The sequence below is a fragment of the Pantherophis guttatus genome, chromosome 9 (assembly GCF_059756535.1).
Source record: "Pantherophis guttatus breed Tessera chromosome 9, ASM5975653v1, whole genome shotgun sequence".
NCBI classification, from domain to species: Eukaryota; Metazoa; Chordata; class Lepidosauria; order Squamata; family Colubridae; genus Pantherophis; species Pantherophis guttatus.
Window position 1 is genome coordinate 9,206,534 of NC_142071.1, and position 106,290 is coordinate 9,312,823.

The 106,290-nt window shown below is 39.3% G+C and overlaps 1 protein-coding gene and 1 long non-coding RNA gene across 4 annotated transcripts; one reads left to right on the forward strand and one right to left on the reverse strand.

The window, feature by feature from the left end:
* Positions 1–7,254: 7,254 nt before the first annotated feature.
* On the reverse strand, positions 7,255–50,795 carry ADRA1A (adrenoceptor alpha 1A). 2 transcript variants are annotated; one of them, XM_060693505.2, is made up of 4 exons: positions 50,546–50,795; positions 50,372–50,463; positions 45,282–46,985; positions 7,255–11,131 (listed from the first exon to the last, which is right to left on the reverse strand). In XM_060693505.2, the coding sequence occupies exons 3-4, from the start codon at positions 46,168–46,170 to the stop codon at positions 10,614–10,616; spliced, it is 1,407 nt and encodes a 468-aa protein (XP_060549488.1). In that variant the 5' UTR covers positions 46,171–46,985; positions 50,372–50,463; positions 50,546–50,795; the 3' UTR covers positions 7,255–10,613. The 2 variants fall into 2 exon arrangements, with proteins under 2 accessions (XP_060549488.1, XP_060549489.1); XM_060693506.2 differs by having other exon boundaries at positions 50,372–50,458; positions 50,546–50,701.
* A 5,421-nt stretch (positions 50,796–56,216) lies between these two features.
* Positions 56,217–80,250, forward strand: LOC117676955 (uncharacterized). 2 transcript variants are annotated; one of them, XR_004594583.3, is made up of 3 exons: positions 56,217–56,357; positions 60,417–60,484; positions 79,903–80,250. It is a non-coding gene; the product is annotated as an uncharacterized LOC117676955 (long non-coding RNA). The 2 variants fall into 2 exon arrangements; XR_015729323.1 differs by lacking the exon at positions 79,903–80,250 and adding an exon at positions 68,449–68,545.
* The last annotated feature ends 26,040 nt before the right edge of the window (positions 80,251–106,290 follow it).

A 106,290-nucleotide genomic window follows, 5' to 3' on the forward strand; every position in this document is an offset into this window, starting at 1 on the left:
AGAACAGTGCATTAGAAACAAATTCTTGGAATGTGGCATTCTTGCACTTATTTATGTGGCCCGTTTCATTGTATAATCTTTCTGACTTCCTGTGCTTTCATTAAGTCCAAAAGAAAACTTCACTGGAGAATTCCTCTAGAACAGGGGTGTCAAACTCAAGGCCTGGGGGCTCGATCCGACCCATGGGGTGCTTAGATCTGGCCTGCAGGGCCACCCTGGAAACAGCAAAGGACTAGCCCATGGTGCCTCTGCCAGTGAAAACGGAGCTCAGGAGGGCTGCATGAGCTCACTAGGGCTGTAGCCCTCCCAAGCTCTGTTTTCGCTGGCAGAGGGTTGCAGGAAGCCATCGCAGCCAAAAACAGACCTCGGGAGCCTGTTTTTGCTGGCAGAGCACTCAGGCTGCCACAGGTGCCCCCGACATGAGTGACATCAAGCTGACCACTCTGCCAATCTCCTCCAGCCCCCCCCCCCAAGATCAAACACAACCCTGATGCGGCCCTCAATGAAATTGAGTTCGACACCTCTGCTCTAGGAAGTTTTTCCAGGCTGGAAAAGTATGGATAGGCAAGAGGTAGAGAAAGATTGAGAGCAAGAAACCACAATTCCATTTCCAACAATGAAGTCAATTCAAAAGCTCCAGATTTCAAAAGTTAAAATTACCGTATTTTTCAGAGTATAAGACGCACCTTCCCCCCCCCCAAAAAGAGGGTGAAAATCTGGATGTATCTGGGTGCTGAAAAAAGCCTCTGAAACAGAGCTTCAGAAAAAAAGCCTCTGAAACAGAGCTTCAGAAAAGAAGCTCCAAAACAGAGCCTCAGAGGCTTTTTTTCTGAAGCTCTGTTTCAGAGGCTTTCAGAGGCAGAAAAAAAAGTTTTTTTCTGAAACAGAGTTTCAGAAGTTTCAGAGGCTGAAAAAAAAGCAAGGCACAGAGCTCTCAACCAACAAACTTGTTGCTAAAATTCACCTCTGGGAACAGCTGATTGGGGGTATTCTGGGAGACCGATCTACTCACCAAGCAGCCTTTTTCTTATTTCCCTCCCCAAAAACTAAAGTGTATTTTATACTCCGGTGTGTCTTATGCTCCAAAAAATATGGTAGTTCTCAGGCATCCTGAAAAAAAAAATCTGAGACATAGTATAGGGTCTCCTGGTCAAGCAGGGGGTTGGACTAGAAGACCTCTAAGGCCCATTCCAACTCTATTATTCCATGTTCTATCAATTTGTAAAGTTCCCCTTCCTTACTGGATTATCCAGGAAGGTGTGTCTCTTTTCTCCCATTTTAGCCTTTTAATCATCATCATCATCCTCTGCTCAATGGTTCCTGTTTATCATGAAAATAAAGCTTTCCTTACCTTGAACTTAACTCCTGAAGACTATATGAACACATATATGTAGATATCTTGGCAGTATTGTGCAAGGGATTTGACACTGCTTCTTTCTGGGATCTCTTCTTATTGTAAATAATTATCCCCTCCCCATTTTACTTCTGGTAAATTGAAAACTTGCAGAGCTGTTTCCTATTCTTCAATCAGATAGTAACTTTAAAGAACAGGACAAGAGGAGGCTCTTTAATTTTGTAGATAACCCAGCAATTTGGACTTCTTTTTTTCTTACCCTCACAAAATCCTCAAAATAGCCCTGTGTAAACATTGATCCAGATGTCTATCAATTTGATTAGCATACTTTGTTCACTGCACAAAGCCAAGGAACACAGCCATTTACAGGCTGTTCCTCCCTACTGGGAGACTGAAACAAGGAACATGTTTTGCAGGTATGAATGCAAATGGTTGATTGCCAAAGCTTGCCATTAGATGCCTCCTGCTGGACTAGCTTGAGGACAGATCCTCCTGGAGAAAATCTATGTTGAAGATCTATGGCTATGATCTATGTTATGGCTAAGAGTTGACATTAACTTGCAGGCACATATTCATCAACCAAAGTAGTTTGAGAAGCAGATGTCTATATGTGGTTTGGTTAACTCCGGGGTCAGCAACCCGCAGCTCTGGAGCCTCATATGGCTCTTTCATTCCTTTGCTGTGGCTCCCTGTTGCTGGTCGGCTCCACAATTGATAGGGCTTTTGGTTAGGACAAGTAGAGGAAAAAAGATGCTGTGCTAGGAGGAGACTATGATGGGGGAACTGGACTTCCAGTTGGCTCCAGAATTAAACGGGGGGCTTCTAGTTAGGACCTTTGTGGCTCTGAGTGTTTAAGGTTGCCGACCCCTGGCTTAACTAATTGTGGGGATTGTTGCCTCCCAAAGCAATGTTTTCCCAATGTTTTTCCTTATTTTGCTTGATAGCAGCTCTAAAATTCTCAGACAGCAGAAGACACCGCCTACCTAAACCTGGAAACCTGAGGACCTCTGTATGCAAAGCATGCTTTTATATTGATCTACCATCATATACCTATCTCTTTGCAGAGAGCTAACTTAACAGCTTGCCTGTAGCCAAGTTTTTCTGGGAACGTGGTTTGGATATTGCTATCCAAAGTGAATCTAAAAATCAATCAACTGCTGAGGTCATTAGGGATCAGTTTTATCACTGTCTCTTCTGAATCGCCAGCATTTATCCTATGTTTCTTGCAAAAATTCAACTTAAGCGTGGTTTTTTAAGTTACAATCTGAAAATTGGGTAGTGTAGGATAAGAAAAAAAAAATGGCAGCGGGGGGTGGGGGTGGGGGGAGGAGGAAGATACAGTTATCTAATGATTAAGATTCTGGGCTTGTCGACCGGAATGTTGACAGTTCAATACTTAAGGATCGCAGGATGGGTTGTGCTCCCCCTATTTTCCCAGCTCCTGGCAACCTAGCAGTTCGTAAGGATGTAAATGCAAGTAGATAAATAGGTACCACTTCAGTGAGAAGGTAACAGCATTCCATGCACTTTGCCCTATGTCATGCTGGTCACATGACCGAGGAAGCATCTTCAGACAATACTGGCTCCCTCAGCTAGAAAATGGAGATAAAAGAGCCTTGGTGGTGCAGCAGATTAAGTGCTGTTAAGTGCTAGCATTTAGCTGCCAGCTGCCTGCAATTAGTGCAAGTTCGAATCTCACTAGGCTCAAGGTTGACTCAGCCTTCCATGCTTTCGAGGTAGGTAAATTGAGGATTGTGGGGGCAATAAGACAACTTTGTATAGAACAATACCGCTTGGGGGGGGGCGAAAGTCCTAATAAGCAGGTATATACAAAAAAGTATGCAGGCTATTGCTATAATGCATTGTAAGCCACCCTGAGTCTATGGAGAAGGGTGGCATATAAATTGGACTAATAAATAAATGACACTACCTCCAAGAGTTTGGACATGACCAGACAGGGGAAACTTTTACCTTTAGACTAAAAAAGTAATTTGATTTCATTTAATGTAGCAATATAGCAATAGCACTTAGACCTATACACAGCTTCACAGTGCTTTACAGTCCTCTCTAAGCGGTTTACAGAGTCAGCCTATTGCCCCCAACAATCTGGGTCCTCATTTTACCCACCTCGGAAGGATGGAAGGCTGAGTCATCCTTGAGCCGGTCAGAATCAAACTGTCAAACTGCAGGCAGCCAGCCGGCAGTCAGCAGAAGTAGCCTGTAGTACTGCATTCTAACCAGGGGTGGGTTCTACTTACCTTTACTACCAGTTTGCAACAGGAGCGTGCACATGCGCAGATCACCAAATGTGACATCAGGGCAGGTGGGCGGAGTCTCCCGCCATTTTTAATAGAACCAGGAGCAACCCACCACTGATTCTAACCTCTGCGCCACCATGGCTTTTGAATGAAAACCTAATTGTAAATGAAAACCTAATTACAATTGAGTTAGATTAATTAAATTCAGTTAATAGAGTGAAGTCCTATGAGTGGGGGTATTAGGAGCAGATCTGGTAAATTCTGGATAAGAGACTATCAAGGAATCTGGGGACTGTAGGCTAGATTGAGAGGGAAAAAAATACACTGGTAGAAGGCAACAGCAAAACTTTTCCATAGTACTGCCAAGAAACCTATACAAACACATCCTTGTAGTCACCAGGAGTTGAACGTGAGGGTGTCTGTATTGTAATATGATGATGTCTGATCTATTTTATAATTTTTCTCATCTCACGTTGCAGATGGAGAGTCTCAGGGGGCACCTTAAGTGAAGATATAGGTGTTCTGTCCCCAACCACACGCACACACACCAACAGATGTTCAGGAGTTAAAGACCAAACCAGCCAGCAAAACCCTTTTCCTTAAGATAACGGAACTTGGCAACAACCTAGTGGCTGCCTGCCAAGAGTTTATTATTTACAAAGAGGAGAGATAACTTCTCCCCACTTCTGATACATCAAAAGAAACAGCTCAATAATTACGGAGTTAATCAAGTCCAGAGATACTCCAGCAAAGTCTTATAGCAAAAGTCCGGCAATGCAGAATGGCGTGGAAGCTTTCAGCTTTGTTCGTCACAAGGTTTGACTGGCCACCACACTCCCTTTTATATCCTGTGGGGTGTGGTCCAGTGACTCAGCCTAATCTCGGACATGCCTTTTCTTCTGTTGCGCGCGCTTATTTCTGCGACGCTGGTGTGGATCCAGCCAAGACCCATTACCCTCATCACTGTCCATCTGTGGCTGCGTGGACATGCTTGGCCCCGGCCCTATCTCTTGCCCTTCGGCAGATGCTGAAGGCATTGCCAGAGAGGAGGGTCCTGGAGAGGGAGGCCTTGCCAACTCCTCCCCTTCACTCTCGGAGTCCTCTCCTGACGATGACACAGGCTCCGGTAACGGAGCCACAACAATAGGTATCCAATGTAGGGTTTTTAAGTAGTGCTTGTCTACTGAATAGAGTAGCAAGGCTGATTGCTACAAGCTCTTGGATTCATCTGCAATTTCTTGGCTGTGACAAGAGAGCTGCAATCCCTGCTCCTGGGGCGGCTTCTCCCAGAAAGACATATGAAGCTGCCACATACTGAACCTGCAAATTATATATTATCTTTTCATCCGGAACTACTCTCTGCTACTTAGATTTTTTTTTTTTAATCCAGAGTCTCTGTGCTTCAGTTTGAGGTATCTTTTTTTTTTTGGCCTATTATGCTACAATGATATTATATAATTTATTTAGGAACTTACGTTTTAATCACCTAGAAACAGTTTTTGCAAACAACGTTAGGAGCTTGTTTTTCTCATCCACAATCTTGGGAACTTTTTAAGATTTTCTACACTAAGCTATATGGATAATGTCCTTTTGCAGGTTCATGTGGCTTGCATAAACGCATATTACTTTTATGGGTTCTTCAAACAGGTTCATATGCTGAGATCCAGTGGCTTTGTGTCCAGTTTTCTTTTCTTCTCAATACTCAACTGATCAATGGAAAAGGAAGTTGTTTTTGGTGAAATGGGCAGCGATGTGAATCTGATTACTGAATAAATACAGTCAGAATTTTTATTGTTAAATAAGGCGATTATTAAGTGAGTTGCACCCAATTTTATGACCTTTTTTGGCTGTGGTTGTTAAGTGAGTCAGACAGTCGTTAAGCAAATCAGGCACCCCCCGCCCATTGACTTGTGACCATGTGAAACCAGTGTTTCTCAACCTTGGTAGCTTGAAGATGGGTGGACTTCAACTCCCAGAATCCCCCAGCCAGCAGCGCTGATGGAACACTGATGTGAACAGTGACCATGTGACCCCAAGATGTTGCAATCATCATAAACACATGCCAATTGCCAAGCACCAGAGTTTTTATCATGTGACCATGTGCTGCAACATGCGAGGGACCCGTTTTTTTCAGTGCAGTTGTAACTTTGAACAATCATTAAACAAATGGTTGTAAGTCGAGGACTTCCTGCATACACAAGCAACTGCTTTGATCTCAGAATGCATTGTTAAAATCCCCAGCTCCACATTGTCCTGTTCATTGTACCTTAAAAGGACTTGAAATTCATTTTTGCTTCATTTTTGATTTTTTTAGAAATAATCCATCTCAGAAGAAGCAAGTTCTAGTGGCAAGTGGCAATTCTGATCTTCCACCCCACCTTCACCCCCGATGGCGTTATTCTTGCAGGTTTGTTTAATTTAATTTCAATATTTAATCGTATGGACCTTAGACCATTGAAAATGGATATTCCATATGAGTAACTGGCTTTGAACCTCTCTGCCTTTCAGTCCCTAACGAAAAAACAGTTTGTGTAAGGTCAAACAAGATCAGCATGATAGTGTTTCTGAACACTAAAAATATTGTAGAGATGCTAAATAAAGCCAGAAGGCTGCAAGAGAGTCCATGGTATAAAAATAAATAAGCTGATTTATACATGGGAAAGGCACAGGAAATGGACCCATACTGGGTCGGCCAGTGGACTATGCTGGCAGGCAGTAGCTCTTCAGGATTTCTGATAGAAAACTTTCCAGACCAATCTGGAGATACCAAAGATGGAATTTTAACCCCCTTTTCATGCAAAGTTTTAGGCATTTATTAAGCTAGTAGCTGCCTCTCTGTTTATGCTGTCAAAAAAGGTCTACATAAGCGAACTATTTTCTTCTTTTTGGGGAGTCCCAAAATTTTGAGATTTTTTTGGTAGGAGATTTCCTTTGATTCTGTAATGTATCCTTTCAGATGTAGTAGAGCTATAGCCAGTAGTGGGATTCAAGTAATTTAACAACTGGGTCTCTGCCCTAATGATTTCTTCCAACAATCAGTTTGCCAAATTGCTCAGAAAGTTAACAACCAGTTCTCCCGAAGTGGTGCAAACTGGCTACAGCTAATAGTAGTCTTCAACAGTGGTCACAAAGAATTGTCATCCAATAACATTTGGCGATATGGGTTTTTCACCCCTGAATATGAACCAAGGGAATCGCATATGTTAGGGCTACGATATCTACGTTGAAAAAATCTGGATAACCACTAGACAGCTATACAGAGATATTGAAAAATCACATTAGACCATTATTATTTAGACTTTTTTCCACATAGATGTGGTAACAAGATGTATCTTCTCATTGTCCTCTAGTTATTTGATCTTCAGATCCCATTGAACCCTATCAGAATGACTAATGATAAAGAATTATTACAAGATATCTATTAAATATAGTAATGTATATTCCATCTTCAAATGATGGTGCATAAAATAAGTATATACTACACCAAATCACTGGTCCATCTAGCATAGCATTAGCTCCACCAGTCCATGTTTTCTTTCCAATCATACATACGAGGCTTAAAGCAAGGAATTTCTCCATGAAAAAATGTACTCTATCATTACATCATGACTTCTCCAAAATAAATAGTTCTTAGTCACGCACTGAAGTTTCTCACAATTTTTTTTTTACTGTGCTCACAATATAGTAGTTTCCATCATGAAAATGCCAACCAGGAAAAAAATAAATACAATTGTTTAGCCTGTATTGCAGCATTTTGAATAGAGATCCATTTCTATTTCCAATGCACTGTTACATACACAGCCACAGGACATTTTAAAAACAATAATGGTAGACTCTGGTTCCCAATTTAGATTTTGGACAGAAATCAGCATTTTAGATTATCTGTTAAGATACTAGGCTTGTCGGCTGGACAGCTGGCAGCCTAGGTTTGAGACCTGAGTGCCCCATGATGGGGTGAGCTCCTATTTTCCGTCTCAGCACCTGCCAAACTAGCAGTTCCAAAGCATGCAAATGCAAGTACATAAATAGGTACCACTTTGGTAGGAAGGTAATAATGCTCCATGACATCATGCTGGCCACATGACCACAGAAATTTCTTTTGACAGCGCTGGCTCAATGTCCTTGAAATGGAAATGAGCACCAGCCCCTATAGTTGGCAGTGATTAGCAGAATAAAATCTGCAGTGAGTCCTTTTTTACTAAATGTTTGCAAACAGAGGTCAGGTTCATAGGCTACAGCCATGCCTACAGTCAACATTTTCTCTTCTGTATCATAAAGTCTAGAAGCATTTCCACCCCACCTGCTAGCAAATTAGCACTGCAGGCAAGCAAGAAAGATGTGTAAGAAGATTCTATACTAAATCTTTCCAGCATGAAAATAGTAGCACCAGGTGATTCTGTAATGACCTGAGTGGAAAAAAATAAAATAAAATGGAAAAGCTAGGATTTTAAGCAGTTTTTAATCCACTTTCTAAGTACTTTCTGCTTGGTTTGCAGGACATCAGTATAAACAGAAGAAGCATGCAGGAAAATTAAATGAAAAAAATAAATAAATTAAAAAAAGGAATGTAACATTCCATGGGTAAACTTCCCATGTGAACATTACCACTCAGTCAATTCCAGTTTGGTCCTGGGAAATTTCTACAATAGCTACTTCCTGAGAGACACTTAAGACATGAACTTCCTTTCTATTTGATACTTCGGGTGGACAAGATGTCTCCTTTTAAAAAATTGTACCATTTCTTCTCCTCTTGAGAATTGGTATATAACCCAGAGCAGAACTGGAGCATGAGGCTGTAGCAAAAAGGACAGAAGGCTAATTCCTATTACACTTGTGATTATTTTGGGTAATTCATTCCATGTAATCCTTTGATACTATAGCAATAGAAAATTGCTGAGAAATGAGAACATTCTTTGATCTTGGATTAATATTAATCGATAATAAATTGATGTCACCAGGAAAAAAAAAATGATTTAGCAATCCCAAATAACAGGGCACAACAGCTTCAATCATGCACACAGATAACACACATGGGACAATTCACCTTATGCTTTATTTTTCCTTGAATAATCCTGGCAGCGTGAATGGTTTCATTAAAAATAGTTTGGCTGGATTCAGATTAATTTAAATTGCATTTCCTAATCCTGTGTCACTTGTTATACTGTCCTAAAGTTCTAAGAATCCAGAAATATCCTAATCAAGGAGAGAACCAACCTAGAACTAAGGAGAAATATCCTAACAATGGGAACAATTACTGTAACTTGCCTTTAGAAGTTGTGGATGCACCATCTTTTAAGAAGAGATTGGACAGCCACTTATCTGGAATGGTACTAGGTCTCCTGCTTGAATAAGGGGTTGGACTAGAAGACCTCCAAGGTCCTTTTCAACTCTGTTATTCTGATCTATATATTATTGTTTACTATTGCTGGTAAGAATTGCCATGTTATTTTTGGTTTGTTCCCATCAAAATCTGTGGCTCCCAAGTTAGTAATGGTTAAAATAAATGAATGTATGTGACTAGGCTCATACATTTACCTAAACTATGGCTGGGTTTAAGCAACACCTTAAATTGAAGCTAAGACCACAATGTTTAATGTAGTATCTGAATGTAGTCTGTTACTAAATTTGCCTAGATCCAGTCTACTCTGTTTTAATTTCTAATGGTCCCATTACCTGTTCACTCACCGCTTGATTTTCCAGGAGACAACGTGTGAAATATAAATACATGAGCCTGCCAAGAGTTTCACATGAATTGAAGACTTCTCATTAATCTGAGCGTTGAGGAATATTCTATACAACTCTTTATGAATGAGGATAATTTTCCAATGCTGAAACTACGGTAATAGAAGACAATGAGGTTTTATTGTACTGGCGTCCATTCATAAATTGAAAACATTCAGAACTTTGCATTGCCATGATTTCCTGGTTGATTTAGAACTATAAACCAAATTCAAATAATCTGGATTAACGAGAAAGTACTGCATTCCTTTTTTTAATAGTATACTCATGAGGAAAATTTCTCATAGAAAATAAGTAACTGATAGATGAATGATTTCATCCAATTTGTAGAGGATTGATTTATGGTTTGGTAATCTCAGGGAAAGCAATTTAATTTATGGTAGCTAAAGTCAATTGAAAGAAAGCTCTGTGCCCTAGCTATACTACAAATATTAACAAATTTAATAGCAACCCTCTTTTCCCAAAGTTACTCTATTGAGTCTAAGGTGGAAAAAGACAATTTTGAACACTCAAAATGCATTATAGTTCTCAGCATTCTTGATGGGAAGGCATAAATTAAATTGGCATGAACTCAATACAACTCAGCAGTATAGCTAAACCTGTTTGGGGAAAGACAGCTACATTCAAACTTTAAAAAGTAAAAATTGGAGTCATGGCTTAGCTATAAGCTCCCATTGCATCAATTGAGCCTTGATGGTACTCACAATTTCACAAGACCACAATCATTCCATTAATAAAAAGGTGAGGGTCACGTCATGTCATATCCCTCCCTCCCAAATTTCTCTATTAGCCTACACTGCAGCCTGGTCAAATTTATCTTCACAATGCAGAGTTAGTTGTAATAATAAAAAAAAGCTGACAACTAAAGAAAAGCACTTGCAATGAAAGCTGGAACATATATTAATGGTTCTCTGTTGTAGGATATATTACAAGAATGTTTTTACTCCACTGATCATTACAAAACGAAAGGCTAGATAACTTGAATTAAAATAACAAGATACAACAAAACCTTTAAAAGAATAAGAAATCAAATCTGAATAATCAGAATTCATCCAGCCCCACAGGGACCCCCGTTCTACTTCCCATAGAATCCAATGGAACAGCATGGATGGAAGTCTTCCCATGGTTTCCATCTCTACAGAGATTGGCCTGATCTGAACTTTATTTGCCCTGCTCTTGTGACCCATTGAAAATGCAGACCTTTCAAACCATGAAAACACACTGTAAAAGTGCAGAACTCCCATCAAAATGATGGAAAGTCTTTAAACATCTTCTCCATTTTCACTGATGGAGACAGTATGTATTTTAATGGAGGGTATTTGCTGGTCCTTTGGGTTTTCTCCTGATGTGTTTGCACAGCAGCACTCTCTCAGGAAACCTTTGCTCTTCACTTTGGCCGTAGAACAGCTGGACCCCTCTTTCAAAGCATTGCTCTTGGTTGACATGCTCTGCATGGCTGAAAAAAGTTTCCATTCACACACGCCATCCGATTTGGAAATCTTATAGAAGTGTTCTCCAGAGCCAACAGGTATACGTACAATATCTTTGGGAGCTTCAGGAACATGGTTGCTTGGGTGATTGAGGGTGAAGCTCAGGGAGTATTTGTTAGAGGAATACTTCCTGTGGAGACACTGGCCTCTTAGGATATTTTGGAATGCTTTTTTAAACTCTTGACTCGAACAAGGGTAAATGATGGGGTTGATGCAGCTGTTTATATACCCAAGCCAAAAGGCAATTTTAAAAATGGTTTCGGAGGGCTTGCTGTTGGGAAAGAAAGAACCTGAAATGGAAACAAAAGCAAACAAGAATTTTAATGGATTTATAAAACTTGGTAGTACAGTGGTTTAATGCACCCTGTAATTAACACAGCTGCCTGCAATTTCTGCAGGTTCGAATCTTACCAGGCTCAAGGTTGACTCAGCCTTCCATCCATTCTAAGGTAGGTAAATTGAGGATCCAGTTGTGGGGGCAGTAAGCTGACTTTGTATAAATATACAAAAGGATGAAGGCTATTGCTTAGCGCATTGTAAGCCGCCCTGAGTCTCCGGAGAAGGGCGGCATATAAATCAAATTTAAAAAAAAATAAATAAATAAAAATAAAAAACTTCATAGGATCAAAGAGTAAGAAATCAAAGGAAGCAAATAATTTTTTTTTACAAAGTTTTTAATTAGGAATCATCGTAATTGAGGTAATCTCTGGGCAAGAAAATGTATGCGGAGTCCTTGGTGCTCTCTGCGCTTGGTTGTTTGGTTGCAACCATTTCATTACCTGACTATGTAACATCATCAGTGTGTGCTGTGTCTTATCTAGTTGTGTAGTGTACAGTGATGATGTTATTTAATTGGGTAATGAAACATCTGCCAGAAAATAACCAAGCTCAGAGACTACCAAGGACTCCATGGTTCAACCATGAGCTACAGATATTCTCTTCTATTGGAACTGAAAAACTATTTCAGAATATAATGTAAGAAAAAGTCCAGCTAAATGTTTTAAATCCCTGTTTATTTTGCCAGGAGAGGTTGAAATACTGAAATCCATAGACTCCTGAAAGGCTTAATTCGGTCTGAGTTTTATTCTGTTTTATTCTTTTTATTTGTTTAGATGCAGTACCAATTTTTCGTAGAGTGGCCCTTGCATAGAAGCAAAACGCACATAACTTTATTTAATGAGATTACCTAGGATCAGGGAACTAAGTGTAGATAATCATTATGCCTTTGTTGCACATAATTAAGCTTAATCCAAGTGAAGTAGAAACCGCCCTCATTGCAAATTTAGGCTGTAGAGCCTCTCATGCCCGAATCATACTCATTGTACACTACAAGTACCGATATTACAAAGCAAACGTCATTCTACTTCAGATAGTCAGAGCATCTTATAGAAGTCTTAGGCAATAATATTAAAAAAGAGCTACTTGCTAATAAGCACTTGGATATATGGGAATAATTTATGAGCAAACCTACATGATATTGTGTGGTAGAGACAACCCTTATTTCAGAGGATTATTTCCCTTTAAAATCCACCCAGTGTGCTGCCTTCCCTGTGCAATGAATCAACACATCTATCAGCAGAACAGCCAAGAGATTTGGAAGAAAAACATGAATATGAGTTCAAAGGAAGCTGAATTGGCTGGAGGTAATTTTAGATCAAGTACATGGTACATGACCTGCTTATCTTCCTCCTACCCATCACAGGCAGGCTGTGCTTCTGAGCTCCTGCCCAATTGCATGAATCATCTGCAACATCTGATCTGTGAAACGGGGATGACAGTGATGGAAGATCAGGCATTGTAGGTAATCCATTGGGTTGCTGGTGGAAGGGAGAACATGAAGCAGTGTGGCACTATGAATCAACCTGACTAAGATTGCTTATGTTGAGATGCTGGTGTGAGGAGAAACATGGCCACTAATCCCTACATCTTAACATGTCCTGCAATAAATGTTTGGTACCAACCAGCATTTTGTTACTGAAGCTATTCCGATAAAGCAAATATTTCAGAAATGCCTCATAGACTGGAGGAAAAGATGTTAAAATGGCCTTCTGGATCATTCATGTGCCCTACGTCATGGACTTGGAATAACATTTATCAAACATTATTGTATTACAAGCAACAGCAATATACTTGCAGAGCACAGCAGCAGAAGAGGCCAGATAGATCTAGCGTGGTAATGATTTTGCTCAACACTGAGCTTTAATGGCTCTTCGCATCTCAAATACACAGGACTGATATTGAAATCAGTAGCTGAATGATTAGACTTTTTATTCGCTTAAAGCGAATAAAAAGGGAGATGGGGAAAACAGAATTTATGGAATTTACGGGACCACCTATTACCACAAGCAGCCTCCCACTGGCCGGTACGCTCTCATAGAGAGGGGCTCCTCCGGGTGCCATCAGCTAAACAATGTCGACTGGCGGCCCCCAGGGGGAGGGCCTTCTCTGTGGGGGCACCCACTATCTGGAAGGAGCTCCCCCCAGAGATACGGAGGATCCCGGATCTACGCACTTTCCGTCGTGCTCTTAAGATTCTTCTATTCCAGCAAGCCGGCCTGGCCTAATTTTCTCCCCTGTTTTAAAATTCTTTTACATTGAAATTTTAATTTGTTTTAAATTATTGGGATTTTTTAATTGTCTTGGGCTAAATTATTTAATCTGGTTTTAATTATATCTTTTAACTTTTGTATTTATGTATTTTATTTTGTGCCTCTTCACCGCCCTGAGTCCTTCGGGAGTAGGGTGGTATATAAATCTAATAAAAGAAAGAAAGAAAGAAAGAAAGAAAGAAAGAAAGAAAGAAGAAAGAAAGAAAGAAAAAAGAAGAATGATGAGGGTTTAGATAGGTCAGATTGTCTGAAGTTGTTAAAGGTGGAAAGCATCTTCAGGATTCAGAAACTGAGATATTTACTTACAGTGGTTTCTCCAAGAAAAGTGGTTAACACTTATAATAATTAAACGAAATACAAAGTTAAGAGACCTTCTGTAATGCAGCTTTTAAAAGGGGTCCCCCCCCATGCAGGTTAATTGACTATTCAGTTTCAACATTAATGGTAAAATTCAGCATTGTAGGATCACATTCCCAAAGCCTCTTTGCTTCAAGTTTAAATCAGCATACCGAACACTTTAGAGAGCTGCTAATGGAATTTAATAATCATTCCGAATTGCAAACCCCCTTTTTTAAAGACTCTAAGGAACATCTGCAGTTACTCAAACCTATTTTCTTCTTCCTTAATCAGTTTCTTTCTATGAAACTCGTGGAAATTGGTTGCTGGTAGCTTGCCAAAATAAACAGAAAAATGGTGAATTAATTTCATCTAGGTCTTAAAATGCTGGATTGCTTTCCTGTATTAAACAGGCCAAGAGGTAATATTTCAAGAACTTGGTAAGTGACAGTGGAATTTAGGGAGTTGCTGTTCAGAAACGTCTGGAAAAGCTCAGGTGGCTGAATTAGGGATTTAAAGAGTAAAATTATCATTCTTAATAGGGTCCAGAAACAGATGGGAAATCAATGAAGGTAGTTTGGAGAACTGATCCCCTGCTGTCTTGGAGTCATCAACTGGATGTTACATTTTGCATCAGAGTAAGTTTTTTATTTTTTTTTCCAAAATCCCACAACTTATTTATTTTGTTATGTCTCTGTCCCAGGTTTCTTCTCCAGCTTTATGCAAAAGCCTTCAGGCAATCTCTTTAATAACTCTATTAAAACAAGGCTGGTACAGAAAAATACTTTTGTAAAATAGCAGAATCACAACAGGGATGGTTCACCATGACCATTCATGGTTTAATGATATGCTTAAACCGGTCAAAATCCTAGTGGCTGCGTTTAGGCTTAGTTTTAACCTTGTCAAGTTTTTTTTTGTAGCTTAGTATGTGTGAGCCCAAAGTGTTCAGTTAATTCATGATTTAATGTTTGTAAAGGCAGAAAAATGTGTCAGTTCAGTAACCAAGTTAAGTATATTGCATTGATCCAGCAATTTGTCACAAAGCATGGCTTATGCATGAGGAGGACTAATTCCAAAGCAGATTCTTGTCAAGCACCTCAGGAGATTCAGGCAGTTCAAATGAATTTAAAGGTTTAGTGCAGGGGTCAGCAACCTGTGGCTCTGGAGCCGCATGTGTCTCTTTCACCCCTCTGCTACGACTTCCTGTCACTCAAAATATGCATCACAACCGCCAATGTGTGAAACCTGCTGGCACGCGATTTATTGAGCTTTTCAGCCCCCAGTAGGCCAACCATGGATATAGGGCCTGGTGGCTCAGCAGATTAAAAGCATTGTGATTAACACCAGCTGTCTGCAATTACTGTAAATTTGAATCTCACCAGGCTCAAGATTGACTCAGCCTTCCATCCTTTCTAAGGTAGGTAAATTGAGGACCCAGTTTGTGGGGGCAATAAACTGACTTTGTATAAATATACAAAAGTATGAAGGCTATTGCTTAGCGCACTGTAAGCCGCCCTGAGTCTCCGGAGAAGGGCGGCATATAAATCAAATTAAAATAAATAAAATAAAATAAATATCCAAGAAAAGAAAAGTTTCAGAAGAAAACAGAATGTTTAATTCAACTACTTATGCTAGTTTTGTGGCCACTCAAGAAATTGTCAGTCACGGGAAGGGTTTTGTGGCTCCCGGTGTTTTCTTTTCTGTGAGAAACATGTCCAAATGGCTCTTTGAAGTGTTTAAGGTTGCGGACCCCTAGTTTAGTGCAATCTTAAACTCTCTATAAAAATCTGACCTACTAATGGTCAAGAGAAATGAGTGGGAATACAGGCATTCAAGGTGGGCTGGACATAGATCTCTTGTGAGCATGCAAGGACTCATGACTTACTTACGATGCGTTTGACCCCTCCTTCAGGCTCAGCCTGGTCATCTCCTACAATTATAGGTTTACATGACTCAGTACTCAGTGGCATATGTGACAAGTATGTGTGGGTATATCATAGAAAGAGAAACCAGATATGCAGTATTAGAAACTAGAAATGCAATAGAACAAGAGCCCTGGTGGCACAGCAGACTAAAGCACTGTTATTAACATCAGCTGCCTGCAATTACTGCAAGTTCGAATCTCACCAGGCTCAAGGTTGACTCAGCCTTCCATCCTTTCTAAGGTAGGTAAAATGAGGACCTGAATTGTGGGGGCAATAAGCTGATTTTGTATAAATATACAAAAGTATGAAGGCTATTGCTTAGCGCATTGTAAGCCGCCCTGAGTCTCCGGAGAAGGGTGGCATATAAATCAAATAATAATAATAATAATAATAATAATAATAATAATAATAATAATAATAATAATAAAAAATAAAAATAAAAATAAGCAAACCATGGACTGGCACCGGGCCATGGCATGCCAAAAACCAGGCGGTGCAAACAAGTGAAGCCCCATCTGTGGGATGCAGAGCCTTGGTGGCGCAGCAGACTAAAGTGCTGTTAAGTAACACCAGCTGCCTGCAATTACTACAAGTTCAAATCTCACCAGGCTCAAGGTTGACTCAGCCTTCTATCCTTTCGAGGTAGGTAAAATGAGGACCCAAATTGTGGGGGCAATAAGCTGACTTTGTATAAAAAAGAACATCGCTTAGGCGGGCCCAAAGGCCCTACTAAACAGGTATATACAAAAGTATGAAGGCTATTGCTTAACGCATTGTAAGCCACCCTGAGTCTCCGGAGAAGGGCGGCATATAAATCGAGCCAATAAATAAATAAATAAATAAAACACACACACTCCCATTCTGCAGAAAAACCTCTTTCCATGGAAGTGGTCCCTGGTGCCCAAAAAGTTGGGGGCTGCCACAATAGAAAATAGTTTTATATTTAACCAGCACATCGCATGACCTCATCAAGGTCAACACCAAGGTATTAGAAGTTTATTAGCCATGCAATCTGGAAATTTTTTAGTCTGAATGGTAAGAGCAAAACTCGGATCTTCTCCATGCTGATTTATCCCCCCGCCCCCTTTGCAAAAAGACCCATTTAAAATACTGTTATATTATCTTACTTTCTGCCTGAGTTTTTGCATTGAGTGCTCAAGGGCAGCTCCTAATTCCAACACTGAAAGAAGAGGCATTTTCTTGTTGAAGTAATTATAACGTGGAAAGCAAAATGGCACAGAGCCAAGACAGTCTTTCAGATTCTCTAGCAGGGGTGGGTGGGTGGGTGGGTGGGTAGGGAAGATAGCTAGAGGTAAAGTAACTTTGATCAGAAAAAATGGTTTCAGCTTGTTCTTAATGCATAATTAGCAAACTGCCATCCCTTCCCTTAATAACAGTGCCATTCTACCTTCATGTAAGCATAGACGAAGCTGACAGGTGTATCAAACATTTTGATTACATCTTTGAAAGAGAGAGAGAGCACTTTGGATGATTTGCATCTTATAAAACAAGGTTATTGCAGCATTCTCCAAAGTGGCATCTTTTATATGCTGTGGGCTAAAACTCCCACCATCCTTGAATGTCTTCAGGGAGGCAGAGACAAGTACCATAGAATAGAATTTTATTTGGCCAGGTGTGATTAAATACACAAGGAATTTGTCTCCGGTGCAGTGTGCATAGAAAACAACAAAGTAATAGTAATCATAACAGTGATACCAGTAATAGTAGTAGAAAAGATGAGAAGGATAACAGTAATACAGCCATACTACATGGGTAAATAAACAGTATGTCTTATGTCTAAGTATATTAATATATAATAAGTATATTAAGTATATGTCAGTAGTGATGTATGTGATATAATACTGTCACATCAATGCCATGACTTGCATATCTGTGTCATATATGCATGTGCAGGATTATGGTAGTTATGAAGTCAGCACACATATGTGTCATTTTATTTATTAGATTTATATGACGCTCATCTCATCTAGAGGCAACATTTGATATCATTAGGGTTTGTTTCAGAAGCCATTATCACCATCATCAAGAAGAGACAGTAATTATTGTAACCTGGAGGTTACAAACTTCAGGAAAAGATGGAATATACTTATTTCAGATGATCAGCTGCTTAAGTATTATAATTGGATTATATTTGAGAAGGTTCATCCAATCAATACTTTCCTTTTTAACAATCTGTTTAGTTGCTACAACAGTTACACTTTGTACAATTCTTCTGTTTTTCTCTTGACCGTTTCCTGATACATTTTTATTAATTTGCCAAATGGTTTCTCTTATTCCAAACTATAAATTTAGATTATAATCTCTTAAATCAGAAGTCCTGTGTGAATAATCAGACCAAAGATATCTGATTTAAATAAGTTCAGAACATTAACTCAATTTCATTTGGACATTACAATTGAATAGATTTATATTTCCAATTCATTTTGGGAACAGATATTTCTATACATGTAGACTCTCATCCAAATCCATCTAACTCAATGTAAAAATATTTGATTCAACATTTTGAATCAACTTCATTTCCAGATTGAAACTCAGGATTGTGTATTTACATAACTGTAATGTATCCTTCAACAGGTATTACTTAATATTATTAGTCATTGAATTAAACTAAACTAGGATATGGCTATATGCAGTGGTGGGATTCAAGTAATTTAACAATCGGTTCTCTGCCCTAATGATTTCTTCCAACAACCAGTTTGGCAAACTGCTCAGAAAGTTAACAACCGGTTCTCCCGAAGTGTCATTTTTTCAGCACTGTATACTCTAATTGCTAGATAAATTTTGCAATAAGTCTAAGCCTGCCATTTAGACAGAATATTGAGTATGTGGAAATGTAACGGTTAAATATTCTTTAACCGAAATAGCACAAGGTAGCCCTGTTTTCATAAACTTAAAGTTTTTTTAAAAAAACATTACCGGCATTGATGATGCCTGCAGGTGAACCTAGGATTTAAAAAAATGTAATGCATGTAAGCTAGCACTGCCTGATTGGATTCTGATGTTGATATCCAGAAACTTTAATTAGCATACTGTTCAATAAGAAAAGAACTTCTGAACATCAGATAACCAGTCTAAATCCATGCATCAAATGAACCCTCTTTCAAAAAGTTGTTGCAAACTTATCAAGAATATTCAGTTGAGTCTGTTGTTCCGCTTCACTTTTTAAAATTGATATTTATATTAAAAAACGGGAGAAACAGCCATATCACAAAATGAACCACAAACCTCTAATGTTGTCTTTCTTTTGAAATGGTTAGATGTCACATGGGGCATCCTTAGAAAATAAATCAAAAACCATGGGTGGGTATATGCTATTTGACTAGCACTACCTCCTAAGAAAGGAAGTTAAAGTTGGAGAGTTGAGGAATTTTGGCAAAAAGGGGTAAAGAAAGTCATTGGGAGGAAACTCAATCGGTTGTCTTCTTAAAAATGGGTCTTTTATGATTAGTAATGCTTAACACAGTAGCCATTTTGTGAATCAGTGAATCATTTTGTCCTAGGCAGGGGTGAAATCTAAAATTTGTTACTACCAGTTCTGTGGGTGTGGCTTGGGTGGGAAATGTGACTGGGTGGGCATGGCCAACTTTTTTTTTTTACTTTTAAAAGCATTTTTTCTACAACCTTAAGAGGTTGCAGAAAAAAAATGCTTTTAGAAGCCTCTGACGATCAGGCAACTCAGCTGGGATTACCAGAGGCTTTTAAAGGCATTTTTTTTCCCTACAACCTCTTTGGCTGAAGAGGTTGCAGAAAAAAATGCTTTTAGAAGCCTCTGACAATCCCAGCTGAGCCACGGGATCATCAGAGGCTTTTTAAAAAAAACTTTTAAAAGCATTTTTTCTGCCGAAGGGGTTGTAGAAAAAATGCTTTTAAAAGTAAAAAAAAAAACCAGCCTCTGATGATCGCATGGTTCAGCTGGGCATGGGAGAAGGGGTGCAGGGATTTTTGCTACCAGTTCTCCGAACCACCCGCTGCCATCGCTACCGGATCAGGCGATCCGGTCTGAACTGAGAGCATTTCACCTCTGGTCCTAAGGCAGGGGTCTCAAACTCAATTTCATTTGAGGGCCGCATCAGAGTTGTGTTTGATCTTGGGGGCCCTGGGTGGGGGTAGCCAGGGTGGACATGGCCAGCTCGACGTTACTCATGTTGGGGGTGCCTGTGGTGGCCCAGACATTCTGCAATGAAAATGGACTCCCAAGCTCTGCATTTGGCTGCAACGGCCTCCTGAAATTCTCTGCCAGCAAAAATGGAGCTTGGGTGGATAGCCCTCCCGAGCTCCATTTTTGCTGGCAGAGGCACTGTGGCCCAGTCCTTTGCTGTTTCCAGTGTGGCCTAATGGGCCAGATCTAAGCACCCTGCAGGCCGGATCCGTCCCCCGGGCCTTGAGTTTGACATCCCTGTCCTAGGGGATAATTTTTGACATGCCTCTGATATGTTCAAAAAGACTTGACTTTTTTTGACCCCAGCTTTCAATAGTTAGATCAATGTCCTTGTCTCAAAAGTGCTTTTTCAAAAGGCAACTGGACTTTCTTTGGTGTTCCTTGAAGACATTTCACTTCTCATCCAAGAAGCTTCTTTGATTCTGGTAGGATGGTGGAAGAGATAGGAGGCTTAGTTCTGACAGGAATCCTGTCAGTACCAAGCCTTCCATCTCCCCCACCATTCTCCAAGAACCGATGAAGCTTCTTGGATGAGAAAGTAAATGTCTTTAAGGAAAAACAAAGAAAAAAAAAAGTTCAGTTGCCTTTTGAAAAAGCACTTTTGAGACCGTCATGACCTGGATGACAGAATCTCCATAGACATCAGTGTTCTTATTTCTAGCAGAAACCTACGAAATAAAATTTAACTTTTCACTAAACAGATGGAGGGAAGGCTCCAAACTACAGATGGTTCCACAAAAACAAATGAACAACTCCTCACACACGGAAAGCAAGAAGGTAGTTTCACTCAATAACAAACACTTATCTTGATGGATTACTTAAAAAGAATAATGAAAACCAATAGATCATCAAAGACAGAAATAGGTATTGCTTTTCTACCCGCAGAGATACTTTGGTTTTTTCCTAGGGGAAACATTTTAGGATATTAATTGCCTCTGCCCACATTATCTGCAGTTTAAGATTGAAAGTTTATAATTTGATTTCTGTGGATTGTGTAATCTGGCCCTTAAACTCAAGAAGGGGGAATGATGAATTAATTCTGTCCTTCAGAGTGGTCAGAAAAGGCAGATGAATGTGAATTTTAAAAACACAATGTAAAATAAACGACACCAATCCTAATGGGATTTCTATGAGTTGGCAGAATCTGCTTTGAGGAAACACAATATCATGTTCATTTTCCCTGTTGGTGGGCCAACAGATGGCCTGTCTTCTTTAATACAATGACACCTTGCCAGATATTTTGTCTTCCAGGAACTGAGGCCCTTTATCCCTATTGTAATGAGCCAATACGCAGGCATTCTGACCTCTGAAAAATTATACTCTTCAAACAGTTGGATCTGGCCCAAGGGATCAGTTGGTGATCAGGTGTCAACTTCAAAGGAGTAATTAGGCATTAAAAAGTCAATGCTTCCTGACTTCACAAAGTGAAATGAATACAAGTTGTAATAACCTTTACTAACCTTATGGCTACAAGATATATTCGGTTTCTCCAATCTCTGAATAAGCACGCTCGTTGGCTAAGATCGTAAGAAATCAGGGCAGTTAAATTTAACCTATGTGAAACACATTATGCTGGAGAAAGTTTTATAAAGATGCTTGGTGACACCCTGTTCTATTATGTCCAGCTTCATTTTTCATTTCATACTTTACTGTTAGAACTATGGGATGAATCAACCTTTCCCAGAAAATTTATTAAGTAATGCCTGGGGAAGCTAAGTCAGAAAAACAGAATTAATGAATTTGGAAGGGACCTTGGAGGTCTTCTAGTCCAACTCCCTGATCAGGCAGGAAATCCTATACCATTTCAGACAAATGGTTGCCCAATCTCTTTTTAAAACCTGCAGTGTTGGAGAATCCAGGACTTCTGGAGGCCTGATTCATTCCACTGATTAATTGTTCTGTCAGGAAATTTCTCCTTCTTTCTAGATTGCTTCTCTCTTTGATTAGTTTCCATCCTTTGCTTCTTATCCTACCTTCGGGTGCTTTGGAGAATAGCTTGACTCCCTCTTCTTTGTGACAACTTCTCAGATATTGGAAGACTGCTATCATCTCACCCCTAGTCCTTCTTTTCACTAAAAGTCTTTCTAGATTTCAAGCAGTCTCTTTCACATTCCTAATTGTAGAGATCAGGCTTGGGGGCTGACCTTGGAGAAATTATGGAGAAATGGTTACAAAACAGAAGCATGCTTTAAATGCAGGAAACAGAGAAAGTACTAGAAAGAAGCTCAGATTGTCTCATCCTAATACCCTGGTATATAAGAGGGAGGGTAGGGTAAGATACAGCCAAGCTTTCAAGATTGTGTTCTAATTTAATAATCCTGATAACAGTGTATATAACCTGTTTCCTAACAAGTCCTATCTTGAAGCAGTGGTGGATTGCTACCGGTTCGCCCCGGTTCGGGCAAACCAGTAGCAGTGGCGGCGGGAGGCTCCGCCCACCCACTCGGATGTCATCAAATACGCTCTGTGCATGCACAGAAACTTCTGCACATGTGCAGAAGTGGCGCACGCACAAGCAAAGCAAACACATGCGCATGAGCAAAACGGTAGCAAAGGTAAGTGAAACCCACCCCTGTCTTGAAGGGTTGATATAATGGATTGCCCGTGTTGGTGAAAGTTCCAATATTATCTGGAAGGCCATAAACTCCCCCATTCTTGTTATATCTTTCAACAAGTGACCATGTTTGTTATAAAACAGCTGGAGTAATTTCCATGTTATTTTCTTTTCTAAGTGGAAAAAAATATGTCAACACTTCTCTTTATACTGAAATATATTCACTAAACTGACTTAAACACGAAATCCTATGGGAACGAAGACTTGGCAAGGATTAAGCAGTAAACGGCCCCGTCTTGTTTTTGCCACGTTGTAATCTAGTAAAAAGAGAGATGGTTGATATAAATGGTGTTCAAAGATTTTAATATTCCAGTGAATTCTGGGGACAGCTGTTTGGTCTATAAAAAGCTCAGCCAGACCCTAAGCCTCTGGCTGATAGTTTATCTTCAGTACTCAGGGTAGCTGACTTTGAATATTTGCCTCTTTTACAGATGTTGTTATTTTTAACAGATTCAGGGAATCCATTTTCAATATACGAAATACAGTTACTGTACTGGGTTTCAGTGATAATGCAGAATTTATTTCGGGCTTTTTATTGCAGCTTTGTTATCAAATATTGTCAGATGTTTTCTTCTAATGTTGCTATCCTATATTGGCAAACTCTCAATTTTACTTTGTTTGGTTGTTGTTGTTGATTGCGTATTCCTTTCTACTAATTTCCCATCAATTTATAAAGCCCAGATGAAAGTTTGCACAGATTCTTAAATGTCCTTTAAAAAAAAACAAAGACCATCACTAATGAAAGAGTTATGTATATAAGTAATATGGTTTATTTTCACCATGCCTGGGGTTTATAGATTAAAGATTTCAAAGTAAGTTGGCCAAATCTGTTTGGCTGTAGATTTTGCATTTGTGGCTAAGCCCAGATAGATTTGCCTGTTATTGCTTTCAGTTCTTTATCTGTGTGATAGAAATGATTAATTCTTCATGAACTGAATTCATCAAGGAAAAACATTTTTTCTCTTGCTTATGAGATAATGAAACTAGGATTCCTTAATGGATAGCTACCTTAAAAACATTGGCTAACTACTTAAAAGCAGAATAGTTAGGGAGTTGTCAAACTTTATAGTATGGAATTTTGTACTCATCGCTTGTTGGTACCATGTTTCCCCAAAAATAAGACTTTTCAGGCTTATTTTCTGGTTAGGTCTTATTTTGGGAGGAAATGTGGTACTAAATGCATCCATCTGGCTGACAATCTTAACTGGGGCTTATTTTGGGGGGTAGGGCTTATATTATGAGCATCCTGAAAAATCATGCTAGGGCTTATTTTCCGGTTGGGTCTTATTTTTGGAGAAACAGGGTAATATGGAATATGTTGCTATAGTTTGATCTGAGTAATTTTAGTTTAAGGCCTATGATCTTACATACTTAGCTTAAATTACTGTTTACTAGTGTTTAATTTTAAGATTGGAACCCACCCAGAGTTACCCTTTGGTAAGATGGATGGCCAATAAAATTTACAAAGAAAACAAAGAAACAATAAATTGAATTGACCATATTTGTGTGTGGAGGAATAGCAAGCAAAAGGATTGTGTTCATTGGCTTATCGTAATTCTGAATCCATTGGTCTTATATGTGTAGACTGGTTGCAGATCAATATATATCATTCTCTGCATTGAGAATCCATTACATTCAATCAATTGAATGGGATTACTTTCATTGCTATTTTTTTTTATTGTACAGGAGGTTTTAACGGTTATTGCATAACCATATAATTCTTTGATTCTTTCTCTTTCTTCATAATGAGTCTTCACTAGAATTACATAGTGTTTCAACTCAAGAGAGACAATCTTTACTTATGACTGCAGTAGAGTAGCATCAATCAAAATCCTGCTGATTAAAATAGTTCTAGTTGAAACATGACTAATGGGACCGAAGCTAACAAAAATAGTAATGATACATCAATCCTGTGCAGCGTTTGTGTTTGGTGTGAATCAAAGGTTAAGATAACTAGAAAGATGATGTTGATGGAAAAACAATAGAAGAAATGGAGAGCTAGTTGGGGCCAGTACTAAAAAAAAAAAAGCGTTTAACGCATCAGTGTTAATTCTCTGTAGCAACAAAGTACAAATATTTTCCTTTTAGCTTTCCTTCTTCAACTGTCTTACACCCGAGGTAAACAAGAGGCAACACGGAAAATGATTTATTAAATCATTCAGAGTTAGGTATTGGAGAAAATTTCCCCAGTAATTCAACTTTGCTGCAACTTTTGGCAAACTTTAAGTGGAATCCTGAGATAATGCCAAGTTTGTTAAAAATAGTGATGGCACATTTCCCAATCTTGGGGTGCAATAGTGAAAGGAAGTTTAAAATGCTTGCATAACAGTATATACTGTAAGGCTTTGTACTGTTCATTGAATATTGAATTTTGAGGTGCACACTTTTGGAGGTGCAGTGGAAACGTAGAATTAATGAACATGTAAAGAATTCTAACTCCCATTTGTAATCTGGCTTTTCTTGAACGTGTCTCCCATTGTTTTTTGAATGATCTAGTGCCTTGAGAAAAATTCCTTTCCTTTCCTTTCCTTTCCTTTCCTTTGCTTTCCTTTCCTTTCCTTTCCCTTTCCCTTTCCCCTTCGCTTTCGCTTTCGCTTTTCTTTCCAAAATTTTATAAAATAATGCAATGATTTTTTTAATTCTGATTCCAGATTTTGTCACTTGTTTGAATGTATTAATAAATACATTCAATGGAATTGCTTTCATTGTTTTTTTTAATTGTATAGGTTTATTAATAAATTACATTTTGTATTACAAATATATTAATAAATACATTAAATAAATAAATACAATTAAATACAGCAAATAGATTTTTTACATTAATTGGCATTAGCTTATACCAGTGGTGGGATTCAAATAATTTAACAACCGGTTCTCTGTCCTAATGATTTTTTCCAACAACCAGTTCACCAAACTGCTCAGAAATTTAACAACCGGTTCTCCCGAAGTGGTGCGAACTGGCTGAATCCCACCACTGGCTTATACCTATCATAAATTGTTTTCCAAGAATGATAATTGATATCCATGTCCAATGGTGAAGGATGCCATGAGTTGTAGTTTAACCATATCTTGACAGTCACTACCGTCTAACTGTTTTTTAACCTGTTTAACTCAAGGCTTATTTCATACAAGCAGTAAACCAATTCTTATCATTGGGTTTACCAATTTGGTGGCAGGAATTCTGCTTGATTTGGTTTAGTTCTCTTCATTTTTGTGAATCTGTATTTTAGATTACATTTCCCCCCAAAGCACTAGCAACAATCTACATTTTTTTGCAAATATTTTTCCCCAATGCAGTAATTTTGTCCATATTTTCATGAAAGAGGGAATATCTCAACTGAAATCAACAATGTGGCATCAAGCTACTTGGAAGAATAGTGACTCTAAGATAAAAATGAAAAGTTTTTCTCGATTATTTTTAGGAGTAGTGGCTGTTTTGTCATTGTGTTAACCCCTTTCTCCTTTACCAATGATATTTAACAGATTTAACTGATCTGTTAAAACTTTAAAAAAATTTTTAAAAAATTAAAAAAAATTTTTTTGTTAAATTTTGCATTTGGAAACCAAAACTTTCTCCTTTGCCAATGATATACGGTAGGTCTTCTTTTCTTCCTTTTTTCTAATCCTCTGATTTTTAACAGGAAGGAAGAAATAAGAAGACTACAATGTTATCAGTACAATTTTGTAACCTCAAAGATTTTGTCCTTCCTTCATGGGGTGTTTTAATGAGTGTTAACAAACACATGTTCCCTGTTCATCTGCTACTTGTCTGATGAATTGCTATTAGCATTTTTTGCTTCTGATGTCAGTTTTATTGACTGCTGGAAGAGAGAGGTAAACAGAGATGGGGAAAATTGCACTTGAATTAATGTACCTAATTTTATATTTTTGAACCAACCTACATGGAAATTTAGCATTCTTTTGAAATTTGCACATCAGTGGATTTTGCAGCGAAGTCTGTGTACATCTGTATGAAGTATCCTTATAAAATGTGCACATTCATTGCAGTAATAATGTGCTTTGGGAAGATGATTTGCAAAAAACAATGTACGGAAGTACAAATGGAAGTATTTGAGAATGTATAGAGGAAATAATCCATCATATGTGGGAGGCAATCACAAAAGTCAAAATGGCAACAGCAATAACAACAGTACTTAGATTTACTGTATATACCACTCCATAGTGCTTCACAACACTCTCTGGGTGATTTACAATGTCAGTATATTGCCCTGAACAAACTGGGTCCTCATTTTACTGATCTTGGAAGGTTTGAGTACTCAAGGTTTGAGTAAAACCTTGAGCCCCATCAGAATTGAACTCCAGGCTGTGGGCAGAGTTTGTCTGCAATACTGCATTGTAACCATGGTACCACCATGGCTCATATGTTTATATGCCGCCCTTCTCCGGAGACTCAGGGCGGCTTACAATGCGTTAAGCAATAGCCTTCATACTTTTGTATATTTATACAAAGTCAGCTTATTGCCCCCACAAACTGGGTACTCAATTTACCTACCTTAGAAAGGATGGAAGGCTGAGTCAACCTTGAGCCTGGGGAGATTCGAACTTGCAGTAATTGCAGGCAGCTGTATGTTAATAACAGGCTATTAGTCTGCTGCGCCGCTAGGCTCTGGTGTGTCTGTGCAGTTGAATTCCTGTTCTTGTTTTTTTTTTTTTACATTCAACATATTTTAAAAAGGGTTGGCCTTTGATCACACAATTGCGACCTCTATCCTGATTTTCTTGAGCCCCACTGGCAACCCCAACGCTTAGAATAAGGAAACAGTTCATGGTGTGAAGCGTACCTGTGGTAGAGCATCTTGAGACTCAGCAGCAACATTATTTTCAGGAGTGTTATATTTGCTACTTTTAAGCAAAACGAGGATAGAAGTGGATGCCTCTCCGATGCACAACACATCAATTTCCATCTTTTATTCTCGACGGGGCTGAAAACATCCAGCCTTGTTCAGCTTGTTGATATCTTTGTCATAAAACTTAAAGGAGTTTTTATTGCTCCCTCAGGAGCAATTATATTAATAATCAAGTGCATCCTTGGATGCAGAAAAGCTGGCTGCCTTGAGCTACAGGGTCAAAGAAATATTTAGCATGACATGTTTTCTGATCCATTTTATCTGGAAAACATAGGTTTGCTCCCAAATCCTTCTGCAGACAAAACACATTTCTTTCATATAATAAAATATTGTTATTCCAGTTAATGCTATGCTTTGAGCACATTGCAATCCCATTTTCAAAGCTAATTTCTCAAGAAGAAAATCTTACAAGTAATTATTTTTGTGTGGACGCACAGGGCTTCTGCCACTCCTACTTTAACATCACAAGCCTTTCATTAAGCCAGGAATTCTCCTGTTAACTAACATTACTAATTTGGTTAAGGAAGGTAATTGGAGCCAGAATTTCTGTTGCTAAGAAATGCTGTTGTAAAGCACAATGTCATGTGACCGCATTGCTTAGTGATAATGATCCTGGCACTCCCAGTTGACATTGTTTAAGAGTGGCTCACACATTGTTAGGTAGGTGAGGTAGGGTGTGCAACTGAAAACCGGAAGGAAGGTTTGCCAATGGCCATCATGTGACCAGGGGATATGGCAACCATTTTAAGTGCGAGCTGGTTGCCAAGTGCTGAGATCATGATCACGTGACTGCAAGGGTGCTGTTATGGCTACAACTTCAAGGACCAATCGTAAGTCTCCTTTTTCAGCACCATCGTAACATCAAACAAATGGTTGTAAGCAAGGACTACCTGTAAGGTAACTCACTTTGATTATGTTGATGAGCTAGTAAGAACCTTAATGCAAGATGGCAACTTTAATTCAATTCTTATTATTCTTAATTCAATTCTTATTATTATGATATTTAGTGGCATGGTTGCCTGGTTCTCTTCTTTAAAAGCCCCCCCCCCACCATTTATCTGATTGCAATGATCTGTTAAGTATCAGCTCTTCAAAAATGAAACAATACCACCCCCAGTTTTTTCTAAACAAAGAAAATTGCATAGGACACCCCCGAAAAGTCTGATCTATCAAAAAGAGTGCAATTCTTGTAAAACCTTCCTGTTATTTTTCAAACAATGATCCTAGAGACCATTCTGAAATTGCTTGAGTTTGTAAGGCCCAGATGAAAACTTTATTGAAAGTTTATTAATTACTCTCACACTCTTTCTTAAAAAAAAAAAGTATTATTTTTGAACACCGTGCCATCCTAACAAGTAACTGTGTAACTGAGATCACACAAACATCTCAAAGACTGGTGGCCAGGCGAGCCCAATATGGACACACACCGTTGCAAGTCATCCTATCTCCAAACAAACAGCCATTTTTAGCTCTAACACAATTTATTCCCATGCCTATTTGAAATCTGAGAATCAGGCTACATATCTGAAAGGAAAATAATGACATTGTGCCAAGATCTTCTATGGGTTACTGTAAGTAGTTGTCACTGAATGCCAGATTAAAAGAACCGTGTCTGAACTGCATATGCTGATTTAACTTCATGCACAATTGGTCTGCCCTGTGACTTTGTCCTTTGGCTGGTTCCACAAGGCATCATGCAAGAAAAATGAAGACTAACTAATGCCAGCTGCTGTATTATGGAGTTAAAAGAAGTGGTGGGATTCAAATAATTTAACAACCAGTTTGCCCAGGGTCAGATTGGCTGTTGTGGGAGGCGTGGCCCATCCCCTTCCTCCAGTTCCACTGCATATGTGGGACGATCCTGGGCAAACTGGTTGTTAAATTACACCCCTCCCCCCTGCTATCAAAGTGGATCCTGGGCACTGCTTTGCAATGGAGAAACGGGCAACAGAGTGGCCGGCACGAGGGAAGGAGGAGGATCAGGGAGAAGAAAGAGGGAAGGCTGCCTTCTCCTTCCCTTATGCTGGCCGCTCAGTTGCCTGTTTCTCCCTTGCAGCGCAGTGCAGGACCCAGGATCCACTTTGATAGGGGTGGGGTGGGTAATTTAATAACCGGTTCGCCTGAACTGGTGCGAACCAGCTGAATCGCACCACTGGTTAAAAGGGATATATGAATGAAGAAAAACATACGTGTCCCAGGATAATGTTGCAGGATCCAATCTGGGTCGGTCACTGAGACCAGAGGTTTAGTCTTCCGAGCTTTCAGGCTTGTGCTGGAGCCCATCCTCAAGGAACTTCTCTCTAACCTTCTGCTAGAGGGAAGTTCCCTGAGGAAGGGCTCCAGAAAAAGTCTGAAAACTTGGAAGACTAAACCTCTGGTCTCAGTGACCGACCCAGATTGGATCCTGCAGTGAGATCAAGAGGAGGATTTATAGAGGATTCCTGCTTGGATTTGGAATCTCCCAGAGCTCTTTAAAAGCCTTTCCCCACAGCTGTACCTATCTGTCCCACTGAGCTATTCCACTGGGCTAATCCAGAGGCCACTGAGCTATTCCAAATCTGTATTTGCTTGAAATTTGCTGCCCTTGTGGATGATCCTTATCTTTCCTTTAATACTTCTGTTTTAAACTCTTGAAGTCCTTTGATTTCCCTCCAAGGTAATGGTTAAGAGGCCTGGAGAATTTTGTACACTCCAAGACTTTCCTTAGGTGGTGCTAGAATAATGAAGAAATGCTGTTTTAACAGTGGTACAAATGAAGATGATCCATCTCACCTATGAGTTTTGGACAAGACAAAGGCAATGTCGTGCAATGGTGAAGAATATACATAGCCAGGACATTCTTGTACCATGATTAGATACCAGTAGGGAAAGGTGCTTTGGATAGAGAGTCCAGGTTCATCTATCCTTATATCCTTCAGTTATATCCTTAGCTGAAATCCATCTGATTTGTTGAATTAGGTTGATATTTTTTTCTCACACGTTTAACATCTCGCAAAGGAAGCAGATGAAAACCTATGTAGTGCCTTGGGGATCAGATCCTTCCCCCAGCAGTCTATTCTCATTGAGGCCAATTACCGTAACTTAGAAGCCCCCTTTTCCAGCTGATGACCTTCAGAGCCAATCAAAGCTAACATCCATTGATCCCCTGTGACTTGATCCAACCCTGTTTTGAAGTCAGAAAAGCTGGTAGCCAACACCACAGCAATCCCCAAAGTTGAATTATTGTGCTGCATAACCAGGTTGTAAAAGTTGATTGTCTCCATGCATTTGGGGGGAAGGGAGAAAATATATTGGACTAGTGAAAATAGGTGAGGTCATCTGATTTGGACTTGGTAAGAGCTTATATTAGCATTTATAAATTCTCTTTTAGGAGCAGGATGAGATTTAACAACTTGAGGAATGCAGTGAGTTGGCTAGAAATTTACAAAGAAAAATGCTGCAAAATCTTGTGTGTTCTGATTTGTCTTCTCTGATGATTTGGGTGCTGTAATTAAAGTAGCACAATCCCTTCACTGTGGACTAAAACGTATGAAGAACAGTTGCAGGAACTGGGTATGGCTAGTCTAGAGAAAAGAAGGACTAGGAGTGACATGATAGCAGTATCCCAGCATTCGAGGGGCTGCCACAAAGAGGATGGAGTCAACTTATTTTCCAAAGCACCAGAAGGCAAGAGAAGAAACAATGGATGGAAACTAATCAAGGAGAGAAGCAGCCTGGAATTAAGGAGAAACATCCTAACAGTGAGGGCAATTAATCAGTGGAACAGCTTGCCTCCAGAAGTTGTGGGTGATTCATCACTGGAGGTTTTTAAGAAGAGTCTGAACAGTCAGTTGTCAATTGTCTGAAATGGTATAGGGCAGTGTTTCTCAACCTTGGTAGCTTGAAGTTGGGTGGACTTCAACTCCCAGAATCCCCCAGCCAGCAGAGCTGGCTGGGGGATTCTGGGAGTTGAAGTCCACTCATCTTCAAGCTTCCAAGGTTGAGAAACACTGGTATAGGGTGTCCTTCTTGAGCAGGGGACCTACAAACTAGGACCTTGTAGAAGACCTACAAGGTCCCTTCCAACTCTATTCTGATTGATTGATTGAAAGGAAATGGCAGCCACACTGGAAGGCTGTTTCTGCCAGACTCCTCTTCCTCCTTTGTAATAAGATAAGCAAATCACAGTGCTAAGAGAGAACAATGAAGGTCTATTGGGGTCAAAAGAGGCAACATTGGCATGAAGATGGGGAATAGATCATTATATCCTAAAAATGATAACCTGTGGGGGGTTGGCAAGACCAATGAATGGACATATTCTTTTATATGCAGTCCTTCTTTTATAGAAACAAAGGCAAATTACACAATTATTACTATGTTTCCCCGAAAATAAGACCCAGTCTTATATTTTTTTTGAACCCTGAAATAAGCTCTTGGCCTTATTGCCATGTGCTCAAGAGCCCGATTGGGCTTATTATCAGGGGATAACAGGGTAATAATTTGCAAGAGTGCAGAAATTTTATGTCTCCGTTATTCTGTATTCCTTCAGTTCTGACGCAAGCTGTACAGAATGTATCTTGCCATTTCCCCTCCCTTAAGCCACGTTCAATGGCTGCTTCGCTAATTTCTTCTCCTAAATCCTCTCTTAGCTCACTGCTTACTAAAAATTGTCTGCCCTAATAGAGTTTAGATAAATGATGCAATTAGTCGAACCAGCAAGATGTTCATGGTTTAAAATGAACAATTGCACAGTCATATTCACGAAGTCGGCTAGCTCCTTAGCAGTTGTCTCACATCCTTTGATGAAACAACTGCTGTAATAGATTCCTGGCTTCTTAAAATAGTGTTGTTTATGTGGTAGTTGTAGCAAGAAATGGGAACTTTCATGTGTGAATCAGGCATCATAGATAGAACATTCCGATCACATAGCAACACTTCCCATTAGTCTCGAGTCTTAAATCTCTCTAAAGAACAAGATCTGCATCATAAGATGTTCTCTTGCTTCCACACAACTGCCAGATATCAATGTGGTGGAAACATGAGAGTGGACCTTCTCGGTGGCTACTTATAGGATTTGGAATTCTGTAACAGAAAGTCAAGTAGTTTCCTTTTTTTTTTCTATTAATAAGTAAAAACACTTTTCTACGTAGCTTATCAAATCTGTAGGCACATTCAAATATTTTTCTATCAGCCTTTCTGACTTCCTGCATCTCACTCCAGTCTTGGGGGGGACTCATTTATGAAGTTTTTTCAGATCAGGGACAAGGCAATTCACACACAGAAAAAGGTAAAAGCAAACAAAACTGAGCATTCTCTACTACCCTGCAAAGGAGCTCAGAACACTGCAAAATGGTATATATTTAAGCATTCAGAGCCGGGGGTGCAATGGCTCAGTGGTTAAAGACACTGAGCTTGTCAGCTGGAAAACTAATAGTCCGGATTTAAGACCCAAGTGCTGGGCAACAGAGGGAGCTCCCATTACTTGCCCCAGCTTCTGTCCACCTAGCAGTTTGAAAACATGCAAATGTGAATAAATAGGTACCACCTAGGTGGAAAGGTAACAGCATTCCATGACCTTAGCGTATAGTCATGCTGGCTACTATGACCACGGAGGTATCTTCAGACAATGATGGCTTCCTTGACTAAGAAATGGAGATGAGCGCCACCCAAAAAAATTGGACATAACTGGAAATTAGCAGCTTTTAATTCATTTCCCCCCAAATGGCTGGTTTCCCCCCCTTCCTTCCCTCCCTCTCTCTATATTATGAGAGGATCTAAAAGAGAAATAATGATACATTATAGACAATGCATTTGTTTGCATACTGAATTATAGTTCAATTTGTTAAAATCTCGACCTCAGGAAATATTAACAAAGCTGGAAGGCTATTATGCTATGTCCTAAAATTGTAATGCCGTTTCTTTTTTCCATCCTGTTCTGACCCTTTATGGGCCACTGTACCCAACAATAGTTAAGATGCTGATGACATTCAAGTTTATGATGTATCCAAAGTTGGCAAGAATAAGCAAAAAAAGAAAGAGTGCAATTGAATAATCACTCCCATCCAGTGGTGGGTTCCTCCCGGTTTGGTCCGGTTCGGCCGAGCCGGTAGCGGTGACGATATGACATCACCGAACCGGTTCTCCCCCCCACCCTCCCACCCCCCCACACACCCACGTTATTCTTACCTTTTATTTGGTCCCAATCTATTGCTGCCTCCTGAGTTCCAGCTGATGACTAGAGGGAAAAAAATTGTTTAAACTCTTGCCGCGGGGCTTCAAAGGGCCGCCCTACAGCTGATCAGTGTTAAAAGCAAACAAATGAGTCGGGTCGTAAGTGCGAGGACCTTCCAGAAATGACTCTGACCAGCTAGCCACGCCCACCTAGTCACATGACCTCCAAGCCACACCCACAAAATAAGCCACGCCCACAGAACCAGTAGTAAAAAAATTTAGAACCCACCCCTGCTCCCACCTATCAATAGCATTTAAACATGATGGGCCATCTGGAATATGTGAATTTCTGCCTAGAATGGTATGTAGCAAATGGTCCTTGTATTTGGTCTGGAGGTTAAAAAGACCCAGACAGCACACATTGGTTGCAATGGCTCTCAGAAACAAAGCAAACCCAACCCAAAGCATTAGATGACTATGAAGTTTTTTGACATTTATGGTATCCCATTCCACCCCTTTCCCCCACAAACTGTTTTGGGTTTTGCTATAAGAAAGATGGATTAAGTCTGCTCCCAAACCAAGATGTCTTTGCTCTTGTGGAACAGTTCCTCTATTTTTATTTCATTTCAATTTATTTTTGCAAATGAACCTTGCCATAAGACTTCATGAAAATGGATGGAAGAATGATTAGAATCCAGATGCTGCCAAGCATGTCTGCAGAAGTAGAGGATTTCAGAGACGGCATCTTGAGAAGCACGATGAAGCTACATACCAAGATCTCCCTGTCATGACTTCCTCCCATGAAATCTTGGGAAACTCTAAAAGTTGGCAGAAAAATCCTAAGTGGGATAAAGGGAAGAGAACTCAATTTCTTAAGTCCTGGTCTAGATAGAATATGTGAGAAAATTCAAGTTCTTTAGAAGCACTGGATGATGCTGGCAAAGACAAAGGTTTCTGGACCTTTAAAAGCATACAATATTTATACTTTGGAATCTCTCACCTTCCTGTTGAATCCAGTGGAAGAATGCAATTACTAGGAGAGTACAATTCATTTTGAATTTTGATTGATTCAAAGAGCCAAGCTACTTCAAGTTTACAATTTGTGCCCTTGAATCAAAAAGATTTGAAGACATGATAAAAGCATGGAGGCTTGTGCTCACCAGCCCATCAGATCTCTGAACTGATTCAAGGCACCTGATTCAATTTAGCATGCTAAATGACCTTGATGATGGAATTGGAAGAGATGATTACATCAGATTACCTTTAAATTTGAACCTTTGCATAGTCCTATTAATGAATGTACCTGATGGGATTGATCCAAAACCTTCACAGGAGAATCCTTATAGAGGATTGTGATTGCCACTGTTCCGTGATGGTTAAGCAGTTGGACTAGGATGCAGGACATTCAGGGTCAAATCTAACCTCAGGTGACTCTGAGCCAATTACTTCTCCTTGGCTCTGTCTTCCCCAAAATACTGCTATATGAAGAGGAAAAAAGGACATTATCCTGTGCATATTATTTTCATCTCCTTGGGGAAAGGTAGGATGAAAGCTACTGGATATAAATCAATAAACAGATGAACAAATACATTAGTATTTCTATTTTCAAAGATGAGAGAATGGTCTGAGGCATCCGCAGATGGAGGACATTCCATCCCAAATATGGTTTAGTGCTTGGAGTGATAAAAATGGATCTTTTTCTCTCATTCAAGGTAGTGAAACTAATGAATTCAAGTTGAATGCAACAATAATTTCGGATGTTTGAATTTCATCCATTATTTACTGAGCTGTTGAACAAAAGGCAGCGTAGAGGGGAAATTACATTGACATGGTAAGGAGTGAGAAGAAAGTGTCTCAGCAGGAATATCTGTGAATGTGGGTATCTTCATTTGAATGTTCTACTACTAAACTTGTCAGAGCTTTAACAATCAGCTTAATTCCTTATTATTTTATAAATTAGGCTACAGTGCTGGGAAATGTGAAAGAAAAGGGAAGAAGAGGATGATCAGCAGCAAGATAGATAGAGTAAGTTACAAAGGCATTGGATGCACCATTGGAAAACCCAAAAAAGTAGGTTGGAGCGTTTATCATGCCAATATCTATGTAATTCAGGGGTGAAATCTGGAGAACAGGTAGCGGAAATTTTGAACAGTTCGGAGAAGCGGTAGCAGAAATTTTGAGTAGTTCAGAGAACCAGCAAATACCACCTCTGGCTGGCTGGCCCCAGAGTGGGGTGGGAATGGAGATTTTGCAATATCCTTCCCCCAGGAGTGGGGAGGGAATGGGGATTTTGCAGTATCCTTCCCCTGTCATGCCCACCAAGCCATGCCCACCAAGCCACACCACACCATGCCCACCAAGCCACGCCCACAGAACCGGTAGTAAAAAAAAAAAATGGATTTCACCACTGATGTAATTGTTAAGTTGGCAGTGACATGATGGCACATAATCATTATTTACAGCCATCTTTCCTCCAAAGTTATGGTTAGGGCTCTCCTCATCACCTGGTCACTCCAATTTTATCATTATAACAATCTGCGAGATCAGTTCGGTTGCGAATCCTTCATCCTAACCATTGGGCAAAGCTGATTTTCCATTGCTTGCATTTCTATCCCCCTGTTCTGCCCCTCCTCTTAGGCTTCATTTCCATTCATAACTCAGAAGGCAATTCACATCTCAATGATGCCAGAGGTTAAAAAATGAATATGCTAATTATTCATTTGCGGAAGCCAGAACAAATACAATAGGAGCAATGGAACCGAATTATCTATGTATTTTGCTTTGGCCAACCTTAGTCTTCTGAAATAGGAAGTAGAATTTTGAATAAACACCTACTAAGAAGCCAGGAAGGAACAAATATATTTTCTGATGGTCAATTCCTGGGTGAAAAAAGTTCCAGTCATAACGATGTGGTATATTATATACTGGTATATTATACTGGTGTACAGTATATACTGGTATATTATATACACTGTATTTGAGACTGAGTAACAAGATATCCTGATCTGCTGAGACAAAAGGCAGTTTAAAAAGGGGGAAACAAATAGGACCCAGCCTACTAGGGTATGCCATGAAAAATCTGAGCATTGTCCCCAATTTATGCATTTTCCCCCCAAGGACAAATATTCCCTAACCCTTCCAAAACTGGTCAGGAACTATCTTTTTTAAAATGTAACTGAGTAGGGAAAATGCTTTAAGACATGGGGACTGTCTATATTCCCTATATTTATTAATTAATTTAATTTTAACAGTAAATACAATTAAAACCAACAGTGGAATAAATCATATATGATACTTAAACTGGCTACTGAATTAACCAACTTTCTGAGTTGCACAATACTCTGCATCATAACCATTTCATGCTAAATTAACCAAGATTAGCATGTTATATGAACTGTTAGACATGTAACTGCCAGGTGCAAGGAATCAGAATCACATGTTAAATTCTATTTCAAAAGATTTATTGCTCAAGCCTATACACAAGAATCTAGTCAATTAATGGTCAATACTAAATTGTCGCTAAATAAGAGTCAACAGAATTCAAGGGAGGCTGGACTTCAGTGGTGAAATCCAAATTTTTTTACTACTGGTTCTGTGGATGTGGGTTGGTGGGAGTGGTGTGGCTTGGTGGGTGTGGCAGGGGAAGAATACTGCAAAATCCCCATTCCCTCCCCACTCCTGGGGGAAGGATATTGCAAAATCTCCATTCCCATCCCATTCTGGGGCCAGCCAGAGGTGGTATTTGCCAGTTCTCCGAACTATTCAAAATTTCCACTACCGGTTCTCCAAAACCTGTCAGAACCTGCTGGATTTCACCCCTGCTAGACTTGGATTGCTTGTGGCAACATCATGATGCCAGATCAATTCCTCTCTTGACTCCATCCCCAGATTCTATCTCTCCTCCTCCTACAATAACTGACTTGGATATTTATTTGTTTATATTTCATATTTCTTAACCATCCATCTCTCTTGAGATAGAGCTAAGTCTTGGCTCTATCCAATTACTGGCCCAATACTTTCAAATTTTGGAAGGAGACATCCCTCCCTGGTATTCTACTCCAAAGCTGATGTGGCTCTCAGTTAAATAATAATCTTGCACACCACCACAGCGAGATCTTAGAAAGTAGGTCAATATATTCCCAAGTAGGGATCTGGAGGAATGCAGCTCATTTTTATCACCCTTGTAAATAACTCCGAATTTTACTTACTGAGAAGCCTACTGGATCTCCTTATAGGAATCTTGCCAAGGGCCAGACTTGAGAAGAAAGACAAACAACGTGATTCTAAAGTAATGTGGATGATGCAAAGATAGAAATTCTGTAGGCTACTGTCCTTATAAGGCAGTGATGGCGAATCTTTTAGGCACAGAGTGCCCAAATCGGAAGGTGTGCATGCATGCACATGCACACCAGAGCACCGGAAACCTGACGACTAGCTGGTCGGTGTGCATGCGTGCCTTGGAAACCCGATGACCAGCTGGCTGAGCTGGGGCAACAGCATGTATGCCCACAGAGAAGGCTCTGTATGCCACCTCTGGCACGCGTGCCATAGGTTCGCCATCACGGTTATAAGGGCTCCTAGTTATGAGGGTTTAAATTTCAAAATGAGAAGCATTTCACTTAAGAACTTGTACAGCAAGAATTTTACTCAGGTGCCCTATTCACAGAAGGGGAACACTGTGTCTAAAGAGCTGAGGTGGTGCAGTGGTTAGAGTGCAGTACTGCAGCTACTTCAGCTGACTGCTAGTTCAGCAGATCAGCGGATCAAATCTCACCGGCTCAAGGTTGACTCAGCCTTCCATCCTTCCGAGGTGGGTAAAATGAGGACCCAGATTGTTGGGGGCAATATGCTATTTAGTGTACTGTCTTTGGTGTAAGCCGCCCAGAGTCCTCGGAGAGTGGGCGGCATAGAAATATGAATAATAATAAAAAGTAAAAATAATCTTTTTTTTTACATATGCTTATGATTTCTTGGCAACCACATTCCAATATTACGACAGCTAGGGCCCACAGAATTAGCCTTGTGACAACTTCCCTTTGTTGAAACTTGTATTACCTTCAGGATATTTGCCAGACTTCACTGATTGCTCTAAAGGGAGAGTGAAATTTGATTATGGCTCTTGAACTGCATGGTTTAAATGGAGTCTCTCTGGAAGCTTCCTAGAATTTTTTTTTGAGGGGGTGGGAAATCAAAACTGAAGGCTAGCTTTCGTACCAAAAGAAAAGAGAGTCCCGTGTCAAGGTTAAATTATGGAAAACTCTGGATTATGGTTATCTTCTACTTATTTTAACCAATAGCAATAGCACTTAGATTTATATACTGCTTCACAGTGCTTTACAGCCCTCTTTAAGCATTTTACTGAGTCAGCCTATGGCCCCCAACAATCTGGGTTCTCATTTTACCAACCTTGGAAGGATGGAAGGCTGAGTCAATCTTGAGCCAGTGAGATTTGAACTGTCATATTGCAGTCAGCAGAAGTAGCCTGCAGTACTGTACTGCGCCACCGCAGTTTGTCTACCTTTCAAGTTAGTTAACCTGATTGACTGGAAAGCAAGTACAGACAGTCTTTGACTTATGACCAAAATTGGGAGCATTGTGATGTGAGTCACACCTGATTTTACAACCGTTATGCCATGCTTGTTAAGCAAATCACGGCAGTGGTTAAGTGAATCATATGGTTGTTAAGCAAATCCAACTTTTCCCATTAACCTTGCTTGTCGGAAGCCAGCTGCGAAGGTCACCAACGGTGATCACATGATTCCAGGATGTTGCAACCTTCATGAATATATGTTGGTTGCCAATTGCCTGAATTTATTGGTTTATTTATTTATTGGTTCGATTTATATGCCGCCCTTCTCCGGAGATTCAGGGCGGCTTACAATGCGTTAAGCAATAGCCTTCATACTTTTGTATATACCTGCTTAGTAGGGCTTCCCCCCCCTCAGCGGTGTTCTTTTTTATACAAAGTCAGTTTATTGCCCCCACAATCCGGGGCCTCATTTTACCTACCTCGGAAGGATGGAAGGCTGAGTCAACCTTGAGCCTGGTGAGATTTGAACTCGCAGTAATTGCAGGCAGCTGGCAGCTGGCAGTTAAGTGCTACTTAACAGCACTTTAGTCCGCTGCGCCACCAAGGCTGAATTGAGGTGGCACAGGGGTTAGAGCGCAGTACTGAAGGCTACTTCTGCTGACTGCTGGCTGCCAACAATTTGGCAGTTTGAATCTCACCAGGCTCAAGGTTGACTCAGCCTTCCATCCTTCCAAGGTGGGTAAAATGAGGACCCAGATTGTTGGGGGCAAGAGGCTGACTCTGTAAACTGCTTAGAGAGGACTGTAAAGTGGTATATAAGCCTAACTGCTATTGCTATTTTGATTATGTGATCATGGGGATGCTGTGAATGGTGTGAGTGCAAGGACCAAAAGTGTAAGTAACTTTTCCCCCCCAGTGCTGTTGCACTGTTAAGCAATTGCTAAACAAATGGTTGTAAGTGAAGGACTATCTGTACATAGAAACATGTCAATAAAGGAGAATATTCGCAGCTCAGGGTTGACATGAGGGGTCCTTGGTGCTCTCTAACTTGATAGTTTTCTTGCAGAGGTTTCATTACCCAAACTAGGTAATATCACTAGTGGTAGTATGGGAATGGACTTTGCTTTCAGTTTATATTATATTTGACTTGTTCTGTCAGTGTTGGTGGAAGTGGTTTTGATGTGGTGGGGTGCGGTTTTTTTGGGGGGTGGGTGGGTTGTTTATTGTTCACTTCTTGATTAAACATCTTTAACATAAGCATCACTGAAAGGAACTCCAAGGCTGGACATAGCAATGGTTTGCTTTAACACAATTTATTTAATAAACAACTATGGGGTAGGTTCATATGTGATGCCAAATTCAAAACCAGAATGTGAAAGCAAATTTAGTCAACATCTCTAAGACTTCAGCCAATTAGAAAAGCCATCAATAAATGCATTAACTGTGGATTCCTATCAATTTAGTAACTATAAATAATGCGATTACTTTTTAGAAGTAAATGTATACGAGGGCTGCCAAAGTAACAATTGTAAATTTACTAGCAAGAACATCTTATTAAACATGAGAACATAAGAGTCACCTTGTAGTAAGATGGGCATCAAATAAATTTAATAAATAAATAAAAATAATAAAGCTGCTTTAAAGAACAAACATTCTGTGTTACTATGTTTTTTATTTTCAGAGTAATAGGTTCACTGGCAGTATTTCTTAATCATTAATTTTTATTTGTTATTTGCCTTTTATGATGGATAAACAATAATTTAAAAAGAAAAATAAATAAATAAACCTAGCACTCAATTGTTTCTAATACACATACTAATCATAATATTTAGTTGTACCAGCTGTTCACACAATCCCAAATTGTGATTACTAAACTGCCATTATTTGGGTTTAATAATTTTACTGTTTGATGAAGTGTACATAAAGGAAGATTTTAAACATAAGTTAATTGATTTTGTAGGAAGAAAAAATATAATAAGATTCCTTTGTTGAACTGAATTACAGGCTTTTCAAAGGTGTTTAAGTAAAATCTTGACATAAAAACTACTGGGGAACAGATAATCTACAGAAAGGCATTTCCTGAGGTTGCTGAACAATTAAATATTAATTAAAAAAATAATAATCCTGAAAATTCATTTTGTCCCTTGAAAAGAATGAATGGAATTAATAATTGAAGGACGTACCTGAAGTTAAATAATATTTTAATTATTAAAATAGTGAACTTTGCTGACCACAAGTCCTTGAAATAAATGAAGGATAGATGAAAGAGGATTTAGCATTTTTAACCAAAGCCTGATTCTTTTTTTTCCAAACTGAGTTTGCCATTTGAAAGTAAGAAAACAATAAAATGGATTACAAAACTTACTGTTTGTATTAAATGAAATCCTGCCATTCCAATGAAACCTTTTTCCTAAAAGTATTCCTCTCAGTTATTACTGTCCACTCTCTCGTATTTCAAGCCCAAACTAGGTACGATGCATTTAATAAAGTTAAGCAAAAGTAGATTAACCTCTTTTTTTAAATTAATTGAATCAGGCTGCATCTTGATGAACTTTGTTAAATCCCTCTTGGCATTTGTACTTCCCAGAATAAGATGCCAGCATTTAAAAACTGCTTAATCCATCCACCCCTTTGGGCATGCTTGATCACACTTTAGGTTTTAACATGCTGGCAATTTTAAAGGTCTACCGAGTATGAACTAGAACTAATTCAATATCCAGAATTTGTAAAAGACGTTTCATTCAAAGTATTTCCAAAATAGGAAGAAGAATTGTATGCAGTTCTTGGCTATTTTTTATTTTTATTTTTTGCTTTGTAAAAATCTATATTTTATAGGTCTGGATTATAATCGATGTAGCAGAAATTGTTTAAAAGAGGGAGAAAAAGTAATTCTCAGAGTTTTGAATAGGAAAAAAATCAAACACAAATGTTAGCTCAAAGGTGCTTTTTTGTTCAAAAGGCAACTGGACTATTTTTTTTTCTTCAAGGAAGAAGAAGATTTTTCTTCTTTTCGTTTTTTTCTTCTTCCTCAAAGAAGAAAAAAAAAATAGTTCAGTTACCTTTTGAAGAAGAAAGCACTTTTGAGACAACTGTGACCTGGATGACTGAGAATCTCCACATACAACACGAGTGATAATTATACAAATCAGAAATATTTGATTTGTTCAACACACTTATTTTGACTCCAAACTAAAAAGCATTGCTAGGATTGTCCATCACAGTTGTGGGTATGTGATTTGCTGAATTCCTGTAACAGTTTCTATCCACAATAGACTGCCGCATTCCTGAGAAACGTCAGCTCATATATCTTACAAAACACACAATATATCTGGAAACACATCGTTTCATGATTCCAAGTAGAACTCCAGTAAGGAGGAACTTCAAATAACCGCCAAGTAAACCATCTGCAATTAACAGCTACCAAATGACACAATCACAGTCTTTTGGTTTTATAATGAAATTTGTTCCCCGAAGTGACTTGGCTGTTATTAAAACTGACTTTCATATCAATTTTTAAAAAATCTAATAAACATTACAAAGAAAAGGTGCCTTTTTTAAACAAAGAAATTCTGGGCATTGACATAGACTCCTATACATAAATTATTTCTTTGAGATCTATGAATCCACTCAAGGATTCCACTCAATCAGAAATCCTAACTAGAAAAGTGGCTACTAAATCAACGGATCCATGAGCTGAGAAGCTATTTCCACCTCTGTTACTTTAACATAATTGTTATTTTTCACTGTTAATATTTTTATTATTGTTCTGCTTTCTCACCTCCACACATTTAGGCAATAATCAGGCAGCTGAAGATAAACTGGCCTAAAAGCACCAATTTTTAGAATTATGTTTCTTTTTCTTGAATCCAATGTTATGCGTTTCCAGGAGAATCCCTTCCTACATTCAGCCTTTTTCTTCAACTGCTTAGCATTTAAATCAGCAAACGTTTATTTGTTAGTGGACTCTAATCTAAGCTGTACCCAAGCAGTATGATTGCCATCCAAATGTCTAAGTCAGGGGTCTCCACACTTGGCAACTTTAAAAACTTGTGGACTTCAATTCCCAGAATTCCTCACCCAGCATGAACGGCTGAGGAATTCTGGGAGTTGAAGTCCACAAGTCTTAAAGTTGCCAAATTTGAAGTCCCCTAGTCTAAATTATGGAAGGCACTTGAGCTGTCTGAAGGAGATCAAGCAGGACACCTCAACATTATCATATCCAGCATTTAAAACAAATATCAACATTCCTTCTAAGCTGGGAATGACACTGATTGAAAGCAGGACTTGAACTGTTTCCAGATGCATTTTGCCTGTGTAATTGCTCACTTTCATTTCTGAAACACACACATTAAGACCTTTCACAGGTATCTTACTCATTTTTAATGCCCCCCCCTTTTTTTACAACTCAACATACATAAGAGAAGAGAACTCCCTTGAGGAGCACCCGGAGGTTCCAACTGGTGCAGAATGCAGCCGCGCGGGGGATGCGCTCCCATGTGACACCTCTCCTGCGTGAGCTGCATTGGCTTCCAGTGGTCTTCCGGGTGCGCTTCAAGGTGTTGGTCACCATCTTTAATGCGCTCCATGGCATGGGACTTGGGTATTTGCGGGACCGCCTTCTGCCGCCGATAGCCTCCCACCGACCAGTACGCTCCCACAGAGAGGGACTCCTCAGGGTGCCGTCAGCCAGGCAATGTCGGCTGGCGACCCCCAGGGGGAGGGCCTTCTCTGTGGCAGCTCCTGCCCTCTGGAACGATTTGCCCCCAGAGATACGAAGGATATCGGATCTCCGGGTTTTTTGCCGTGCCCTAAAAACTTTTCTTTTCCATCAAGCAGGGCTAGCGTGAAACCCCTCCCCCCTTTTTTAGTCTTTTTAGCTTTTTTAAATTGTCAAATGGGTTTTAGTTTTCAATGTTTTAAATTTTTGGGCCACAGTTATTTAATTCTTTTAATAATTTTAAATTTTGTATTGATATGTGTTTTAATTCTGGCTGTGCACCGCCCTGAGTCCACTTGGAGAAGGGCGGGATATAAATTGAATAAATAAATAAAGATGTCTCCCCTTAGCTAGTGTTGTGTTGAATTGGGTCGTCCATGACCTTTTTTTACAATTTTCTCCAGCAACAGGTGCTAAAATAGTTTTGATAAACCCTCATAAATAGGTTTCATACATTTGATAGAAAGATAAACTTTTTGAAAATCACAGAAAATATAATTTCTTACAAATAATAGTAAGACAAGGTCAATGCAATCCAAAGCTCTATCTTGACAGTAAACCATTTGAAGATTGGTTCTGTGCATGTTTACTCAAATGTAACCTGGACTTTGTGAAAGGAGAACCCCAAATAGATGTGGGGATAGTTGTGTGTAGCTAGATAGATGTTTGGGTGACCTGCAGAAGACTAGAAGTCAAAAATTCTTGCCATTTACTTAACCATCAAAACAGCTGATTTGTTGATCATTGCCTATAAACTAAGTTGCTGAAAATAATAATAAATGTTTGAGAAGAAGCAAGGGGAGGAGTTTTGGGTGAAAGGAATTATGACCTTGGCTCTGGTCCAGGGATCACAAATTCCTAGCCTGATTATGTTCCCAGAGGCATTCTGTTATTAATTAAGACCAAATATATCAGGGTTCTCCAAACTTGGCAACTTTAAGACTTGTGGACTTCAACTCTGGCTGAAAAACTCTGGAAGTTGAAGTCCACAAGTCTTAAAGTTGCCAAGTTTGGAGACCCTGATATATATCCTTACAGATTCTGAATGGTTGGGCTCAATATCCTAGTTTTAAAAAGTAAATCCCACAAATACGAAGATTTCACAGAATGATGCCCAGTGTGCCACATTTGTTTGATCATCTCCTGTTTTCATTATGACTCCAACAGGATGTGATATCTGAATTTCTTGTCAAAAATGAGAATCATCCTCTGCCTTATCTAGATCCCTATGACCAGTGCCAAAATCTCATCTTCTTTTAGCCAGTATCAGTTATCCCCTAGCTGCTTAACTCTGTATATGTACATCCTCAACAGTAGAGCAAAAGGACAGGGGAGTACAAAAATAACATCGCTCATACCTCATAAATTACCTATATATGACTTAACTCAGAGAGACTTGACGTAAATTCCTCATTAACGTCAGATTAAGAACTCATCTAGAATCTCAGATATTCACTCCTCATCACACAACCCCACATTCTCATTGGCCGGTGTATTTATAATTTACTTACCAATTGGCATGATTACAAAGAAAGGAAGCCAACACAGGATGAAACATCCCACAACTATTCCCAAGCTTTTGGCTGCTTTCTTCTCCCGAGAGAACTTTAGAAGCCTTACGGAAAAATTGGATTTGTGCTTGGTGGAAGGGGTAGCTCCTGAAGCTTCAGTGTTGTTCTTGCGGTGGATGCGGAGAGTCACTTCTTCTGAACGGGACTTCTCAGTCTTCAGGCCACATGACAATCCTTTGCTTTCCCTTCTGGCTACCATGTATACCCGGCAATACATCACCAGTATGATGACCAGGGGGAGATAGAAGGATCCAAGAGCAGAAAACAAGACATAACTTGGGGCAGTGTTGATCTGGCAGCTTTTTTCATCTTCTGGAGCTGGTTGTCTCCAGCCAAAGAGGGGACCTATGGATATCACAAGTGACAATGCCCACACACACAGCAGAGCCAAGAGGCCTCTTTTTTCGGTGACTATGGCTGGGTATCTCAGTGGGTAACTTACTCCAATATATCGGTCTATAGAGATGACACAAAGGCTCATGATGGAAGCTGTGCAGCACAGAACGTCAACAGCTGCCCAGAGGTTGCAGAAGATCCTCCCAAAAGCCCAGTAGCCCAGAATGTCCAAAATAGCAGAAAAGGGGAGAACAGTAGAAGTCAAGAGGAGATCAGCCACAGCCAAGTTGATAATGTAGTAATGGGTTACACTTTGTAGATGTTTGTGACAGGCTACTGAAAGGATAACCACAATGTTGCCCAGGACCCCAAAAACAATCAGACCTCCAAAGATGACTCCTAATAATATGGCCTTGGAAATATTTACTTGCTCCACAGTCTGGGTGCAATTGAAGCACTCAGGAGCAGAGATATTCTCAGAGGTCAGTCCCATTATCAAAACTGGTTAATGTTCATCCAGTGTGTTTGTGGTTCTCTCTGCCCTTTTTTTGAAAGAGCCAAGAGCAAATATTTGGTAGTGTTGGGAGAAGCTTTATTTCCACATTGTAGATAGAAACTAATTGGAAATACTAGTCTGGCTTCTTTATAAATGCAGAGGAGAGAGCAAAACCCTAGACTAATGAACATATTTGAAAATCCACATTTCTTCTTTTGCATTTGCTCTGAAGAAAAAACACAGGCGTTTCTTGTCCCATAAATAATTCCAAAGCAATTATAATGGTTCTCTTTGGAACAGTTTCTTTGAAGTTTACCATACCTTGCTGGACGTTTGATGATGAAACCATATTAAAGATTGAGCTAAAGACCCTTTTCTTAGTTGCTGTTTAGTTTTTAAAATAATACCCATTGAGCCACAAGATGCTTTTTGTGACTAAGCAAGGAAAATTGCAGTGGTAGAAAGGCCATCAACTTCCAGACTGTTTAAAAGTTCTTCATGGAAAGATGCAGCGCAAATAATAGCAGAGTATTCTTTCCTCTTTCTTATGTCTTCTTCGTATTTGATTTGAAAAATCTTCCCAGGTGAAAGAAGATTGCTGTCTGTCACTCTGGCTGACACTTCTCAACGTCTAGTCTTTTCATCCATGACTAACTTTATGATTCCAAGTTGCCGAAGAAGCTGTAATAATTCTAAAGTTGTGATACCTTGACCCAGCATATCATCCTTTTAACAAACAATGGTTATTGACCTGCTAGGAACTCGGAGGAGATGGTGATCTGTGCTCTTCTGCTTGACAGTTGAGATCTTTCCTAAAGAAGTCAAAAGGAGAAAGCACATTTCAAACACCAGGCTTCTTATTGGGCAAATATCCCGATGGCAACATTTCCCCAAAATTAGGAATCAAACATTAATGAGTTTTTATCATTGCGTACAGACTGCTGTTGACACTGCTTGCTCATCAATTGATGCTCCTCAGCCTGATTGCTTCTTACGTTTTTTTTTTTCATCAAATCACACCTCTGAATCCTAGGCAATAAAAATGTTGATCTCTGACAAATTGGCCATTGATTACCCTGCAGCCCCCCCCCCCGCCGGGAGAAAATAAAAAGGCAACATTGGGTCTTTTAGAACAAGCCTTCTTTCAGTTAACTCTGCAGCTTTATGTTAAGAAGAAATCACCGATATCTCCATGTTAGTTTGCAACACAACAGAACCAATATTCCAGTGGTTTCTCTTCCTCTTCCTGCTCTGCATTACAAATGAGCCTTACGTTAACTGAAAGGATAACAGAGAAAGCTCCACTTGCCATCTGAGATGCATGGCTGAAGTTGCGATGCTTACTAGGTATGGAATTCTCTTTGCAGCCCAGTTTTTATTTGGTCTGGTCAAAACAGATTGATAGGTATCAGGGAATGATCTGTTTGAAATATCTGAATTTAGCTCGGGGCTCAGTAAGAAATACCTTCGGCATAGATGATGTCTATTGTAATACACATGCAGGAGATCCCAGGGCCAGATTTGGGGATCTCTAATTAAAAGGAACAAATAACAATGACTATAAAGACCAATTGCTTATCTAAAACTTCTAAAAGTGAAGACGAAACACTATTGGACTGTATGTCTGATTTGGCAAAATAAAGCGTCTCATGTTTCAAGGTTAGAATATTGGGCATTCATGGAATGGAATGGAATGGAATGGAATGGAATGGAATGGAATGGAATGGAATGGAATGGAATAGAATAGAATAGAATAGAATAGAATAGAATAGAATAGAATAGAATAGAATAGAATAGAATAGAATAGAATAGAGGTTTTGAACAAATGCATGTTTTCAAGAAAGCAACAACATGTCATTCCTGGTGTCTCAATTAGGTTTGTATATTAGACCACAATAGAAAATGTATCCTTGGTGAAATCAGTACATGCATTTCTCTCTACAGAGGACAGATCAATATCTCCACAGATTCAGTTTTGGGTGCTCCAAATAAGCGAGCACAGGAGTTAGTTGCATAGTTTACTCATTTAGTGTCCACAGATTTTAAAATTCCCCTCCTTTCCCACCATGCGAAACCCAAGCAATCATCCCATTGTGTAACCATGAAATACTGATATCTCTTTTCTTCATAGATTCTCAAGAGTTTTTCTTAGTCTCAGTTTCTTTAACTTGGGTTTGGCTAATCTTCCTTTGGGATTCCAGATTTTGCTGTATTCCAAGTTCAATTAATGCTAGTCAGAATGGTTAGAGGTGTTGGGAATTATAGATTAAGAGCTCTTGGAAGTCACTAGGTTCTTTCTCTATTTTTTATTTTAGAGGTGGGCAACCATATTTTGGCAGATGGGAGGAAATAATGTTCTTATCATTAGATTAAATTTGTTACATTATAAATTATTATATTATTCTTTGGCTGTTGGGTGCTTCTGGAGTCTGAAGCTGATGCCATCAGCAACACCAGGACTGACATTTTGAAACTCTGGTTTATGGGTTGTGATCTTGAGGATTTTAATTAATTCTTAATAGGTGTGTTAAGCCTATTATGGATTTCTTTTTATTTCCCAGAAAAAAAAAGAACACAGTTGGAAATCATACCCAAGGTAATTGGTTTTTTTGCAGCCAAAATTCAGTGCAGTAATCTGGGGAAATTCCAGAGGCTATTAAAAGTTTAGGGTCCAACCGATAGCCCATCGATGTTGTCAACCCAAATTTATTAGGCAGAGAACAAAAACAATTGGCAGTGCAAAGCAGACTGATTAAGCTTGTTCTAGCAAAAGAAAACAAAAGGCATAGGACTATTCTAGACCCCTGGATTATTAGCATGGCATCGGCATCCAGAACAGCGGCAAAGTGTCCTTCCAGCTACATCTGGACAGTCCAAGAACTGCACCTAGCACACAAAACATGTTTTCTGTTCCTGAGCTACGATTTCGCCAAAGGGCTGTTCCCAATTAAGAATAGCAGAGACAATAACATCACACAACTCTTATAGGAACTCTTTTCTATAAGATTAATAATAGCAGGGGGACAAAAAATGAAATCGTGCATGAGTTTGACCATGTCTCCCATAAGCAGAGTACAAATACACATGCATACACACAAGTCACAGCGGTGCTGCTTTAGAAATGATTTTTTTAAACTTAGTTTTTGTTCCTTTAGGGCTCGGGGATTTCTTTCCTACAGCATGGGTCAAATTAACAGCAAAGCTCAGAACATTGTGTTATTGCCAGTTGTTTCTGACTTGAAGGGTCATTGCTCTTTGGATACAAATGGGATTTTGCATACAAATAGTATAGAGCACAGATCTGTTGGGCGCCTTGCATTTTCTGGCCCTTTGGACCCACTGTTTACAACTGTTATCCATGTTTGTGGGTAGAAGCTTGGTCAACTAAGGACAACAATCTATCCATCTGATAAGCTAAATTCCATGCAGTAAAAAAAAAGCACCCTCCTTGTCTTTAATAGGACACACTCTTCCTGCAAATAGAAATAGAAATAGATATCCCCAAGATAACAAATGATAATTGAACTAATAATTAATAGAAGATCATTTGATTTTAAATGTGTAATTTTTGTAAAACAAAAAAACTTCATCCAGTCATATTTCTTTCCTTTAAAAAAAAAAGACATTCCTTCTTTAAAAAGCTGATGATGCTTCTATTGCAATGGAGAAAATAGGTGAAAATCCAGACATACCTTTAGTGGGAGAGCATTTCTTAGCCAATTGGTAATTGAAACAATAAATGTGGCCACAACAGCACCAAAAACAGGGCTTGCGGGGTGGGATGCGACCCAGTATAAAATGTTAGGAACCGATGAATATTAGTAAGCAGTCATGCAAATAAAAACATCACAACACATTTCTAGTCAATTTTCCCTTCATTACTTCTTCTCTGTTGATTGTTGTGGACTTGGGGAATTAAATAAAGACGGGAAATTCAGAAAATGTAGGATGGAGGCATATCCCAAATAGGGAATAAAAAAAATGTTGTCAACCTTGTCAACATTACTTGGAGGACAGAAGGAAGGAAGGAAAGACGGAAGGAAAAGAAGGAAAGAGGGAAGGAAGGAAGAAAGGAAGGAAGCAGGGAAGGAAGGAAGGAAGGAAGGAAGGAAGGAAGGAAGGAAGGAAAATAGGCAGGTATATTATCTTTAGCTAAGGACTTCTTTTACATAGATATCCAAGATCTCCCTCTACTTACTTCCTTCAAGCTCCTGAAAGCCTCCTGTTGCAGGCTGGTTGAAAGGGGACGAATCACAGGCAGTCATCCGAATGGCACAGTGGGACACTTTGCTTGCAAATAACAAAAATGAAATAAATAAATCAAAAATAAATCAGCATCCCCCCTCCCCCCTAGTATATTTTGATGACTCACAATTACATGAATTCCCTCTGTCCCAATGGCTAAGGGTGGCTGAGTGCTGGTTTTATGATGCCTCCCTCTTCCTCGGTGAATAATGCTCCCCTGCTCGACTGTCAAGGAGAAGCAGTAACTTTACTGTGCTGTAGGAGCCGATGCAGGCAGCACTACGGTCCCTGTTGTGATTTACCGTAATCTCTTGCTGGTTACCGTATTTCAGCACCAGAAAGGGCACTTCTGACAGTTGTCAACATTTTTTTCTGTTGACTCCTCTTTCTTTTCTTTCCCTCCCTCTCTTTCTCTCTCTCTCTCTCTCCCTCCCTCCCTCCCTCTTTCTGTCTGAGTCTGCTTGACAGCTGTGAGCAAATACTGGTTACTCAGTCTGCTTTAAAGAAGGGGGAAAAAGAAACTAAGTGGCAAAGGAATACAACAGCAAGCTGGTGAGAAGCTAGTTAGCATTTACACACCAGCTATCATATTTATGCTGAGTGTTTGCACATTCTGAATTACAGATAAATGCAGTTTGTTAAGGGGGAGGGGGAAGAGGGGGAGGGGGAAGAAAGGAGTAACAAGATTGTGAAGAAAAAGATGTACATTGAGTAAGTGGGTAGGTGTGTATTTGTAGAATGTCAATTGCCATTGACTTTGACAATGAGATTCATACCAAGAGGGAACCCAATTGTTCTTGTTGAAAGAACATGTTTTATTTTAGAAGAGAATATATGTAGCTCAGGATTGAACTATGGAGTCCTTGGTTGTCTCTGCGAATGGTTGTTTGCTTGCAGGTGATTTATGATTGACTAGATAACATCATTGGAGCACTGGTAATGTTAACTACTCAGATACTGAAATGTTTGCAAGCAAAACAACCAAGCTCAGAGAGCACCAATGACACCACATGCTTTATTTTGGCAAAGAATCAAGGTTGTTTTTGAACCTTCTTCCCTCACCTTCCTGTCAGAACCTTCTGTCCAAGCCTTGTGTCCAGAATGAGGTAAAGATAACGGATTAACAGAGTTGGAAGGGACCTTGTAGGTCATCCAACCCCCTGCTCAAGCAGGAGACCCTACACCATTTCTGACAAATGGCAGTCCAGTCTTTTCTTGAAAGCCTCCAGTGATGAAGCTCCCACAACTTCCGAAGGCAACTTCTCTTCCATGGGTTGATTGTTCTCACTGTCAGAAAATTCCTCCTTATTTCCAGGTTAAATCTTTCCTTATCCAGTTTCCATCTGTTATTCCTTGTCTGGCCTTTGGGTGCCTTGGAAAATAGCTTGACACCCTCCTCTCTGTGGCAGCCCCTCAAATATTGGAAGACTGCTATCATGTCTCCCCTGGTCCTTCTCTTCACTAGACTAGCCATGCCCAGTTCCTGCAACCATTCATCATATGTTTTAGCTTCCAGCCTCATCATCTTGGTTGCTCTTCTCTGTACTCTTTCTAGAGTCTCAACATCTTTTTCATAGTGTGGTGACCTCTCCTAAGTCCAAGGTCTCCTTGGGTTTATGAGAGGGCATACCAGAGAAGTTGGAGGCATTTTTTCTGTAATAACTTGTCAATGAATGGGGTAAACTAGGCTGCAGGAATTGAGTTGGCATCCTGTTCCCTCCACGATGCATGCCAACATATTTGATAAGGGAGCAGCACCTTCTCCAGAATGAAACAGAGCAAAGCACCATGGTCATTCCAGCTTGCTTTTGGGTGTGTAGGACAACATTATTAATGGGACAGTGTTTAGGGAGAGCTTTACCTGAACCTTCCTCAAAATGAAGCACATCTTTGAAAATTTGCACCGTCCTACGAATATCCACCCCTCTCTCTGACTCTCTCCATCCAAATCCTTGGTTATTTTGGCCAGACATCTCTTTTACAAAAAGGCAGACTTTTATGGCTTCCCTTAATGTGATTGTTACATTTTTGATTAACTGTTGTGTGATTATTTAAAATATGCTGCTCTCTTTCAAACACTTTTGAAGCAGTTTGGCATGGAAGATCACAAAACATTTTGAAATTGGCACTAGGAAAAAAAAAATCTAAAATGGATAGGATTACATTGCAAAGTTGGAAACCTACAGAAGTGTTGAATAGAGGAAGTGTGAAGTTTCCTCCCCAAATCACTTGTTTTCTCCCCAAATCACTCCCCCAAAACATTTGGGCCTCAGTGCCTGGTGGAAGAAAAAAACAGGTCCCAGGGCCACCTGTATCCCTAGGAGAAGGTAGTTCCATAAGGTAGATGCTATAGTTCTTAGGACCCACCAGACGGCAGTTCTTCACAGAGAATATCTGGGGATAAATACTTTAAATATAGAGGCTAAAATTCTATAACTGGTCACTGTGGGCAAAATACATTCAGTATGTATATCAAAGAATTCCAGGAAAGAATACATAATATAAACATTTATTTATATAAAATGACAGTTTTTAAACATTTTGACATTGAAAGGAATCTTGCTCTGAATCATTTTCTTTTTTCGTTTAAAAGCAGCATGGTAGCAGCTGGTGTTCCCCAAAAGTGGCAGTGCTCCCCGTATCTTCCATCTGATTCTGTCAATTGTGCCCACTCAATGTTTCCTGCTGTGGCTTGAAAAAAAGAGAAAAAGAGAAAAAAACAAAACAAAACCCGGTCTGGTCATTCAATAGAGATATTTAAGTATTTCTCCCATTTTAATGACTCTGTAAGTGGGGCAGAATGCTTCAAGAGGCTTAAAGATAAAGCAGTCATTATAGAGTTTTTTTTTTTTAAAAAGAAAACTATATCTAAGTGAATTCCATTTATTTCTGATGCTTATAAAACTCACCATTAATTGCATTCATTTGGACTCGGAAGGAATTCCTACTGCATTCAAGGGAGCTTATTTTTCATCGTACAACTGAAACCATAGCTAAGGAGGAGGGGAACCAAGTACCATTGGCCTCCATCTGAAGTCCTCCTAATCTCTAGGAATGACACAGGTGGTCCTTGATTTACGACCACAATTGAGCCCAGAATTTATGTTGTTAAGTAAGGAATGTATTAAGTGAGTTTTGACCCATTTTATGTCTTTTCTTGCCATTTTTGTTAAGCGAGTCACTGCAGTTGTTAAATTAGTAAAACGGTTGTTAAGTGAATCTGGCCTTCCCCATTGCTTGTCAGAAGGTTACAAAAGAGAGTCACCTGACCCTGTGACATTGCAACCGTCATAAATATGAATCCGTTGTCAACCATCCGAATGTAAGTCACATGACCAGGGGGATGCTGCAACGGTCATATGTGTTGAAAAATGATCATAAATCCCTTTTTTCAGTCTCATTGTAACTTTGGATGGTCACTAAATGAACTGTTGTAAGTCAAGGACTACCTGTATACCCAAAACATGACTCTTTTATTTTATTTTCAAGTGCTGAAGGAAGGTTAGGGATAGAAGCTTTAATCAACTTTTCATGTCTTAAAACACCTGAACTCACCACAGTGTTGGAATCATAAACTGCACTCACTCACTTTTGGAGTGTAGCTCTTGATCTCTTGGACTAAGCTTAGTGCTTAATAGCAATAGCACTTAGACTTATATACCGCTTCACGGTGCTTTACAGCCCTCTCTAAGCGGTTTACAGAGTCAGTCTCTTGCCCCCAACAATCTGGGTCCTCATTTTACTGACCTCAGAAGGATGGAAGACTGAGTCAACCTTGAGCTGGTGAGGATTGAACTGCAGGCAGCCGGCAGTCAGCAGAAGTAGCCTGAAGTACTGCATTCTAACCAGTGCATCACTGTGACTCTACGACAAAGAACCTGGGGATCCCTATGCTAAGATATACAAAAGTGATTTAACGTTGCTTATGAGAATTATGCATATACAATTCATCTTTATGGAAAAAGCCAATCTAAGGAAATATTTCTCTTTCTCTTAAATATTCTAACTTTCAATGTTCGGTTATTTTGCTCTATGAGTTATTCTGTTCCTGATCATTACCATTGATATTTACATGCCACGTGAATTTTATCAACCGGCTTTTATTGTTTTTTTTTGTTTTTTTAAAATTCAGTTATGTCAAACCAGCTAATGAAATACTGAAAACTGTTATCTAAGAAATTTAATTTTAGGATGCGTGTAAATTCTGTTGATTCATTTTGACTTTCCCCCCCTTTTTTTCCTCCCTCCCCATTCTCAAAAAGTTAAATGCCAATAGTAATAAGTATAATAGCAGGAGAAAAATATATATTATATATATATACTTATATATATATAACTATAATAGCAGGAGAAAAAGAAGAAAAAGGAGAAGATGAAGTAGAAACAACAATTTTATAATTTTAGAAAGCAGATTTTTAGAGCCTAAGATTATCTAGTGGTCAGTCATCATGACAGAGATGGGTATGGGATTTGTCTAAAACTAGGGTCTGCCAGGTCTGCTTCCAAAAAATAGCGGACAAGCGGGGGTGGGGTGGGGTGTTAAGTAGTAAAAAAATAAAAAAAATTACAATTAAATTATATATTTTCTTACAAACAATTTACAGTAGGCCGTCGTATTTGTTCTGTCAGTTTCGTTGTTGGTAATCCATGCAAAAGTAGCTTCCCAGTCTTTGGTGTATTTGCACACTCCTCTCTTTCGTTTTAAAGAATTTGAAATCTCGCCGCTGTCACTCTCATCACTCGACGCCATTTTAGGTCAGTCGACACAAGCTACAATACATTTTAAAAATGTGAACTGTACATAATTTTATAATATATTTTTATTTTAATCTCATCATTAATTTTTTTCGGAGAATCGAGTTCAATGGATATTCGATCTTTGTCTCATTCTAACTTATGAAAAAAAAAGACAAAACGCGATTCTCCTATCCTTATTCTCTTAGACTGTACAGCTTTAGATTACGTACCATTTCATCATAAAGCTTTTGAATAAAAAAAAATGTCCACTATTTTGTGGAAAAAAATAGTGAACATAATGTGAAAAAAGCAGACTGTCCGCTCAAATAGTGGACACCTGGCAACTCTATGATGAACGGTTGCAGGAACTGGGCATGGCTAGTCAAGTTAAGAGAAGGAGCAGGGGAGATATGAAAGCAATCATATCAACTGAGAATAGAAGAATAGGAAATGATCCAACCCTTTGGCTAGGTCAGGAATTTGAGCCTCTCATTTTCTTCTGGGTGACCTGGATTTTCTAAAAAAGGGGAAACAGCGATACTAATCAGAATTTAATAGTAAAGCATGTTTAATTAGATCAGTTGATGATTTAGTGACTAATTAGATTGTTTCCCCTTCTCCTGGTCATTTAACATGCTCAATTTCACTCACTTGGTCACCTCTGAGTGTTGAGGAACGTTGTCATTACCATCTATGTTCTTGGTCTAAGAATAGACAGGTAGACCTTGCCAAATTTGTCTAAGGTGCATATAATTCACTGTATAATACTATTTCTTACACTTGAAATAGTAAGTAAAATTGTAATGATTTTCACGCATAGGTTCACACATGCACATATCCATCCATTCATTTTTAAGGGTTGTTTAGCCAACATTAAAGCAGAATTACAATATCTTGGTATTTCATCATTCAGTAATTTTGGATTGTATTTATTTAATAGTTAAGTAATGCTATTTTAGCTTTTTCTAAGCTGCTTCTGTTTTCTTTGCATCCTAGTCTTTCTACTGTTTTAGTCCTCCTTCTTTATTTTGCATTTTGCCCTTTTTTCTTTTTAGAAAAATCCTCCATGCTCTGTAATCTTTGTCATGGAAGTGGATTCAATCTTGGTGTCTGATTTGAATAATTGTAATCCAGTGCTTTGTGCAAACTCAGAAAATTCAGCAAGTGCATGAAATGGAGTTCATACATCCAACCAATCAGTGGTAGGCTTTAAATTTTTTTACTACTGGTTCTGTGGGTGTGGCTTGGTGGGCATGGCTTGGTGGGCGTGGAAGGGGAAGTTTACTGCAAAATCCCCATTTCCTCCCAATCAGATGGGACTTGGGAGGCAGAGAATAGATGGGGGCGGGGCCAGTCAGAATTTTTACTACCGGTTCTCCGAAATACTCAAAATTTCCGCTACCGGTTCTCCAGAACTGGTCAGAACCTGCTGAAACCCACCTCTGCAACCAACCAATTTGTTCCTTCCTGCAAAAAAACTGGCTCTTCAGATGAATCACCAAATGGGAAAACAGAGTTCAGCCAAACAATCTTTAATCCACAACGGTCGGGTATCAAGGAAAAGCCAAGTACGGATGTAACAAAGTCAGCGCTGAATGTTAGGTTTTGTCAGTGCTTTTTAAAGCAGTGCACTGACCGCGCCCACACCCCACCCACGTACATTTATCTTTCACAGCTGCTCCTCATTTCCTCCTTTCCGAGCCGATATACTTCCACATTTTGAGAGTTGCAGATGGCGTTGCAACTCCGTCTGACGGTTTTGTACAGGCAACCTTGACCCGCAGTCTATGTGTAAGTATTAGCAACCACCACCACCAGAACCCATCAAACCCATCACCACTCCTAACCCGAATGTCTAACAACAATCCCCACTGCCTTTTTGTGGATTTCCCAGCTGGCCTTAGATGCCTCTCCTGCTGACAAACATGTTGAGCTGATGTCGGGCTCGACGGTCTGTCCATTTCTGCGCAGTTAAAGATTTTCAGTAATATTTCCTCTTCCGTTGGAATATCTTTCTCTTTCCATTTTTGAGCGAAGGCTATTTGTGCCGCTGTGAGTATATGCAGTAATAAATAATTTGTATCTTTCTTATATTTTCTTTCTATAATTCCCAATAAGAAAATATTTCAGTCTTCTGTGTGGGCGGGAGGCTCCTCACAGTTCCACTATAGATCCATATGTAGGGGCTTATATTATTGTGCGGCAGCTAATCCTGGTGCTCTCAGTGCTGCCCCAGGAACCCATGTGATCTGGCTCCACTCAAAATGTTGGTTTGGGCCTATGAAGCCCTATGTGACTCAGTTCCCATGGTGTCTGCTGCCCAGATTTAGATCTTCTGATGCCTGCTCCCACAGTAGTGTCCAAAATCATCATCATCATCATCATCATCATCATCATCATCATCATCATCCCCAAAGGGCTACCCCGCTATTTAGAAATTCTAAATTTACTGGACTTGAACATTTTGACTCTACAAAAAACCACCTTAGTCGGAACAGCTTACATCCTCCGACGATACCTTAACAGTTCCTAGGTCCTTGGTTAGGACTCAAGCTGTTGAGTTATTAACCAGCCTCAAAGGCTGTGAATCTCACTAAAGATTAACCAATCATCATCATCATCATCATCATCATCATCATCATCATCATCATCATCATATCATCATCATCAAGACAGCAATTGCAGCAACATGGCAATCCCCGTCCATCAAGGTTGTATGCATTTGCAAAGAGCATAGCTTCAGCCACATTGCTGCAATTGGCATGTTTGATTCCCCACCACCCAGTCAGAGCTGAAGAAAATTCTTGGATGAGAAGCGAAACATCTTCAAAGAAAGGTGCTGAAAAAGCACCTTTGGGACATCCCTCCTTGTTGATACCAATCCCAAGAGGAGTAAGACGTCTGGTCTGGTGGCACTCCTTTTTAGCGATGGCACATTCTTCCACCCTTTTCAAAGTGAAGATCATATTGCTCCCAATGACTTTGTGGAAATGGGGCATCCTTCTGTGCTGACATTCTTAAGGTTACATTTTGGGGTTCTTTTATGGGACTTGCTTTGTACTGGGCCTTTTTTTGATTTTTAATGTCTGCTTTGCAAACTGCCCAATGGAGAAGGTGGTAGATAAATCTGCATCTAAATAGTTATTTGAATTGGATGCACCGCATGAATACGTGACTCAGAAAATGACTCATTTTCCATTTTCAACTGTATCGGTGCCATTTGCTGTGTGCCTCGGGGAAGGAGGTACGTTGCATCGATGCTGTTTTGTTTTTAGAAAACCGTGACATCCTTGCCTTCCAAAAGCATTCTTAAGTTTGAATTGTGGAACCTGCCAGCTCACACCTTGTGACATTGAAGCTCTCCCTTTTGGCACCCATGTTCATATATAAAATGAAGGTAAATTCACAGCCATGCCAAATGCCAAACTGGAGGAGGAATGGCTAAAACAAGGTTGGAAGTAATTATGGTTAGCAACTCATCTATACATAGCTTTCCATTTGCACAACCACCTCACAATTTAAGGTAGAGAAGAGAGAGAGGGAGGGAGGGAGGGAGGGAGAGAGAGAGAGAGAGAGAAATTTTGATCCCTTTTGTTGAATGTTCCTCTGATCAGCCTTCTAACTTACTAAATTTCTTTCTTTCTCTGAAATCCCTTTTAGAAGTAATTATAGGAAATTGAAAAACTGCAATATACTATGTTAGAAATTAAATTCATCAGTAAGACAGTAGCGGGAAGAAGGGGGAAAAAAAAGCAAAAGCAATGAATTAATGAGTTATTATGTTTTATAATCAATTTCTAGAGTGCTGAATGTAGTCTTTACAACTTGGAACATTTATAATGTAGCAGAACATGGATGAAGGATGGCTGGATGTTGGATTGAATCCAAGCTAAGTAAATTAAGCTTTCTCCATGGAAATCACTTTGTCCAGTTAGTCAATATTTAAATCTCAGTGATTTTAGTGATAACTAATTTCATTTAACTTAGCGGTAACACATTTCACTTAACTTAGTCCACATCGAATTTACTATCTCCTTACACTTCTAAGTATATTTTAATAATGGATACATTCAAAAATAGCACTGACATTTTAAAGCCCTGAATAGCTGAGGTCCAATCACCCAAGAAATCACCTATTTTACACCAGCTTTTTACTTTTCAATCAGTGGAACATCTTGCCTTCAGAAGTTGTGGGTGCTTCATCACTGGAGGTTTTGAAGAAGAGACTGGACAATCACTTGTCTGGAATGGTATAGGGCAGTGATGGCTAACCTTTTTGCCATCACGTGCCAAAAGCGGGGGAAGTGTAGGGGGGTGTCACATGCGTGCATGCCCACACCCATAATTCAATGTGCCCCGCCCCCCCCACGTATGCGCACGTGACACCCCCCTGCTCCCGTCGCTTTTGGCACGTGATGGCCTGGTGGGCCCGGTAAGCCCATTTTTCGCCCTCCCCAGGCTCCAGAGGCTTTCTTGGAGCCTGGGGAGGGCAACAACGGCCTTCCCCACCCTTCCAGAGGCCCTCTGGAGCTGAGCTAGGGCAATGCTCGCGTGCCCACCAATATAGTTCCGCGTGCCACAGGTGGCACGCGTGCCATAGATTCACCATCATGGGTATAGGGTCTTCTGCTTGAACAAGGATTTGGACTAGATCCAAAGCACCTGAAGGCCAGACAAGGAATAATGGATGGACACTGATCAAGGAGAGATTCAACGTAGAAATGAGGAGGAACTTTCTGACAGAACAATCAACCAATGGAACAGAAGTTTCCTTCAGAAGTTGTGGGAGCTTCATCACTGGAAGCTTTCAAGAAAAGATTGGACTGCCATTTGTCAAAAATGATGTAGGGTCTCCTGTTTGAGCGGGGGGCTGGACTAGATGACCTATAAGGTCCCTTCCAACTCTGTTAATCTGTTAATCTGTAAAACCTCTAAAGTCCCTTCCACCTCTATTCTATTCTAATGAATCCTCCCCTCTCCTCTCCTCTCCTCTCCTCTCAAGATAGATATCAAACCTTGTACATTTCTCTACTTTACTGAATTTATGGCTCCAGTATCCTTGTGAGGACATATCCAGAATCTATTTTTCCCTCCTGGACTGTATTTCAGGAAGGTGGAGAGGCTAGTCATAAGTCAGGAGTTTTTTAAGAAGCTGCTATCTTGCCTCCTCCACCACTTGGAAGGATATGAAAGTGTATTTCATCTCTAAAAAAGACCAAAAAGAGTATACTTAACTTTTCCCTGAATATGTTTCCCAACAGAGAAACAGTCCTGGGGATAGCAAAATTCTGAGAAGTTTGGCCTGAATTCTTCAGCCAATTCAAGGAAGGTAAGATAAGGGAGAGAGAAGAATTTCAAAACGTTCCTTCCATCATATTTAGCCGAGTGTATCCATTGCTATCAGTTTCCCAGGACTGACATCAATGAAAGAAATAAATGCAAGGTTTTTGTGTTCTTCATTTTTCATTTTCCATGAAAGATGGTTGAAAGAGTTGAGCAGATTCTCTCCTGAATACTGAAAATGCCGTAAAAGAATCCAGAGAAATAAAGACAGGTTGAGAGAAGGTTTTTATTTTAGTTTCAGCAAATGTTTTGCACAACAATTTCCCAGAAGGATCAAAAGTCCAGCCAATATTTTTCTTTCTTTCTTTCGAAATAAATGCAACAAGTAATGATGTTCCAGGTTATAGATGGAGGGGTGATATTGGAGATTTATGGCCTTACTGTTTGGTTTATGCAACATTTTCTATCTGAGCTGATATGAAGCTCTTGAGAGAATAATTTGCAGTTGCTCACAGAATTGCTATTTCACAACCTCTGGAGTGTATTGAGATTGACACCTGTCAGAGCTCCATTATGACAATTTCCACTGCTGTTTAAAAGTTACCATTAGCAACCTGTATAATAGTTCCAAACAGGGACATGTTAACCTTTCTGATGTTCAGAAGTTTAACCTTTTACTGCATTTTCCTTATGAATTCAGTTCTTTTGTTTTAATTTCATTTTAAAAACGTCTCACTTCAAAAGTGAATTTTCCCAGAGCTGTTTGTAATATATTTGCAATCTAAATTGGATTTAAAAATTCTTTCAAAGGAGAAGATAATTTGGAAGAAAATCTCATGCAAGATTATGTGTAACCTATTTTGTTATGAGCTGTGTGAATGCCCTTACAATCCTTTCCAGAGGCATTTGAAACCTCTCTGGCCTTCCCACTTTTTCATTAAATCTAAAGAGAGAACACTTCAAAAAAAGCTCTTTCCAAGCTCTTTCCAAGGAACTTTCTTGCCTATGATGCATTTGATGGGCAGAATTGTGAAAGACCACTTATGCTGAGCTGTAGTTCTTGCTTTTTCCTCTTGCCCCTTTTACCCAGTTTACAAAAAAAGGCAGTCCAGCCATCAGCTAACAAGTTGGAAGAGCAGGAAGGTCAAACATAGTGGAAATAGCAGTAGCAGTTAGATTCACATACCATTTCATAGTGCTTTACTGTCCTCTCTAAGTGGTTTATGGAGTAAGCATATGGCTCCTCAATTTACTGACTTCAGAAGGACGGAAGACTGAGTCAATCTTGAGCCGATTAGGACCGAACTCCTGGCTGTGAGCAGAGTTGCCTGCAATACTGTTTTTCCAACCACTGTGCCACCACAGTGTGTGCACATAGCCTCCTTCTCACTATATAATGCTCACTGTTTTTCATACATCATACACAACATTATTATTATTATTTATTTTTCTAAAGGACAAAATGAGTGTCTTTAAGGGTTTCAGATTCTCATTTTGCCTTTTAATTGCCCCCCTCAATTGAAACATATATTTCTGTATATGGAAACGGATTATAGTCTGCCCACTTTGGCTTGCTATGGGATGCTGCCAGTTTGTTAATAGGGGCTGCCCAGTTGTTGATAGTTGGGGCGGGAGGAAAGTTTTTACTTAGAGATGCAGAAAACAAAGATGCTCTCTTTTTCTTGCCGTCTCTTTTTTCTTCTTTGTCTTGAATCAAGTTAGAACCAAGAGAGACGGAATAATAGGGTACCTTGGAGGTCTTTTAAACTGCCTGCCCAAGACAGGAGACCTTATACCATTCTGGACAAATGGACCTCCAAACTTTTTTTGAAAGCTGTTTCTCAACACATCTATTTGTTGTGTACGGGGACCTTTTTTTAGTCAGGTGCTGATCAAAAAACTAGGAGACTGTGAGTTCTAGCACCACCTTAGTCATGAAAGATGACTGAGTGATTTTGGGTCCGTCACTTTCTCGCAGCCCAACCCACCTTACAAGGTTGCTGCTGTGGGGAAAATAGGAGGAGGAAGGGGTATTATGTATGTTTGCCTCAGGGGTGAAATGCTCCCGGTTCGGGCGAGTAGGCAGTTCGGAGAACTGGTAGCAAAAATCCCTGCCCCCGCCCCTCCCATGCCCAGCTGAGCCAGGCGATCATCAGAGGCTTTTTTTCTTTTAAATGCTCTGATGATCAGGCAACTCACCTGGGATCGTCAGAGCCTTTTGAAAACATTTTTTTACATGGTTTTACATGTAAAAAATGGTTTTAAAAGCAAAAAAAAAAAAAAAAATTGGCCACGCCCACCCAGTCACATTACCCCGCTCCCACTAAGCCACGCCCACAGAACCGGTAGTAACAAATTTTAGATTTCATCACTGGTTTGCCCCCTTCGGTTGTTGATTAAAAAATAATGAAGGTGGGGTAAAAAGTGTAAAACTTAATAAGAAAGGCACTTAATTCTAACTTCAAGGCTTTGACTGTTGGCTTCTAAATGTTGAAGTGATGATGACCTTATCTGAGCTAGAGATAATCTTGGGAATCTCCTGGATCATAATGGCTTGACAATATCTTTAGGTGAAGGATATAAATGTTACATTATGGTGAAGCACTTCTTGTTTTTATTTTTTTGGTTACTAGGATTCATTACACACCAGTCAACTTCTCTATTCTCATATATCTTGGTCAAAAAGTTAACATATATGCAGACTTCCTGCACCAGATTCTGATCTGATTGTATGGAGCTGGGGGTAGATATACCATGGATGATCCCAGCAGAGAGATCTCTGCAGTGTCAACTTGCAAAGCTTTCAAGTTGCCATGAAGTTTCCATCTTTCGGAAACTTGACATACAGGGTGATTCTCAGGGGTGAAATCCAGCAGGTTCTGGAGAACCGGTAGCGGAAATTTTGAGCAGTTCGGAAAACTGGCAGCAGAAATTTTGAGTAGTTTGGAGAACCGGCAAATACCACCTCTGGCTGGCCCCAGAGTGGGGTGGGAATGGAGATTTTGCAATATCCTTCCCCCAGGAGTGGGGTGGGAATGGGGATTTTGCAATATCCTTCCCCCAGGAGTGGGGTGGGAATGGGGATTTTGCAATAACTTTCCCCCAGGAGTGGGGTGGGAATGGAGATTTTGCAGTATCTTTCCCCTACCATGCCCACCAAGCCACGCCCACAGAACCCATAGTAAAAAAAAATTGGATTTCACCACTGATGGTTCTCATTTAGATTGTGTAGGAGGAAAGTCATTGTTAGTCTGTGGTAGTAAAAATATAATCAGCTGAGAAAAGCTTGTGCCCTTTAATAAAATGTGCTCGTTGGAAAAGATGCTACTGGACTCCTGATTTATTGTCCTACTTTGCATGTTAGGTTGTGCTGCTAGTTCTCTTGAACAAAGCGAGATTTACATCTGAATAAAAATGCTCCTTTTACAGTTTATAGGTAATACTGCGCACTACTGAATAATGTATGCATGATTATGACAAAAGTCTCTCTTAAGTAGTGTTTGCCTTTTCCAGGACATTAATATTTAGCTTATATCTGCAGGGTTAGTTGATTGTGGTGGAAAAATGGCCACAGTTGGCCAAGATCGATGCTTTGTGGATTTGTCCTGAAAGAGGCTTGCTGATGTTTTTTTTTTTTTTAAAGGGTATGTGTGAATATATCTGGCTGAAAGGATCTGCCAAGTTCCCTCAGGAAATTACTTAGTCCTTCCACAGAGATAAATGACATTGTCAACACTTAACTGACAAACTGAACAGTATATTGATTAAGGTAATTAATAGTAAGTGAAATCTGCTTGACTCCAAATGTCTTCAGGGAGACCTTCAGGTAGTTTTCCTGGCAAGAATATGGAAGTGGTTTGCTTTTAAATGTCTCCAGGACGCTTATTTTAAATTTGTCTTACATCCCTTGGATTATCTCGTGGTTTGTCATCTGGCTATTAACCAGGTCCTGCCCTAATTGACTTTTTAGAACTAGTGAACTTCAGCAAGCTACTGCCTTCTACCTAGATAAGGAAATTAAGGCATAGAAATTAAGAAATTAAGGGACTGTACTTTGAAGGGACAGTGTTGTGGCCCGCCAGCAGCCTGTGCAGCTGGTAGCTGATTCCGACAGCGAGGAGTCTGGTGTGGTGATTCGCCAGCAGCCTGTGCAGCTGGCACCCGAGTCAGACAATGAGGAACAGGGGTCTGTTCTAATTTTTTTTACTAGCGGTTCTGTGGGCGTGGCTTATTTTGTGGGCGTGGCTTGATGGTCATGTGACAATTATTTAGGATTTAGCAGAGGTACTGGTCTACCAGAGGTACTGGTCTACCAAAAATAAATACCCATTTATTTTTGCAGGCACTGATCTACTCATGTATTTTTGCAGGCACTGATCTACTCATGTATTTTTGCAGGCACCGGTCTACTCATTTGTTTTCTTTTAACACTGATCAGCTGTAGGGCGGCTCTTTGAAGCCCCGTGGCAAGAGTTTAAACAGGTTTTTTTCCCTCTAGCCATCAGCTGGGACTCAGGAGGCAGCAATAGATTGGGGGTGGGGCCAAATAAATAGATAAGAATAATGCGGGGGGCGGGGAGGTGGCAGGGGGGCAGGGGGGGACGGAGGGGGCAGAACTGGTTCGGTGACATCATATTGTCACCACTACCGGTTCGGCGGAACCGGGCGGAACTGGGAGGAACCCACCACTGATGAGAAGGCTGCCAGCCAGGGCCTTCAGAACCTCCAGAAGCTCCCATAAGTGAAGAGGAAGAAGACGAGGAGCCTCTTCTCAATGCACGGGCGTGCAGAGCTGCCAAAAGGCAGGAATGTCTCCTCAGGAGGAGGTCTCCTCGAGAGTAAGGCTTGGGGCTAATTGGCCACTCCCCTAGCCCTAAAGAATGACGACGACTGAGGCAATTTGTAGAAAACAACTTAGTTCATATTCCTTCGCGTATTGACTCCAGAAACGTTTGATCGGCTCCTGCTTCTCTCTTGTCATTTTTCCTGCAAATTGCTTCTAGGCATTCTGCCAACCATAGTAAGCTTACGGTTATCTGAAAGACTGTGCCTCAGAATTGAGTTATTATTCCTTGGACTCTTGTTGGCTGTTAATGAAGTTAAATTAACAGCCCTTGTTCAGAAAAGATTGATTTAAACTGTACTTGTGTTTAAGCAACTACTAAGAAAGCTCATTAGTAGTCCTTAATTAGTAAACTAAGGTTTGTACAGACTTTGTGTGTGCTGCGTTCTTTGTGGTCCATAGAAGAGACAGGAATATAGTAGACATTGCGTCTTCTCTTCTTGGAGTGTTGGACAGAACCTCAAAAAGATTTGGGGTCCAGAATGTCTAAACTACAGGTAGTCCTCGCCTGATGGCTGTAATTGAATCCAAAAGTTCTGTTGCGAAATGAGACAGTTGAGTGAATTTTGCCACATTTTAAAAACCTTCCTTAACCACGATACATCTAGTTTAATGAAAAAGAAGGACTAGGGGTGACATGACAGCAGTCTTCTAATATTTGAGGGGCTGCCACAAAGAAGAGGGAGTCAAACTATTCTCCAAAGCAACCTGAAGGCAGGACAAGAAGCAATGGATAGAAATTAATCAAGGAGAGAAGCAACCTAAAACTAAGGAGAAATTTCCTGACAGAGAATGATTAACCAGTGGAACAGCTTGCCACCAGAAGTTGTGGGTGCTCCAACACTGGAGGTTTTTAAGAAGAGATTGGACAGCCATTTATCTGAAACGGTAGAGGGTCTCCTTCTTGTGTAGGGGGTTGGACTAGAAGACCTCCAAGGTCCCTTCCAACTCGGTTTATCTGTTAGATTTGTGAATCCTCATAACTGTATCACAGGGATGTCAAACTGGTGGCCCACAGGCCAGATGTGTCAAGTGAGGCCACACCCACCTCAGCTCCATGAAGGGAAAAAAATGTTGCGATGCGTCACATGACAGCACGTAATGCCGCAAATTTGACATCTGTGCTGTATGGGAGTGTTGAACGAACGGATGAATGAATGAATATGAGGTGTTTTTTTAAAGTACGTGTTTGTCAGATCTGTAGAAATTTAGGATTGTCCAATGAAAATAGCTCTGATTTGGTTAGTATGTTGGTTGATTCATATTCAAGGTTAGAAACTACCTTGAATACAAAAGAGAATATTTGAAGGTATATGTTAGATTGTGCTGCTAGTTCTCTTGAACAAAGCAAGATTTACATCTGAATAAAAATGCTCCTTTTACGGTTTATAGGTAATACTGAGCACTACTGAATAATGTATGCGTGATTATGACAAAAGTCTGTCTTAAGTAGTGTTTGCCTTTCCCAGGACATTGATATTTAGTTCATAAAGTCTGCAAGGAGAATTAATTTACCATAGTACATCACGAATCAAGATTTTAAATGTATGCCCAGCACCTTCCCTAAATAGAGATGAATCAGAGAGATATTTTACGAGAATACTGGAAACAAATGCGGTAGTTAAGACAATAAATACAATAATGGGCTCTGAATGAATGTTTTTTTTTTTTATTTAGTTCCATGCTGATCATGAAAGACAACCTTGGCATATTTCCTGACATGATTATTATAATTAAGATCATACGTACTCTAACTTTGCATTGAAAAATGTGGTTTTGAACAGTGTGCTTAGATATTCAAAACAGTTTTATTCTGCAACCGTATATATTTCGCCTGTGTTGTTTTAATGTTTTCATGATCTACAATATCCTTATGTTTTCTGAGTCTGAAAGCTATGAAGCACGTGTCAATGGAGATTCTCAGTCATCCAGGTCATGGATGCCCAAAGGTGCTTTTTCAAAAGGCAACTGGACTTCGTTTTTCCTTGAAGATGTTTTGCTTCTCATTCAAGAAGCTTCTTCAGTTCTGACTGAATGGTGAAGGATGGAAGGATTTATATATTCTTGCAGTCATCTGGTCGTTAGCACTCTTTCTGAGAGTCCTCGAGGCCACTTGGGGGAGTCGTTGAGGTCACAAGGGGTGGGATATGACACCACCTATTTCCTGTTTGCCACACAGTCCTTTCAACAGTTCCAAGAAGGTTCAACACCTATTTGCACTATTCAGGTGATTCTGAGGGCACAGATAAACCTCAAGTGGCCTCAAGGACTCCCAGAAAGAGTGCTAACGACCAGATGACTGCAAGGAATGCAAATCCTTCCATCCTCCAACATTCAGTCAGAACTGAAGAAGCTTCTTGAATGAGAAGCAAAATGTCTTCAAAGAAAAAATAGAGTCCAGTTGCCTTTTGAAAAAGCACTTTTGGGACAACTATGAAACAAGTATTCCCTACCCCTTTAAGTTAAATTATTGTGTTACTAAAGTTTGTTTAGAAGCCCATGTAACATGCTTTTTTCATTTCTAAGCCATCCATGTCTTCTCAGAAATTCTCACCTAATTTTTATCAACTGGGAAGGCCATCTTTTAAAATGTAAAAGGGAAAGAAAATATCCCAAAGTAGTTTTGAAAAGTAATCTGATTTTACAAGAACAATATCTAGTCTCTGTGTGTATGTGAGCCATATCACCATGCCTCATCTAATTCTCTGGGTCCTGCATTTGATCTGTTCAATGCCATCTCTTGGTTGCATTTCTTCCTTTCTGTTCCTTAAAAATATTCTATGAATTTGATACACCCTATAAGCAAAGTTTGGGAGATGTGACAAATAGAAAACCATAATTGATCAAGATTGCTAGATGAACGAGAGGGATAGAACATTAACACACTGTTCAGATTGAAATTGATTGGTTTTCATGGTTATCATCTGATCAGTTGAAGGAAAAACAGGAATATATAGAGCAGAGCAGGGCTGGGCCATAGGAAAATGTAGCAAATCTCCCAACTTTTCTATGAATCTCCACTCTCAGAAGTATTCTTTAACCCACCAATTCAAATAGAGACACTGTCCATGCTATTTCTTCTTTCCCCTCACTATATCCTTAAGCAGAGATGTTGAATTTGCTGGATGCAGGCAAACTAACCATTTGTTACTTGTACTTTTTTTCAGCAGCATCAAAAGAATTATATATATTAAAAAAAACAGATAGAAGGAATCATTTCTGTTCTCCTCTAAGTTGAGTTGGCTGGTGTCTCTGGGCTATCTTGATCCTGAATAATGTATCTAGTTCCATAATTGCATTAAGGATGTTCAAGAGATCTTATTTTTTTTTCATGAAAGGCATAGTTCATTTATTTTTGTTGCAAAAGTCAAGTGCTTTCAGTTTGAGGTTAATTCTTATCTTTTAATGTTGCTACAGAAGCAAAGTTTATTATTGTTATTATTTTTTACTTGCAAATTCATAACATTGCCATCCAGTGTTGATGAACAGCATAAAGGTATCATCTTGCCATTTTTTAAAAAAACTGTTCAATTCCCATTCGGTCTGGGTAGTTTATTTTGGACTGCCCATTTTGGTTTCTAAATTGTTTCTCTCCTAAATCATAGCTCATTTTTCATGTAAAGTTACGTTCTTGCAGCAGTTGAACTACTAAGGACCAAGTTCCTTTTAACTCCTTTTCAAATCTCTGAATCAGCAATATTATGCTATATAACATTTTAAAAGAGGAACAAGAAAAAAGTTTTATGAGCCTAGACAATTTATTGGATTTGGTCAAGAGATATCATTTTGCATTACTTACTGACTATATATGTTGCTTAAATCTTCTAAAGCGGTGAAGTCTATAAGATCTGTGGCCCAGTCCTTGAAATGCTTGAGAAGAGAGCAATCTCCTCCTGCCTTGGCATAAAAGAGATAACCTTTGTCAATCAAGTAAGGAGGGCATTCAATTGATAAATACAGATACAGATTTAACAGAGTTGGAAGGGCCCTTGTAGGTTATCTAGTCCAACTTCCAACCCAACAGGACACCCTACACCATTTCTGACCGATGGCAGTTCAATCTCTTCTTGAAAGCTTCCAGTGATGAAGCTCCCACAACTTCTGAAGGCAACTTCTGTCCCATGGGTTGATTGCTCTCACTGTCAGAAAATTTCTCCTTATTTCCAGGTTGAATCTCTCCTTGCTCAGTTTCCATCCATTATTGATTGTCTGGTGTCCAGGTGCCTTGGAAAATAGCTTGACCCTTAATTTTGTGACCAGTTCATTTGATGACCAGTCATTCAGCAGGAATACAAGGGAAATGCCACAGGTACAGTCCTAAGACCATGGACTGCATTCAGCCCTGGACAGCTAATAAATGTGGGCCAACAATATCGTAAATCTTTAATATTATTATGTGATTTATATGCATTAACTATAATACAGGTAATCCTAGATTTATGACCGCAGTTGAGCCTAAAATTTCTGTCATTAAATAAAGCAAATGTTAAGTGACTTTTGCCCCATTTTATGACCTTTCTTTCCACAGTTATTAAGTGAATCACTGCAGTTAGTAACATGGTTACTAAGTGAATCCGGCTTCCCCATTGATTTTGCTCGTCAGAAGGTTATAAAAGAGGATCACATGACCTTGGGACACAGCAATGGTCATAAGGATGAGATGCCAGTTGCCAAGCATCTGAATTTTGATCACATGAACATGGGGATGCTGGAACGGTCGTAAGGGTGAAACATGGTCATGTCACTTTTTTCAGTGCCATTGTAACGTTGAACGGTCACTAAATTAACAATTGTAAATTGAGGACTATCTGTATATATTTGATATGCAGCTCAAGACTGTTTCTCTTCATTCAATGCGGCCTAAGCAAGGGAAAATATTGGACACCCATGACCTAAGGTATATAGCATTAATGGCCCCTGAGTTACCCTCATCCCAGCCTATTTGAAGTAAGGGTGCATAACCTGGCTTTCTAAACCTGGTTGAATGATGCTTACCATTAACGGCCATGCTAAATGGGGGCTCCTGCTCCTCCTACAGCAAACATAATCCCATCATTGATTTAGGATATTTGAAGGGCAGCATTTAATAGGGCCCAGAAATGGGTCGGGTCCATAATGGTATAGGGCCATGATGGCGAACCTATGGCACGCGTGCCACGGGTTGCACACATAGCCATATCAGTGGGCACACAAGCTCAGCTCCTTTTCGGGCCTTCTGGGCCCACCAGAAGTAGGGAAACAGGCTGTTTCCTGTCTCCAGAAGGCCTCAGGGGGTAGTGGGGAAGGCTCATTTTTCTCTATCAGATGGCTCCAGAGCCTCTCTAGGAGTCTGGGGAGGGTGAAAACAGCCTCCCCCCCTCCCGGAGGCCCTCCGGAGGCTGAAAACGGCCCTTTTGCCAACTTCTGGTCCCACCGGAAGTTGGCAAACGGGCCATTTCTGGCCTGTAGAGGGCCTCTGGGAGGGTGGGGAAGGCCGCTTTCATCCTCCCCAGACTCCTAGAAAGACTCTGGAGCCAGATGTGAGAGAAAAATGGGCCATCACATGCCAGGAGTGGGGGGAGCAGGGTGTGTGTGTGTCGCACACACATGCGCGGGGGCAGGGCACATAGAATTATGGGTGTGGGCACATGTGCGCACGACCTCCCGCCCCTCCATCCTGGCATGGGATGGCAAAAAGGTTAGCCATCACTGGTATAGGAATTAAGCTTGCAAATTCTACTTTATTATTATTTTATTATTATTTTGCGAATCAAAACTTATGAGGACAAATAATTCTTATTTTTCCAACTTTTTGACATTTCTATTGTTGTTATTCCTAATGCTTCAAAATGACATGGACAAATGTGCAAGTTAATGCCACAACCTTGTATTTTATTTGTTAAGTCAAGACCTGATATTTTATAATATTTCCAGATGATGACAATGGTTCCTTCTTCTTCCCTTTTCTCCCTCTACAACTGTTTCCAAGACTGCTTTATGTCTGACCATTAGACCCAGCATTTGTCTTTATGTTGGACCCCTTCTGAAAATTAGAGGAATAGGATGAAGAAACGGGATTTATTGAAGTAATCCATATTTATGGAACAGTTTATTACCCACAATTTGGATGGCCACTTTGCTTCTTGCCTTTAAGAGGACAGAGAAGATAATATTTTTTTGGTCATATCTGTAGGACTCACTGTTTAAACTGGCCCTTTTTTGTACTTTTCATTCCTTTAATTTTTTTCCTTTTCTGTCTTTTTTATGATAAATACTACAACAACTTACTTACTGTAAGTACCCCTAAGTAAGTTGTACTACTTACTGTAAGTATGTTGTATTACTTACAACAACTGTTGTCAATCAAGGAATATTTGTATAAGTATGTTTGAATTATTGTATTTGACAGGTTTTAGTGTCTTGAAAGACCTTGACTATAGATTTCCACTGATGTCTTGTCCTCTCAATCTCTCATTCAAAGCATCTACTTGACTGTGTTTAATAAGAGGATGAGCTCTGATCATTAGGTTGATTGACCATACTTAAATTATTTTCTCTACGGATGAAATGTTAGAATTTTTGGCTCATTCATTAACTCACTTGGGTGATTCATGTTAGCTTTTTTTCCTGATGTGTTGGAATAGTGTTTATATTATAGCATTGTAGTGAGACTTCCTCAAAGATGATTCAGTTGATCAATAACCAATTGATTTGGTTATTTCTCAGGGATCCATACAAATTAATGCAGTTTAAATAAATAAATAAACAAACTCTTACCTACTCCTTTGATTCTTCTTCTTCTTCTTCAGCACCGTCAAACTATTTACTAAATTTGCACTACTATTAATCTTCTCATCGTTCCCATCACCCATCTCCTTCCACTTATGACTGTATGACTGTAACTTTGTTGCTTGTATCCTTACAATTTATATTGATATTGTTTCCTGATTGCTTAGTGTACCCTATGACTATCATTAAGCGTTGTACCTTATGATTCTTGATGAACATATCTTTTCTTTTATGTACACTGAGAGCATATACACCAAAGACAAATTCTTTGTGTGTCCAATCACACTTGGCCAATAAAAAATTCTATTCTATTCTATTCTATTCTATTCTATTCTATTCTATTCTGTTCTGTTCTGTTCTGTTCTGTTCTATTCTATTCTATTCTATTCTATTCTATTCTATTCTATTCTATTCTATTCTATTCTATTCTATTCTATTCTATTCTATTCTATTCTATTCTATTCTATTCTTCTGTGTGTAGGTCTTGGATTTAGATATATTACTTGGGACTTTCCTCCTCCCTCCACTGTAGAAAAGACGTCATCCAGTTCTAAACTGAAATAAAAAAAATCAAAAATCCCATCTGTAAGTTCATAACTGAATCGGTATAATATCTTCTCTTCTATCCATCATTCTAATCCAATAATAGCTTTGTGGAAAATATGGATAGTTAAGGGATATTATGGCATTTCAGCCAGCAGAGGCCTGGTGTGGGTGCTTAAATGGGACATTTCATTCAATAGAAAGTGGCTGGATGAATCATTGGCTTTTTTTTCACAAAAAGTGCTTTGCAAAATACCCTTTTGATTTAATGACAACAGGGACAGAAACAGCCAAACTATTTTTCTTATTTCTTCACTGTCAAAATTTAAACCAGCCAGCAGATCAATGAGGGTGCATTCTGGCATAGCTGATGGTAAATTACTCTGTGGAATTATCGTTCACTCTTTTTTTCTTTCAACAAGGGGATTGCCCTGCATGTCAACCTTGTCAATACAATTATCTCTTATTTATTCCTTCACCTGGAAGTGGATTATTGTTCAATAGAAATAAATTCAGACATTTAACTGAAAAATATTCAGTTAAAATATTCAGTTCCTATATTCAGGAAAAGAAAATTAAGGAAAATAAAGGAAAAAAACCATGATGAAGAGAAATTTAATCATCTTAGATTATAAACTTAAATTGGTTTGATTATTGCTCAGAGATCCATACAAATTAATGCAGAATAAATAAATACATACATACATACATACATACATACATACATGCCGTGTTTCCCCCAAAATAAGACCCTTTCTTATATTTTTTTGAACCCTGAAATAAGTGCTTGGCCTTATTGCCATGCGCTCAAAAGCCCGATTGGGCTTATTATCAGGAGATGTCTTATTTTGGGGGAAACAGGGTACATACATACATACATACATACATACATACATACATACATACTTCTTACCTACTCCTTTGATGGTTCTTCTTCTCATTTGTTGGAGCCAATTTTTTAAATAGAAATTTGGATTGAAAGCAATGTAACACCTATTTACTATTATTTTTTTTAAAGCATGTGTGTTAAATCAGACATCTGTATCATCATGATACAGATGGTTCTAAAACATAAGAACAAAAGAGATCTAGATTTAATTAATAGCCTGCCAAGTCCACCATTCTGTTTCCCACAATCAGATGGTCAATCAAGAAGGCTGGAGACATGGACATGCTCCTTTTCACTACAGTTCCCTAGCAGATGGTATTTATGATGCAAAATTTTTAATTTTGTCTTCCTTCAAGTCAGTTTTTGACTTCTGATGACTGCCTAGACAAATCCCTGCAATTTTCTTGGCAAGGTTTTTTTCAGAAGTGGTTTCCCCTCGCCTTCTTCCTAATTTATGATATACTGCCTGTTATTCCAAGATAATATACCATCATAACACAAATAACCACTGATTGGCTGGTTCTCCACTATTTTCAGAATCCTTTTTTTCCAACTGGATATAGTAGTGACGATAACCATCTCTGATGATTGTGAATTCTATCACCTAACTGAGAGCTGGAGAAAGAATTACTTCAGCTTTAATCGTGACCCCAAATTCCAAATTGTGAACTCCCACACCCCATCTTCTATATTTTTTTACTGTATGCAAGATGCACCCTCGAGGCCCTCCCATGGACATGAATCAGATCCTCACAGTGGTGAAATACAATTTTTTTTATTACCGGTTCTGTGGGCGTGGCTTGGTGGGTGTGGCTTGATGGGTGTGGCAGGGGAAGGATACTGCAAAATCTCCATTCCCAACTCACTCTGGGGCCAGCCAGAGATGATATTTGCTGGTTCTCTGAACTGCTCAAAATGTCCGCTACCGGTTTTCTAGAACCTTCAGAACCTGCTGGATTTCACCCCTGGATCCTCAGCTCCATCCCAAACACATTTATTAAAATGGATTAATTGGAGAATAATGGGATTCTTCTCCCCACCCCACATCACGCTTTTTAAGCATTGGGAATTTAATACTTAAAAGGCAAAGTCCTTTTTTTTTTTTAATGTGACTCATTATAACTACATGTTTGTGTAGTCTGGGCGAAAGTGATGGCTGATACTTCCTTTTTATTCATTTCTCTGGTCAAGTTTAAAACACTGGGATTTCCTGGTTTTTAGGTGTTTATAGAGTGATGTCATTGGCAAGTCTTGGAATAATATTTTACTATAGGAGAAATTATGTGGCAATGTGATTTTTTTTTAAAAAAAATTGCAGACGACATGGAGTTCTAGATTTCACACTTGGAAGAGGAGTGTTTAGCTTGAATACTGAATATAAAATGGACATATTAGGAAATGTTGCAAATTCTTTTGCACATATTTGGGTAGATACATAGAAAAATGGATGCACATGTTTTCTTGTTAATTTCACGGACAGATGGAATACATTTAGGACTGAATACAACCAAAACTGACATAGACAGGATTTTTATTAACTTGGGCTGTGTTGTATTGTTAGAGCCATGCTGTTCTCTTTTGATTGCATAGTACCAATGAAAAACATTGGCACAAATGCGCCAAAGTTGAAACTGATGCCATGTCTTGAATTTCTCAATGTTTTATACCCTGTGATGGAAGGTTCTGTTTTCCTTTTTAGTTTTAGGCTGCTTGAGATTGTCTATTAAATTTCTCTTGGTGGTGTTTTTGAACTTACTTCATTGGTAACAAAATGGTTGAGGGTCTTAGTGGTGGACTTTTCTGTTGCACATTTTTCCATCATTTTGTCACTGTTTACAATCTAAAAATCACAAAAGAGAAGTTCAGTCATGATACCAATGTTAGGATTTTCTTGAAGTGTGAGGATCCAAATTGGGAAAAAAACGTTATGTTTTAAAAAGAGTAGAAACCTTATATGGAAGACTGAAATTTATAGATTGTAGATAAGAATGGTTAAAGGGGAAGGGAGGGGAATATTATAATTACTTAATAGAAAGAAGGATGGAAATGATAATTCCTTCCCTTCCCTTCCCTTCCCTTCCCTTCCCTTCCCTTCCCTTCCCTTCCCTTCCCTTCCCTTCCCTTCCCTTCTTCTTTCCTTTCCTTTCCTTTCCTTTCCTTCCCTTTCCTTTCTTTTCCTTTCCTTTCCTTTCCTTTCCTTTCCTTCCCTTTCCTTTCCTTCCCTTCCCTTCCCTTCCCTTTCCTTCCCTTCCCTTCCCTTCCCTTCCCCTCCCCTCCCCTCCCCTCCCCTCCTCCCCTCTCCTCTCCTTCCCTTCCCTCCTCCTCCTTTCCTTTCCTTTCCTTTCCTTTCCTTTCCTTTCCTTTCCTTTCCTTTCCTTTCCTTTCCTTCCCTTCCCTTCCCCTCCCCTCCCCTCCCCTCCTCTCCTCTCTTCCCCTTTCCTTTCCTTTCCTTTCCTTTCCTTTCCTTTCCTTTCCTTTCCTTTCCTTTCCTTTCCTTTCCTTTCCTTTCCTTTCCTTTCCTCTCCTCTCCTCTCCTCTCCTCTCCTCTCCTCTCCCCTCTCCTTTTATTCTACTGAAAAATTATTGCAGACCTTTGGTTATCTCATAACTGAATAAATGCATACTCCACCCAAGATAATTTCACAGTTTCTTTTTATTAAAAGTAAATAATCTTTTCTGAAATTGATTGAGATTTTTTTTAATGCTTTTTCTTTTCTCAGTGTTCTTAGGCAAAATGTGTGGCTTATAATCTTTCTGGTTTTTCTCCAATATGCAAACCACAACAGGTGCTTTAATTTAGAGAAACACCACTTCTGTTTATAGCACAACCAGAGATTTTGGCTATGACACGTGAATTTTTCCTGGTCATTACAGCCAAGTATGGTGACATCCTCATGAAGATTTGAGCTTTGTAGTGACTTGTTGCTGTGTCTCTTTTTCTTCTCTTTCCTCCTCTGTTTATTTATTTAGTTGATTTCTTTTTCTAATCATCCTGGACTATCCTTTCTTTTCTTTAATAATTGCACATTATTATTTCATGAAAAACAAAATAACAGAAACAGGCTTTCCCACCTGAGTAGCATTCAAATTCTCCTCTAAAAATGCCAGCAGGGAGAGGAAATGCTCATTAAATTCACAATAGCAACATATTTTGACTTATTAAGAGCTTCTGTGTTACGGCATGAGGCATTTCAGATAATTTCCCCCATGAGGCCTACAAAATAGAAATACGTTCTCCATTAAATCACATAGGGAACTGCACTTTTGGATTAGACAAGGAAAATGACCTTAACCCAGATGAGAAAGGGGAAAAAAAAACATTAACTACTTCTACAATTTTGGTCTGACCTCTGTTACCTGCTTTTTTACCAAAGCAGCCATTTTTTTTTAGAACACTCCATTAAATCTGCCAAATCACCTCAGAGAAAGTCCCATCGGATGTAATGAGTCTTAGTTGTGAATAAAGATACATGGGAGAGGAAATTGTCGAAAGGAAAAGAGATGAATGTTCACAGTTTCTCCATTCCACACTGGCACGTATGCATTAATCATTCTTAACTCTCTACTTAGAAGGTTGAGAACAGTTTTATGTAACAATTTACAGCAAGAAAGAAAGTAAGAATCAGCAGAGAGAAAGCCGTTTTTGCACAATGGCTCAAGTGGATGGAACCACTGGACAGGAAGTTAGCGAGTCCACGTTTGAGACCCAAGAGCTGCCGTGGGGCAGGGTTGAGCTCTCACCCTTCATTCCAGCTCCTGCTGGAGACATAAAAGGATCTCCAACGTGGGCTCGCTAACTTCCTGCCCAGTGTTACATAAAACCATTCTGCCCCAAACTGGGTGTTTCCAGGGCAACAGGGATGTCATAGGCTAGTGCCTCAGTGCTTGTGACATGAGTGCAAAAAAGGAGATGGAGGGTTTATTCTCAGGACAGTGGTCCTTGACTTATGACTGGTCACTTAACAACTGCTTAAAGTTATAATGAACCTCCCCAGGATTACACATGACCCATTTTCAGAGCTACATTGTCCCCATCCCATTTCATGTAACTGCATTGTTGGGTCTTGGTTCCCCTGTATGACCTTTTGAAGTATCCCACAATATCTGCAAAGGGTTTTTTTTTTTTTTTTGCCAGTTTCCGGCATTTACTTCTGGAAAATAAATTGTCATTTGAGGAAAATGCTTTCATTTAATGACCATGGCATTTGCTTAACAATAATAAAAAGTGGTAATTTCAGATCTGGTCACATGATGCCTTGACTTAGGACTCAGTTATGGTCGTAAGTCAAGAACTCCTTGTATTCTTCTGTCATCTATATATCTGTTGAGCAAGCCCCAAGATGATCAAATGTCTTCTGCATGAGAGTGCTCAAATGTAAACATTTATCAATCATACATTAGAATAAGGATTGTTCTACCACAAACAATATATCAAAGTAAAAAAAAGTGTTAAGCTTACTTTCTTTAAATATATATATATATATATATATATATATATATATATATATATATATATATATATATATATATATATATACACATACATACACTGTTAGATTAAAAATCATATAACCCTGAAGCATAAAAGAGAAAATGCATATGGGTAAATGTGATTTAAGTGCTCTGTGGGATGATAAGGTTTAATTAATGGTATTTAAGGAATGGAGAGAGATAATGTCGGGCAATCAGTCCTAACTTTCTTCAACTCTGTGTCCTAAAACACTCCAGAATTTTGTTTTCTTCTTCCAAGAACTCTTTATTTTTTTCAGACTTGATTTTAAAGTGTTGTGGAAGTTTCCCAGAAAATCCTTGGAATCACAGTTTTTAGCTATAAAACTGCCATATCTGGATCCCCATGCATTCTGGAAACACATTTTTAGTATAATAATAACTTTTAAAATCCCCTGAGAATAAATTGGAATAGGACAGGAGATTGTGAAATCAATTTCACTAGAAATATATTGACTTGGGAGTCATATACATTTGCAGTCCTAGGTTGTATTAACAGAGGGATAGAAACAAGATCACGTGAAGTGCTAGTACCACTTGATAATGCCTTGGTAAGACCACACCTGGAATATTAAATCCAGTTTTGAGTTCCACAATACAAAAAGATGCTGAGATTCTAAAAAGAGTACAGAGAAGAGCAACAAAGATGATTGGGGACTGGAGGTTACAACATATGAAGAACGGTTGCAGGAATTGGGTATGTCTAGTTTAATGAAAAGAAGGATTAGGGGAGACATGATAGCAGTGTTCTAACATCTAAGGAGCTGCCACAAAGAAGAGGGGGGGGTCAACTTATTTTCCAAAGCACCTGAAGGCAGAACAAGAAGCAATGGATGGAAACTCAAGGAAAGAAGCAACCTAGAACTAATGAGAAATTTCCTGACAGAATAATTAGTCAGTGGAATGACTTGCCTCCTGAAGTTGTGGGTGCTCCAATACTGGAGGTTGTTTTTTTTTAAAAAAAGATTGGACAGTCATTTGTTTGAAATGGTATAGGATTTCCTGCCTGAGCTGAGCAGGGGGTTGGACTAGAAGACCTCCAAGGTCCCTTCCAATCCATTCTTTTATTCTTTTATTCATAGACACAAACTCTAACTCACAAACTCGCATATATAGATTTTGAGCAAGGGTTACAGATCACTTACAGAGCACATCTTTGCTATGATAAAAGCCTTAGTTTCAGTCTTCAGCATCACCTTCAAGGATTACTGAAATCCTCAAGAGCTGTTGTTAATCATATTTCTCCAGGGCACAGCCTTTAAGTGCTAAAAAAAATACAGGATGTGATGGGTTTAGAGTACTTCTTGAAGAAGGAAAACTGACACACTTGTGGACCTTTAAAAGCTTTCAGAGTGAGATAAGAGAGGCATGATAGAAATTTAAAGAATTCTGCATGGAGTACAAAATATATAGAGAGATAAGTTTAGTCTAACATTTTTCTCAATGTTAGAAATCAGGCTCATCCAGAGAAACAACAGATAAGAAAAAATGAAATATAGGAGTATTCATTTTACATAATAATTAAAATGATGGAATTTGTTACTTTTGAAATTTCTAATGATCGTCAATCTAGAGGATTAAAAGGGAGGCTAGACAAACTCAGAAAGACCTGGATTTTCAATGGCTGTACACTATGTTCTTAATGTGGATAGCGCATGTACTTGCTGCTAGGAAGTGACGATAGAAGATATGTGTCACCTTCATGTTTAAGACTGAAACTGAAATGCATCCGATTGGCTATGGATGATGCTGAATGTTGGCTTAGATGACATTCTGACATAATCTAGTGATGTTGTTATGACCAATTTTATTTCTACCTCCTTTTTATCTGGAATAACATCCCCAACTTAGTTGACGTTGCACTTTATCACCCATAATTCAGCCACTTATAGGAGTCTGTATGATTTTGCAGGTAGAAGATGTCGATTTGAACCTTCAAAGATTTACAAGAATTCAAAAGATTGTCCTCTGAGGCCAGTTCTGTTGCTATGATATTCTATGACTGATGAAAGATCAGCTGTGATCACTCACTGAACCAGGATGTTAAAATATGACACATTCTTCATAAAAACATAGATTTGTGGAAGTTGGAAGGAAACCTGAAATCCTTCAGTCTCCTTGGAGCCTCTAGAATTAAACACTCAAGATAATTAGCAAAACGTTTGCTATGTCATGCAACTGAACCCTATGTTCAGTACAAACAAGTTTGTCTTTCTAATGTAATGGCTACAGAAATAGATATATCAGTCATTAAATTATTCTAGGTTCAGGGCCAAATCCCTTTCATTGTTTCCTCTATATCAAACTACATCTCCCAGGGACCAGTGCTTTTTTTCCTGTTGTTTCCAGATTAGGCAGCATGTAAGAACATCACAGAGAATGGAAAAACCAAGGAACACGGATTGAAGACTGAAGAGATTGGAAGAGATATAGAGGACCAAAAATGGATGACCTTTTCCAGATACAGTGCTCACTTACAGCTTTGTTTCAGTGAAAATAAATCAACCGCTGCCATTGTAACCCCAGCTATAATTATTATAAGCTGCTTTACTTTATCAAACTTTCAAGCTTCAGCCTTGCTTATGGAAATGCAATTTCAGAACCACAAAACAATCTTTTGGTGGTTGGTTGCAGGGATTGCTATAATGACCTCCTGATAATAACAGAATAAAAGAGTTGAAAGAGATCATCTAGTCCAATTCCCTGCTCAAGCAGGAAACCCTGTTGTCAGCACTTCAACCTGCATTTACTCTAGTGCTGACATAAGAAGGAGAAGAGGGGGCAGCTGGCAAGAGGATGCTTGACACTTCACCTACTTATTTTCTTTGAAGATAATATCCCCTAGGAGATGAGAGGGAGGGGGACATTCCTGGGAACTTAAGTAGTAGATATGGGGAGAGTGATTTGGAAGAAGGCCAATGAGACGCAGAGATTTGGGGAACGGAAAGGGAGGGTGTGGGGGCAGGAAGTCAGAGTTGGCTACGCCATGATCAGGGCCAGATTGTTGTGTTAAATAAAATGAAAGATTTCTTCAAAGACTATCTGTTTGGAAATGCAATTTATTTTATTTGAGATGATATCGAAACCTGACAGATAGCCAACTCTGACTTCCTGCCCCCACACCTGTAGCATTTCAGTCAAATGAATGTCTAACCTCTTCTCAAAAGCCTCCAGTGATGGAGCACCCACAGCTTCTGGAGGCAACCAATTCCACTGGTGACTTGTTTTAACTGTCAAGAAATGTCTCCTCAGTTCTAGCTTGGTTCTCTTGTAAATTGATAGTTTGGAGTCCAGGTTATTTTTTCCCCCTAGGTGGGGGTTTTAAAAATATTTATCTCTATGAAATCCATCTGAAGAGTTTTCCATAGATTTTGTTTGGACAAAAAAAAAAAAAACAGTGAAAAATTGCATTTTGATGAATGAATAGTTTGCCAGTCCAGTTTGCTGGATAATATATGGAGTGGGAGGGCCAAAGGTCCCAAATTCAATGCCCCCCTTGCTTTAGATCCTGTATTTTAATTTCCATATAATGGAAAGATTTCATCATCACACAGCATTTTCTATCTTCCTTCTTGAGCATCATTTTTCTAGTACTTGCCTCCAAAACTGGAGTTAGTAAAAAATGAGGAATAGGGTAAAATAATAATTGAAATGGGAGATTTCTTTATGTTTTTCTGTTATTTTGGCCAAACACATGGCAAGTTTTGATTGGCTATATAATGTGTACATCCCACCCACCCCCATCCCAGTTTTTCCCAATGAAGATATGGGGGAGAAGCAGTGGTGGGATTCAAATAATTTAACAACCGGTTCTCTGCCCTAATGATTTCTTCCAACAACCAGTTCACCAAACTGCTTAGAAAGTTAACAACCGGTTCTCCTGAAATGGTGCGAACTGGCTGAATCCTATCACTGGGAAGAAGTATAAAACAAGAAGAAAAACTCTCAAAGTTTTAAGAACAAGGATCATTTTGTGAACTCCATTCGCTTTTGTACATGTTGTTAAAAGCTATTTTTCCCCCCAAATTAATATTGAAAGATAAGAATCTTTTTTCAAACTAAGAAAATTGGCTGTAGGTACAACAAATACTGATTAAATTTTGAGGCACACACAGCAGTAACCCCTATACATATTAAGTAGTTTAATTTGAAATGTTCCTTGTTACCTTGGTAAAAGTTAATGGACTATTTATGCTTGATGAAAAATGGTGCATTTCATGAAGAGGGAAAAGCTGTTCATTAGTTTCTGGCTTCTTCTGTAACTATAGATTGTTTTACGTTGGAAAGACCAAAAGTGTGTTTAGACAGAGTCAGGAAATCATTTATTTTATCTAAAACCAAACTGGCTGATTTATTTCCAGTGAAGGTTGTTGACAGAACTGTTAACTTGGCCTACAAATTCCTTCTTAAAGAAAATCCCAGGATGGAAACTGCTGTCAGGATCATCAGGTGAAACGTCACATGAAAAAGAAAAGTATACTATCTGAAAAAAATTCGAACACCAGGCTAGTTGCTGAGTAAAAAGGACTGAAAACAAAGGAAAAAAAAAATCCGGTGATTGCAATTCTGCATGACTTGCTTCCAATTAATTACATTTTAACTAGTCAGTATTTATGGGCCTGTATTCTATGTCCGGCAATCAAACCCATCTGGAGTATGGATAATTTTTGGCTCAGAGAGATAGTTATCATTCTAGTACAGGTAGGACCTATGGACTTAATTTTGCTCAACATTTCTGTTGCTAAGCAAAATATTTGTTAAGTGAATTTTCCCCATTTTACGACATCGCTTGCCACAGTTGCTAAGTGAATCGCTGCAGTTGTTAAGTTAGTAAAATGGTTATTAAATGAACCTGGCTTCCCCGTTGAATTTGCTTGTCAGATTAATGTCAGAAGGTTTTAAAAGGTTGATCACATGACTTTGGAACACAGCAACGGTCATAAGTGCGAACCAAGCATTTGAATTTCGATCACCTGATCACGGGGATGCTGCAAAGGTTGTATGCGTGAAACATGGTCACGTCACAAAGGCATTTCTTGCCACAGTTGTTAAGTGAATCATTGCAGTTGTCAAGCTAGTAACACAGGTGTAAAGTGAATCTGGCTTTGAAGGTCACAAAAGGGGATCACGTGATCCCAGAACTCTGCCACCCTCATAAATATGACTCAGTTGCCAAGCGTCCGGATTTTGATCGTGTGACCATGGGGATGCTACAACGGTTGCTATTGTGAAAAACGGTCATAAGTCCCTTTTTTCAGTGCCATTGTAACCTTGAATGGTCACTAAATAAACTATTGTAAGTTGAGGGCCATCTGTAGATAATCACATCCTAAGAATAGACTAAAGAAAACCAGATTCAATTTGATTTGTATTTTCAACAGACAACTGGTAGATTGGAAAGATAGAATAGAATAGAATAGAATAGAATAGAATAGAATAGAATAGAATAGAATAGAATAGAATAGTTGAGTAGAGTAGAGTAGAATAGAATAGAATAGAATAGAATAGAATAGTTGAGTAGAGTAGAGTAGAATAGAAGAATAGAATAGAGTAGAGTAGAGTAGAGTAGAGTAGAGTAGAGTAGAGTAGAATAGAATAGAATAGAATAGAATAGAATAGCGTAGACTATAGAGTAGAGTAGAGTAGAGTAGAATAGAATAGAGTAGAATAGAGTAGAGTAGAGTAGAGTAGAGTAGAGTAGAGTAGAATAGAATAGAATAGCGTAAAGTAGAGTAGAATAGAGTAGAGTAGAGTAGAGTAGAATAGAATAGAAGAGAAGAGTTGAGTAGAGTAGAATAGAAGAATAGAATAGAATAGAATAGAGTAGAATAGAATAGAATAGAATAGAATAGAATAGTGTAGACTAGAGTAGAGTAGAGTAGAGTAGAATAGAATAGAGTAGAATAGAATAGAATAGAATAGCGTAGAGTAGAGTAGAGTAGAATAGAGTAGAGTAGAGTAGAGTAGAGTAGAATAGAATAGAATAGAATAGAATAGAATAGAATAGAATAGAATAGAATAGAATAGAATAGAACAGCAGAGTTGGAAGGGACCTTGGAGGTCTTATAGTCCAACCCCCTGCTTAGGCATTCTATACCAGTGACTCCATTACATCACTTTTCCAAACCCAGATATTTACATTCTTTATGTATAAGACCCAGTAACTGAAGACGTTTAGTAACCCAAGCTCTGACGTTCAGAGAAGAAACCATAAAATTAATTGCTAAGCTGTAGCTTTTCGTAAAATGTAGTCCTTTTTTGGTTCAACAATAAGGGACCAGTAAGGGACCAATAAGGGAATTTAATCAAGAAAATAATTGCGATTTGCATTTAGACTGATGATTTGCTGCCTATGTCCTGGATCCAAGTTGATGGATTAAATTGTTGTTTTGTGTATTTTCAGCTATAAGCCATGTGCGGAATTTAATGTTAATTAAGTTTAAGTCATTAAGTCACATTCAGAAAATGTTATCTTTATTTGGAATTAGGATGCAGAAAAAGCCTTCTGCTTCTTGTGTGTTGTATCAATTGTACAAAATCCCTTAGATATTATGGAATTCATGTGTAGGGCCATATAGGACTGCATCACAGAATCAAATGTTTCCAGACATATATATCATAGTAGTATGAGAAAAAGACCATGGTTGAGAGGTGGAACTCATATTTGTAGGTTACAAGTTCCATTTAAAATAATGGCCATTATCTATTGGCTTTCCATTTAATAGGAAATATTTCTGATCAAGATCTTTAGCAGCATACATAATGGGGTACTAGATGAAAGAATGATCTTCAGTGATAGGTAAAGATTCCGCTCGCACATATGTGCTAGTCGTTCCCGACTCTAGGGGGCGGTGCTCATCTCTGTTTCAAAGCCAAAGAGCCAGCGCTGTCCGAAGACGTCTCCGTGGTCATGTGGCCGGCATGACTCAATGCCAAAGTTGCACAGAACGCTGTTACCTTCCCACCAAAGGTAGTCCGTATTTTTCTACTTGCATTTTTTATGTGCTTTCAAACTGCTAGGTTGGCAGAAGCTGGGACAAGTAATGGGAGCTCACCCCGTTATGCAGCACTAGGAACCGCTGAACTACCGACCTTTTGATCGACAAGCTCAGCGTCTTAGCCACTGAGCCACTGCGCCTTCAGTGATACAGCTGCATAAATCCAACAGATGCTAGGAATATTTTTACATGAAATAAACTCATCAATCTCTAGCAGTGACACAATTTCAGGAGAACTTTTTTGTTCTGATCTGATTTGGCAGACTTGAAACTATTACCAATAGATCTGTTAGTCACGTTGTGATAAAGGCTGTTGGGCTTATTTTGTTTTTTCCAGTACCAATCCTAATTGTCATCTTTCCCATCCATTATCTCTTAAGGACGCTAAGTGAAAAAGTGATCAGAAATGTTCTTTATTATTAGTGTATTAATCGATTGCTTTATTCTGAATTTTTAAAAGTACTTGTTCTGAATTGCTTCTAATAATTTCATTTTTTAAAATCAAATTTGTATAGCTACCCATCTCCCAAAACATCACTCTGGGTGGCATTAATAATAATTGGATAGTACATAACAGATTGTTCTGTTCTTGATGTGTGTGTTAATTTTTTTGAGAATCAAAAAGAAAGTTCTTAGTATCTTCTTTTTTTACTCCTGCTGTGACTTAATTACCCAATTTTGGGATTTAGTTCTTCAGGCAATTTTATACAGCATGACACATGACACACGAACATCTATGGAAGCAACGCCTGAAATCTGTATGGATTTGGATATTATAGTTAAGTGCCAGATTAAAACTTGAGCAAACTTAGATTTAACCAGTTTTTGTTTTTTTTAAAAAAAATGTGGAATAACTGCTATTATAATGTATGGCATAAGAGTTACAGGTAGTCCTCAATTTATGACCACAATTGAGCCCAAAATTTACGTTGCTAAGAAAGAAATTAAGTTAAGTGAGTCTTGCCCCATTTTACGACCTTTCTTGCCACATTTATTAAGTGAATCACTGTAGTTGGTCAATTAGTCACCCAGTTGTTAGGTGAATCTGGCTTCCCCATTGACTTGGCTTCTTAGAAAATTTAAAAAGGTGATCACATGACCCCAGGACACTGCAACCGTCATAAATGTGAGTCAGTTGCCAAGCATCTGAGTGTAAATCACATGACCACGGGGAAGCTGAAACGGTCATAAGTGTGAAAAATGGCCACAAGCCATTGTAACTTCGAATGGTCACTAAACGAATTGTTGTAAGTTGAGGACTACCTGTATTTAGAAGAACTGTGTCAGTTATTTCCTCTTTATGGAATCTTGAATTCCATAAAGGGAATATAAAACGCAAATGAAATAAGTACATTCGATTTGTCACTAAGCATATCAATCTACTACATGGATAGATGAAACCTGAAGGTGTTGGTGAATAAATTATGTTCATGAAGAAATCTTGATGGAAAGAGAATGTAGGTAATCCTCGGCTTACAACAATTCATTTAGTGACCATTCAAAGTTACAATGGCACTGAAAAAAGTGACTCATGATCGTTTTTCATACAACTGTTGCAGTATTCCCATGGTATGTGATCCAAATTCAGACACTTGACAACTGACTCATATTTATGATCGTTGCAATGTCCCAAGGTCATGTGGTCAGCTTTTGCGACCTTCTAACAAGCAAAGCCAATGGAGAAACCAGATTCACTTAACAACCATGTTACTAACTTAACAACTGCAGTGATTCACTTAACAACGGTGGCAAAAATGCCGTAAAAGGGAGCAAAACTCACTTAACAAATGTCTCACTTAGCAACAGGAATTTTGGGCTCCAATGTGGTCGTAAGTTGAGGACTACATGTCTATATTGTCTTTGAGGCTCTTGGTAACTTTTATGACCTTTCTCTAAAATTTGATATATTTATGACCTGGCAGGCATGTTTTAGATCATTGTCATACCTCCGTTCAGTACAAATAGATCTGACCCTTAAAAACTTGACATTCAAGATCAATGTATTTTCTTTAGTTAAATCTTTAGACTGAAATAGTTTTTCATATACAAATATGTGGTATATGGTCTGTTGTGTGGATGTTTGGGTGCTTTAGGGGTGGGGAATTTGTGGTGGGTGGGGGTGTGTTTGGGGATTGTTATGTGTGTTGGATCTAGTCTTTGGGTGTTAAGTGAATTTTGTTGTATGGGTATCCTGTGTATACACATACAATGACAATAAAGTTATTATTATTATTATTATTATTATTATTATTATTATTATTATTATTATTATTATTATTATTTATTTTATTCATTAAACATGAAACTCAGTCAACTGAACATTCAAAAATGCATCACAAATACCATTGACTGGGGCTAATGGTTGATACGGGTTGCTGCCAGCGTCCTAGGTATCAATCAAATACATTATTATTATTATTATTATTATTATTATTATTATTATTATTATTATTATTATTTAATCTTTAGTGAGATTCACAGCCTTTGAGGCTGGTTAATAGCTCAGCAGCTCGAGTCCTAACCAAGGACCTAGGAACTGTTAAGGTATCGTCGGAGGATGTAAGCTGTTCCGAGTAAGGTGGTTTTTTGTAGAGTCAAAATGTTTAAGTCTGGCAATTTTAGAATTTCTAAATAGCGGGGTAGCCCTTTGGGTATTGCTCCAAGGGCTCCAATTACAATCGGGACAACACATGATTTCTTTTTCCACAGTCGCTCAACTTCAATTTGCAAGTCCCGGTACTTTGTGATTTTTTCTTGCTGTTTATCTTCAATCCGTGCATCACCAGGTATTGCAATGTCAATGAACCATACTTTTTTCTTTTCAACTATTGTTATGTCAGGTGTGTTGTGGACCAAGTGCCTGTCAGTCTGAATCCTAAAGTCCCACAAGATCTTGAGTTTCTCATTCTCTAAAACTTTCTCAACCTGATGTTCCCAGTGGTTTTTGCTGTACTCAAATCCAAACTTCTGGCACAATTTCCAGTGAATGATTTTAGCAACACAGTCATGGCGTTGTAGGTAGTCAGTTTATGAAATTTTGCTCCATCCACTGATCAGGTGGTCGACTGTCTCATCGCATTATTGCATTACATCATCATCATCATCATCATCATCATCATCATCATCATCATCATCTAGTTTGAAACAATGCTAGGGTGTCTATTCTGGTGTTCTTCCCTGCCTGAATCTGCTTAGTTTTAGAACAGTCAGCCAAGAGTGGTTATCTGATGCCACATAGTCATACAATTAGACAGACATGGTAGATTTTCATTTTGCAAATTGCTTATAACATTATAGTTTTACTTCCTTCTCTTTGAAGTGGTGTTGGTGCTTGGTTGCATTAGGCTGGTTACCCCTGTGTGATTGATGCTCTTAGAAGGACTGACTAGCTTTTGATATTTTGAAGGTATTATGATAAATATCATACTGGTTTCTGAGGCTCATACTAACTTTTACGTAGGTCAGATACCAAATTGGAATCATATGTGCATTGTCTTGACTTTTGCGGTAAAATAATAAAATAGGTCTTTACTTGAGGATCCTGTGTTCAAGAAGAAACCACAATGATTATAGCCCTTAGTAATAGCACTTATGTGTATATACCTCTTTACAGTACTTTACACAGTGGTGGGATCCTGCCGGTTTAACAACCTTTTTGGTGATTGCTGTGCGTGCGTGCACAGTTTTATGAAAACTTAACCTTCCGCATTACAGCTGGGGAGTAACCAGTGGTGGGTTTCAAATTTTTTTACTACCGGTTCTGTGGGTGTGGCTTGGTGGGTGTGGCAGGGGAAGGATACTGTAAAATCTCCATTCCCACCCCAATCCAGGGGAAGGTTACTGCAAAATCCCCATTTCCTCCCGATCAGCTGAGACTCAGGAGGCAGAGAATAGATGGGGGCAGGGCCAGTCAGAGTTTTTACTATCGGTTCTCCGAACTACTCAAAATTTCCGCTACCGGTTCTCCAGAACTGGTCAGAACCTGCTGAAACCCACTTCTGGGAGTAACCCAGCTGAGGCGCGGCAATCTGCTCTTACGCATGAATCAGCTGAGAAGATATAGGTCAGTAAAGTGTAGGGGCAGGCGGGTGGGCCCACCTGATCGTTGGAGTGAACCGGTTCGCTCCCAGCTGATCATTGGAGCTACTGGTTTTCCCAAACCAGTCCGAACCAGTAGATCCCCACTCCTGGCTTTACAGCCTGTCAGTGTTCCAAGTAATGCACCCAAAGAAAGCAGAAATCCGAGGCAGGTAGATTCCTCAAGGAACGGTTTATTGGATACTTCATATTGGCACAACTGGTGAAAACCAACTCTGAAGGTTCCCGCGGTTTTCACCTAATTAAAAAGTACAAGTTCCCCCTCCCCCCAAGTCATCAGTCCAATTGTCCAATTGAGGTGCTGGCCGGTTGCTTGGTTACTCCACTCCTCCTCCTTCCCAGCCACCTGTTGCAATGTCCTTGGTTCCCACAGGAAAACGTTTTGTTTTGACTACAAAACCCCAGCTATATATTTCCCCCTCTCCCTGTCCCTTCTTCTTCCTAATGCAATCCTGAAGCCTCCAAGATGGCCTCAGCCAGGTTCACCTTAGGGTTGACTCAGGCCTCTATAAACGGTTTACAGGGCCAGCATATTGCCCAAAACAATCTGGGTCCTCATTTTACTGACGGAAGGATGAAAGACTGAGTCAACCTTGAGTCAGTGAGACTCGAACTGTCAAACTGCTGGCAATCGGCAGTCAGCAAAATTAGCCTGCAATGCTGCATTCTAACCCCCGAGCCACCACAACTCTTTATTATGCTTTAAAAAGCTGAGAGCTGCTATCAAACTTGCGGTTGATACCTGTCTAAAATGACAAAACCTGCAATTATTGATGTTGCTATACCTACGTTGTAGTTCCCTTCATATTCACTCACCTCTCTTATGTTCCAAAGTCTTAAATTTGGCATAAACATCTATTGATCTGCTGCCATAACTTGAATTTGCTTTCCAATGTGCATGGTGCCTGGCCACGAAACTGTATCTTCTAGCGAGAGAGAAAAAAAATCCAATCAGGGTTCCAACTTATGCAGTCATTTTGCCCTGCTCTCATTTTCTGTATGTCCTAATGTGCTTTTCATAGGGACAAATACACCATGCAGCAGGCTGAAGAAATGGGTAAACTGATTCCAAGCAGATGGGCTTGATTGTTAGTTCTCTCTGTTTGTGCCAACTCCTGCATGCTTCTTGCCATTAAAAAACTAGACGTGCTGGAAAATATCCCCCTTTTCTACCCAAGAGCATCCAAAGGATTCTTGTTTGGCACATATCCTCAAGGGCCCCTGCAGCTTGCAAAGATGTTTTGTAGCAACTGGGCTCCATCAGAGCTGCTTCATAAGCAGAGCCGGATGAAGGTGGGGGAATTAAAGGCGGCCTTCAATCCTTCCTTTGAAGACTCCTACGGTTGCTTTTCATGTTGGTGTGCTTTATGTTCTGCTCATCTACATAAAAATTAATCCTTGAAAATGAGCAAATATCCCTTTAGCAAAGATAAGGAAGTAGTAGCCACCAGTCAGCAATGTCTTCCTTCCTTCCTTCCTTCCTTCCTTCCTTCCTTCCTTCCTTCCTTCCTTCCTTCCTTCCTTCCTTCCTTCTTCCTCCCTCCCTCCCTCCCTCCCTTCCTCTACCTCTTCCTCTCTCCCTCCCCATCTCCCTCTCCCTTCAACCTTCCCTTCCCATCTCCCTCTTCCTTTTCCTCCCTCCCCTTCCTCCTCCCCCTCCCTCCCTCTCTCCCCATCTCCCTCTTCCCCTCCTCTCTCCCTCCCCATCTCCCTCTCCCTTCCACCTTCCCTTCCCATCTCCCTCTCCCTTTTCCTCCTTCCCCCTTCCCCCTCCCTATCTCCCTCTCCCTCCCACCCTCCCTCCCATTCCACCTCCCTCTCCCTCCCTCTCTCTCCATCTCCCTCTTCCCCTCCTCTCTCCCTCACCATCTCCCTCTCCCTTCCACCTTCCCTTCCCATCTCCCTCTCCCTTTTCCTCCCTCCCCCTCCCTATCTCTCCCTCCCATTCCACCTCCCTCTCCCTCCCTCCCTCCCCATCTCCCTCTTCCCCATCTCTCCCTCTCCCCATCTCCCTCTCCCTTCCACCTTCCCTTCCCTTCCCATCTCCCTCTCCCCTTTCCTCCCTCCCCTCCCTATCACTTCCTCCCTTCCACCCTCCCTCCCTCCCCATCTCCCTCTTCCCCATCTCTCTCCCTCCCCATCTCCCTCTCCCTTCCACCTTCTCTTCCCATCTCCCTCTCCCTTTTCCTCCCTTCTCATCTCCCTCTCCTCTCTCCCATCTCACCGAAAGCAATTCTTTAAAATCAAGAGATCCATAGAAATGTGTTAGGTTCTTTATTAGGTCTTGTTTAAAAAGTTCTTCTCTTTTCAGAATAGTTAGAACATCTTTTTTTAAAAAATGTTTTTATTATACATTTTCCTTTATCCTACATCACATTTCCAGTTTTGCAACAATAGTGTACTGGTTGCATCCAGTCCTTTTTAAATATGCATAGTATTATATACCTTGATCATAACCATTATTCTCGTAATCATACAGCATAGTCTATTTTAAATACATGATATTGTATGTCATAATTATGTCCATTATTTTCATAGTTGTAGAATGATGCTGTATATATTTCACATTCTATACATTTTAATCCATAGTCACATACAGTCCGATAGTAATATTGCTTACAGTATATTTCCCCAATACTGCGATCCTTTTGCGGGTGGGTAGAGAGGAAGCATTCAAGAGGATTTTTAAAAAGCGGCTTTGGCAGCTGAGCTGGACTACTGCTGTTTCTGTATTGGAGTTTTAATTTCATTTTTAATTATGTTTTTCATGAATTTGGTTTTTAATATTTTAGCTCCATTGTTAGCTGCCAGGAGAATGGGTTTTGGCACAAAGGAAGGCTGGAGATATATAAAAAAAATATTATTACAATTATGATAACATCTCTTGTGATTTCAACTTGTAAATAGCCAAAGGGAATGCATATGTTATTTACAAGTAGCATTGAACTGACATTCCTCTTTTATTTCTGTCTGGATGCTCTTGTGTTTCCTTCTCCTTAAATGGTGGATTTTTAGATGTGAAGCTGGCCCTGTGTTTTTAGCTCATAAAACACGGGTTTTCTGCTGTACGTGAATGATATATGTTGATAAAACCTTAAATGGGAAGTAAATTTATTGTGACTCTGTAGAACTGATCAATATTCTATTTGGCAACTCTTCAGGTATAATCATTGGCTGTGTTTATAAAATGAAATTCAATGTAGAGAAAAGTAAGGTTTTACATTTAGGCAAGAAAAAACAAGATCAGGCGAAAACTGTCTCAACAGCAGTAACTCTGAGAGCGATCTTGGAGTCCTGGTGGACAATCACTTAAATATAAGCAGCAGCTGAAAACCCCATACCATCCTAGGTTGCATTAACAGAGGGATAAAATCAAGATCTCATGAAGTGTTAGTGCTGTTAGGGTATGGTTTGAACCTAACAGGTTGTCCAGGCAATATATGTGTTCTGTGACTTTAATATGAATTTATATTGTGTGACTTTAAAGTTTTACTACTGATTCATTGTAATGCTGAGTCATGCTGTAATTAGATAATCACTGGCTGCAAACGTATTTAAGAAAGGTACTGTAACGTATTCAGTTGATGATAAGCTACCATAGTGTGAGGAGTTGCTACCATTGTGCTATCATCGTTGGATGGATCTGCTACCATCGTGGTTTGTGAACCAGAGTGAATTTGTTATTCTAACCAACTACTGTTTGTGTGGTAAGAAGAGTTTTTGTATCACTGGACTGATTTAACTGGCAAAGACTTGGATTGATTCAAAGACTATGATATTGTTTTTTTACTATAAAGTAAACTTTTGATAAACCAGTTTGCACATCTCTTATTCATTGCTCTCAGCAACGTTTCTCTGTGCTCTACACTCTGCTGGTTGGTAACACAACAACAATATCCTTAACAAGTACCACTTTATAATGCCTTCACATTTGGAATATCGCATTGCATTTTGGTCACCATATTATATAAAAAAAGTTGAGACTCTGGAAAGAGTGAAGAAAAGAGCAAACAAGATTATTAGAGGCTAAAACATATGAAGAATGGCTGTGGGAATTGGGTATGTCTAATCTAGTGAAAAAAAGGACTAGGGGCAATATGATAGCAGTGTTTCAATATATGAGGGGCTGCCACAAAGAAGAGGGGGGTCAACCTATTTTCCAAAGCACCAAGACAAGAAACAATGGATGGAAACTAATTAAAGAGAGAAGCAGTCTAGAACTTAGGAGAGATTTCCTAACAGTGAGAACAATTAACCAAAGGAACATCTTGCCTTCAGAAGTTATGGGTGCTCCATCACTGAAGGTTTTTAAGAAGAGATTAGACAGCCACTTGTCTGGAATGGTAAAGGGTCTCCTGCTTGAGCAGGGGGTTGGAATAGAAGACCTCCAAGGTCCCTTCCAACTCTATTATTCTGTTGTTGTTGTTGTTGTTGTTGTTGTTGTTGTTGTTGTTGTTATGGTTAATCTTTGGTGAGATTCACAGCCTTTGAGGCTGGTTAATAGCTCAGCAGCTCGAGTCCTAACCAAGGACCTAGGAACTGTTAAGGTATCGTCAGAGGATGTAAGCTGTTCCGAGTAAGGTGGTTTTTTGTAGAGTCAAAATGTTCAAGTCCGGCAAATTCAGAATTTCTAAATAGCGGGGTAGCCCTTTGGTTATTGCTCCAAGGACTCCAATTACAATCAGGACAACACACAATTTCTTTTTCCACAGTCGCTCAACTTCAATTTGCAAGTCCCGGTACTTCGTGATTTTTTTCTTGCTGCTTATCTTCAATCCGTGCATCACCAGGTATTGCAATGTCAATGAACCATACTTTTTTCTTTTCAACTATTGTTATGTCAGGTGTGTTGTGGACCAAGTGCCTGTCAGTCTGAATCCTAAAGTCCCACAAGATCTTGAGTTTCTCATTCTCTAAAACTTTCTCAACCTGATGTTCCCAGTGGTTTTTGCTGTACTCAAATCCAAACTTCTGGCACAATTTCCAGTGAATGATTTTAGCAACGCAGTCATGGCGTTGTAGGTAGTCAATTTGTGAAATTTTGCTGCACCCACTGATCAGGTGGTCGACTGTCTCATCTTTCTCATTACAGAGGCGGCATTTGCTGTTGGTGGTAACATGTTGAATGCCGCCTCTATTATTATTATTATTATTATTATTATTATTATTATTATTATTATTATTATTATTATTATTATTATTATTATTATTATTATTATGGCTTAGCGAGGTCTGGCCAGGACATAGCAGATGAGATGTATGCACAAGGCAACGCTAATGAATTCATGTCAGTTACATTTTCTGTAACCTTGTGCGTATTTTAGGCCAAATCCATTTTCTTATTATGTGGTTTAAGGGATTATTTGAATCCAGAACAGGCAAAATTCAGCCGACAGATTAAATGTGTAATGAGAATGTATTTGTAAATAAAGGAACATTCCCCAAAGAGATTTATCATTTGTTCTTAGCTTGTCCTTACATATTTAGTGTGGATGTAAGAGAGAGACAGGAAAAGCAAACAAGAGAGGAATTAAAAGATGATGGAAAGATCTAGCAATTTCCTATTAAAATAAGAGGATTTAAATGGATTGCAATGCATTCTAATATGAACACATCAAAATTGAGAGAGAAATGTAAAATTAGGACCAGCAGCCTTATATTTAGGTAAACAATTTTGTATTTTTCGAAATAGCATTCTTAGATATGGAATTTACTGTTATTATAAGAAATAATTATTTTACCATGTGTGAAAAGGGATAGTTCTTGCAAGATATTCTGCCTTAGACTCTGAAACAACTTGACTGACCCTAACTTGGGAGTAGGATGCAATATTTTGTAGCATATTTATATCATTTTAATACAGCCCTTCTTCTCCAAAGAGCCAACATTAGTGTAAAGAACAATAAATATACTGTTATCAAGGTAGATCAATTGAAATAGTAACATTTAAGAAATGTAAATGAATATAAATATACTGGTAATAGTACCGTATTTTATTTAAAGGAGAATTTTACTTCAGAGGTATCCAGCTGAACTAAGACATTTTAAATCTTTTGCTCAAAATTAGAAAACATGGGTTCAGTGACATTCACCCCACTGAGAGAACTCTGTAGTGAAAGGATACTGTGGCCAAAGAGACCCTACTTGGGTCACCAAAATAAATATGTGACCATAAGCAAGATATCTCATTTTGGCCAATCTCAATTCATTGCCTGACTGATTTTGGAGGAAATGTTTCTTTGCCTTACTTTGAGAGGATCTTGCATTGCCTCACTTTAACTTCATTTTAGCTTGTACCGATCTTTACAGAGGTTTGAATACTCATTCAATAACATTTAATTGCTTCCCCAAATGAAGAATCATATTTTATGATCTCTTTTTTAAACTGTTTTTACATTTTTTTTTAAAAAAAAATTAAATTTAAATTTGTCTTATAAATTTGGGGTGTTTTAAATTTTGTTTTCTGGGCCAAATTACTTAATTGTATTTTAATGGTTTTTTAACATTTGTATTATATGTATTTTATCTTTTGGCTGTTCACTGCCCTGAGTCCTTCGGGAGTAGGGCAGTATACAAATTTAATAAATAATAATAATAAAAATAAAAATAATAATAATAATAATAATAATAATAATAATAATAATAATAATAATAATAATAATAATAACAACAAGTGAAAAAAAAGACTGTATTTAGCATAATACAAAACTTCCAATCCACTATTAGCATATGGCAGGGCATATGTTACGTTATCTGTGGATATCACCAGAACCAACATTACACAAAGTATGTATTTATTATATTTATTAAATTCATATGTTGCCTGTCTTGTTATCCAGAATGACTCTGGATATACAGTATATTACTGTAATGCTTTGGACAGTATGATGGCAGACTAAGGGAATTCCATTGATAAAGTGCTTAATGGACTCTAATACATTAACAAAATGGCTTCCTCATCCCCTGATAAAGGCCAATTGTGCAGGTCTTTTTAGAAAACCCTGGATTTCAGTCACACCAACACTTTATGCATTATTAAAGATTAGACAAGATTGGTCATCCTGTATTTACTTACTTTCACCAACCATTTTCTGTTCAAATTCAGTTGGTATGAAGAATATCCTCCTCCTTCTTTACAACATAGAAATGGTGTAGTAGTCATGTTTCTGGAAAGAATTCAGGCAAATAGCAGAGTTTTATTTTTAATGTTGAAAACTAAACAAGTCTCAGGCTACCATATATTGCAGTTTCTAGTTAATCTTGCCTTGTATCTTGAGAATTTGTTTCTCCCTCCCACACTTTTATTTAGGGGGGGGAAAGTTTCCAGACAGAGTCATACAACCTATTTTGCAGAACCATAGAATATATTCATGATATTTGTAATGTTCGGATTATAACATTTTACATGCAAGCAATTGCAGGGTGACCCAGTCATTGCTGTGGTGACATAAGGTCTCTTTTTTTAATACCGATTGTTATATTTCAGATCTTCTGATTATGGTATTTTTTTTCATACAGTAGAAACGATTCACAAAGCCACATAGGATGACCAGCCATTGCTATGGTGATGTGAAGTCTCTTTCTTTTTTACTGATTCTGGCACATATGTACTTTTCCTCCCTTGCAGCATAGACTGTATCATAAATGTCCCTTATGAACTTTATTGTCACTCTGAGGCAGCCTGAAGTCATCCTTGGTTATACTAGCATTAGAATATGATTTTCCTCTTTATCCTGGCTTAATTTTGCCACGGATGCGAGCTCCTTCTTTTAATTGATTCTTCATTTGGTGGTGCAGTCAATGACCAACCAGGGAATGGGATCAGCCCACCAACTCTTGGTTTCCTTGTGTGAAATGCCATCTTCCAGAGGAAGTTTGATTTCGGCAGGGACGAACTTTGATTCTCTCAATTCGGTTCTCCCCTCCCTCCATACCTCCAATGATTTCTGGTTTGGAAACTGAAATTAGCTATGGGCAGCATCTGACTGTTTGAGCATAGCGAGAACAGTGCACACTGAAGTCCTCTGAAATAATCTCTCTCTCTACATCCTGATACACAGCTCTTCCTATAGCTTTCCAATATTGTTTGGGATATTCTTAAATTTGGGTTCAGTGTTCATTTGGAATATTGTGTTCAATTCAGTGTTCATTTGGAATAATAATAATAAGAACTGAGGGGGCGCAGTGGTTAGAATGCAGTACTGCAGGTTACTTCGGCTGACTACCGGCTGTGTTTTGTCCCCAACCCCACGCACACACACCAACAGACGTTCAAGAGTTAAAGACCAAACCAGCCGGCAAAATCCTTTTCCTTATGGTAACGGAACTTGGCAACAACCTAGTGGCTGCCTGCCAAGAGTTTATTATTTACAAAGAGGAGAGATAACTTCTCCCCACTTCTGATACATCAAAGGAAAGCAGCTCAATAATTACGGAGTTAATCAAGTCCTGAGATAATCCAGCAAAGTCTATAGCCAAAAGTCTGGCAATGCAGAATGGCGTGGAAGCTATCAGCTTTGTTCGTCACAAGGTTTGACTGGCCACCACGCTCCCTTTTATATCCTGTGGGGTGTGGTCCAGTGACTCAGCCTAATCTCGGGCACGCCTTTTCTTCTGTTGTGCGTGCTTATCTCTGCGATGCTGGCGTGGATCCAGCCAAGACTCATTACCCTCATCACTGTCCATCTGTGGCTGCGTGGACGTGCTTGGCCCCGGCCCTATCTCTTGCCCTTTGGCGGACACCGAAGGCATTGCCAGAGAGGAGGGTCCTGGAGAGGGAGGCCTTGCCAACTCCTCTCCTTCACTCTTGGAGTCCTCTCCTGCCGATGACACAGGCTCAGATAACGGAGCCACAACAGGCTGCCTGCAATTTGGCAGTTCGAATCTCACCAGGCTCAAGGCCTTCCATCCTTCCAAGTTCAGTAAAATGAGGACCCAAATTGTTGGGGGTTATAGGCTGATTCTGTAAACTGCTTAGAGAGGGCTGAAAAGCACTGTGAAGTGGTATATAAGTCTAAGTGCTATTGCTATTGCTATTTACAAACAGTTGATAGGTGTGGGGCAAACTGCAAAAACAAACGGAGAAATAATTAATCTTGCAGAAAACCAAGCTAAATTTGGTAGATGGTCCAACGTGCTTTTCTAGCCACTTGTCAAAGATATGCCCCCCTCCCCCCAACTCAGCCTAACCCTCAGCCATCCAACTTAAGGAGAATGATTGGTGGATGTTCTGGTGGGACAAGGAGGAAGCATGCTAGGAGAATTTAATAATTCCTGTTCTGGGATCATGTACCGTGTAATACGCATGTAGATTGCACATTAAGTGAAAACAGTATCACCCGTCACCCTGATGTCTGTGGCAGGATAGTTTCCTAGTGAGGAAAGCAGATTTAATGCTCTGGCTTTTGGAGTGCTGTTCATACTTAGTTGGAGGTGATTGGGGAAAACACTTAGAAATATACAATATCCTAAATAAATGTAAAAACAGAAAGTGTTTACTCAAAATGATATGCTACTGCAGTGACAGCAAGTTCCAAGCATTCATTAGATCCTTTTTGATGACAGAAGGCCACAGTTAATATTTTTAATGAAAATTGGAGACTCAAAGAGTGAATGCATGGCACATTGAAGACGAGGCCATGCCACATATATAGCAGGACTGGGATTTTTGATCATTATCCAAAATGATCAAATTTATTTTTTATTAGTTTGGTTTTTTTATCCATAAAACCTACTTCAAATCTAGTTTGGAGCGTACACTACATTGTGATGCTATAGTTGGAGACATACAATATATTAATGAATATCAGTTACAGGGCTGGTGACCTTGTGGTATGTGTTAAAAAATTCAAATTTATTTATTTTAAAAAGTTCAGATTATTAAACTGACTTGCTTGGTTATGTCAATGAAGACTCAATCACCCAGGCCAAAGTTGTCTAAAGGTTGAATCATGGCAACTGGACCAAAATTTGTTAATCTGAGGCATTTTGTCCAACAACAAAATTTTGATGAAGTTGCTTGGATGAACAATGGAACATCTCAGTTTAACAAAGTTTGGTCCAGTTGCCACGATTCAACCTTTAGACTTGCTTGGTTGTTGAAAAACCATATTAACCTTTTCATGCTTCATTGACAGCAGATGTCTTTTAAAGGTGGCCAGTTCCTAATATAGACATACACACACACCAAATATGGGAGTGTGTTTAGGATAATTAGATTTGAATACTTTAACCAGCAATTTCTGTATTTCATGGAATAGAGGTATTTTCCATCCCCACATGGTTCTCAGACAGCATCCATTGAATATACATCTGGCATGTCCCTGCTTTCGTCTCTCTCCTTTTTTTTAACTTGTTCTAAGTTGCTCCAGCTGTAAATAGGATCTTCTATTTCAAAAATCTGAGTTCTAATCTGTGAATGATGAACTCAGCTTGGTCTGTGAATGCTAAACTGGAAGAGGGGAAAAAAAAAACCCGTGTATTCAGAAAATGGCTTAAATACCATTCTCATCTAGCAGCTGCTTCTTGCAAACTTGTTTTCTCTCTATTTTTTATTTTTTTTTGTTTTTTTTTTGCAGCTTTGCTGGTTGGCCTCCTTCCTTCCTGAGAGTTAGCATCTGGAACAAATCAACATTTCAGAAACTGTCATCCAACAAAAGGAAATTATTGTTAAGTGTCAGGGGGCTGTGTGATTCAGAGGAGTAGTGATGAGGTACAAGAGTTCCCACAAATAGTTACACACTCTGGTGAATTTCATTTCTATTTCTAACTTTGTTTTTCTAAAAGTGGACTAGAGTTGTGCTTTGAAGCAAATAAAACAGCTGGGGTAGTTTCGGTCCTTTTAATCAACATTTGATATTCCATTAATATTTTAAGGATAATGACTGGCATGTATTTTTCTATGAATTGAGTTTTGCTTATGCTGAGATTGACTTCCCACTAATCATTGTAAAGCTAATTTATGTCTTCTAATGATGCTCTGCTGATTTTAGATGCTCACCAAAGTCATTTTTCAAATGTCCATATAGATAGACAAAACATGACATCTTTTTTTCTTTACTTCCTTAGCTTTGTGGGAGGCAATTTTCCATAACTAGGATGATGATAAAATGATTCATATTTTGAGACTCTGCATGAGGGATTTTTTCTCTCTCCCCTCTGAATTCATCATCTTTGGGGAAGGATGTGGGAATATTTATGGGGGGTGGGGGTTCCAGAGGAATAATTATTTATGAAGATGATCATGTGGATATGATAATTGAAAGTTCTCCTGAGAAGGAAAGTCTTTAGTGCCTTTCAGAACATTGTAACTGAGGAAAGTAAGGCTTGCTCCACACACAAGGGATCAGAAAGTTAAAATGGTAAATTCTGAAGGTTAATCAAATGTAGTTTATATAGACATAGTGACCAATTTGTCAACTACTTGCCATGAAGGGGAAAATTTTGTCCCACACTTAATTTGTGTGGAAATGGTCTTTGGGTCTCTCTGCTGCACGTGCGCGTGGGGCATTCAGGGGCCCTGTGTGCACATGCACAGAGGGCCCATATTACTCTTGTTCCAGTACTTTATAACCCTCTCCGCGGCAGTGGTGGGTTTCAATTTTTTTACTATCAGTTCTGTGGGCCTGGCTTGGACGTAGCATGGCTTGGTGGGTGTGGCTTGGTGGGTGTGACAGGGGAAGGATACTGTAAAATCTCCATTCCCACTGCACTCCAGGGGAAGGTTACTACAAAATCCCCATTTCCTCCCAATCAGCTGGGACTTGGGAGGCAGAGAATAGATGGGGCTGGAGTCTTTACTACCGGTTCGCCAAACTATTCAAAATTTCCACTACCGGTTCTCCAGAACTGGTCAGAACCTGCTGAAACCCACCTCTGCTTGGTGGCCCTGTTTAGCACTGTCTTCTTAGATGGATGGAATAATGGCTGGACAACAGGAAGATGGAAAAAGGGTGGTCACCATTATGAGAACTGTGACTGGCACAAAAACCATTATCTCTGTGTCTGTGTCAGTGTGAAAATGGTAGTTATAGGAAACAGAATCCAAACTCCTTCAGTCATTCTGTGGTTGGGAGAACTGTTTTGATGAACCTTTCTGAAATTCTTTTATAAGGAAGAAGAAGAAAAACAGTCTGATAAGTTGCTTCAGTTCTTGGTGGCCCTCCTCTCTCACTGTCAAATTTATGTAGTCATCATCTCAACATTGGGAATCTAGGAGACTCACAATGTACAAGACAATAAAAACTTAGGATATCATAAATACACATTCCGATGTACTCTAGACTAAGTCTTCTAAAAAACCTCTCATAACCAAAATCCCATACAAACTGGGCTCCACTAACAGCCTGGCCCCAACCCCAGAGGGAAAACTCTGTTTTCTTCCTAAAAGCTAACAGTGACTGAGCTATACAGAACTTAAAGAAAAAGCAGGTGGGGATAAGATGGTGTTTCATAGGGCAAACACTGCAATAGACAAGGCATCAAAGGTGCTATTCAGCCAGTTCATACTGCTTCACCCGAACTGGTAGCAGAAATCGTGGGTGGGCCTGGGGGGCATGCAGGGGGCTGTGCATGCATGTATAGGGGAGAATATATGCAGGGGGGGCATACACACATATACAGGGGTGGGGCACATGCAGGGGGCCATGCATGCATGCGTGGGGGCAGGGCGCATGCACAGGGCCCGTGCGCACATTGCATTTTTGGGGTTTGGGCACATGTGCATTTGCACACGCACACGCACTTTGGGCACTTGGTCTGGAAAAGGTTAGCCATCACTGCCCTATACCATTCTGGACAAATGGCTGTCCAATCTCTTCTTGAAAACCTTCAGTGATGGAGCACCCACAACTTCTGAAGGCAAGCCGTTCCATTGGTTAATTGTTCTAACCGTCTCACTGAAGAAAAGAAATATATCAAGCATTCTCTTAAGAGCGGAGGGTAGGTGGTGCAGTTGCAAGTTTTTAAAAAAAACCAAGAGTCACATGGCATGGTAACATAGAAAAGAGATTACCTGAAAAAGGAAGAGGTACTGAATATTAAAACATTGCTGATGGGGATGGAGAATTGGAATTCTTCCAAGGGCACCTTGTATGCCAGCAACAGCCCTGATGAAAGCAATGGCAGGAAGAACAGGCCTGAAACACACTCTGATTTGAGAATGAACCTAGTGCAAATTTGAATACAATCGGTCCTGAAGGTACCCAGTTTCATCCATCAGTTCCCTTTGCAGTATTTCCTAGATAAGAGCCATCTATTCATCGAGTTTTCTAAACATGGGACTCATTATTTGTTAAATTTCTTTGCCGTCTATTTCGCTGTGGGGCTACTTTAGGTGAGCAGCCTATTCTTCAACTTTTAGTTTTAGCTTTTTAGCTTTGGTTGACGAATAGGCCAAAAGAGTGCGGTAAATAAAGATTCTTGGGTTAACAAATTGTCAGTGGTGCAATTAAACGCGCTGTCAAATTTGTCAGCGTTGAAATTTCTCCTCCATATTTAATTCACCTGGCCTTGTTCCCAAAATGGGAATCAACACATTAGCTGTTTTCTGTTGTTTTATTTGGCTATTTTTCAATTTCATGCAGCTACTGCCTAGTGAAATCCAAAGGTATTTTACCCTACCTCATTGTTTTAATTAGGTGCCTAGGGATAAATTTGGGATCCATGTACAGCATGCTCCAAACTATATTATTTATTGTTCTACAATATTACATTGTAATTCCTTCCCTTGTCGTCACAGTAGGATTCCTGACACAGACATCATCCATGTTTTGTGGGTATGTATCAGGGGTGAAATGCTCCCAGTTCGGACTGGATTGCCCGATCTGGTAGCCAAAGAGGTTGTACAAAAAATGCTTTTAAAAGTAAAAAAAAAAAAAAAAAAAAAAAAAAAAAAAGTTGGCCACGCCCACCAGTCACATTTCTCCCACTAAGCCATGCCCACAGAACCGGTAGTAACAAATTTTACATTTCACCACTGGTATGTATATCTCTGTCTCTTCCTCCTCCTCTACCTCTACCTCTATACATACATACATAGATACAAAATGCACACTCACACACACATTAATTTTATAAAATGGTTTTTAACCTTGTGTATTTTATATATTTTAGCTTTTAAAATTATGTATTCCACTCTTCTTATGATGATCTATGATCATAATAAAGATTTGATTGATGTGTTCTATTATGACCCATCTTATGGGCAAAGCATGAGAAGACTCAGAGACATCTCTGTGGTTAAGATAAATTGGTGATCTTGAAGAGTATCTTAAGAAACATACTGAATTCAGAAAGCATTTTTACATGCTACAGAGAGTCAGATGCTATAGTAAAGAGGTGGTGATTTGTTGACCTAGAGGGCAGTTAATGAAAGGAGCTGAAAGTTACAGAGGGAAAAAAATGCCAGCATTAGAATTTATGATTGAAACTCTCCTAGTTACTTGGAATTCCCAAAGAGTGACAGTGAGGGAAAAGCAACAGAATCAAGATCTGCTCTCATTTCTACTTCTAATGGACAAGGATGAATTTGATTTAGGAGAGGGTCTTGATTCAATGGAAGACATGTTTTGCACGATGATCCTGTCTCAATTCCAAGGAACTCTAAAATTGGCAAAATTACTCCTTCAAAATCTGCTGAGCCATTGTCAGGTCAGGTGTTAGATTAGTCAATCCTCTGACTTGATGTAAATTCCATCCATGAGATGTCCATATTAAATCCATTCTGCTCCTTTTTGTATTAACCTGCACAAAAGAAATTATTCTACATTAATTTCCCATGCCTGCCCTATTCTATTGTGGATAAATGGCTGTCCAATCTCTTGAAAACCTCCAGCGATGAAGACCCACAAATTCTGGAGGCAAGCCCTGATATCTATATATATCAGCTGCATTGTAAAAATCAGGATTGTAGCAAAGACAAACTCTACCTATCCATGTACTTATCCTATAAAGTTGGATACAATTAACTCTGAAATCAAAGCCTGAATATCTAAAATGTCCATAATAAGGTATATAGAACCAATGGGAACCATGTGAAATCTCTTACTGTTGTTTTCTTGTGACACGACTGCATGTTTACCCATCTGCCTGTTCTCCTAGCTTTTTCAACTTGCAAAACTGTGCCTTGTATCTGATAAAACTTGTACAAATGGTATGATGACTAAAGCCTTGTAAAATATTACTGGAAAGACATCGCGATAATAAATGTAGTTTTTTTTCTACTGAATAGTAAATTATAGCCCATATATTTGTTGTTCTTATTCTCAGAAGGATTTAATGTGAGAATATGTTGGGAGCTGTAATTTACAGCCAAGAAACAATTTATAGTAAATATTTTTTTGTAAAAAAAAAATGCTTGTATTGTTGTTTCCCAATATTTAATCATGGGGGTTTAGAAACACAATTGAATTCCTCCCCTCTGAAATATTTCAAAAGTACAATGCAAAATTGTAGGCACATGGGACTTCTGGGCAACTCTTTCTACCTATGTTTAAATTATTATACATCAGGTGCGAGAGACAAATGATTAAATCTCAAGCTTCCCTCGATTCCTGCTATGCTATGTTCTTTCAGTTTGCTTCACTCAATTTTATGCATCATTGGAAATGCGTTATAATTCTCTATAACATTTTTCCTTGAATTCTGAGATATTAAAATTTATATCCTAGTCTAAAATATCCATTTACTGCAAATAATACTCTAAACAATATAGATACAAGGACAGATCCCACAGAAAACTCAGGTCTATTCTTTATTTTCCCATGTTCTTTCTAAAAAAAAAACCCCAAGACATTATCCTAGGATTTAATCAAATCAAATCAAAGCAAAACAAAATTTCTTCCCTTGATCATTTTCCTGTGTGATTCATGCTCTGTCTCCATGCAACCCAGTTTCTAACTTTAGCATTGACCTCATAAAGAACTGAATGAGCCAGTGTGGAACTGACCCTTTCCCTAATTTTTCTTAGCCATAGAGAATAACCCATGACTGAGAAAAAGCTCCCCGGCATCCTTTTTTTGGAGGTTAGTCCATGGAGCACAAATTTGTGCCACAAAAATTCAGTAGTACACCATCCAAGGGCATGGCTAGCCTAGTGAAGAGAAGGACCAGGGGAGACATCAGAGGTGGGTTTCAGCAGCTTCTGACCAGTTCTGGAGAACCGGTAGCGGAAATTTTGACTAGTTCAGAGAACCAGTAGTAAAAATTCTGACTGGCCCCGCCCCCATCTATTCTCTGCCTCCCGAGTCCCAGCTGATTGGAAGAAAATGGGGATTTTGCAGTAACCGTCCCCTGGATTGGGGAGGGAATGGAGATTTTACAGTATCCTTCCCCTGACACACCACCAAACCACGTCCACCAAGCCATGCCATGCCCACCAAGCCACACCCACAGAACCGGTAGTAAAAATTTTTGAAACCCGCCACTGGAAGACATGATAGCAGTGTTCCAATATTTGAGGGGCTGCCACAGAGAGGAGCTATTTTCCAAAGCACCTGAAAGCCAGAGAAGGAATAATGGATGGAAAGTGACCAAGGAGAGATTCAACCTAGAAATGAGGAGGAAATTTCTGACAGTGAGAACAATAAACCAATGGAACAGAAGTTGCCTTCGGAAGTTGTGGGAGCTTCATCACTTGAGACTTTCAAGAAAAGACTGGACTGCCATTTGTCAGAAATGGTGTAGGGTCTCCTGCTTGAGTGGGGGGTTGGACTAGATGACCTATAAGGTCCCTTCCAACTCTGTTAATCTGTTAATCAAGTAAAATTGGTGGAACTTCAGTCCGTATTTGCATGGGAATCAAGTCAAAGAAGTATGTTAAATATTCAGAGCTTAATATAGCGCCCACCACTTAAACAATGTATATTGGTATAATGGTTGAAATATTCATGGAGTAAATTTTTTTCTCATTCAACTCAACTTTTTTGGGGGGTGGGGATTGAGAAGTGGGATATTCTATTTATTGGATGAATGAGTTATTTATTTAATGGAGGAAGGATATTAAAAATATCCACAAATAAATTGGGATGAAGGAAGTTCTAGTTTCCCCCAGCAGCATGGTATGATCATGGTACTTCCACATACCTTAAGACTTTTAGCTATCATTTCTTTAAAAAGTGGGGCAAAAAATGCCCTTCAAATCTACTTTTGTTCCAACCTAAATTGCATATTGCAGATGGAGTGGATGGCCTTAACAAAGCCTAAAT

Excerpts from the sequence above, each read along its gene's own strand:
- ADRA1A (XM_060693505.2), bottom strand. The coding sequence starts at position 46,170 with ATGGGACTGACCTCTGAGAATATCTCTGCTCCTGAGTGCTTCAATTGC. Across the intron at positions 11,132-45,281 it reads CTTTGTAATCATGCCAATTG|GTTCTTTCTTTCCCAACAGC; the intron begins GTAAGTAAATTA and ends TTTCCATTTCAG.